Raw genomic sequence first — 122543 nt, forward strand, 5'->3', positions numbered from 1 at the left:
AGACTTTAGTGTGACCATCGATATTTGTAAATGGGAAGCGATTCTTACCAACGCAAAGAAAATAATTTGTTCCTATAAAACTCACGAGCTACAGTTTACTTGTCAGAAGTAAATATGACCCTGCATGTTCTGGGGAATGTTCCAAATGGAAGCAGCACAAAGGTACTTATGTACATCTTATCTGGTACTGTCCCATTGTTAAAGATTTCTGGAAAGGGGAGGAAAGGGACATCTCAAATAATTTGGGCTCTCCAGTTGGTTTACAGCCTCTCCAATGTGTTCTGGGTCTTTACTGGACTAACGCGACACTGAAGTGTCATACAAAAATCTTAGCTCTAATGTGGTATGCCGCTAGATTAACAATTCTTCAATCATGGTTAGATTACATAAAACCCCCAAATTCCTGGTGGCTGAGAAACCTGTTGTGGTTGTTTCATCTGGAAAGACTGATTCATTTTCTCCAGGGGAAACCTGACAAGTTTTTGCATATCTGGAGCCGTGTAGTTCCGTCTATAGGAGATAAGTGTGCAAATTTACTGTTGAAGGAGATAACTCACCAAGCATTTGGATGTTGCTCTTTGTACCTATTGGAATTCATTAATTATAATAATTCGTTTGGGAGGGGAATAGAGAGGGCGTTGGGAAAGGGATATACATTTTTATCATGGAAGAACAATTGTCAAAGAGTTATGTAGAATGCAGTGACATTTTATTTAATCACCTATTCTATCTTGTTTTATTCTTGAAAGACATGGACATCGCTTTATATACACTGAACAAAAACATAAACGCAACATGTAAAGTGTTGGTCCCGTGTTTCATTAGCTAAAATGAAAGATTCTGTCACGTTCACTATCTTCAAACTCCCTGTCGTAAATCAACCAAGGTGCAGCGTGCCTGTAATTCCACATCCTTTATTGAAGTGAATCCGAACAAAACAATAAACAGGTAAACAGAAAATAAACGTGACGCAAATGTGGCGCACACAAAACACACACAGAAATAATAATTACCCACAAACACAGGTGGGGAAAAGGCTGCCTAAGTATGAATCCCAATCAGAGACAACGATAGACAGCTGCCTCTGATTGGGAACCATACCCGGCCAAAACAAAGAAATACGAAAACTAGATTGCCAACCCCACATCACACCCTGACCTAACCAAATAAAAACGTCTCTCTAAGGTCAGGGCGTGACAGATCCCAGAAATATTCCATACTCACAAAAGGCTTATTTCTCTCAAATTTTGTGCACACATTTGTTTACATCCCTGTAAGTAAGCATTTCTCCTTTTCCAAAAAATCCCTCCACCTGACAGGTGTGGCTTATCAATACGCTGATTAAACAGCATGATCATTACACTGGTGCACCTTGTGCTGAGGACAATAAAAGGCCACTCTAAAATGTGCAGTTTTGCCACACAACACAATGCCACAGAAGTGTGCAATTGGCATGCTGACTGCTGAAATGCCAACTAGAGCTATTGCCAGACAATTTTATGATCATTTCTCTACCATAAGCCACCTCCGTCGTTTTAGAGAAATTGGCAGTACGTCCATCCGGCCTCACCACGTGTATAGCGGCGTGTGGGAAAGCAGTTTGCTGATGTCAACGTTGTAAACAGAGTGACCCATGATGGAGTTGGGGTTATGGTATGGGCAGGCATAAGCTACAGACAACTAACACAATTGCATTTTATCAATGGCAATTTGAATGCACAGAGATACCTTGATGAGATCCTGAGGCCCATTGTCATACCATTCATCCGCCACAATCAACACATGTTTCGGCATTATAATGCACAGCCCCATTTCGCAAGGATCTGTACACAATTCTTGGAAGCTGAAAATGTCCCAGTTCTTCCATGGCATGCATACCAGACATGTCACCCATTGAACATGTTTGGGATGCTCTGGATCGACGTGTATGACGGCATGTTCCAGTTCCCACCAATATCCAGCAACTTCGCACAGCCATTGAAGAGGAGTGAGAGAACATTCCACAGGCCACAATCAACAGCCTGATCAACTCTATGCAAAGGAGATGTGTCACACTGCATGTGGCAAATGATGGCCACACCAGATACCGATTGGTTTTCTGATCCACGCCCCTACCTTATTTTTTAAGGTATCTTTGACCACCATATGCATATCTGTATTCCCAGTCATGTGAAATCAATAGATTAGGGACTAATGAATTTATTTCAATTGACTGATTTCCTTATATGAACTGTAACTCAGTAAAATCATTGAAATTGTTGCATGTTGCATTTACATTTTTGTTCAGTTTATATATATATATACTCATGTTATAGATATATTCATGTTATTATTTAACATTTTCCATATTGACAAAACCAACAATAACATACACACTATACATTTGAAGTCAGAAGTTTACATACACCTTAGCCAAATACATTTAAACTCAGTTTTTCACAATTCCTGACATTTAATCCAAGTAAAAATTCCCATGTTTTAGGTCAGTTAGGATCACCACTTTATTTTAAGAATGTGAAATGTCAGAATAATAGTAGAGAGAAGGATTTATTTCAGCTTTTATTTCTTTCATCACATTCCTAGTGTGTCAGAAGTTTACATACGCTCAATTGGTATTTAGTAGCGTTGCCTTTAAATTGTTCAACTTGGGTCAAATGTTTCGGGTAGCCTTCCACAAGCTTCCCACAATAAGTTGGTTGAATTTTGGCCCATTCGTCCTGACAGAGCTGGTGTAAGTGAGTCAGGTTTTTAGGCCTCCTTGCTCGCACACACTTTTTCAGTTCTGCCCACAGATTTTCTATGGGATTGAGGTCAGGGCTTTGTGATGGCCACTCCAATACCTTGACTTTGTTGACCGTTTTGCCACAACTTTGGAAGTATGCTTGGGGTCATTGTCCATTTGGAAGACCCATTTGCGACCAAGCTTTAACTTCCTGACTGGTGTCTTGAGATGTTGCTTCAGTATATCTACATGATTTTCCCACCTCATGATGCCATCTATTTTGTGAAGTGCACCAGTCCCTCCTGCAACAAAGCACCCCCACAGCATGATGCTGCCACCCCCGTGCTTCACAGTTGGGATGGTGTTCTTCGGCTTGCAAGAATCCCCCATTTTCCTACAAACATAACGATGGTCATTATGGCCAAACAGTTCTATTTTTGTTTCATCAGACCAGAGGACATTTCTCCAAAAAGTACGATCTTTGTCCCTATGTGCAGTTGCAAACCTTAGTCTGGCTTTTTTATGGCAGTTTTGGAGCAGTGGCTTCTTCCTTGCTGAGCGGTCTTTCGGGTTATGTCGATATAGGACTCGTTTTACTGTGGATATAGATATTTTGTGCCTGTTTCCTCTAGCATCTTCACAAGGTCCTTTGCTGTTGTTCTAGGAATTATTAGCACTTTTCGCACCAAAGTACGTTCATCTCTAGGAGACAGAACTCGTCTCATTCCTGAGCGGTATGACGGCTGCGTGGTCCCATGGTGTTATACTTGCGTATTATTGTTTGTACAGATGAATGTGGTACATTCAGGCGTTTGGAAATTGCTCCCAAGGATGAACCAGACTTGTGGAGGTCTACAATTCTTTTGAGGTCTTGGCTGATTTCTTTTGATTTTCCCATGATGTCAAGCAAAGAGGCACTGAGTTTGAAGGTAGGCCTTGGAATACATTCACAGGTACACCTCAAATTGACACAAATTATGTCAATTAGCCAATCAGAAGCTTCTAAAGCCATGACATCGTTGTCTGGAATTTTCCAATCTGTTTAAAGGCACAGTCAACTTAGTGTATGCAAACTTCTGACCCACTGGAATTGTGATACAGTGAATTATAAGTGAAATAATCTGTCTGTAAACAATTCTTGGAAAAATCCCTTTGTCATGCACAAAGTAGATTGCCAAAACTATAGTTTGTTAACAAGAAATTTGTGGAATGGTTGAAAAACGAGTTTTAATGACACCAACCTAAATGTATATAAACTTCTGTCTTCAACTGTACACTACCGTTCAAAAGTTTGGGGTCACTGAGAAATGTCCTTGTTTTTGAAAGTAAAGCTAATTTTTTGCCCATTAAAATAACATCAAACTGATCAGAAATACAGTGTAAACATTTTTTATGTTGTAAGTAACTATTGTAGCTGGAAATGGCAGATGTTTTTATGGAATATCTACATAAGTGTACAGAGGCCCATAATCAGCAACCATCACTCATGTGTTCCAATGGCACGTTGTGTTAGCTAATCCATGGCTAATTGATCATTAGAAAACCCTTTTGCAATTATGTTAGCACAGCTGAAAACTGTTGTTCTGATTAAAGAAGCAATAAAACTGGCCTTCTTTAGACTAGTTGAGTATCTGGATCATCAGCATTTGTGGGTTCGATTACAGGCTCAAAATGGCCAGAAACAAAGACTTTCTTCTGACACTCGTCAGTCTATTCTTGTTTGGATAAATGAAGGCTATTCCATGCCAGAAATTGCCAAGAAACTGAAGATCTCGTACAACGCTGTGTACTACTCCTTTCACAGAACAGCGCAAACTGGCGCTAACCAGAATAGAAAGATGAGTGTGAGGCCCCGGTGCACAACTGAGCAAGAGGACAAGTACATTAGAGTGTCTAGTTTGAGAAACAGACGCCTCACAAGTCCTCAACTGGCAGCTTCATTAAATAGTACCCACAAAACACCAGCCTCATCATCAACAGTGAAGAGGCGACTCCGGGATACTGGCCTTCTTGGCAGAGTTGCAAAGAAAAAGCCAATTCTCAGACTGGCCAATAAAAATAAAAGATTAGGAAAGAACACAGACACTGGACAGAGGAACTAGAAGGCCAGCATCCTGGAGTCGCCACTTCATCTGTTGACGTTGAGACAGGCTGCCCGGAAGTTACTCCAGCTTCGTCAGGACACCCTCAGTGTGGCAGACTATGCGGTGGAGTTGCGCACGCTAGCAGCGGAGGGTACCTGGAACCCGGAAGCACTGTTCGACACGTTCCTGCATGGATTATCGGAGGAGGTAAAGGATGAGCTGGCAGCCCGAGAACTACCGACGCATCTCAACTCAGTCATTGCTTTAACCATCCGGATCGATGGTCGGCTATGGGAATGTAGGAGGGACAAGAGGTCCGATTGCGGTCCCAATCGCTCACTCGGGGATCCCAACTTGCAGCTGATAAACTCCGAAAGTCCCCGGCGTCTACATCCCCGAAAGCATCCGTGCTTACCCGAGTCCCTCCAAGAGCCTCCGGAGACTGCCGATTCACCTCTTCCCGAGCCGATGCAGCTCGGCAGGGCTGGGCTGTCTCCAGCCGAACGCGTACGCAGACTTGAAACCCAGAGTTGTCTGTATTGCAGTACTGCGGTCATTTTGTGTCTACTTGTCCCTTCAAGAGAGCTAGCTCATTCGTTGGAGTGAGTACACTGGTGGGTCTGAAAGATAATTGTTATTCTCCCCTTACTCGCCCCCTCTCTATGCCAACCTGTTCTGGGGCGACCAGTCCAGGTACTCATCGACTCGGGGGCCGATGTGAGTCTCATGGACATTACCCTGTTGTCCAAGCTGGGCATCCCCACTCAACCCCTCTCCATTCCCATGGGTGTTAGAGTGCTGGACGGGCACTCTATAGGCCGGGTCACCCACCAGACCACCCCCGTCAGCCTACGAGTGTCGGGGAACCACAGGGAGGCTATCCAATTCCTGCAGGTTGAGTCTCCGCAGGTCCCTGTGGTATTGGGATTCTCTTGGCTCCAGTGACATAATCCCTCCATTGACTGGGCTACTGGTGCCATCGTGGGCTGTTGCCCGTCCTGCCACACTCATTGCCTGAAGTCAGCTCTGCCTGCCCCGGGATGTCTTCCTGGGGGCTTGGAAATTGCCCCGGACCTCTCCGTTAGCTCCACAGAGTACCAGGACCTCCGAGAGGGGTTCAGTAAGGCCAGGGCCACTTCACTTCTGCAGCACCAACCGGTATCCAAGAAGGTCAAGTCTGAGGCACTGGCACGTCGCTACACCCCCGGAAGCCGAGACCTGTCCCCCCCGGTTCAAGATCATTAGCCCCTCTGCTGTTCACCCTCCGTATTTTTACTACCTTTTCTGTGTCTAGAGTCAAAACCATGTCTGACTGCCCGTTGTCTTCTGTTTCTAGGCCCATCCCTCCCCCCGTGGGAGATCATCGAGGGCCAGCCAGCGTACACGGTGAGACGCCTCCTGAGGGTTCGACCATGGGGCAGGGGTTTCCAGTAGCTGGTTGACTGGGATGGTTATGGTCCGGAGGAGAGGTGCTGGGTTCCCGCCAAAGACATCTTGGACCCGGCCCTTTCGCCAACCTCCTCCTGCCGGCACCCCAGTCAACCAGGTATCCGCTTCAGATTCTTCAAAGTAGCCACCCTTTGCCTTGATGACAGCATTGCACACTCTTGGCATTATCTCAACCAGCTTCACCTAGAATGTTTGTCCAACAGTCTTGAAGGAGTTCCCACATATGCTGAGCACTTGTTGGCTACTTTTCCTTCACTCTGCAGTCCAACTCATCCCAAACCATTTCAGTTGGGTTGAGTTCGGGTGATTGTGGAGGCCAGGTCATCTGATGCAGCACTCCATCACTCTCCTTCTTGGTCAAATAGCCCTTACACAGCCTGGAGGTGTGTTGGGTCATTGTCCTGTTGAAAAACAAATTATATCCCCACTAAGCGCAAACCAGATGAGATGGCGTATCGCTGCAGAATGCTGTGGTAGCCATGATGGTTAAGTGTGCCAAGAAATCTAAATAAATCACTGACAGTGTCACCAAAGCACCATCACACCCCCTCCTCCATGCTTCACGGTGGGAACCACACATGCGGAGATCATCCGTTCACATACTCTGCGTCTCACAAAAAAAAGCTGTTGTAACCAAAAATCTCAAATTTGGACTCATCAGACAAAAGGACAAATTTCCACCGGTCTATTGTCCATTGCTCGTGTTTCTTGGCCCAAGCAAGTCTCTTCTTCTTATTGGTGTCCTTTAGTAGTGGTTTCTTTGTAGCAATTCGACCATGAACGCCTGATTCACAGTCTCCTCTGAACAGTTGATGATGAGATGTGTCTGTTACTTGAACTCTGTGAAGCCTTTACTTGAGCTGCAATTTCTGAGGCTGGTAACTCTAATGAACTTATCCTCTGCAGCAGAGGTAACTCTGGGTCTTCCTTTCCTGTGGTCGTCCTCATGAGAGACAGTTTCATCATAGTGCTTGATGGTTTTTGCGACTGCACTTGAAGAAACTTTCAAAGTTCTTCACATTTTCCAGATTGACTGACCTTCATGTCTTAAAGTAATGATGTACTGTAATTTCTCTTTGCTTATTCGAGCTGTTCTCTCCATAATATGGACTTGGTCTTTTACGAAAAAGGGCTATCTTCTGTATACCACCCCTACCTTGTCACAACACAACTGATTGGCTCAAACGCATTAAGAAGGAAAGAAATTCCACAAATTAGCTTTTAACAAGGCACACCTGTTAATTGAAATGCATCCAGGTGACTACCTCATGAAGCTGGTTGAGAGAATGCCAAGAGTGTGCAAAGCTGTCATCAAGGCAAAGGGTGGCTACTTTGAAGAATCTGAAATATAAAATATATTTTGATTTGTTTAACACTTTTTTGGTTACTACATTATTCCATATGTGTAATTTCATAGTTTTGACGTTTTCAATATTATTCTACAATGTAGAAAATAGTAAAAATAAATTAAAACCTTTGACTGAGTAGTCGTGTCCAAACGTTTGACTGGTACTGTACAGTGTGTGCTATTGTTGGTTTTGTCTGTATGGAAAATGGTGTTGGTTTTGTTTGTTATTGTTGGTTTGGTCTGTATGGAAAATGTTAAATAAATGAGTTACATTGGTAGGTAGGCTACCGTGTAATAACAGTGTAGGTACACATTATTTCATAGTAGCTTAGACATTTAACTATTCGGGTATCATTTATCAGTCAGTGACGCCACTCTTTAATAGTCCTTCATGCATTAGGCTACAGAGCACGGCCGGTTGTGGTGTCAACATGGGAAGAGCGTCAAAGTAGGGAGAGCAGGAAGTTAGCTAAGAGGTAGTCATCGGTCGAAAAGGGGGAAGCCTCAAGCCTTATCTCCGTTTTCTTCCATGGCAGGTTAGTGAATTTGAATACATCTTTAGGGGATTTTGCTTTGCTTATGTGTGAATCATGCGCAGCAGAGGACAATCTGCCACTCACTATCGCCACCATGTCGCGTCGCCGCCACGACCTGTTGGCTGGCTGGTGCTGACCTTCTTAATCTCAATAACAAATCAAGCTAGAGTAGACTATTGGTCGTATTTTACTTGGTTATTTTAGCAACATTTGACCTACACTTATCACAAACACTGTAAATATGATTTACATTTGAGTAGACCTACAATAACATATATTAATATTCTGTATATGCCAATAGCAATTTGATACTTTGTACCAAGGGTTATGCGAGCAATAGTTCAACTAATGTTGCCATGCATGCAACACTGTAGCCAACGAGCATAAATACAGAATGTAAACACTTTCTCTTTTGCAAGGTGCATCTTCACTAACGCAGTGTGCCCCTTGCGTGGCAAGATCAATTCATGTTTCTAAAAAGGGACACTAAACCTCTAAACCCTTAATTCCTCTTGAAGGACTAATGCCTACAACCCTGGTTTACAGAATAGACTGTAGTGTAGACAGCCAACAGTGCTGTTCAGTGCCAAGTATTCAGTTACAATTAGACCTGCCTCTTTAATCTGACCTCAGTTACACTAGTTCAGTTAAAGCATGTAGGGGTGTGTGTTGGTCACTCTATTGCTTTGCAAGAGACCATTTATGTGCTTCTGAAATCAAAGCCCTATGTTTGCTATACATTGTAAAAAAATATCTAATAATCCTTTAATTAAAGTGTGTATTTATTTGTGCCTTATCTCCTGTATTCCCTAGCTCCCTGGTCAGGCTCAGACGGCTACCATGTGCAGCTGCAGAGGGACTCCCAGTTCCTGTGTTCAGACCAGAGGATGCACACTGAGCTGGTGGACAGGCTGGTGCTGCAGCTCAACAGGACCTACCCTCAGATACTGACTGACAAGGAGGCCCAGAGGGTAAGTAGCCTAGTGAGTATGTAAACTCTCTGAAGGGATTGAGTACTTCACTACAGGGTGCTGTACTGGCCCAAGGGGAGCCAGGAGAAGAGCTTCCCGTGCTGTACCTGAGTAGGAAGCTGTTGCCCAGGGAAACCAGGTATTCTACAATCGAGAAGGAGTGCCTGGCTATAAAGTGGGTCCTAGATAGCCTCCGTTACTACCTTCTTGGGAGGGAATTTGACCTGGCAACAGAGAACAGAGCACTGACCTGGATCCAGACCATGAAGGACTGGAATTCTCGTGTGACCAGGTGATATCTGGAGCTCCAGCCCTTCAGGTTCTGTGTCCGTTACAAGGCAGGAAAAGAATACGTGAGGGGGGACTGACTATCAAGGCTCCCGAAGCTGGTCACTTGAGGAGAGGAGAAAAGTCATGTGACGTAGAAGTGAGTTTTGTCACAGGCACAGCGATGAATCTCCGGTACCACCCTGCCAGACCTAGATAGCACTTCACCTGTGTCTTGGTTCTGGGTTGAGGGCTGTTCCTGATGGACTCCACTTTGTCCACCTGAGACCGAACTTCACCCTTACCCAGCTGGTAACCCAGGTACTTTGCCTCCTGTTTCGCCCACTCACACTTCAGGAGGTTAAGCGTGAGGCCTGCATCATGGATCTTCCCCAGGACTCTGCTTTACATCACCACCAGGGAACCCTCACCATCTAGGCCTCTACTTATACAGTCACAAATGGTCATGCAATTTGCAATTATTCTGTTTTTGAAATGTGTTGTATTTTGTGATTCTAGGGAATAATTGACAATAACATTCAGGATGAAGTACTTATTACAGATCCATGAATGCACTATGGATAATTGGACATAAGGCAGTTTTGTGGACACTTGTGATTGGATGCTTGTCTAATTCTGCTCCAGTTCAGGAACCTGAGTGTGCCCACTACGGTGCGATTGGCTGAGCTGCTGGTGCACCTGCAGGGGAAGGGAGAGGAGGCGTGTCATGAGTTCTACAGGGGGCTTCAGATCCACGCCTACAATGTCTATTTCAACCTGCCTACCAGAGTTAGCCGCAGAAGAGGTACAGCACTGAGGAGATTTACTGATCTCTTGCTGTCCGTCTGTCTACCGGTTGTTTCTCTCTCTCTCTTTCTCTGTGTTTCTATATCTGTCTCTTTCACTGTCAGTTTCCTATTTACAGATGTTTGCCAATTTGTGTGTCTGTGTGTGATGCTGTGGAGACTGACTAACAGTGTTCTGTGTGTCTCTGTTCTAGAGCCTGCAGACCCAATGGGGACTAACACTGTGGCCCACCGCATGGAGAGATATGTACTTAATGACAGGGGTAAATCTAATATTACACTAGTGCTAACAATAACTAACGACTTGACTGGATACAAGTTGACAGTTCCTTCAGAATGCAAATGTTAGGGAACAACTGTATAGTATGTGTTTTCTTCGAAGTTGAATGAATTTGACCTGTTTGGAATATACTTTTGTGGAGCTGTTGCTTCTTATGAGTAGGATAAGCACATTTTTTAGCTCAGTCAAGCATCCAACCTAAGATTTGTTTTGCATCCATCCCTGTCACCTCCATAACCTCAGCTAAGCATCATGTGGCCATTTAGACTTTTACTAACCTCCATTCAGTGTGATCAGCCCCAGTTCTCTGCTTTTATGGGTCAGACCAGCTCACGTGTCACACACACGCCCGCAAAACAACCTCGATCCTAATTCCTTTGAAGACTTTGTTATGCTTACAGTAGGTCAATGAACAGTTCTAATGAACCAGTAACTACCGATCACACGGTCGAGAGATATATTTTCTCTAGAGGAAGCCATGGGTATAACATCACTCAGTATGATGATGCCTGCCTGTCTCTGTCTGTCTACCATGTTATGAGATTGTCTTACCATTTACACGGTCCAGTTCCCCCTCATCAAGACAATGCATACTATCTTCTCTCTCTCTCTCTCTCTCTCTCACTCTGCAGGACCTCTGTTCTTCCTGAGTTGCTTTAGCCTTGCAGTGGGCTTAGCTCTGCTCTATTATTATGGAGGTAAGTCTTTCATTCAGGAAGAAAAGTTTTCTCATTGAATGATAAAAAATACCTTTGAAGTAGATGTTCACTGCACAATGACGTGCACTGATTTGGTAACTATGGAAGGAAAAGAAGGTTGTGTCTTATATGTTTTAACATTTCATGTCCTTGTGTCATTGATGTATTCACTCTCCCTCTCTCCACTTTTATTCCCCAATGCTTTCCTTTTATACTTGACCTATCATGCTCTTGCTGTCATTCACGTTTATTCATTTTTCTCTATTTCTTTCTTCCCGTCTCTCCATTCCTCCTCTCCTCTTTTCCTTTGCCTCTGTCTCTGTCCTACAGAGGGTAATTTGAGTGCTACTGGTCCATTTCTGAGCTTCTCAGTGCTGGGACTGGGCAGTGAGGTTCTCCTAGCCCACGCCAAGGACGGATCCAAAATTCAATAAGGCCATATTCAGTGTGAAATGCTAAAGAATGACATTTTGGGAAAATGCTAAAAGAATTATCTTTGCAATGCCAAACATTTACCTGCAGGGGGAACTGAAAGGGTGCTATTTCAAAAATATATTTGTACATATTTGTAAGTAGTATTGTATTTTAACAGTACCCCTGCATTTTTATGTGAAAATTTGACTTATTCATTGAATATGTCTTTGTATAATCAGACATAGTGCCTCCATGCTCTTTGTAAGAGTGTCATATAGGCTTTCTTAAACATCACAGGAAATCAAAATGCCCTGGTTAACTTAATCTGAACCTTTAATTCTGGGCTAACTTGAAAGTCCAAAACATTTAATTTGAAGTTCTACAGCTCAGTCCAAAGGGATGGCCTTTTTACTAAGGGAATGGATGACTTTTAAACACATCAGGAGTGGAAGGAGACTGTAAGTCTGCAGTGTACCCCAGTTTGAAGTGAAAGACTGAAAGCCTAACCAGTCTGTTGTTTGAATGTTGTCACTGTGTTGTCATACTACATTTACATGCTGCAGTTTCTGGGTGTCCTTAGCAACACATCCATTTTCACCGCTCAGTGCCTTCTAACACTGTGATTGACAGTCAACAGTTTATTCACAGTCTCCAAGTCAACCTTACACTACCCCTTGCATGTCTTCACATGTAGTTGCACTGAGAGACTGACAATTACAGCTTGTTTTTATCGCATTGTTAACAGAGAACTGAGGAATATCACCATAATAAACTAACAGAATTCTTATCTTAAATGTTGTTTTCTTTTGATGGGAAGAAATGTGAATGTGCTATAATACTGGAAAGTGTTTGGTTGCGTTTTGATAGTTGCACCAGTTTAAGAGAAAAAAAGTTGAAGCAAAGACCAGGCAAATTCCTTGACCCCACTCTCCGGGGTGTCTCGGGGAGAGTGGGAAATGCAGAAAAAACACATATCCAATTCACACATGCATATTAATATGTGTGAAATAGGACAAAGAAAGAATAACTATTCTGTTTAAGAAAAATACATTTCATAATTAGGAATGTAGAATGTTCTGGTAAAAAAACAAGAATAGACTACTGCACATACCTGTACACACATGCTAAAACATTGCTAGTGTTAGTAACAGCTGTCCTTTTTAACATTTCATTGCTAGTATTAGTAACAGCTGTCCTTTTTAACATTTCATTGCTAGTGTTAGTAACAGCTGTCCTTTTTAACATTTCATTGCTAGTGTTAGTAACAGCTGTCCTTTTTAACATGTTATTTTGGTGTGACTTGTTTAAGAGTAAATCAGGGGTGGGAAACAATACAAAACCTCACACAAAAATGTGATTGGTTTACACAAATAACACACTTACACATTACAGAAGCCAGCAGCACTTCTTCAGGCAGTATGATGCTTTTTGGATGTTCATTTATTACCAGAGCAGGATGTAGATCTGTGAGAGTGGTAACCTGACAATGTAATACAAAGACCTCACATCATTGCAATGGCACCTAAAATACCACTAGAGGGCACTACTGACCTAGTCCAGAGACATCTGCAGGACAGATAAGAGGATGATGAAATGAGCTGCTATGAAGATGATCACATGTGCCATAGCAGCTTTACACTTCCGGACAGGTGTGGTTACTATTCTGCAGTTGAAGTGAACATGTGTATTTCTCTATGGAATCTCCTCTAGTACCCATACTGGTTACAGTAAGATAGATGATGAGTGACGTCTGGTAGATGATGATTCTCTGTGGCAGTCAGATTCCTGGGGTCTATTCTCAGCAGCTTTGCTTCAGTGAGCTGTGTGTTTCCATATCTGTTCCTGTCTGTAGGGAGACCCAGATCAAAGAGCAGATGGGGAGGAGAGGGACAGGATGGGAATGAGGGGTGAGTGGCGGATCGGAGGGGTGGGGAGGGTGTCACGAGAGTAATTGTTCTGTTTGAATCCCAGTACTCCCAGTCCCAACAGACAGACAGCTATTAGTCCCACTTAGAATGATCTGCAGCCATGATGATGGTGCTGCGCATCTGAATATGAAATCCTTCAGAAGTTATTTTCATTCCAGAGACTGCCTCCTCCAACCAACTCAGGGGTATTACACTGAGTTAGAGCCAGATACAGTGCATGAGAGCAATAGATATACAAAATGTTTATAGATCTGTCTATTGTCCTGGTTAGAGTGGATTTGTGTGTTACTATCTGGATCATTGTCTGTCTGCGTGATTCCATGGTTAGCAATGGAAGCTATGGGAAAGAAAGGGTAATGTATCATTAGTTTATGATGTCATGTTCCCTCAGACTCCATCAGTACATAGCTACAATAGCAGTTATGAATGTCCCTGCCAAACCTAGGATTACAATGCCATATGATCTTATTTTGAGCGGTAAGAATAGAACCGTCAAACTAGATTTTTTTGTTGTTGCTATTTCTATTACATTAAGCTAACCAATGAAATTCTTCACCATGAGCTGTGTATTCAATGCTGGAGACTGAATGGTAAAAGGATGTACAGAGTCTGAGAAAGTGAGATGTTAATTGTGTATGCGGTAACAGTACTGAGTCTAACTAACCAAGGCCTCAGTTTTAATTAGCAGTTCTTTCTCTATCTGCATCTGATGATAGTGAGTCACCACACAGCCAAAATAACCATGCACTCTTCTCACAGCTCTATGTGTCTTGGTCTGAGACAAGATTATCTGTGGCACAACTAGCTGGGATATTGCAAATCCTTGATGTAGTGCAATGCTAGCTCTTTTATTGATCAAGTTTCACATCAACTGCTGCTCAATGCTGCAATGATTTGTTCTATTGAAATGCATTTGATATGATACTATGAGACTACGACACAAGCTGAATGTGTTCTCTATGTTTAGCTAAGCAAAGGTCAGTGTTTTGAGAGTGAGGCACAGACTCTTTTTCCGTACATGTGCTCTTCAGACCCGTCAGGTACAGTGGCCCAGGCTGTCTGAACAAGACCCATGACGTCCTCCTTTCACCTCATAAATGTGATAAAAAATTTACATTCGGTGCTCAGCCTTCCTCAATGCTGTGGCTCGGAGTATGTGTGTGTGTGTGTGAGTAAGCGAGATAGCGTGACAGAGATAGGGAAAGTGTGTGTGCTTGCTTGCTGGGGATAACTACAGTACAGGGCAGGAGGCAGACACTGAGGTCACATGGTCCCTGGCTGTTGTCTCTGTTTTCCTGTTGGTCTCCTACACAAACACACAGTGTTGTTTATGAAAGCAAACCTCTCTCTCATCGGGACAAAAGGGTTCTGGACTGGTAGAAAGACAGTAGTTGAGTTTTGTTGGGGAGTGTTTTCTAGTGGAAGTTTCCGTCGAGTCCTGGAACAGTGTTTATGGGTCAGGTTGGGGGAGCATGGGCGTTTAGGAAGGTCAGGAGATACGGAGAACAGGACAGCTGCTGAGTCATGGACAAACTATTGGGGGAAAGTGTAAACAATTCCTGTTTGAGTTTGAGAGAGGGGAGAAGAGAGAAAGAGAGTGTGTGTGTGTGTGTGTGTGTGTGTGTGTGTGTGTGTGTGTGTGTGTGTGTGTGTGTGTGTGTGTGTGTGTGTGTGTGTGTGTGTGTGTGTGTGTGTGTGTGTGTGTGTGTGTGTGTGTGTGTGTGTGTGTGTGTGTGTGTGTGTGTGTGTGTGTGTGTGTACCTAAGGGGGTGGTGATGCGTTTCTGTGTCCTGGTCAGGCTTTCTGATTGTGTTCCTGTACTCCAAAGGCAGTGATGAAGACGTTGACTACTACGATGACGAAGACGAGGCCTGTGGCCAGGTTCTCCATTACATTCAGTCTGAAGTGTTTACTCTGGTCATTCAGGTTCCACCGCACTGTGGAGAGAACAGGGGAAATTGGTACACATGAGCTTTACAAACACTCACAGCATGCACGCGCAAACACACACGTATGCAAACATAGACTCCCTCTCTCACACATACACACAGATAACTCTACACACACATAAAAAGTATAATCCTGATTGAGTGATAGCGGCTAGCCCGGGACTGGAGCCAATCTATAGTGACATACTGCTTTGTACTCGTTGCTCTGTATAAGTGTCTCTCAGGCCTGGTCCTCATGTACCCCGGACTGAACTCTGCCAACACTCTGCTGCTCAGCTCAGAGGAAACGTGTGTGACCAGGACACAGTGAGTATAAAGAACAAAAAGAATAGCTTAACACTGCAGTGGGCTGAAATCAGGGTCACTCAGAGTGTTCTTGGTAGTCTTAAACAAATCTACTTTGAAACAAACACATACTGTAATCCTCACACACATGGTTATGGGCTGTACCATGTCAGATATAAAGTTGAAATGTATTCCATTTTCAGTTTGCATCCCAATATTAAGCTTTATATACATCACAGAAGACTGAAATATAACAAAACCGTTTGACATAGAAACACCAGATTTTCGTTGTTTCAATGTTTTTTATGTTTATTAACTATGAAATGATGAAAAATATGAACAACGTTCCACCCAGGAGACCACTAGAGGGCGATAGGTCATTTGACTGCTGGAAAGAGTCTATTCTTTTACAGAGGGGCATGGTTAACGCTATCTATGAATATGTGTGTAGTGGAAGTAGATGTTCTGATCATGTTATGTGCTTGTGTACCACAGGAGGCTGCTGAGGGGAGGACGGCTCATAATAATGTCTGGAACGGAGCGCATGGAATGGCACCAAACACCAGGAAACCATGTGTTTGATGTACTTGATACCATTCCACCTATTCTTCTCCAACCATGACCGCGAGCCCGTCCTGCCCAATTAAGGTGCCACCAACCTCCTGTGGTGTGTACGTGCATGTGTGTGTGGGGGGCAGATTAGAAGATGTTAAACGGAGTGAGAAACCCTGCCTGTGTCTCTGGCCCAGGCCAGGGGGGATGGTATATAGGGCATTCACAGCACGCAACACCAATTTACTATTTAATAGAACCCCCATTAGCCAAGGCAGCAGCTACTCTTCCTGGGGTCCAAACAAGAATAAAACAATTGCATCACAACAAAACAACAGCCTACATAATAAATAAAACTATACATCATACAAGACTACATTATTTATCTATTATGACAAATGTACAATATAAAATGTACAATACTACAATAACACAACACCACAATGTGTGTGTGTGTAGAGTGCATGTGTTAGAGTGTGTGTGCGAATGCGTGTGTCTCTTCACAGTCCGTGTTGTGACGTGTTGTTTTATCCGTTTTTTTAATCGGATTGTACTGCTTGCTAGAGTTACTTGATGTGGAACAGAGTTCCATGTAGTCATGGCACTATGCAGTACATTGCGCTTCCCAGAGTCTGTTCTGGACTTAGGGACTGTGAAGAGACCCCTGGTGGCATGTTTGGTTGGGTATGGGTGTTTGAGCTGTGTGTTAGCTGTTTGAACAGTCAGTTCGAATGGTCAAATGGAGTTCACTAGTGGAAAAGTAAAGAATCCTTGTGACTTAGTGAATGAGGGTTAATGCAGAGAGAGAGTGGTTAAAAACATATGGGCTGGACATCCTAAGTGTTTTCCTACTGGAGACTGTAAGAGATGAATTACAGTGATGTGACCTGCACCATTCATTAACTATCTGGTTTCACAAGAAAATACAATTTAAACCAGAGTGACATGGTACAGAAATCATGGGAGCAAACGTGAGGGCAGTGATGTAGACATGATGAAGAGCAGTCTCTGTAATGTAGACATGATGAAGAGCAGTCTCTGTAATGTAGACATGATGAAGAGCAGTCTCTGTAATGTAGACATGATGAAGAGCAGTCTCTGTGATGTAGACATGATGAAGAACAGTCTCTGTGATGTAGACATGATGAAGAGCAGTCTCTGTAATGTAGACATGATGAAGAGCAGTCTCTGTAATGTAGACATGATGAAGAGCAGTCTCTGTGATGTAGACATGATGAAGAGCAGTCTCTGTGATGTAGACATGATGAAGAGCAGTCTCTGTAATGTAGACATGATGAAGAGCAGTCTCTGTAATGTAGACATGATGAAGAGCAGTCTCTGTAATGTAGACATGATGAAGAGCAGTCTCTGTAATGTAGACATGATGAAGAGCAGTCTCTGTCCAGTGCTGAAAATCAAGGTCACTGTCAGCCTGTACGGTCACACCTGAAGAATTCAATCTTCAACACTCCTGTCTTCATCATTACACGCACACACACACACACACACACACACACACACACGCACGCATGCACGCACGCACACACACACACACACACACACACACACAGTCTTATACCTTGTGAGGACACACAATTCAGTCCCATTCAAAATCCTATTTTCCCTAACCCTAAACCCTAAACTTAACCTAACCTTAACCCTAAACCTTGCTCCTAACCCTAACCCTTAACGTAATTCTAACCATAACACTAATTTCAACCTTAACCCCAAATCCTCTAGAAATAGCATTTGACCTTGTGGGGACCAACAAAATGTTCCCAGTTGGTCAAATTTTGGTTTGTTTACTATTCTTGTGGGGCTTCTGGTTCCCACAAGAATAGTTAAACACGTCCACAGGCGCGCGCGCACACACACACACACACACACACACACACACACACACACACACACACGTCTCTCGGGTCAGCCTGCTGACAGCAGCACTAAAACCCGGTGAACTCTGACCTGGTCACATGCCTGGTTGCCATGGCTACAGCACCTCAGCAACGCTGCGGTAGGTAATTGGTTGTATGTCAGGAAACATTGGACTTGATAGGTATGAGGTCATCCTCAGTTAAGGTCAACACAAAGTGAGGGAGGAGGAGGGAGGAGGAAGTTATAAAACACATGAAGATGAGACACAAAAGGCTCATGAAGATTGAGAGACACAAGGGGCTCCATTTAGATAGCGTGCATGAGCGGGGCTAGTGTCAAAAGAGTCCATAATACAGCAATCATTACACAGGTTTACAATGCAACTGTCTAATGTAGGCCTATTGGATGCAACCGCAAAAGTGTTGTTATCCTCACCGATGAAGATGAGGAGGACCCCCACAGTGACCTGCAGGCTGAGGGAGATGCTGATGAGAGTGATGAGGGGAGTGTACAAGGAGAAGTCTGGCCCCTGCTCCAGGACAGCCTTCAGCTGGGAAGCGTTGGCCATCAGCAGGGCTACGTCCAGCATGCTCTCTGCTGCACTCTTCTTATTGGCATAGTGGTTCATGTTCAGGAGAGCAGAGGGGCTGCCACCGCGCCAGACACCTGTATGGGGGACCTGGACACACAAACACATGTCAACAATACAATCAGACACACCTGGTTATATTGTTGAAGAACATGCACATCACGCACGTTTTCACATAAACCTCCCATTGACATCAATTCATGATTTAGACTTGCTTTTAAGGTGGAAGTTCAGCTTAGCAAGATTCATCTCACAATGAGACAAAACACAGTCAGTGATCATCTATGATGTGTTAATGCTGTTATCATATGCACCACTATCATATCTATCATATTATAACAGGAAAGGCATTATGAAAGCAACATCCATGTCATTAGTAAACAAACACTCCCATTAAGTGCAGGCAAACACACACACACACCTTGGCTAAGTCCCAGACTATGAGCTCATCTCTGCGGATATCCCCCCACCCCCTAACACACACACTACGCACCTACACCCCTTCACCTAGTTACACTGAATGCTATCTGTATGTTTACATTGCAAACCTGTCTATGTTTACAAACACACACTAGTGGCCCAACACTGTGGCTGTGGGGTCAGTGACAACTTTCTGGGACAGAGGAACAACACCAGGTGCAGGTCGAGAACACTTCAGGACAGGGATCGTGGGCTTGAAGAGATACTGCTACTTTGTTCCTGCCCTGTGTGGGAACTGCACATTAACTTTGTCAACCTGATCATTTAAGTAGCCTACTGAATGCATCATATTTTTGTATATGTCATAAAATGAATAATGAATACATTAAAGTCATATTATATGTCTCAGATGAATGGAGGATGTATGATTAAATGAATCAGTTCCTCCAGGTATGGATTCCTCTATGGCTGATGATGTTAGATAGCAGGTTAAATGGGGAGTTCAGGGCTGCTCTGATGACTATGTCCCATTCAGCTCCCACCGAATTCTGTTCAGGGGCCTCAGTTATCAAAGTGCGTGCGCACAAAAAATATGTGCGTCAGTTTTCCCACAAAGGTTGGTATTTATCCATTTTGAACTTGACAGATGTGCGCTTCTCCACGCAAATCTCAAACCATGTGTGCACACAAGTTGATCAACTGTATTGCAAGCAAATGTTGTTCTTTAGGTGTACGATGCACATGAATTATAATAATGGTTGGCTAATAAAAACATCAACTCATTTGCCTAGTGATAAAACAGATGCATTTGCAGTTGGTAACAAGATCGCATAACAGCATCTCGCCTAATATATTTATTTTACTTTTATTATATAGGCCTAAATCATAGTCATATTGCAGGGCATGTCTCTCTTTTTCTGACATGACTTGTTTATTCCCGCTACATATCAAATATTAGGCTACCATTTATCCATCGCGCATTCAATAGCCACCTATGCGCGAAAGTAAACAGACTGCAGGCTACAGTATTGCTGTGCGATAGGAGCGGAACATTTAATCTCAGAGCCTATACCAAGGCAGGAGATAGAAACACAATCTATTGATAAACTAAATATTGAACAGGAATTCGTATTTTGTATATAAGTGTTGGCTGTAGTAGCATTTACTTATAAATTGTTCGAAAGGTCAATCAATCTTGCAGAATGCGCAGCCAGTGTTTGGCACTCGCTACACTTGGCATTTAAAAAAAAAGTAATATCAAAAGATTAAAACATTCTGCCCACACCTCTGCAGAAATCTGATAACATTTGCCATTGCGATATATATATTTTTAATTATCATGGCCCAGTTCCAACACCTCCAAATCATACAGCAAATGTGGGTGTTTTGTTATCATAAACGCGTGAACGGAGGGCGTTTTCCAGGCGGGGTTGTAGCGCTCGTTCACGAGCCCACACATATATTATGGTCTGATTATTAATTGAAAACATTCATACAGTATATGATGCGTGCGACTGTTTGATAAATCCCAATAATTCGTTGCGCAAGCAAATCATAGAGTCTCCATGTACGACAGAATTTAGTACAACATTTACGCACGGTTGATAAATGAGGCCCCTGATCCTGAAGCTGGAATCATTAATGGTGAAACTGCCACATCCGTTTGGGATGCTACAACAACAAAGCAGTTACTGCAAACAATGAACACTGTTTTTTCCCCCTTGGCCATCATTGCCTGGCGATTGAACAGCAGAATATGCACTGCATTTTTTTATACCACACTGCTCGATGCACCACACCAAGTCCACAGAACAAAAACTAGAAGAAAGCTGCTGGGGCGGACAATGGCGCTGTTCCCCTAATGCGGATTCCATCTTTAAAGTGCTGCTGACTAAATATGTTTTGCAATGACTGAACAACTAGGCTTCCTGATGAAAGTGAACTTGAAGTCATGCTAAACCATCTCCATTGCATTAACAACCATTCAATAACATTGAACCATTGGATGCATGTATCCCCCCTCTCTCCAACAGCTGTGGAGGACTGGCTGTTAAATTGTCAGTGCTGTGTCACAATGCTGTATACAGACAATCTTCCTTCCTTCCCTCTGTTCCAGGAATAGAGACAGTGGATGAGAGGGGCGGTGGGCTTTACAGCAGAGAGAGACAGTCAGAGGTTCTGTTTTAGGAAGGGGAGAGCAGAACCCTGTAATTTACCACAGAGCTGAGCTAAATTACCATGCCTTCAGGCTGAATTACCATGCCTTCAGGAAGAAACTGGCAGCGTTGGTGCAGTAACCCCGAGAGAGAGATGGGTGTGTTCTCTGCAGTAGCTGGTGTGTTGATTAGTCACCCAATATCCCTTAAATGCTGAGGTGGTTAGGCTATATGATGAGCTTTACAATTATGTGAGGAAACTGTACCCGGCTAGAAGCATTTCAATATCTAAAGTACCCCTGTGCTTTTTGGGGCGTGGCCTGACCTATATGTATGGCATGGCTGCACATCTGTGCAATGTTCACAAAATATCTGGATCAGGATCCTTCCCATCAGGATGTGCTATTGAATCAATCCTGAATAGACATATTAAATCAAGATAAAAGCCCTTACAACCCAGACTGTGAGCCTTTATAGAGTTATTGCACTAGGCATTACAAGGTCACACAAACTAAACAACTCTTAAAAACATGCCCTCTGTGTTCCTAAAGAACTGACGTCAGTCACACTCTTGTCCTTGTGATAAGTGACAGACACTCATCGGTACAACACAAGACATGCAAATAGATAAAATAACACCTTACTGTACAAAGGGGTCTGTGAAGAGACACAACCATTTTTTATATCTTGTATTGTAATTTGCACTGTACTATGTACAGTGGGCTCCCGAGTGGCGCAGTGGTCTAAGGCACTGCATCTCGGTGCTAGAGGCGTCTCTACAGACCCTGGTTTGATTCCAGGCTGTATCACAACCGGCTGTGATTGGGAGTCCCATAAGGCGGCGCACAATTGGCCCAGCATCATCTGGGTTAGGGTTTGGCCGGGGTAGGGCGTCATTGTTCTTAACTGACTTGCCTAGTTAAATAAAAAATGTATTAGACCTAGATATTGTGTGTATGTAGGCTATGTGTGACATTTTAAATGTGGATCCTAATGAATACCAAATACTTGAGCGAAACACAGTGATCTCTGTGCTGAACACTGTCACGACCTGCCAGGGCCACCTGCTCTCTTCTCACACACTGAACCCACTCAGAGGGCATTCAAGGACAGCCCTTATGCCTTAATCAATATGTCTTATGTGAGCTGGGAGACCACAGGTTCTGAAGGTGTAGGCTATCCATAGGACTGACTGACACTGCAGCCTGGGAAACCTGCCTCATTCAATTTCTTCATCGCTGGCTGAGGCTGGCTGACACAACAGAATGATAGTGGTAATTTGGCATGATTGAGCATGAGCAATGGCATAGGTCCAAAGACAAGTGCACACCGCGCACACACACACACACACGCACGTACACACACATACTTCACTTTTTATTAAAAGTACAGAAAGCAACCGAATGACTGATGCAGTTCCGTATTTGAATAGAACTCTCGATTGAAAAGTATAAACGAACAAAGCATGAATTAGCATATGATTGCGCTGACGTTCTCTACTGGAGAGGCAGTGTTAGTCAATCACTCTGCAGGTCCATTGTTATTCTGCCTGACCAAAAAACGGACGGTCCACTATTTTGTTACTATGAATTATTCAACTCAACAATCCCCGTGTGAGGGAGAGAGCGAGAGAGGAGAAAAAGGGATATTTTGCTTTTTTGTTTTAACAAGCCTTTATTGTAAATGTAAGAAGTGCACAGAGATTCAGTGCAGCGTCCATGACATAATTGATTTAATTTCACCTTGATTTATCCAGGTAGAACACTTGAGAACAAGTTCTCATTTACAACGGCGACCTGGCCAAGATAAAGCAAAGCAGTGTGACAAAAACATCAACACAGAGTTACACATGGAATAAACAAACATACAGTCAATAACACAACAGAAAAATATTTATACAGTGTGTGCAAATGAAGAAAGGAGGTAAGGCAATAAATAGGCCATAGTGGTGAAGTAATCACAATTTAGCAATTAATACTGGAGTGATAGATGTGCAGATGATGATGTGCAAGTAGAAATACTGGTGTGCAAATGAGCAGAAAAACAAAAACAAATATGGGGATGAGGTAGGCAGTTGGTGTGATGGGCTATTTACAGATGGGCTGTACAGCTGCAGCGATCGGTAAGCTGCTCTGACAGCTGATGCTTAAAGTTAGTGAGGGAGATATATGTCTCCAACTTCAGTTATTTTTGCAATTCGTTCCAGTCATTGGCAGCAGAAAACTGGAAGGAAAGGTGGCCAAAGGAGGTGTTGGCTTTGGGGATGACCAGTGAAATATACCTGCTGGAGTGTGTGCTACGGGTAGGTGTTGCTATGGTGACCAGTGAGCTGAGATAAGGTGGAGCTTTACCTAGCAAAGACTTCAAATCAAATCAAATGTATTTATATAGCCCTTCTTACATCAGCTGATATATCAAAGTGCTGTACAGAAAACTACAGACTTATAGATGACCTGGAGCCAGTGGGTTTGGCGACGAATATGTAGCGAGGACCAGCCAACGAGAGCATACAGGTCACAGTGGTGGGTAGTATATGGGGCTTTGGTGACAAAACGGATGGCAATGTGATAGACTGCATCCAATTTGCTGAGTAGAGTGTTGGAGGCTATTTTGTAAATGACATCGTCGAAGTCAAGGATCGGTAGGATAGTCAGTTTTACGAGGGTATGTTTGGCAGCATAATCAATAAAAGGAAAACAATAGAGCCAAATGCTAAATGTACAGTTAATTGTCATCCCCTCTCCACTCATCCACAAAACCAAGTGCTCCCTCCACCTCTGAACAAAACACGTCCCTGTAACATGTTGGTCTCAAAGCCCAGAAGATCTTTCAGTGACAGGATATGACAATATCAAGCGTAATTCTTCAGTCATTAGACCTTAGAGAACAATCACCACATCCTGCCTTTGACAAGACTCAACTGTGTTTCTTGCCTAGGCCTAGGCCCGTGTGGCTCAGTTGGTAGACCATGGTGTTTGCAACGCCAGGGTTGTGGGTTCGATTCCCACAGGGGACCAGTATGGGGGAAAAAAAAGAAAATATGAAATGTATGCATTCACTACTGTAAGTTGCTCTGGATAAGAGTGTCTGCTAAATGACTAAAATGTAAATACACAGCTGTCTTAGCCTGAGAGAGAGAGAGAGAGAGAGAGAGTGGGAGAGAGGGAGAGAAATAGAGAGTGTAGAAGGTTGCTGCAGCAGTCATTTAGAATAGCTGGAGATAGCTGCCCACGTAGTTGAGTAATAACACTCAAAGGAAATCATATGGTGTCACTCTCTGTCTGCATACCTTGCAACACTGCCTGCCCAACCCACTACAGTAGGTGTGAATTAAATGTGTCACTGACTGCAGTCCCTAGTGATAACTGTCATAACTGTTTCCTATGCTCTAGTCCGTTACAGCACAGTTACCTGATCTAATTTGGAAGACAGCTTGCCTATGTGCTGAGGTAGCCTATACTTCAGCCAACTCATCTGGCTATCACTGACATGCCACACCTGTTAGTATAGCCTACATGCCTCACTTTTGTTTGATTGATTCTGTAGGTTGTCTGTCTTTTCTTTACATTTATAGGGGCATTGAAAAAGCCCCGCAGAATCCATCTGGTCCTAGTAAATACTGGCAGCAGTGCCTGGCTTGCAGCACTCTGGTAGGACCCCCCTCCCCACAACCTCAAACTCCCATTGAAAGTGCTTCTATTCAGTTCAAGTAAGCACAAGCTTTCACAGACTCCAAAACATTTTCTACACACTGTTCTCAGCTTAGTGAAGCCAGATGAAGAAGAACAATTACAGTTGTGAATGATACTATTTTTGTGAAAATAGATTAATCGTCTCATCTAAAAACATGCATTTTCTTCACTGTAGATCAAGCTTTCGCACAATGTTCTCGGGGGTTACTGCACCAATGTTGTCAGTCTCTACCTGAAGACATGGTAAATCAGCTCACCTTATGGAAGCCTGAAGAAGACAAGTTAGTTGTGAATACTACACTATTGTTGTGAAAATGTATAATTTGTCTAAAAACGTGCATTTTCCTCGATCTGGACACTCAGACTATATGCTGTCGAACAACTATACCATAAAAGCTTTCACAAACGCAATATTCTCGGTTTAGGGAAGCCTGATAAAAGACATATTTAGAGTTGTGGATGCAATTATATTTTTGTGAAAAGTAATTAGTCAAAAAACATGCATTTTCCTTGATCTGGGTACCCAGACTAGGCTGTTGATATATACACCATACAAGCACATAGACTTTCACAGACTTTAAGCTCATCCTGACTTTGGGCTGACTCTGACTAAAAAAATCCACTGTGTGAGAAGTGAACTCATTTAACCCCAGACCAGCATCAATGAACAGCTATGCCTACTCTCACTGTTTTAATCTGTGAATGGGGGTTTTCTAAACTGCCAGACAGTTGTGGTGCTAGTCTGCTATTCCCTAGTTGACTGAGGGGCAGGTTGGGCTCTAGGCTATACAAAAGGGACACTCTCTGGGATATGTACTGTACACTATGGTTACAATTCTGTCTCTTTAGCCAACTGCATTGTCAGGAAAAATAATGGCAACCAGACTAGGCCACACCCTGAAAATTCCATCCTTATAAGAATAGAAGATAACAGAGTGTAGCATTTATGCAGACCAAGTTGCATTTATCATCAGAATGTATTTTATTCTGTTCTTGCTTGACTTGCAGGATGCATGGTTGGGTTTATAATGAAGAGGATGCTGCTACAGGATGTGTCACTCTTTGCCTCTCTATCTCTCTGCATCAGCACTTCTGTGTTCTCCATCTATCATGTCCCATCAGCCTCCTCTGCTCACCTCAGATTCTGGCCTGTGTCCAGCCCCGGGATCGACACAACTGTATTTAATTTTCATGGTTCTCTGAAGGGCTTTTAGTTTTACATCCCACCGGAAACATATGCAAACACGGCTATTCCAAAGCACAGTATACTGTAGCTTACCTACATTACATTGGCAATGCAATGCAACCCAACTTAGCCTGTAACCTATAGCCTGTAGCTCCCATTATTAAATCCGGACCTCAAGGCTTCGCAGTACTGTTGGTTTACCATATTCCCCTTGAATCAGGCAGCGATTCAGACCTAGAACACCACGTAGGCCTAAGTCGAATCTCTGGCTAGGAGCAGTGGCGACCTGTTATGAGCCATAGCTACAAAAATATATATATACAGTGCCTTGCAAAAGTATTCATCCCCCTTTATTTGGATTTCATGTAATGGACATATATAAAATAGTCCAAATTGGTGAAGTGAAATGAAAAAAATGACTTGTTTAAAAAAATGTCCACCTGTGTGCAATCTAAGTGTCACATGATCGGTCACATGATCTCAGTATATATATATATATATATATATATATATATATATATATATATATATATATATATATATATATATATACACACATATATATATATACACATATGTTATTTTGGCATTAATACGTGTCACATATCAGTTTGCAAACCATGTAAAAAAAACATTTGAGTTAATACAGAGCATAGGGGTTGGTAATCTTCTCTGGTTGCACTGTGATTGGCTCAGTGTTCTGTCACTCATGGGGACACTACGTCACCACAAAATCTACAGGGAGAGCTAGAAAGTTCAAGCCCCCTTGGGTGCTGCCATAGATTTACATTATCAGTGGCCGTTATATCTACTGTAGCTTTGATTGGACTGATCATGTCAACATCATACCTTCAAAATCTTAGCTAGCAAGCTAGACAAGCAGTCATCATCAACAATCTACTGGCAAATCCTTGTCATTTACATTTACATTACATTTACGTCATTTAGCAGACGCTCTTATCCAGAGCGACTTACAAATTGGTGCATTCACCTTATGATATCCAGTGGAACAGCCACTTTACAATAGTACATCTATATCTTTTTTGTTGTTGTGGGGGGGTTAGAAGGATTACTTGATCCTATCCCAGGTATTCCTTAAAGAGGTGGGGTTTCAGGTGTCTCCGGAAGGTGGTGATTGACTCCGCTGTCCTGGCGTCGTGAAGGAGCTTGTTCCACCATTGGGGTGCCAGAGCAGCAAACAGTTTTGACTGGGCTGAGTGGGAACTGTGCTTCCGCAGAGGTAGGGAGGCGAGCAGGCCAGAGGTGGATGAACGCAGTGCCCTTCTTTGGGTGTAGGGACTGATCAGAGCCTGAAGGTACGGAGGTGCCGTTCCCCTCACAGCTCCGTAGGCAAGCACCATGGTCTTGTAGCAGATGCGAGCTTCAACTGGAAGCCAGTGGAGTGTGCGGAGGAGCAGGGTGACGTGAGAGAACTTGGGAAGGTTGAACACCAGATGGGCTGCGGCGTTCTGGATGAGTTGTAAGGGTTTAACGGCACAGGCAGGGAGCCCCGCCAGCAGCGAGTTGCAGTAATCCAGACGGGAGATGACAAGTGCCTGGATTAGGACCTGCGCCGCTTCCTGTGTAAGGCAGGGCCGTACTCTTCGAATGTTCTAGAGCATGAACCTACAGGATCGGGTCACCGCCTTGATGTTAGCGGAGAACGACAGGGTGTTGTCCAGGGTCATGCCAAGGTTCTTAGCACTCTGGGAGGAGGACACAATGGAGTTGTCAACCGTTATGGCAAGATCATGGAACGGGTAGTCCTTCCCCGGGAGGAAGAGCAGCTCCGTCTTGCCGAGGTTTAGCTTGAGGTGGTGATCCGTCATCCACACTGATATGTCTGCCAGACATGCAGAGATGCGATTCGCCACCTGTTTATCAGAAGGGGGAAAGGAGAAGATTAATTGTGTGTCGTCTGCGTAGCAATGATAGGAGAGACCATGTGAGTATATGACAGAGCCAAGTGACTTGGTGTATAGCGAGAATAGGAGAGGGCCTAGAACTGAGCCCTGGGGGACACCAGTGGTGAGAGTATGTGGTGCGGACACGGATTCTCGCCACGCCACCTGGTAGGAGCGACCTGTCAGGTAGGACGCAATCCAAGAGTGAGCCGTGCCGGAGATGCCCAACTCGGAGAGGGTGGAGAGGAGGATCTGATGGTTCACAGTATCAAAGGCAGCAGATAGGTCTAGAAGGATGAGAGCAGAGGAGAGAGAGTTTGCTTTAGCAGAGCGGAGAGCCTCCGTGACACAGAGAAGAGCAGTCTCAGTTGAATGACCAGTCTTGAAACCTGACTGATTTGGATCATGAAGGTCATTCTGAGAGAGATAGCAAGAGAGCTGGCCAAGGACGGCACGCTCAAGAGTTTTGGAGAGAAAAGAAAGAAGGGATACTGGTCTGTAGTTGTTGACATCAGAGGGATCGAATGTAGGTTTTTTGAGAAGGGGTGCAACTCTCGCTCTCTTGAAGACGGAAGGGACGTAGCCAGCGGTCAAGGATGAGTTGATGAGCGAGATGAGGTAGGGGAGAAGGTCTCCGGAAATGGTCTGGAGAAGAGAGGAGGGGATAGGGTCAAGCGGGCAGGTTGTTGGGCGGCCGGCCATCACAAGTCGCAAGATTTCATCTGGAGAGAGAGGGGAGAAAGAGGTCAAAGCATAGGGTAGGGCAACGTGAGCAGGACCAGCGGTGTCGTTTGACTTAACAAACGAGGATCGGATGTCATCAACCTTCTTTTCAAAATGGTTGACGAAGTCATCCGCAGAGAGGGAGGAGGGGGGGGGGGGCATTCAGGAGGGAGGAGAAGGTGTCATATGAAGAGAAATTATAGATAAAACGTATCGGTGCTCATCAGACATTGGACATAAACATTACGCAACAAGTTGGAAATCGCAAATTCAACAATGAGTGGTTTGGAAGGAATCAGTGGCTAACTGCAAGCTTTGCAAAGCAATCACTATTTTGCTTCCCCTGCCTTCTATTTGGTGGAGAGGGGGTGTGGTCCAAGTCTGGGTTTAAGGGTCTCTTTTCCAAGCTTAAAAGGATAAACATTCACACACAACACCATGGGCCAGAAAAGGTTGAATACATTGGCCATGCTGTCAATCAAGCATGACTTCTGCTGCATTCAAAACAACTAGAAACTCAGAACTGGGAAATCTCTGACTTCAGTGAGTTCGAGACAACTGGGAACTCTGAAAAAAACGTGCTCCGACTGGGACATACATTTTGAACGATTATCCAACTCGGAATTCCAAGTTGGGAACCCAGGCCTCTTTCTAGATCTCCGACCTGAAGCTCACTGACGTCATGATTCAACCTTATTTTTTTCAGAGTTCCCAGTTGTCTTGAAATGACCATAAATCCCGAAAATGCCAGACTTCGATGACAAAGTTACAGTGAGGGAAAAAAGTATTTGATCCCCTGCTGATTTTGTACGTTTGCCCACTGAAAAAGAAATGATCAGTCTATAATTTTAATGGTAGGTTTATTTGAACAGTGAGAGATAGAATAACAACAACAAAAAATCCAGAAAAACGCATGTCAAAAATGTTATAAATTGATTTGCATTTTAATGAGGGAAATAAGTATTTGACCCCTCTGCAAAACATGACTTAGTACTTGGTGGCAAACCCCTTGTTGGCAATCACAGAGGTCAGACGTTTCTTGTAGATGGCCACCAGGTTTGCACACATCTCAGGAGGGATTTTGTCCCACTCCTCTTTGCAGATCTTGTCCAAGTCATTAAGGTTTCGAGGCTAACGTTTGGCAACTCGAACCTTCAGCTCCCTCCACAGATTTTCTATGGGATTAAGGTCTGGAGACTGGCATGGCCACTCCAGGACCTTAATGAAGAGGACTGGCCACCCCTCATAGCCTGGTTCCTCTCTAGGTTTCTTCCTAGGTTTTGACCTTTCTAGGGAGTTTTTCCTAGCCACCGTGCTTCTACACCTGCATTGCTTGCTGTTTGAGGTTTTAGGCTGGGTTTCTGTACAGCACTTTGAGATATCAGCTGATGTAAGAAGGGCTATATAAATACATTGGATTTGAATGTGCTTCTTCTTGAGCCACTCCTTTGTTGCCTTGGCCGTGTGTTTTGGGTCATTGTCATGCTGGAATATCCATCCACAACCCATTTTCAAAGCCCTGGCTGAGGGAAGGAGGTTCTCACCCAAGATTTGACGGTACATGGCCCCGTCCCTTGTCCCTTGCGGTGAAGTTGTCCTGTCCCCTTAGCAGAAAAACACCCCCAAAGCATAATGTTTCCACCTCCATGTTTGACGGTGGGGATGATGTTCTTGGGGTCATAGGCAGCATTCCTCCTCCTCCAAACACGGCGAGTTGAGTTGATGCCAAAGAGCTCCATTTTGGTCTCATCTGACCACAACATTTTCACCCAGTTGTCCTCTGAATCATTCAGATGTTCATTGGCAAACTTTAGACGGGCATGTATATGTGCTTTCTTGAGCAGGGGGACCTTGTGGGCGCTGCAGGATTTCAGTCCTTCACGGCGTAGTGTGTTACCAATTGTTTTCTTGGCGACTATGGTCCCAGCTGCCTTGAGATCATTGACAAGATTCTCCCGTGTAGTTCTGGGCTGATTCCTCACCGTTCTCATGATTATTGCAACTCCACGAGGTGAGATCTTGCATGGAGCTCCAAGCCGAGGGAGATTGACAGTTATTTTGTGTTTCTTCCATTTGCGAATAATCGCACCAACTGTTGTCACCTTCTTAACAAGCTGCTTGGCGATAGTCTTGTAGCCCATTCCAGCCTTGTGTAGGTCTACAATTTTGTCCCTGACATCCTTGGAGAGCTCTTTGGTCTTGGCCATGGTGGAGAGTTTGGAATCTGATTGATTGATTGCTTCTGTGGACAGGTGTCATTTATACAGGTAAGAAGCTGAGATTAGGAGCACTCCCTTTAAGTGTGTGCTCCTAATCTGAGCTCGTTACCTGTATAAAAGACACCTGAGAGCCAGAAATCTTTCTGATTGAGAGGGGGTCAAATACTTATTTCCCTCATTAAAATGCAAATCAATTTATAACATTTTTTACATGCGTTTGCCTGGATTCTTTTGTTGTTAATCTGTCTCTCACTGTTCAAATAAACCTACCATTAAAATTATAGACTGATTATTTCTTTGTCAGTGGGCAAACGTACAAAATCAGCAGGGGATCAAATACTTTTTCCCCTCACTGTACATGACAACATTTTTCAACAAGAAGGACCGCCGTGCCACCTTCCTGTTCAAGTGAGCACAGCACAACAAGTTGAGTCCAAAAATGGATTGTTTGCTGCTGCATAAATAATGTAATATGCCAGGGAGATATGTATACTGTAGCTAAGAAATTAATACTAAGTGTATGTTGTGTAGTAAGCTGTTAGTAGCCCATGTGCCTCACCCTAATAATTTGGTCCCTTTCCTTCATAACTTAGCCTACTGTTCTGACTTGGTGGTGCACATGTAGCCTATAGCCTGTTTTAGACAAATGTCATCATCGAATATTGTAAGAGCTTTCATTGTCTGCTTATATGCCCCCTTTATTTATCCTATGGTTTTGGCTTGGTGTACAGGGGGAATACTGTAAGAATGGCCCATGTTCTAAATTCTGTCGCTGTACATTTCAAAAGTGCTTTACAAACAGTTATATTGACTACGTCCATCTTAGCTTGTTCATTAATGTCTTAATCGAAATGACGGATTGCCTCGTATCCGCTCATTGTTCCCTTATGCCATAGTTTGTACATCTTAATTGTCAGTAGAAACCACATTTGTTTACGCAAGTCAGTCATATCAGCTATGTTTTTTTTTACAAAGGCAGTAAATGAGACTGAATGAACTGTTTAGCTGCCAGACAAGGCTTCGCTGATAGCCATGTGAAGCGGTGGTAAGGATTCACTCCATGGTGCTGAAAAGAAAGCTCTGCTGTTGGGACAGCTTTATGTAGGCCCTAACAGTTTGTGGGCTTCGTTTGTCACCGTTATAGTGCAGTTAATGTATTGTTTAGTGGCTTTGCTGGCATGCATCCCCCAAAAAATGTTTTAGTTTGTCCCACCAAGATCGACATGCTAAAATCGCCACTGGCTAGGCCTAATCAAGAACATTTATCAGTCGATTAACTACCAGGTAGAAAATAAACATAGTAGTTCTGGGGACCTCCAGGCTCGGATTTGAGCTCAGGCAGTGCAAAGGAAATAAAGTCCTCTGTGAGGACAGAAAGCAATTTACACAGCGTCCATGGGACATTATTCACTCTCACTGTGGGGAGACATATTGTAAATGACACCAATTGCACATTGAATCGAGCGTAAAGATATCAATATTCTGTCCTCCGTGACTCGACTGTGACAGTCTCAGGACAGTAGCTAGACATACTGGCAAGCACCCACGCACACATGCGCAGACTCTCTCTCTGAAATTTAAAGGCGCTATTTGGGGGACAGGGACAGACTGTTGGGCTGACACAGTGAAGCTCATTTCCTCCCTCTGTAAAGTGTTATTGCTTTATAAGTAGCACTAAACTACCTCCCAATAACTGGGGATATGGGAACACACAATGTCATTAAAAACACTGTACAGGGGGCTAGTTAACACAAAATTGCTAATTAAAGTATTTGATTGAGCACCATCATATCAATACCATAAATGGATTAAGCAAAATGCGTACACCAAGCCCTTTAGAATTATTTCCACTGAAAATGGATGTGTGATGAAAGGAAGGAAACTGTTTCTTATTGAAACATCGTGTCAGGGATCCAACACAAAGGGCATTCATTATTCACTGGGCCTCTTAGGTGCATACAGGCACAACTCCTCAAGGGATGCAGACTTTCACCGGAGACCTGGCCAAAAGATGTCAGCCATTTCAGGAAAGGCCAAGTCTTGGTCTGATCCGTAGACTGTCCCAAAACAAAATCAGAATTTCAACTGACTAACCTCACCTACACAATCTATCCTAAGCACTAAAGGGCTCTGCTAACAAGGATTATAATCATTTGTTATTATAACAATAGCCAAGGTTACATTTTGGAGTGCCCTCCTAAACTGAAAATGTGTTGATTACCATACATTGATATATTACATGATTTTGAAAAATTCTAGTTAGAATTTAAGGGTGTTATGTATCTGAACTCTGTGCTATAAAAGGGTATTGTAAAATGGTGTTATAAAAGGTTGTAAAAAAAATGAGGCATTTCCTAAATTGCATCCAATATGGTTCCAAATAAGGCGGTGGAGATTTTGTAGACACAAAGAAATTTAGAGAAAATTATGGTGCACGATATTACAACAGGTTGTTTTGTGTTGATAAAATACTTAGTTAAGCTACAATGTTGTGTTTTTCTTCTTCACATCATGGCATCACCTTCGATGCTTACATCCCACAGATGAGAGGTGAGGCAGTTGTCTGTGAGGGATCTCACAGCCTCCGCCTCTTTAAACCCAGCAGCCTATACATTTACACTGGCACCATGGCAACCAATTTTAGAGCAATATTAGCTGACTAGCCGCTATCAAATTTAGGGAAACTATAATAACAAATATTGTGTGCTTCAGTAAAAGTGTATTTTGTGTCTTCAAACATTATTATATTGTTAGGCCTACATTGGCAGGTTTGGTAGCCTAGCTAAACGGGCGACAGTGGCTACTGTGGATGGCAATGGCAACATTGCTACCAGTCCATTACCTCTCTGGAAGTGAGCTAATTGTTACTTTGATGCTAAGTAGGTTGCAACTACAGATCATCACTTACCTCCCCTCCATTTTCTCTGTCGGCGCTCCCGTTCATTTCTATATTGATGGCAATGTCAGGGTTTAAAAAAAAACAAGATGCAAGTTTTGTTTCACATTAAAAAACGTGGAACAAACTTGTCTGCTCCGCGGAGGAAAGTGAGCTCTTGGGTCGCACGCGCTGTGGAATGGGGGATGGCTCACCCAATCCTCGACGATTTGGATCAACTGCATAAATCCTGCTCTATGTATCCTATTATTATACACCCCATAATAATAGCTTGCCTGGGGACCAAAAGTTGCTCAGCATAGCTACATAGATTGAAAATACCACATTTGAAGACCAAAGTCCAGGGTTGTTGTCTACAAATAAAATACATTATTATTGAAACATAGGCCTGGGTGTATATTTATGATCATGCTAGTACATTTAAAAAATATATTATATAAATTAATTATACAAACAATGATGTATGTAGTATTAGTTAGAGCAGGGAACTCAAATTAATTATTAAATTATTCATTAATCATATCTACAGGGTAACCTGAATCAGAGGACAGTTGAGTGGATTGTCTTTTTGCAGGTTAGGTTAATGATTTTCACAATGAGAAAGGCACTCATTTGTTTTGCTATGTTTGTTATCATAGATGGGCCTACTGCAATTCATGCACAGGGTGCACTCTTGCAGGTCTTTCTTTTAGTGTAGGGTTCAGTGGAAAGTATGCCTCCCTCTGGTCACTTCTGTGTCCAGAAGAGTAGATTATGTAAAGACTGTCTAGAAAACTTAATAGAAGACTGTTTTCAACCATGTTTGTTTTCAAGTATGCATATTCAATATATACATGTCTGTTTGATCCTCTCTTGTTTTTTTTATTAACAATCTGGAGTTTGAGGTTCCCTGTGTGTGGTGGTGATGCATCTACAGTAATCTATTTTCCTTGTAGTTATCTTGAGCCAACACCAAGCCAAGGAATGATAAGGTGTACATTTAATTTAGCTTCGATGTTGGAAGGGACTCACAGTTTTACAAAAGAACATCACTTATTATATGGATTAGGGTAATCAGATTTCATAATTAATCTTTCATCCTATTCACAGTTCTGTCAGTCAGTTGACTCAAGAGAGAAGTGGTGACTCAAGGAAGGCTATGGGAGACTGTTTTTTTGCATTTTGCTGTTCTCTCTCTCTCTTCTCTCTCTCTCTCTCTCTCTCTCACTCTCTCACACACACTTTTACTCCACTACATTCCTAAATAAAATATTTATTTTTCACTCCCATACATCCCTGACACCCAAAAGTACTCTTTACATTTTGAATGCTCAGGCAGGACAGCAGTATGGTCATATTCACGGCCTTACCAATATAATGTGTTGTCATCCTTACTGCCTCTGATCTCGTCTACATTTACTTTGAACTTTTACTCAAGTATGACAATTTAGTAACTTTTCCACCACTGTACTGAAGTACATTTAGAACCAGATACTTTTAGACTTTTACTCAAGTAGTATTTTACTGGGTGACTTTCACTATTACTTAAGTCATTTTCTATTAAGGTCTCTCTCACTCACACACACACACACACACACATACACACACACACACACACGCATACGCATACGCACACGCATACGCACACGCGCACGCACGCACACACACACACACACACACACACACACACACACACAGAGAGAGAGAGAGAGAGAGAGATGTAGACCAGATCATTTCATAGGAAATAGCTACTAGCTGTATTTAATAAAATGAATAGTCTCCTGCCCATACAGATCAAAATAAATTGAATACCATGTGATCAATCTTTCAGATGGGACGTTAAACCTGTGTCCTGACTCTCTGTGGTCACTAAAGATCCCATGGCACTTATCGTAAGAGTAGGTGTGTTAACCCCGGTGTCCTGGATAAATTCCCAATCTGAGCCTCATACCGTCACGGTCACCTAATCATACCCAGTTTATGATAGTCTCATTCATCCCCCCTCCTCTCCCCTGAAACTATTCCCCAGGTCGTTGCTGTAAATGAGAATGTCTTCTCAGTCAACTTACCTGGTAAAATAATGGTTAAATAAAATAAAAACATCTAAAGAAGTAGCGTTTTTGAACAACTGCAATAGCCAATGTAGGTATTTTTGTTGTTGTTGTTGCGGGATATACCGTTTCACGAGTGGACGAAGCAAATGGGCTGGGTCAACACGTATCGCCTCCTCTGTTGTCGCAAGCTGAACGTGCGCTTTAATTGGGTGGCCCTCCAGTCATTACTATGGGCGTGGAACCTGTAAAAAGGGGACCTCGCAGCAGTAGACAGTAGTTGCATTTACCGGGCTGATTTATTTTCTGATGGAAAACACTGACGACCTATTAACGTTTGAAGTTAAATACTGAGGAAATTTACCCGGACACCAGCATTACAACTCTTGAAGATTCATCGCCTCTGAAAGTCGTATGACAGACACTCGCGCAGGTAACCTGCAGAACGGCACGCGTATTTCCCACATCGGATGAGTCGAGGCCGGGAAGCAAGGTTGGTGACATTCCGTCCGAATTGGCTACAGTATTCTCGTTTATAATTATTTACAGCTTGGACTTAACAGCTATATGGAACGAAAATAAGCAATTGTGGATAGACGGATAAACTGTTCTCGTTTTGCTGTCTCGTCGTGGTTCAACCTTCCTATATACTGTCATTGGGTTCAACGTTGTTTCATTCGGAGCTAGCATCAGTCGGCTAGCTAGCATCATCAGCCAGCTTCCTTGCCTGCTCAAACGAGTTACGTTAGGCTCCAAACAAATTACCACTTATGTATTTACATTTTCAGTGGGTGTTATGTTTTCTCAACGGGTAGCTACCTAACTAGATCACATTGCCAATTATTTCAAAAGCTCTTGCTGATGTGAATCTTATCAGGCTACATTTTATTTCAGCCTGGTCTCTAAGACTACACGTAACATGGTAAACGAAAACCCTGAACACTCAATTTGTATGATGTGGTGTTTGGTATGGTTACATAAGATAGGTTACTTAAGCCCAAAAAATGAAAGGAAGGGTGGTTGGACTGGTGGGCCTATAACCAATGTCTAGCATCCCAAAGGTTGGGTGTCTGAATCTCCTCTATCCATGAATAAACAGAATATTCCTCATTTAAGTTAATATGGGTTAAATAGAATAGTAACTGAAATATGAACACTGACTGTAGGACTACAACCTCTCACATGTAATATAATAATTCCTGCACAACTATGCATTTCTTGCAGTGAAATTATACAAGTTAATTTTGTTTCTACAGGAGTGGAGTAATTTCTTTCAGCGTCTCTTGAGCGAATGTGTGTGTAATGTGTTTATCTTTGACACTGTTATGCAAGCAGACAGTACACCACATGACCAGAAGTATGTGGACACCTGCTCATTGAACATCTCATTCCAAAATAATGAACATTAATATGAAGTTCCTCTTGCTGCTATAACAGCCTTCACTCTTCTGGGAAGGCTTTCTACTAGATATTGGAACATTGCTGCGATGGGGTTGAGGTCAGGGCTCTGTGCAGGCCAGTCAAGTTCTTCCACACCGATCTCGACAAACCATTTCTGTATGGACCTCGCTTTGTGCATGGGGTCATTGTCACGCTTAAACAGGAAAGAGCTTTATCAAACTGTTGCCACAAAGTTGAAAGCACAGAATCGTCTAGAATGCCATTGTATGCTGTAGCGTTAAGATTTCCCTAACCATGAAAAACAGCCCCAGACCATTGTGGGTGTCCACATACTTTTGTGTACATGTACTTTTGTGTATAGTACCAGTCAAAAGTTTTTTGACATATAATAGTGAAGACATCAAAGCTATGAAATAACATGGACTCATGAAGCAACCAAAAAAGTGTTAAACAAATCTAACTATATTTTAGATTCATCAAAGTAGCCACCCTTTGCCTTGATGACAGCTTTGCACACGCTTGGCATTCTCTCAACCAACTTCACCTCGAATGCTTTTCCAACAGTCTTGAAGTAGTTCCCACATATGCTGAGCGCTTGGCTGCTTTTCCTTCACTCTGCGGTCCAACTCATCCCAAACCATCTCAATTGGGTTGAGGTCGGGTGATTGTGAAGGCTAAATCATCTGATGCAGCATTCCATCACTCTGCCAAATAGCCCTTACACAGCCTGGAGGTGTGTTGGGTCATTGTCCTGTTGAAAAACAAATGATAGTCCTACTAAGCGCAAACCAGATGAGCTGGTGTATTGCTGTGGTAGCCATGCTGGTTAAGTGTGCCTTGAATTCTAAATAACACTGTCACCAGCAAAGCACCATCACACCACCTCCATGCTTCATGGTGGGAACCACACATGCGGAGATCATCCGTTCACCTACTCTGCGTCTCAGAAAGACATGGCGGTTGGAACCAAAATATCAAGTTTGGACTGAGACCAAAGGACCGATTTCCACCAGTCTAATGTCCATTGCTCGTGTTTCTTGGCACAAGCAAGTCTCTTATTGGTGTCCTTTAGTGTTGGTTACTTTGCAGCAATTTGACCATGAAGGCCTGTTTCACGCAGTCTCCTCTGAACAGTTGATGTTGATCTGTGTTACTTGAACTTTGAAGCATTTATTTGTGCTGCAATTTCTGAGGCTGGTAACTCGAATGAACTTATTCTCTGCAGCAGAGGTAACTCTGGGACTTCATTTCCTGTGGTGGTCCTCATGAGAGCCAGTTTCATTGTAGTGCTTGATGGTTTTTGCGACTGCACTTGAAGAAACTTCCAAAGTTCTTAATGTTCTGGATTGACTGACCTTCATGTCTTAAAGTAATAATGGACTGTCCTTTTGCTTATTTGAGCTGTTCTTGCCATAATATGGACTTGGTCTTTTACCAAATAAGGATATCTTCTGTATACACCTCTACCTTGTCACAACACAACTGATTTGGCTCAAGGAATTCCAGAAATTAACTTTTAACAAGGCACACCTGTTAATTGAAATGCATTCCAGGTGAGTACCTCATGAAGCTGGTTGAGAGCTTTGCACAGTCTTGGCATTCCAACACTTGGTTACTACATGATTTTATAGTTTGTCTTAACTATTATTCTACAATGTAAAAAATAAAGAAACCCTTGAATGTGTCTGGTATGTACAGTGCATTCGGAAAGTATTCAGACACCTTGACTTTTTCCAAATTTTTGTTATGTTACAGCTTTATTCTAAAAGGTATAAATTGATGAGAAACAATCTACACACAATACCCAATAATGACAAAGCAAAAACAGGTATAGAAAATGTTGCAAATGTATAACAAAACATTTACTCAATACTTTTTGAAGCAGCGATTACAGCCTCAATTCTTCGCGGGTATGATGCTACAGGCTTGGCACACCTGTATTTGGGGAGTTTCTCCCATTCTTCTCTGCAGATCCACTCAAACTCTGTTAGGTTGGATGGGGAGTGTCGCTGCACAGCGACTTTTTTTTTTTTTTCTCTCCAGGGTCATTGTCCTGTTGGAAGGTGAACCTTTGCCCCAGTCTGAGGTCCTGAGTGCTCTGGTGATGGTTTTCATCAAGGATCTCTAAGTACTTTGCTCCGTTCATTTTTCCCTCGATCCTGACTAGTTTCCCTGCCTCTGAAAAACATCCCCACAGCATGGTGCTGCCACCACCATGCTTCACCGTAGGGATGGTGCTAGGTTTCCTCCAGATGTGACGCTTGGCATTCAGACCAAAGAGTGAAATCTTGGTTTCATCAGACCAGAGGATCTTGTTTCTCATGTTCTCAGAGTCCTTTAGGTGCCTTTTTGGGAACACAGCCTGCATGTAGTTATGTGGCTTCCGTCTGGCCACTCTACCATAAAGGCCTGATTGGTGGAGTGCTTCAGGGATGCTTGTCCTTCTGGAAGGTTCTCCCCAGAGGGACTCTAGAGCTCTGTCAGACTGACCATCGGGTTCTTGGTCACCTCCCTGACCAAGGCCCTTCTCCCCCGATTGCTCAGTTTGGCTGGGTGGCCAGCTGAAGGAAGAGTCTTGGTTGTTCCAAACTTCTTCCATTTAAGAATGATGGAGGCCACTGTTCTTGGGGACCTTCAGTGCTGTAGTTATGTTTTGGTACCCTTCCCCAGATATTTTCCTTTGACACAATCCTGTCTCGGAGCTCTACGGACAACTCCTTCGACCTCGTGGCTTGATTTTTTTGTTCTGAAATGCACTGTCAACTGTGGGACCTTATGTAGACAGGTGTGAGCCTCTCCAAATCATGTCCAATCAATTGCATTTACCACAGGTGGACTCCACTCAAGTTGTAGAAACAGCTCAAGGATGATCAATGGAAACAGAGCTTAATTTCAAGTCTCCATAGCAAAAGGTCTGAATAGTTATGTATATAAGGTATTTCATTTTTTTAAATATTTGTAATAAATTAGCAAAAATGTCAACCTGTTTTTGCTTTGCCGTTGTGTGTAAATTAAGAAGGAAAAACATGTATTTAATCCATTCTAGAATAATGCTGCAACGTAACAATGTGGAAAAAGCCAAGGGGTCTGAATACTTTCTCGTGTGTTTTCAACCAATCAAAATATGCACCCAAGACAAACTGAGGTCTTATCAGAAACGTGTTGTCGTTTTTCACAGATTTTAATTTCCTTAACCAGTGACACTGACGTTTTGCACAGGACTAATCTTACCACTGTTTTGGAGTTATTGCCTTTTTTCTCCCTGGTCCCTAAACAAAACAGACAATTTTACCAGTGATAACAAGATTACTAATGCATTCATTCTATTGACTTAAGACCTTATTCTGGTGAGCACTTTATTTAGTCTTCTGGGGCAAGAAGTTATAACAGAGTAGCTGCATGTGTCAAACTATAGTTGACAAACAAATGGCCTACCAAGTTTCGGAAATTATAATATAGCATACGACATGTCAAAAATGATAAGCGGAAGCATAATGTAAATTAATTATAATAGGCAAATTCTGGACTTCACACAACACCCCATGATATGGGAAACTGAGCCTGCGCAGACCTTTAAAAACAACAGTAAACGGGATGACACAGTATCCCGTCTTAGATCAGCATATCCCAGGTATCTTATCCGGGTTTCTCATAGCCGGAATAAGCTTTTTTGAGGTATTGTAAATACTTGAGTATAATAATGTGATATTGGTGTGCATGTAAATGTGGTCACAGATTACTTTAGAACGTTTGCTAATTTGCAGCTTGCAACTACTTAACTTTTTTTGTTGATACTTTGCAACTACTAGACCGTCCCTTAACCCTTTAACTATAACCGCTAGTTAGCCACCCAGCTAAAGTTAGCCACAAAAAATTGTAATTTGTATTAGATCATACATATTGCAAATTCTTAACCTATTGTATGAATTGCAATTTGTACCATATAAGACGAATTGTAATTCGTAACATCATACGAAATGGATGATGGACATCCCCAAATTTTAATATGTAACATATTACACTAATTGTAGTGTCCCAGATTTGTCTACTATGTTACGTCTACCCCTAACTCCAGGTTGTTTATTTAGCCAAATGCCAGCTAGCTCTTTATTTTATGTTCACCTGCTAAATGCTGTAGTTTACATTCATTAAATAGCTATCTGGCTAGATGCATCCTTTCAGCCAGCTTTTACAACCATTTGTTTTTGTGTCATCTTTTGCTAGTTATTCCTATGTCAGTATGACTGAGCCAGGAAGCAGAAAACAACATTTGGTTTAGAGCTAGCTATATATTTTGGGAAATAAACATTGCAAGTCCATGTTAATGCTTTCGGCTTCCACTCCTTTTAAATCTTTCAACACTTTTTATTTTTTTGCTTCTGTTTAGATTGATGTGCACGCTGACATCGTTCCGTTGATACCCCGATGCTGAAGAATTGTCACCGGGCGTGCGCTGCAGATATTCGGCCCCCACTCCATCTTCACGTCGGGAATAGCCATGGTAATCATCTGGAAAAGTCAGTGATTCAACAATTAAATCGCCATGGAATCGGGTGCCGAGCCCGATGGATTTAAATACACATCTCTTCCCAATTCACAATGTGAACTCAACATAAATATGTATGAGACTATCAGAGACGGAAACGTCACTAATATGGACACTTCGACGGTCGTGAGAGGTGGGAGTGACCCTAGTGCATATCCTCCATCGAATTATCAGCGGATCGTGCGCCAAAGATTCATCAGGAGAAGTTTGTGGTTCTCAGACTCTGATGAGCAGGCCTTTGAGGTGCCAGAATGTGACAACAGGAGTAAAATCCTCAACGTAAGCCTGCGCACGATAGTTGACAGGACACGGGGGGCTCGGTTGGGGCCACAGGAGAGCTCCAGTCCCGAGAGTCATGGGGGGAAGAAAGACAGCGCCACAGAGGGTGCCAGTGCTGATGAAAAGGAGAAAGCTGTGGATAAATTGAATGTTACATCCACCGACGGCAGTAAAAACACTGTCAGAACTGCTAGCGAGGAGAACGAGGAAGAGGCTGAGATGAAAGCTGTTTCCACGTCCCCTGGGGGACGGTTTCTCAAGTTCGATATCGAGCTCGGGAGAGGGTCCTTCAAGACTGTCTATAAAGGTCTGGATACCGACACCTGGGTGGAAGTTGCCTGGTGTGAACTTCAGGTAAGATGCTGTACCTTTTTTTTTGCCCATAAAGTGTCCTGATGCTCAAGCACTTCACTGCAGTTGTGAATAAGACCTATTTGATCTGCTCAACCTTTTAATACATTTTTTAATATATTTTTATAGTAATGCAGCTAAGGGTTTAATTTGGACAATTATAGATTGGTAAGTTTCAACACTTCAGTCTGCTATTTTTCCTAAAGGCCTGCTATGAAACATCACAATAAGTATCAACATGCCTCTATGTGAGTCCTCTGGATCGCTCTGATGGGTGTCCTACTCGACTTGTTGGTTTCAGAGTGATTTCCATTAGAGGGCTGATGCATGGCTCTCAGTCCTCTCTCTCTTATGCTGTCAGTGAATGTTCACACTTCATGACAGCATAATGGTGATGTCTACGGGGCGCTGTCAATCAGCTAGACTACTATAGGGAATGGGAATCTACTAAGTTGTAAATGGGTTTCCACTAAATTTTAAATGGTTTAGAGGTCTGTAAGATTGACAAGCATTTGTCACTGCCATTGACCAAGAGGCCTTTGTAGACTACAGTGACTATTCTTAGTCTTTCCTTGTTTCAACAAGACCCTAAGTGTGTTAGACACTGGAAAATCACAAACTAATTATTTCCGACCTCAAGTCTGCAGTGCGGGATTATCACTACTTCTCTCACAGGAAGCATAGTTTTAAATGAACGACAGTCAGTAACCATGACTAGGCTCCTCATGGACCTAGTGTCACTAGTGCAGACACAAACAAACCCATATAACAATACAAATGTGTTGGATAGCCTATGTGAATACAATTTCATATAACACTATAAAAGAAGAATTTCCTGTTACCATATTGGGCTGTATTTAAGCAGTCAGACAGTATAGGGTAGTGCTTGTTAGAGTTTTGTCCCAGCAGTATGCAGATGAGGGGTAAACCCCCTGTTGTGCAACAGGAGGGCTGCTGACAGGAAGCAGCTGAAACGTGCTGATGCATGCTGGGAGCGGTGTGGTGGCCCTGTGGCCTTGATGAAGCTCTTTCAGGTGTGTGTGTGTGTCAGTGAGATAATGTTGCTTGCTTGGCCTATCTCATGGGATCATGAAAAGTTATCCCAGAAGTGAAATCTCAGGAGTGTAGCTGTATGTCTCCCTCCTATTCAGAGAAGGGACTTTCAACGTTGTTCAAGCAATGACACGCTTGGCCCTGAGAGACAGATTCATCTCTTCACTGGGATGATGATGCCATGTAGGTGATCATGGACTAGAGGAAGCCAATATCTCCTCAAACAAGCAAAGTATGACCCATAATTGGACACCAGATGTGGAACAGTAAATCATTCATTCTATAGCCTACTGTTTTCCCATAGCTGTTTGCAAACACTCCCTCTAGTGGACGGTTTGCTACAACAACAATCACCATTCAAGGTTCCATTTTACCCACTACCATTTTCTTCCTCAGTTCTCTCTATGTAGGCCTATTGTATTGTTGGTTTTAGCAGATTGTTCCTCATAAATGGCATTGTTGACAGATGCTGCCCTGTTCAATGGTTTTCATCAGAACGCTGATGCTTTCTGGTTCTTCCCTAGGACTTTTAGCCTAGTTTATTAGAAGCATTGATTATAGCTTAAGGTGGCCCCATTGATTGAGTCACATGTTGGTGCCTTAAGTAATTGATTAGAAATGGTAGTGTTTTCACTGTTATTGCCCAATCAGATAGTGGTCTACAAGTGAGTGATTAGGTGTAACTCCATATGTTAATTTATCAGGTAGGCAAGTGGACTGGCTCATAATATTCCACTGTGGATTTGACCATACAGCTTTTCTTTTGGTGCTTCAGTCACCTCTGGCCAACACTCTGGCTTTGGTCATCGTTATGATTCTGCCATCATGGACGTGTCTGACGTTCATATGATTTGACATGCATCCTATAGGACAGAGGTGCTGAACTCTTACCCAATGAGGTCCGGAGCCTGCTGGTTTTCTGTTCTACTTGATGATTAATTGCACACACCTAGTGCCCCAGGTCTAAATCAGTTCCTGATTAGAGGGGCACAATGGGGGGGGGGAATGCAGTGGAACTGGCTTCCAGGTCCAGAGTTGAGTTTGAGGGATATAGCACCTAATGTGGGTGGGTGTCTGTGTGTAATCTAATTATGGACAGGCATGTGAGATTGAACATAGATCCACTTAGACTGTGCTGCAATGCAGTCTACTAGCTAAGTGAGGTTCATCAGCATGTACTAGATGGCCTATAAAGGGCCTGTTTTACTAGTACACTGTCTGAAGGGCCCAGACAAGCCTCTGGAGTTTAATGAGAAATGCTCTCTACCCTTCCGTCACCCCGACGCCTCATTCACCCACAACAGTGCATGGTAGCCTCAGCTACTGTGCACATTTTGCCCTCAGCCGGGCACGTGGGGGGTGCCAGTCCTGTGTTGTTCAGTGTACTCTGTGGTGCTATGCGAATGTTGCTGGAGCGTTTCTTGTTTAGGATAGAAAGAGGGGAACGTCTCAGTGATTTTCCACTGTTTCCCTCCCTCTGTCGGTCATGTGGCCCTCCTGCCTGGAAGTTTAATCTGGTCCTGTGCTGTCTCTCTCCCTCTTGGTCTTCCCCCCTCACTTACTCTCTCTTGCTCTTTCTCTCTGCTACTGGCTTCCTCTTGCTCTCTTCTCTCAAGCTTGTCTCTTACTCAGTCTCTGCCTCTTTCTATCTACTCGACTTTCTCTGTCTACCCTGACACCACACAGATGGCAGAGGGACGGATGCTAATCTGTGTGCTGATAAGGGAGAAATTCCATTGTCTCACGCACATTTATGTGTAACTGATAGATGCGCGATCTCACACACATCCTACATGTTAATGTATGTAAAGTCTGTAATTTTTGTTGTCGGACCCCAGTAAGACCAGCTGTCACCAGAGGCGTTCGCTAATGGGGATCCTAATAAACACCAACGCACACTGGTCCTACTCGGCTACTAATCATCAAGGTCTGTCACTCAAACTCTTGGAAGTTCTTTGGTTCTGACTCACACTAGCTCAGTTCTGTTTTAAGATGGTGTATAATCAGGTCTTGCACACATACAGAGTTGAGTGTGCGCTGGTATTTGGCAGGGTGCATGCTGCTCTGCAGATAAAATCTACTGTTGTGCTTCTGTATGCAGTGATTGTGCTGACACCATGGCAGTGGAATGAAGCTTGCTCTCGCTGAGATAAGGACAGTAACTGCACACCCCTCTAACCAGTTCTACTGGGTGTTGAGCATACTCTGACCAAAAGTCTGGACTTCCTGTTTTGGATTGAGGCCTATTGTAAAAGGCCCAGTGTCTTCAAAGTGTGAATTATATATAAATACACGGTTGGAATAATAGTGTGAAAATGATAATGCCCTCTTAGTGTAAGCAGTTTGAAAAGGCTGCATGAAATGTTTTGGTGGGATGGAGTTTTGGCCTGCCTGGCGACATCACCAGGTGGTACATTTGTTAATTGACTAAGAGTTCTAAACCTCTCTGCCAATAACAGCTAGTTTGTAGTTTTCCACTCCCAGACATTCCTAGGCAAATTCTTGATTGAGAAATTGCTCTTTTGCTAAGAAGCTATTTTTGTTTGACCATTTTTAATTGAAAACAAATACAATAAGGTACTTAATGGTTTGTGTAGTGTGTGCACTGCAAGTTATGAAAGCAATTTACAGTTTGGAAAAATAAAACAAAGTTGTCTAAGTTTATTGGTCACAGCCCATGGGGCAGTGAGAGGTACACAATGGCTCTAACAGGGCCTCATCAGTGGCTGTGGCCTCCAGCATGTCAGAGCTCCTTTGTCACAGAGCCATGGTGAAGTGGGCCAAGCCCGTTACAGGTGTCCTGTAAAGCACATACAGGACCAGGCTATGCTCGGGGGTAGCTGTAGCTAGAATGTGTGAACTGGGACCAAGGCACAAAGGCAGTGTGTGAACTGTAGGAAAGGCCTTGACTAGTCCATGACAGAGTTAGTCCTTATCATACGCCTGTATGTTTGAAATGGTGAAACTCACACTGACAAAGCCTAGCAGGTGTAAAGAAATGGAAGGCCTAGTCACTGACAGAAGTTTCCTTAGTGGGCCAACCGTATCACAGACCTGGAGTCATTCTCTCTGACAGCAACGGTCGGATCCTGCATTCCAGAGTTTATCACAGAAGGGTTATACATGTACATTGCCTTCGGAAAGTATTCAGACCCCTTGACTTTTTACACATTTTTGTTACGTTACAGCCTTATTCTAAAATGGATTCAAAAAAATATATACTGCTCAAAAAAATAAAGGGAACACTAAAATAACACATCCTAGATCTGAATGAATGAAATCTTATTAAATACTTTTTTTCTTTACATAGTTGAATGTGCTGACAACAAAATCACACACAAATAATCAATGGAAATCCAATTTATCAACCCATGGAGGTCTGGGTTTGGAGTCACACTCAAAATGAAAGTGGAAAACCACACTACAGGCTGATCCAACTTTGATGTAATGTCCTTAAAACACGTCAAAATGAGGCTCAGTAGTGTGTGTGGCCTCTACGTGCCTGTATGACCTCCCTACAACGCCTGGGCATGCTCCTGATGAGGTGGCAGATGGTCTCCTGAGGGATCTCCTCCCAGACCTGGACTAAAGCATCCGCCAACTCCTGGACAGTCTGGTGCAACGTGGCATTGGTGGATGGAGCGAGACATGATGTGCTCAATTGGATTCAGGTCTGGGGAACGGGCGGGCCAGTCCATAGCATCAATGCCTTCCTCTTGCAGGAACTGCTGACACACTCCAGCCACATGAGGTCTAGCATTGTCTTGCATTAGGAGGAACCCAGGGCCAACCGCACCAGCATATGGTCTCACAAGGGGTCTGAGGATCTCATCTCGGTACCTAATGGCAGTCAGGCTACCTCTGGCGAGCACATGGAGGGCTGTGCGGCCCCCCAAAGAAATGCCACCCCACACCATGACTGACCCACCGCCAAACCGGTCATGCTGGGGGATGTTGCAGGCAGCAGAACGTTCTCCACGGCGTCTCCAGACTCTGTCACATGTGCTCAGTGTGAACCTGCTTTCATCTGTGAAGAGCACAGGGCGCCAGTGGCGAATTTGCCAATCTTGGTGAGCCACTTGTGTTGGTTGTAGACTCCGTCTCATGCTACCACTAGAGTGAAAGCACCGCCAGCATTCAAAAGTGACCAAAACATCAGCAAGGAAGCATAGGAACTGAGAAGTGGTCTGTGGTCCCCACCTGCAGAACCACTCCTTTATTGGGGGTGTCTTGCTAATTGCCTATAATTTTCACCTGTTGTCTATTCCATTTGCACAACAGCATGTGAAATTTATTGTCAATCAGTGTTGCTTCCAAAGTGGACAGTTTGATTTCACAGAAGTGTGATTGACTTGGAGTTACATTGTGTTGTTTAAGTGTTCCCTTTATTTTTTTGAGCAGTGTAGAAAATCCTCAGCAATCTACACACAATACCCCATAATAGCAAAGCGAAAACAGGTTTTTAGAAATGTTTTTATTATATATATATATATATATATATCACACACAGTTGAAGTTGGAAGTTTACATACACTTAGGTTGGAGTCACTAACTCATTTTTCAACCACTCCACAAGCTATAGTTTTTGCAAGTCAGTTTGGACATCTACTTTGCATGACTAGTAATTTTTTTCCATTTTTAAAAAAAAAATTTGTAAAATTTTTTTTAGACAGGCTATTTCACTTATTCACTATCACAATTCCAGTGGGTCAGAAGTTTACATGCACTAGGTTGACTGTGCCTTTAACAGCTTGGAAAATTCCAGAAAATGATGTCATGGCTTTAGAAGCTTCTGATAGGCTAATTGACATCATTTGAGTCAATTGGAGGTGTACCTGTGGATGTATGTCAAGGTCTACCTTTAAACTCAGTGGCTCTTTGCTTGACATCATGGGAAAATCAAAAGAAATCAACCAAGACCTCAGGAAAAAAAATTGTAGACATCAAAGTCTGGTTCATCCTTGGGTGCAATTTCCAAATGCCTGAAGGTACCACGTTCATCTTTACAAACATTAGTACGCAAGTATAAACACATGGGACCACGCAGCCCTCATACCGCTCAGGAAGGAGACGCATTTTGTCTCCAAGAGATGAACGTACTTGGGTGTGAAAAGTGCAAATCAATCCCAGAACAGCAAAGGACTTTGAAGATGCTGGAGGAAACAAGTACAAAAGTATCTATATCCACAGTAAAACGATTCCTATATCGACATGACTTGAAAGGCCGCTCAGCAAGGAAGAAGCCACTGCTCCAAAACCGACATAAGAACCAGACTACGGTTTGCAACTGAATATAGGGACAAAGATCGTACTTTTTGGAGAAATGTCCTCTCGTCTGATGAAACAAAAGTAGAACTGTTTGGCCATAATGACCATCGTTATGTTTGGAGGAAAAAGGGGGAGGCTTGCAAGCCAAAGAACACCATCCCAACCGTGATGTACGGGGGTGGCAGCATCATGTGGTGGGGGTGCTTTGCTGCAGGAGGGACTGGTACACTTCACAAAATAGATGGCATCACGAGGAGTAAAATTGTGGATATTTTGAAGCAACATCTCAAGACATCAGTCAGGAAGTTAAAGCTTGGATGCAAATAGTCTTACAAATGGACAATGACCCCAAGCAGACTTCCAAAGTTGTCAAAATGGCTTAAGGACATCAGTGATGGTATTGGAGTGGCCATCACAAAGCCCTGACCTCAATCCCATAGAAAAGTTGTGGGCAGACCTGAAAGTGTGCGAGCAAGGAGGCCTACAAACCTGACTCAGTTACACCAGCTTTTGTCAGGAGGAATGGGTAAAATTCACCCAACTTATTGTGGGAAGCTTGTGGAAGGCTACCCAAAACATTTGACCCAAGTTAAACAATTTAAAGGCAATGCTACCAAATACACTCAATTAGTATGCAGACTTCTGACCCACTAGAAATGTGATGAAATAAATCACTCTTATTCTGACATACCACTATTTTTAAGAAAGTGAAGATCCTAAGACAGGGAATTTTATACTAGGATTAAATTGTGAAAAACTAAGTTTAAATGTATTTGGCTACGGTGCATGTAAACTTCTGACTTCAACTGTGTGTGTGTGTGTGTGTGTGTATGTATGTGTATATAGATAGATAGATAGATATATATATAGATATATATATCTAGACCCTTTGCTCTGAGACTCAATTAAGCGTGCATCCTGTTTCCATTGATCATCCTTGAGCTGTTTCTACAACTTGATTTGGAGTCCACCTGTGGTAAATTCAATTGATTGGACATAATTTGAAAGGCACGACTGTCTAGATGCAGTACCTGTCAAGTTTGGACACCTACTCATTTCAAGGGTTTTTATTTTTTACTATTTTCTACATTGTAGTGAAGACACCTTATGAAGTTAAACTTATGGAACAATGTAGTAACCAAAAGTGTTAAAGAATCATCTAAAATATATTTGGATTGGTTTGAAGTAGCCACCCTTTGCCTTGACAGCTTTGCATACTCTAGGATTTCTCAACCAGCTTCACCTGGAATGCTTTTCCAACAGTCTTGAAGGAGTTCCCACATATGCTGAGCACTTGTTGGCTGCTTTTCCTTCACTCTGCGGTCCAACTCATCCCAATTGGGAAGTCCCACTAAGCGCAAACCAGATGGGATGGCGTATCGCTGCAGAATGCTGTGGTAGCCATGCTGGTTAAGTGTCTTGAATTCTAAATAAATTACAGACCGTGTCACCAGCAAAGCACCCCCACACATCATTCCCCCTCCGTGCTTCATGGTGGGAACCACACATGCAGAGAATCTGTTCACCTAGTCTACATCTCACAAACACAGCGGTTGTAACCAAAAATCTCAAATTTGGACTCATCAGACCGAAGGACAGATTTCCACCGGTCTAATGTCCATTGCTCATTTCTTGGCCCAAGCAAGTATCTTCTTATTATTAGTGTCCTTTTAGTAGTGGTTTCTTTGCAGCAATTTGACCATGGCCTGATTCACTCAGTCTCCTCAGAACTGTTGACGTGTCTGTTACTTGAACTCTGAATCAAATCAAATCAAATTTATTTATATAGCCCTTCGTACATCAGCTGAAATCTCAAAGTGCTGTACAGAAGCCCAGCCTAAAACCCCAAACAGCAAGCAATGCATGTGAAAGAAGCACGGTGGCTGGGAAAAACTCCCTAGGAAAAACTCCCTAGAAAGGCCAAAAACCTAGGAAGAAACCTAGAGAGGAACCAGGCTATGAGGGGTGGCCAGTCCTCTTCTGGCTGTGCCGGGTGGATATTATAACAGAACATGGTCAAGATGTTAAAATGTTCGTAAATGACCAGCATGGTCAAATAATAATAATCATAGTAATTGTCGAGGGTGCAACAAGCACGTCCGGTGAACAGGTCAGGGTTCCGTAGCCGCAGGCAGAACAGTTGAAACTGGAGCAGCAGCATGGCCAGGTGGACTGGGGACAGCAAGGAGTCATCATGCCAGGTAGTCCCGAGGCATGGTCCTAGGGCTCAGGTCCTCCGAGAGAAAGAAAGAAAGAGAGAAAGAGAATTAGAGAGAGCATATTTACATTCACACAGGACACCGGATAAGACAAGAGAATACTCCAGATGTAACAGACTGACCCTAGCCCCCCGACACATAAACTACTGCAGCATAAATACTGGAGGCTGAGACAGGAGGGATCAGAAGACACTGTGGCCCCATCCGATGATACCCCCGGACAGGGCCAAACAGGCAGGATATAACCCCACCCACTTTGCCAAAGCACAGCCCCCACACCACTAGAGGGATATCTACAACCACCAACTTACCGTCCGAAGACAAGGCCGAGTATAGCCCACAAAGATCTCCGCCACGGCACAACCCAAGGGGGGGGCGCCAACCCAGACAGGAAGACCACGTCAGTGGCTCAACCTACTCAAGTGACGCACCCCTCCCATGGACGGCATGGAAGAACACCAGTAAGTCAGTGACTCAGCCCCTGTAAAAGGGTTAGAGGCAGAGAATCCCAGTGGGAAGAGGGGAACCGACAAGGCAGAGACAGCAAAGGCGGTTCGTTGCTCCAGCCTTTCCGTTCACCTTCACACTCCTGGGCCAGACTATACTTAATCATAGGACCTACTGAAGAGCTAAGTCTTCAGTAAAGACTTAAAGGTTGAGACTGAGTCTGCGTCTCTCACATGGGTAGGCAGACCATTCCATAAAAATGGAGCTCTATAGGAGAAAGCCCTACCTCCAGCCGTTTGCTTAGAAATTCTAGGGACAATTAGGATTCCTGCGTCTTGTGACCGTAGCGTACATGTAGGTATGTACGGCAGGACCAAATCGGAAAGGTGGGTAGGAGCAAGCCCATGTAATGCTTTGTAGGTTAGCAGTAAAACCTTGAAATCAGCCCTTGCCTTAACAGGAAGCCAGTGTAGGGAGGCTAGCACTGGAGTAATATGATCAAATTTTTTGGTTCTAGTCAGGATTCTAGCAGCCGTATTTAGCACTAACTGAAGTTTGTTTAGTGCTTTATCCGGGTAGCCGGAAAGTAGAGCATTGCAGTAGTCGAGCCTAGAAGTAACAAAAGCATGGATTAATTTTTCTGCGTCATTTTTGGACAGAAAGTTTCTGATTTTTGCAATGTTACGTAGATGGAAAAAAGCTGTCCTTGAAGCAGTCTTGATATGTTCTTCAAAAGAGAGATCAGGGTCCAGAGTAACGCCGAGGTCCTTCACAGTTTTATTTGAGACGACTGTACAACCATCCAGATTAATTGTCAGATTCAACAGAAGATCTCTTTGTTTCTTGGGACCTAGGACAAGCATCTCTGTTTTGTCCGAGTTTAAAAGTAGAAAATTTGCAGCCATCCACTTCCTTATGTCTGAAACACAGGCTTCTAGCGAGGGCAATTTTGGGGCTTCACCATGTTTCGTTGAAATGTACAGCTGTGTGTCGTCCGCATAGCAGTGAAATTTAACATTATGTTTTCGAATGACATCCCCAAGAGGTAAAATATATATATATATATATATATATAGTGAAAACAATAGTGGTCCTAGAACGGAACCTTGAGGAACACCGAAATTTACAATTGATTTGTCAGAGGACGAACCATTCACAGAGACAAACTGATATCTTTCCGACAGATAAGATCTAAACCAGGCCAGAACTTGTCCATGTAGACCAATTTGGGTTTCCAATCTCTCCAAAAGAATGTGGTGATCGATGGTATCAAAAGCGGCACTAAGATCTAGGAGCATGAGGACAGATGCAGAGCCTCGGTCTGACGTCATTAAAAGGTCATTTACCACCTTCACAAGTGCAGTCTCAGTGCTATGATGGGGTCTAAAACCAGACTGAAGCGTTTCGTATACATTGTTTGTCTTCAGGAAGGCAGTGAGTTGCTGCGCAACAACTTTTTCTAAAATTTTTGAGAGGAATGGAAGATTCGATATAGGCCGATAGTTTTTTATAATTTCTGGGTCAAGATTCGGCTTTTTCAAGAGAGGCTTTATTACTGCCACTTTTAGTGAGCTTGGTACACATCCGGTGGATAGAGAGCCGTTTATTATGTTCAACATAGGAGGGCCAAGCACAGGAAGCAGCTCTTTCAGTAGTTTAGTTGGAATAGGGTCCAGTATGCAGCTTGAGGGTTTGGAGGCCATGATTATTTTCATCATTATGTCAAGAGATATAGTACTAAAACACTTTAGTATCTCCCTTGATCCTAGGTCCTGGCAGAGTTGTGCAGACTCAGGACAATGGAGCCCTGGAGGAATACCCAGATTTAAAGAGGAGTCCGTAATTTGCTTTCTAATGATCATGATCTTTTCCTCAAAGAAGTTCATAAATTTATTACTGCTGAAGTGAAAGCCATCCTCCATTTGCGAATGCTGCTTTTTAGTTAGCTTTGCGACAGTGTCAAAAAGAAATTTCGGATTGTTCTTATTTTCCTCAATTAAGTTGGAAAAATAGGATGATCGTGCAGCAGTGAGGGCTCTTCGATACTGCGCGGTACTGTCTTTCCAAGCTAGTCGGAAGACTTCCAGTTTAGTGTGGCGCCATTTCCGTTCCAATTTTCTGGAAGCTTGCTTCAGAGCTCGTGTATTTTCTGTATACCAGGGAGCTAGTTTCTTATGACAGATGTTTTTAATTTTTAGGGGTGCAACTGCATCTAGGGTATTGCCCAAGGTTAAATTGAGTTCCTCGGTTAGGTGGTTAACTGATTCTTGTCCTCTGACGTCCTTGGGTAGGCAGAGGGAGTCTGGAAGGGCATCAAGGAATCTTTGGGTTGTCTGAGCAATTTATAGCATTTATTTGGGCTGCAAAGTAACTCTAATGAACCTATCCTCTGCAGCAGAGGTAACTCTGGGTCTTCCATTCCTGTGGCAGTCCTCAGAGCCAGTTTCATCATAGTGCTTGGTGGTTTTTGTGACTGCACTTGAAGAAACTTAATGTTACGTAAAGTAATGACGAACTGCCGTTTCTCTTTGCTTATTTGAGCTGTTCTTGCCATAATATGGACTTGGTCTATTACCAAATAGGGCTATCTTCTGTATACCACCCCTACCTTGTCACAACACAACTGATTGGCTCAAATGCATTAAGAAAAATAAGTTCCACAAATGTTCTTTTAACAAGGCACACCTGTTAACCTTTCTGGGAAGGGGGTTCCGCCAGCGGAACACCTGGCCTACAGCCAGGGTGCCAAATTCAAACAAATCTCATAATTAAAATTCCTCAAACATACAAGTATTATACACCATTTTAAAGAAACTTCTCGTTAATCCAACCACGGTGTCCGATTTTCAAAAAGGCTTCACGGTGAAAGCACACCATGCGATTATGTTAGGTCTGCGCCTAGCCACAAAAACCATACAGCCATTTTCCAACCAAGGAGAGGTGTCAGAAATGGCTTTAAAATTAATCACTTACCTTTGATCTTCATCTGATGGCTCTCCCAGGTCTCCATGTTAGACAAATGTTAGATTTTAAAGTTAATCTTTATGTCCAAATACCCCCTTTTTGTTCGCATTTAGTCCAGTAAATGCACAAAGTGAAAGTTCCATTTTGAGTTCGTAGAAACATGTCAAATAATGTTTCTAATCAATCTTTAGGGTGTTTTTTATCATAAATATTCAATAATGTTTCAACCGGACAATACTGTTTTCATTAGAAAGGGAACGGAGCTCATGTGACTAAACTAAAGGCTTTCACCTGGGCCATCTGCTTAGAGTGCTCTTATTTGCTCCCCTTTCACAATAGAAGCCTGAAACAACTTCTAAAGACTGACATCTAGTGGAAGCCTTAGGAAGTGCAATCTGACCCCACAGACACTGGATATTCGATAGGCATTCCCTTAAACTACTACAAACCTCAGAATTCCCACTTCCTGGTTGGATTTGTCTCATGTTTTTGCCTGCCATATGAGTTCTGTTATACTCAGACATTATTTTAACAGTTTGGAAACTTAAGTGTTTTTGATCCAAATCTACTAATTATATGCATATTCTAGCTTCTGGGCCTGAGTAACAGGCAGCTTTTCATCCAAACTTACCAATGCTGCCCCCTATCCCTAAAGAGTTCATTGAAATGCATCCCAGGTGACGACCTCATGAAGCTGGTTGAGAGAATGCCTTGACAGCTTTGCACACTCTTGGCAAAGGGTGGGTACTTTGAAGAATCTCAAATATAAAACACATTTGAATGTGTAACTTTTTTTGGGGTGTTAAACATTTTTTGTGTTCATTATTCTACAATGTTAAATCTAGAAACCCTTGTAAGAGTAGGTGTCAACTTTTGACTAGTACTTTATGTAAATGTTATTTTTTTTTTTATGCATTTGCAAAAATGTCAACCTGTTTTTGCTTTCTCATTATGGGGTATAGGGGGCAATGTTATCCCTTTTTAGAACAAGGCTGTAACATAACGAAATGTGGAAAAAGTCATGGTCTGAATACTTTCCGAATGCACTGTATTTGCTATCAGAGAGCCTGGAGCACCTGAGCGCCGGTCTTCTTCCCTCTCTCCCTCCCCTGACTCAGGATGTGTGACTGTTTTGTGGTGGAAATGGCATCTAAACAATGCAACTCAACTGTGAGACCAAAGCCTGTCCAAACCAGCTTGCGGAAGAGTGCAGGTCTGGCTAACGCCAACAAGATGGCAACCATCACTGATGGCGAGGCAAACATTTATTTGCTTCTTTAGGAATTTACCCCCCCCCAGGGATCGCTTTAACACAGAACTCATAAGAAGCTTTTTAGATCTGCATTTACAAACAACTAAGATATTTCTTATTGTATTTTCTGCTTGGCATCAGACGCATTTTGTGCGTCAGTTGTACTTCTCCACTCGGATGAGAATTCATGAACAGGCATTCTATCAGCATTCTTTTCACAGGTAAAATGCAATGTTAACTTCAAGCAAAACATTAGGCAATGTAGCTGGCTACTCATTATTTTTATGATTAACATTAGAAATATGATGGCCATGCATTGTTTTTGCAGAAAATACCATGCTTTTTCATTGTAAGCTCATTTACTTGTGTGGTTCCTAGCCAAATAGTGTTGCACTTCTGTTAACTGATGATAATTAAGCTATTTTCTGCCGAAATGTGTTTTCTGTGAAGGAAAACAAACTTCCTCCTTATTGCACGCAGATTCATAAAAATGAAGTCCAGAAGTTCATCTGACTCTGGGTAAGAAGAACAAGGGCTTAAATGCTAGAATCTTGTATCCCTTTAACCCTCTCCATTACAAAACCCCTCATCTCGCAGATCATTTATCAAACCTCCATTCCACATCATAGGCCTACCTGTTGACCACAGGCTCCCGCAGACCACTCGACTGCCCTACCTCAAGCACATTGACAACTCAAACAACCCTATAGAAGAGGACTGTGCCACAATAGTGTTCAAAGTAGGCCTAGACCCTACAGTCGTGTTAGTGACTGTTAATCCACTTGGGGACAATTTTAAGGCACCATTGAGAGCACGAGACAAATGATATAATGCTTTTCCTCCACACTCTATTGTGCTGTGTAAGAGTATCCAACTGTCAGGCCTGGTATGAGGGCAAGGGTTGCTTTGCTTATGGCTACGGCTGCTCATTAAGTCATTTTACGTAATCGGAAAGTATTCACACCCCTTGACATGCATCCTGTTTGCAATAAGGCACTTAAGTAATACTGCAAAAAATGTGGCAAAGCAATTCACTTTTTGTTGTGTTATGTTTGGGCTAAATCCAATACAAAACATTACTGAGTACCACTCTCCATATTTTCAAGCGTGATGGGTATGCTTGTCATTGGTAAGCACTAAGGAGTTTTTTTAGGATAAAAAATAAACAATAGAGCTAAGAACAGGTAAAATCCTAGTGGAAAACCTTGTTCAGTCTGCTTTCCAACAGATGCTGGGAGACATTCACCTTTCAGCAGGACAATAACCTAAAACACAAGGCCAAATGTATACTGGAGTTGCTTACCAATACATCATTGAATGTTCCTGAGTGGCCTAGCTATGGTTTTGACTTGAATCTATTGCAAGACTTGGATGTCTAGCAATTATCAACAACCAACTTGACAGAGCTTGAAGAATTTTTAAAATGATGTGAAAATATTGTACAATCCAGTTGTGCAAGGATCCGATACTCCTAACATTTATTTTATTCTCCCCCAACTCCCGGTAGTTTTTATTGGGTGATTCATAAAGGCCATTCAGGATAATCACCATGAAAAATATTTAGCTGAAACCTCAAATTAATAGTTGGGAGCAACAGAGTTGGGCTGTTCATTAATTGTGTGTTAGACAGTGTTGTTGCGTCAAGCCTGTCTCTGGCTCTGTGCCGCTTCACTGCAGCGGGCAATAAAATTGGGGAGGGAAAGGCGGCGAGTTAAACTTCCGGTTCAGCTTAGGACATGTCCCTAAAGCCCCAGTAGTGCTCTGACACCCTCCGACCAGGACGACCTGAATAATTGCTCCCTTGTCTCCTTTAAAAAAAATAAAAAAAAGTGTAACATTTTTTTCTTTCATAAAGCCTTCAGCATCTGAAAGGTCTTGACAGATGCCTACTCTATGGTGAAAACCTTTCCAGACCTTATGGTACTGTAATTTGGACGCACGCTTGATGACTGACCTGGAAGTGGTGTCCAAGACATCTGACTTTCCCCTGTCATACTGTTTGTCACTGGTTTAACTGATTTTCAGATGGTTCATATTCACTTTGTAGGCCGTGTATCTTCCTACCTGAGAGGTGAGCTGACCCTGAACAGATGGCTTTCTCTTAGCTCCAACTAAGGCCTCATCACTGGGTTTTGTGGTACCTCAGTTATTCCCTGTTAACCAAAACGCACTCACAGGTAGTTAACTTTAGGATGTCAACACCAGCTGTTCGGCTGGTGGAACATGCTATGATGTACAGCTGTACACATCCAGATATCTGGCTCCTGCACCCCCACTGTCTGGTGGATTGGCAGTGGCACAGTGGGCTTTGTGTTGCTGGTGTTGTCTTATTAAAGGAACCTTAGCTGGCTCCTGAGCACCATGAAGAAACAACAGAACCCCATGGGCAGGATCATCTGCCCCTGTCAATCAGTGGTTGTCATCTACAGAACTCGGGTCCCCCCCCATCAGTAGTTAACCCTTTGAGGTGGGTGCATTACGCTATTCTGTTCTAAATAGGCGCATATGGCTTGCCCAGTGCGCCAGGGACAAGAAGTAGCACCTAGAACCAATGGAATTGTTCAAAAAGGGGGTAAACTGTCCACCAGGTGCCCGGCTGCTGCTCAGCAGTGGAGAGGGTGGGAGTGGAGCAGGCTAATTTGGTTCTCTAAGGCCTGTTGCACTCTTGTCCATTGGCTCTAATCCTCCCATAGTGGATGGAGAGGAATCCCCTGTTCTGTACTGTAGAGAGACTGACCGCCTGAGGATCTGATCGGCCCTTTTCTCTGATCCTGTCCAAACAACACTGATGGAAACATGGCTCTTCTCCTCTAGGCCACATGGCCACATGACCCCGTTGTCCTCAGCTTGGTGTATTACCAGTCTTTTTTTCCCCAGTCTGTTACTCTCCCTCATTCTCGCTGTCTGTCACAGGCACTGTAAGCTGTCAGACCCCTTCTCTTTCTGACACACACCGATCTAATCAGGCAGAATTTCCGCGTGCGACCCTGTCATTGCCGAGCTCATTACATAAGCAGCATTAGTTTGGGGGGGTAAAAGCTTATTATCACCGATGTTCAGCTGTGTGTTTAAAGGCGGTACTTTTTTATTCTGTGACTGGAAAGAGGCTTATTGGGAGGGCTGTGTCATAGTCCAGGCTATACACACTTTTGCCATGGCCCCTCACACGCACACATCCAGTAGAGTAGCTGGCATGTCACAATGGTCAGTGTTTTTAATCAGTATTTAGGCTCGGTTAATTTTAGAAAATTTGTGTACTGCATCTGTCCATCTTTCCTCACTTTAAAAGGACTGATGTGCTCTTTTATGTACGTTTGGATGTGCACACTCCTCCTCTTCTGGCCTTTTTACTGTTGCTGCAGTCAGTCTCACCATCTCACCCCTGAATTTAATAATTCACCGGGCCACCCAAGATGCCAGTGTGTCCATTATAAGGAGCCCTCAGCCCAGCTCCATGGTAACAGATGACAGGTACGCTGTTGCTGTTGCCGCCCAAAACTTTCTGCACTGGATGACTGATGGGACAGAATGCAGGGACGGATGTCTTAATATATTATGACTGGACAGATGCATTCAGTGGGATTAGTATTACCTTTTTTCAGGAATTTTAATTGTCTACTTGTTAAATGTGCTTAATGTAATTGGTTATGTCTTTTAAATTCTGTGTTGGACCCCAGGAAGATGAGCTGATATTATGGCGTCTGCTAATGGGGATCCTAATAAAAATGTTACTTACCCCTAGCTGGTCCAGGAGTAGACCTACATACATTTAGTATAGCCTAGTTACTGTGTTCATAGAGTATAGCTGTGTAACGGCATGTTATGTCATTAAACCGTTTCCCTCTTTTCAAAGCAATCTCAATCTAAAATGATAAAATTGTATCATAGGCTAGTTGACTCCCATGTACTGTTTAGTGAAGTGTTTTATGGCACTATGACTGGGGGGGTGTAATCACAGATGCAGCTAATCTCTACCCATGGTTAAAGCGGGATCAGGCCAGAGGAAGACATGTTCATTGGGGGTTAAGAGCAAACGATGAATGGGGCGAAAGCCCTATGATTAATATAAGGTATTGATGTGTAATAGGCTTATGTCCTAATAGTCAAGTAGCAGTGGCTTCCTTGTCTCTTTTCTCCTGAGCTTGGCGCAGCGGTCTGTGCTAGAGGTGTCACTACAGACCTTGGTTTGATTCCAGGCTGCGTCACAACCGGCTGTGATATGGAGTCGCATAGGGCAGTGCACAATTGGCCCAGTGTCGTTAGGGTTTGGCTGTCATTGTAAATAACAATTTGTTCTTAACTGACTTGCCTAGTTAAATGAAATAAAAATAAATACATATCTGCTCCACTGACCTGATGGCACAGATGTTATGACCCAGTCTTGTTATGCTGGCGTGTCTCTTACTTCAACTCATTCCGGTGTAAAACATTAGCTAAGAGTTGATGGCACAGATGTTATTTGCCAGTCTTGTTATGCCGGCATGACAAGACTGGTGAATAACATCTGTGCCTTCAACTCCTTTGAAAAAATATCTAATTGACTTTGAGAGTTTTGTAGCTAATGTTTTATATCGGAATGAGCTGCAGGCTAGATCATTATTAGTGAACTAGAAATGTGCTGTGAATGTTGAAATGTATTGTGATTTTCTGGAGGTCTGTCTTAACTGTTGTGTAATTTTTTTTTTATTATAAAAAAAAAAAAAGGTATTTGTTCAGGTTAGAGATTCTTCACATTTCTGCTGTGGAATGGATCCATCTTGATAAATAAAAGTACTTGTCTTTTTTTTATTGCCTTGACAGAGCAATTGGTGTGTGCGACTGTCTGTTAAGAAGTGCGCATGATTAAAGGTGTGGGGGAGTCCTTTTAATACACAGCCCCATGGCAGGATTAATTAAGGTCATTCTGCCACAGCAAGCCATCATTCACTGTGTGTGTGTACACGCGTCATCTGAACATTGTGTGGATATTTTTTCCGATTATGGATCCTCCAGCGACGCGGCCAAGGCCCACCCCTGACTGAGTCCACCCCCACAGACAGCCCTCTTCCTGGGTTAGTCATGACTTTCAATGGCTGGATAATCCTGGCTGCCTGCCACTAACCCTGTTAGGCCCTGCAATGATGCTTTAGTTTATTCCTTCCTGCCGTCTTCTGCTTTGGTTCAATTGATTTAAAATAAGACCTCATTTATCCAGCTATGTCCTGGACAAAGCAGTGCAAATTTGATACATAAATTCTGTAGGTCACACATGAATATTGGCAATGATAAAGGCTGTTAACCTTTTAACAAGCAACTTTGCCCCACTGAGCTCTGTTATTGTACCCTCACTGACCCTGTGGTGGTCTGTAATCAATGGACCGACGTGCTGGAAGCCACTAAACTACAGACTACTTTCTCCCACCAGTGTTTTTAGTTCCTACTTCAAAACACACGGTCAGGCTCAGAGGGCAGGCCTAGTCTTTGTCCAGCTGGACCAGGCAGCTATTGATTAACTTGGTCTCTTAACAGAATGACCACTCGGAACAAGAGAAACAACACTGAAGGCAAATTGGCTTTTTGTTGTTCAGGTCCTCAAAGAAATAAAATAGCTTTTACCATCCATTCAGTGTTGGAAAAATCCCTTTGGTGTCGGTAACCTTAGGAAAACTAACGACCGCTGGAAAGATCTGTGGTGTGTTTTTGTGTCCTGCTCTCGAACAGAAAGCCTGGGAGACCACTGGAAGGGTTACGGTTTTCACAAGGACTGTTTTCTCATGGATCTTCAGTGTGTCTGTATAGTTACAGTTTCTCTGATCTTTGATTCGGATGGGTCACTAATAATTGCTTCCTGTCATGCTGTCCAAGCGACACATCAGGTCATCTCTTCATGTTTGCCACTACAATTCTGAACTTGTGTTTGTGAATGGGCCATATTATGTATCTCAATGTGTAGTGACCCAGCTCATAAGACTTCAGTGGTAACTGAACTTTATCCAGTCGGACAATCATCAGAATTGTTAGACATGAAGCATTGGCCTGGTGAAGCTGGTGGTGATTTTAGTTAAGGCATTATGTTAGGGCTCTGGAGCTGTAAGAGTTATACTGGTAGTATAACTATTTCACCTACTTCTGGGATGCCAGGTGAGATTGTCCTCATTCATGAAACAATCGCACCTACAATCTTGTATGAAGAGTTAAAGCTCAGAGGGAGCATGGCCCGATGGGATGGCTCTGTGTGCCTTCAACTCTGCCTGGCTCAATCTGGGCTACTCTATACAGCCTGTTCTGGAAGATGGCTACATTAGCTGGGTCTCTCTACACACACACACACACACACACACACACACACACACACACACACACACACACACACACACACACACACACACGTGCGCGAGCTCACATGCATGTACACACAATGTTTACAGCGCAGCTATTTGAAAAATGCCGAATTGAGTTTAATTCATGGATGCATTGGCTACAATACAATTTTCGGGACTGCTACAGCCCTATTAAAACAAAAATAACACTTCGGTTTTTAGGATGTACTGTGCCTTGAGAAAGTATTCACACCCCTTGAGACTTAACTCTACATTTTGTGTTTTAAAGCCTGAATTCAAAATTGATTAAATGCTTCCTTTTTTTTCTCAACAATATTCACCATCTAAACAGGTTTTTTTGAACATTTTTGCAAATGTATTAAATTACGTAAGTATTCACACCCCTGAGTCAATACGTGATAGAATCACCTTTGGCAGCAGCTGTGAGCTTTTCTGGGTAAGTCTCTAAGAGCTTTGCATGCTTGGATTGTACAATATTTGCGCATTATTTAAATTCTCTAAGCTCTGTCAAGTTGATCATTGCAGCCATTTTCAAGTCTTGACATAGTCAACTGTAACTAGGCTACTCAGGAACATTAAATGTCTCTTGGTAAGCAACTCCTGTGTATATTTGGCCTTGTGTTTAAAGCTGAATTTGTCTCCCAGTGCCTTTTGGAAAGCAGATGAACCATGTTTTCCTCTAGGATTTTGCCTGTGCTTAGCTCTATTTTCTTTTTTTTATCCCCCCAAAAGCACTCCCTAGTCCTTGCTGATGACCAGCATACCCATAACATGATGCAGCCACCACCATCCTTGAAACTATGAAGTGTTACTGTGTTGGATTTGCCCGAAGCATAACGCTTTGTATTCAGGACATAAACTTTATTTCTTTGACACTTTTTATTTTATTTTTTTCTTCGCAGTTTTACTTTAGTCCCTTAACCTCTCTGGGCGTCCCACCTACTCAACAGCCAGTTGAATCCCGTGGCGCGTTATTCAAATACCTTAGAAATGCTATTACTTCAATTTCTCAAACATATGACTATTTTACACCATTTTAAAGACAAGACTCTTGTTAATCTAACCACACTGTCCGATTTCAAAAAGGCTTTACAACGAAAGCAAAACATTAGATTATGTCAGAGTACCCAGCCATAAATAATCAGACACCCATTTTTCAAGCTAGCATATAATGTCACACAAACCCAAACCACAGCTAAATGCAGCACTAACCTTTGATCTTCATCAGATGACAATCTTAGTTATACAATACATGCATGTCTGTTCAATCAAGTTCATATTTATATCAAAAAACAGCTTTTTACATTAGCAGGTGACTAGCATGTGACTAGCATTCCCACCGAACACTTCCGGTGAATTTACTAAATTACTCACGATAAACGTTCACAAAAAGCATAACAATTATTAAGAATTATAGATACAGAACTCCTCTATGCACTCAATATGTCCGATTTTAAAATGGCTTTTCGGTGAAAGCACATTTTGCAATATTCTAAGTAGATAGCCCAGCATCACAGGGCTAGCTATTTAGACACCCAGTAAGTTTAGCACTCACCAAAGTCAGATTTACTATAAGAAAAATGTTATTACCTTTGCCGTCTTCGTCAGAATGCACTCCCAGGACTTCTACTTCAATAACAAATGTTGGTTTGGTCCCAAATAATCCATTGTTATATCCAAATAGCGGCGTTTTGTTTGTGCGTTCAAGACACTATCCGAAAGGGTAAATAAGGGTTACGAGCACGACGCATTTCGTGACAAAAAAATTCTAAATATTCCATTACCGTACTTCGAAGCATGTCAACCGCTGTTTAAAATCAATTTTTATGCCATGTTTCTCGTAAAAAAGCGATAATATTCCGACCGGGAAATCGTTTTTTATTACAAAGAGAGTGAAAGTAAAAGCATGCTATCCCCTCATGCACGAGCGTCAGTCTGATGGGCCTCTGATAGAGCACTTGCCAAACGCGCTAGTGTGTTTCAGCCTGGGCCTGGAATTACATCATTCAGCTTTTTTCCCGGGTTCTGAGAGCCTATGGGAGCCGTAGGAAGTGTCACGTCATGCCAGAGATCCCCTGTTTTTGTTAGAGATGATCAAGGAGGGCAAGAAATGGTCAGACAGGCCACTTCCTGTAAGGAATCTTCTCAGGTTTTGGCCTGCCAAATGAGTTCTGTTATACTCGGACACCATTCAAACAGTTTTAGAAACTAAGGTGTTTTCTATCCAAAGCCAATAATTATATGCATATTCTAGTTACTGGGCAGGAGTAGTAACCAGATTAAATCGGGTACGTTTTTAATCCGGCCGTGCAAATACTGCCCCCTAGCCCCAACAGGTTAATGCAAACAATATTTGTATTTACATTATACATTTTAGTCATTTAGCAGACGCTCTTATCCAGAGCGACTTACAGTAGTGAATGCATGCATTTCATATTTTCTTTTTTTTCCCTCTTCTGTACTGGTCCCCCGTGGGAATCGAACCCACAACCCTGGCGTTGCAAATACCATGCTCTACCAACTGAGCCACACGGGACCACCTGTGTATTCTGTACAGGCTTCCTTTTTCACGCTGTCATTTTAGGTTAGAATTGTGGTGTAACTGAGGATGGATCAACAACATTGCAGTTTTCTCCTATCACACCCATTAAACTCTGTAAATGTTGGCCTCATGGTGAAATCCCTGAGTGGTTTCCTTCCTCTCCGTCAACTGAATTAGGAAAGACGCCTGTATCTTTTGATGGCTGGGTAGATTGATACACCATCCAAAGTGTAACTTCACTGTGATCAAAGAGCTATTTTAATGTTTGCTCTTTTTCTTTTTTTTTTTTACCCCGTCTACCAATAGGTGCCCCTCTTTGCAAGGCATTGGAAAGCCACCGTGGTCTGGTTGAATCGGTGTTTTGAAATTCAGTGCTCGACTGAGGGACCTTGCAGATAATGATGTGTTGCGTACAGAGATGAGGTACTCATTCAAGGAGGGGGTTTTAGTGTAAAGGGATCCTCGTGTGCAGCAGCATTTGGGGACAGCCCCACTCAGCCCATCCCCTGCCTGCTGCCGCCTACCATAGTACAGCTCAGCCTCTCTGCAGCTGTCAATTATTTATTGGACTTCAGAGTGCAGTGAAAAATACCCCCCACAAACACACTTCACAATTTAAACAATTGTCTCCCAATCCCCTGTTCCCCAAAACATGTAAATATTGGACTATAATTTCTGCCTTCCTGTATTGTACATAGGCTAAAATGTATATTCTACTGAGCCATATACTTTTGTTTGTATTATTTATTGTTTCATTGTTGAAGGAGCCTGCAAGTAAGCATTTCTTTGGATGGTGTGTCCCATACATACGACAAATAATACTTGACACACACACTCCAGATCACTCCCCCTCATTGCGTGTCATATTGCATCTATTAGGCCTACTAAAATACCCTCTGTTTTTCTCACTCACACACAGCCTCTGTTTAAATAATCTCTTCACTTTGTTTCACTAGTCTCATGCTCACTCATTGAATTCATCGCTGTTCTCACTCTCCAATTTCCAATCCGTAGGTTGAATAATTGAATGGATTTCGATCTCTTGGTTTTATGTTCATCAGATCTTATCGTTAATGGCGTCCACTTCTCTGTGTGGCGCTGGGTTGGGTGACTACTCTCACTGTGTTCTAAAGGGAAAGCAAAGCATCACACTAAGGAACCCATCAGAGCTACTGGTGCTTCTTTCTCTGTGGTAAGCAAATGGAGGGATGGGGAAGAATGGACAGAGAATAAAGGGATGGAGAAGATGAGGGGGAGCTGAGGGGGAGCTGAGGTGATAGGATCAGAAAGGAGTGGTTGATGAAAATGGGGGACTAGGGGCGTAAATGGAATGCAGAGGAGAGGGGGTGGGAGAAAGAGGGAAGATATTAATAGATTTAATGTTTTCTCTCCCCTGCAGTGGGATGTGTCTGCCTGTGTGCACTTGTGTCCCCCAGGGACATCAGATCCTCACCCCTGGTGGGGGGGGGGGGGCACGACTAGCACGACTACGATACCAATTTTTTAAACTGAACTCTGGTCCTTTTTTCAGAAGCCTACATTTGTAAAATATCGTGTGATTTAGCTTGCAAAATAAACACGTGACTCTGGGGGACAACATAAGGCTTTTTTTTTTCAACATTAGGACTTTTTTCGTCTCATTCAGTCTGCTTTGTTTGGATTCCTTTGCTTCCTTACTTCCTAGTATGATGATACTGGTATCGTGACAACACTAGTCACAGCCTTAGTTCATAGAATGTGTGTTTTCAATAGAGCTCTATGGTGTCTAAGAGTCTATATGTTGTCCCTGGTATCTATCACTTCAACACCATGCACTCTCACACTGTGAAAGAGCCTTTGGTCCTACTGAAGTAAACCACATGGTGCTTAGCAGCAAGTGTATGTTTGCTGAGCTATGCTTACACCCCTTATACTCCACGACCATATTTATTTTTATTTAACTAGGCAAGTCAGTTAACCTCTCTAGGGTAGGTGGGACGAAATCGTCCCGCACTATTCAACAGCCAGTGACACATCAGAGCGCCAAATTTAAAACCACAAAATGTCATAATTCAAAGTTCTCAAAGAGAACTATTTTTCACCATTTGAAAGATAACTCTCGTTAATCTAACCACACTGTCCGATTTCAAAAAGGCTTTACAGTGAAAGCAAAACATTAGATTATGTTAGGAGAGTACATGGTCAGAAATAACCACACAGCCATTTTTCAAGCAAGCATATATGTCACAAAAAAACACAGCTAAATGCAGCGCTAACCTTTTGATCTTCATCAGATGACACTCCTAGGACATTATGTTATACAATACATGCATGTTTTTGTTCAATCAAGTTCATATTTATATCAAAAAACAACTTTTTACATTAGCATGTGATGTTCAGAACTAGCAACTCGCATACACACCGCAAACTTCTGGTGAATTTACTTAATTACTCACGATTAACAAAATACATAATTATTTAAGAATTCTAGATACAGAACTCCTTTATGCAATCGCGGTGTCAGATTTTAAAATAGCTTTTCGGCGAAAGCACATTTTGCAATATTCTGAGTACATAGCTCGCCCATCACGGCTAGCTATTTTGACACCCACCAAGTTTGGGGCTCACTAAACTCAGAATTACTATAAGAAAAATTGGATTACCTTTGCTGTTCTTCGTCAGAATACACTCCCAGGACTTCTACTTCAACAACAAATGTTGTTTTGGTTCGAAATAATCCATAGTTATATTGAAATCGCTCCGTTTAGTTTGTGCGTTCAGGTAACTATCCGAAGGGTGACGCGCGGGTGCATTTCTTGACAAAAAAATTCTAAATATTCCATTACCGTACTTCGAAGCATGTCAAACGCTGTTTAAAATACATTTTTATGCGATTTTATTTAATTTTTTTTTTTTTTTACATTTAAAAAAAAAAATGTATTTATTTTTTTCTCGTAAAATAGCGATTAATATTCCAACCGGGCGACCTTGTATTCGTTCAAAGACTGAAAGAACAAAATGGAGAATTCATATGAACGCGCATCTCCAGTGTCACTGTCCCCAGGCAGGCCAGTAAGAAACAGAGCTGCTGTACTTAGCCCAGAGACGGCAGAGCTCTCATTCCACTTTCTGGCGCCTTCTGAGAGCCAATGGAAGCCTTAGAAAATGTCACGTTACAGCAGAGATGCTGTATTTTTGATAGAGATGACCTAGGACAACAAATTGTCAGACAGGGCACTTCCTGCATGGAATCTTCTCAGGTTTTGTCCTGCCATATGAGTTCTGTTATACACAGACACCATTCAAACAGTTTTAGAAACTTTAGTGTTTTCTATCCAAATCAAACAATTATATGCATATTCTCGTTTCTGGGTAAGAGTAGTGACCAGTTTAAATCGGGTAGTCCCAACAGGTTAAGAACAAATTCTTATTTACAGTGACGGCCTACCAAAAGGCCTCCTGAGGGGATGGGGGCTGGGATTAAAAAATACAAATAAAATATAGGACAAAATGCACATCATGATGAGACAACACTACCTAAAGAGAGACCTAAGATGATAACATAGCAGCAGCACAACACGGCAGCAGCACAAAACATGGCACAAACATTATTGGGCACAAACAACAGCACAAAGGGCAAGAAGGCAGAGACAACAATACATCACACAAAGCAACCACAACTGTCAGTAAGAGTATCCATGATTTGAGTCTTTGCATGAAGAGAACTGTCCAGTTTTAGTGTTTGTTTGCAGCTCGGTCCAGTCGCTAGCTGCAGCGAAATGAAAAGACAAGTGACCTAGGGATATGTGTGCTTTAGGGGCCTTTAACAGAATGTGACTGGCAGAACGGGTGTTGTATATGGAGGATGAGGGCTGCAGTAGATATCTTGGATAGGGGGGAGTGAGGCCTAAGAGGGTTTTATAAATAAGCATCAACCAGTGGGTCTTGTGACGGGTATACAGAGCTGATCAGTTTACAGAGATGACCAGTTTACAGAGGAGTATAGAGTGCAGTGATGTGTCCTATAAGGGGCATTGGTGGCAAATATGATGGCCGAAATGGTAAAGAACATCTAGCTGCTCAAGAGCACCCTTACCTGCCGATTTTTATAAATGACCTCTTATCTAGCATGGGTAGGATGGTCATCTGAATCGGGGTTAGTTTGGCAGTTGGGGTGAAAGGAGCGATTTACGTTAGAGGAAACCACGTCTAGATTTAACTTTAGCCTGCAGCTTTGATTTGTGCTGCGAGAAGGACAGTGTATTGTCTAGCCATACTCAAGTATTTGTATGAGGTGACTACCCCAAGCTCTAAACCCTCAGAGGTAGTAATCACACTTGTGGGGAGAGGGGCATTCTTCTTACCAAACCACACAACCTTGTTCTGAACACCTCCAAAACAAAGTTAAAGGGCAGAGAAAGCTTGTTGGATACTAAGAAAGCTTTGTTGAGCTTTTACACAGAATCCGGGGAGGGGCTAGCTGAGTATAAGACTATCTGCATATAAATGGATGAGAGAGCTTCCTACTGCCTGAGCTATGTTGATGTAAATTGAAGCACATGGGGCCTAGGATATAGCCTTGGGGTACTCCCTTGGTGACAGGCAGTGGCTGAGACAGCAGATGTTCTGACTTTATACACTGCACTCTTTGTGAGCGGTAGTTAGCAAACCAGGCCAAAGACCCCTCAGACACCGATACTCCTTAGCTGGCCCACAAGAATGGAATTTTCTACTGTATCAAAAGCTTTGGCCAAATCAATAAAAATAGTAGCACAACATTGCTTAGTATCAAGGGCAATGGTGACATCATTGAGGACCTTTTTTTTTAAGGTTGCACTGACACAGAAACCAGACTGCATACCAGAGAGAATACTATAGACATCAAGAAAGCCAAGTTTTTCCAACACTTGATAAACAGGGCAAAATAGAAATAGGCCTAACAGTTAGGATCAGCTTGATCTCCCCTTTTTTAAATAAAGGATGCACCGTGGCTTCCTTTCAAGCAATCGGATACTCTTCAGGGGAGAGACCGGTTAAAAAGGTCAGAGAGAGGTTTGGCGATGATGGGGCAGCAACCTTAAAGAAGAAAGGGTCTAAACCATCTGATCCAGATGTTTTTTGGGGGTCAAATTTAAGGAGCTCCTTTAGCACCTCTGACTCAGTGACCGCCTGCAGGGAGAAGCTTTGTAGCTGGGCAGGGGAAAAAGAGGGAGAGGTGTCGGGGCTAGTCTCATTAGATGAGGTGGGAGATGAGGAAATTTGGACGGGCAAGGAGGCATGGCTGAGTCAAATAGGAATCCTGACTTTATGAAGTGGTGATTTAAAAAGCTCAGCCATTTGCTTCTTGTCTGTAACAACCACATCAACACTAAGGGACATGGGCATCTGTGAGGTATAGGGTTTATTTTCCAGGCCTTTAACTGTTTTCCTGAACTTTTTGGGGTTAGACCCACAGAGGGAACTGCTCCTTAAAATAACTAACTTTGGCCTTCTGGATAGCCTGAGTGCACTGATTCCTCATTTGCCTGAACGAGAGCCAGTCAGCCTGAGTATGCGTGTGTCGAGCCTTTCGCCAAATGCAATTCTTGAGGTGTAGTAACTCTGCAAGATCACGGTCGAACCAGGGGCTGAACCTGTTTAATTCTAATTTTCTTTATTGGGGCGTGTTCGTTAACAATACCACTGAAAATATCAAACAAGAAGGTCCAAGAGTCTTCGACAGAGGGGATCATGCTGTTTCTATACAATTTTAGAGGCCAGTTCATGAAGGAAGGCATGTTCATTAAAGTTATAACCAGAAAGGTTAACATCAGTATTCAAAACACTCTTCCTTAACCACGTCTCAGTAATGACCAACACATCTGGATTGGAGCTGGGAACCCACACTTTCAATTGATCCATTTTAGGTAATAAGCTTCCCGTGTTAACGTGCAGAAAGCCCAGGCTTTTACGAGAGCAGAAATCATTGAAACAGATATCGTCGCACAAGTCAGAATTGGGGCTAGCAACAGTAGATGGGCCAGGGTGTTCGTGCACATTTCCAGATATCAGTAGTAATACAATCAGGGCACGGCAGAGGACAGGAAGAGATCTGCCATGTTGATTTTATGACATTTTGAATGTGCATTAGATGATAAGATCATATTGTACAACTTCATCAGGTAACATGAATACAAAGCTGGTGAGAAGTGGTTAGAATAGGATAGGAGGCCAAAAGTGTGTAACCAATAGTCAGTCCCAAGTGTGGGAACAAAGAGTCTGTCCCACGGTTGGGTAAACATAGTCAACAAAGCATTCAGGAGTCGCGAGGCGAATGGCAAAATGTACTATTTTTTTTTGTCATTGTATATAACAACTTTGGGCTAGCCATTGTAAGTTCAGAGTCACTCACCCCAACAGTGCGTGTGTGCTGGAGGCGAGCGAAAGCTCAGGAGAGAGGGTACCTGTACCAGACGGGGAGACAGGCCAGTGTTGACGGTGAACAGATCGCCAGGTGGAATCCAAGCAGTAGGCAACGGGAGTAGGTGTCACACCCACTTGAGAGAAGCTTTTTATTTCTGGATGCAGATTTCTTGTAGAAAATGCCAGTGAATGGTCTCTGAACAGCAGAAGGGGACTTCGAAGGCCTCTGGATTTGGGTGGGGCAGGCTGTGAGAGACTCCTACCACTTGTTGGGCCCAAAGGCCTCTCAACGTCTTGCTTCACACCTTAGAGTGACACACCTCAGGTCTTCCCTGTGGCTCAGTTGGTAGAACATGGTGTGTGCAACGCCAACATGGTGTGTGCAACGCCAACATGGTGTGTGCAACGCCAACATGGTGTGGGTTCGATTCCCAAGGGGGGCCAGTACAAAAATAAAAAATGCATGAAATGAAATGGATGCATTCACTACTGTAAGTCCCTCTGGATAAGAGCCTCTGCTAAATGACTAAAATGTAGTGCTAATTGAAGTTGTATCTGGTCTGTCCTAGCAAGCCTGGCAGCCCTAACTCAGCTTCAGTCCCCGTAAAATATATAATTGTAATTAACTTTATATTTCACTTTCCCGTACTGGTCCTCACTGCCCAAAGTTGTCATTTCCCTGGGGTGACCAGCTCGGTCAAACATTTGTTTCAATTAGTGAGCTGAATATGGCGCTCAGACACACACTAATACCAGACGGACAAACAGACGGAGCGCAAGGGAAGCGCTTCCTGCACGTACTGTAGGCCCACTCTCCCATCCTGCTTATAGGTCCCTCTGGAAATGCTCTGATGTTAATTACCTCTTCATTTCACATGATCTCTGTCCACAGTTTGTATAGAGTGTTGCAACATTTGATTATGAAGAACATTGGAAATTACCAAGGTTCAACCAGGCATATTTTCCCTCATTTTATTTGATTTCCTGGCCACATGCCTGGATTTGACCTCTGTCCCCTTCCTTCCCCTCCCTCAGGACCGTAAGCTGACCAAAGTGGAGCGTCAGCGGTTTAAGGAGGAGGCCGAGATGCTGAAGGGGCTGCAGCACCCCAACATCGTCCGCTTCTATGACTTTTGGGAGTCACCCCTCAAAGGGAAGAAGTGCATTGTCCTGGTGACGGAGCTCATGACCTCCGGCACACTCAAAACGTGAGTGTGCTGTCAGACCTGCTGGAGATGGGAGAGCTGTTGGTCAACGGAACAGGCTATAACTGGGCTGCATCTATTCAGAAACGCAACACAAATATTTGTTCTAATGCATTCCCCTAACAAACCAGTCAACATGTGTGCTGGAGTATTATTTATCATTGATAAGATGACTAAGTTTGTTTTTATCCCTAGTACTGCAAAAAGAGGCAAGGGGTGATATGCACATTAATAGTTGCTCCAAGTTGGCCCCAAGTTACATTTTTTTGAGTCAGTTATCAATCCTAAGACTGTAGAATGGGATGGACATCAGATGGTGATACTGATGTCCTTCCCTCCTGTAGGTATCTGAAGCGCTTCAAGGTGATGAAACCCAAGGTCTTAAGGAGCTGGTGTAGACAGATCCTAAAGGGCCTCCACTTCCTCCACACTCGGGACCCTCCTATCATCCACAGGGACCTGAAGTGTGACAACATCTTCATCACGGGCCCCACTGGCTCTGTAAAGATAGGAGACCTGGGCCTGGCCACGCTCAAGAGGGCCTCCTTCGCCAAAAGTGTCATAGGTAGGAGATCCAACCAGACTGCACCAGTAACACATGGTGTCTTGTCGTTTATTTTTCTTTCTCAAATGGACAACAGCCTCCAGATTCTAATAGTATCCTCTTTTCTAACCTTTGACCCCTGTCCTCCCAGGCACACCAGAGTTCATGGCCCCAGAGATGTATGAGGAGCACTATGACGAGGCAGTGGACGTCTATGCCTTTGGGATGTGTATGCTGGAGATGGCCACCTCGGAGTACCCCTACTCGGAGTGCCAGAATGCTGCACAGATCTATCGCAAAGTCACCAGCGTGAGTCCACATTTTAACATGTACACCAATTCAGCTTGTCTAGAGGTAACACTCTCACAACTAGGGTAGACACACAAATTGTGGCTCTGACTACTATGAATGGCAGACACATACAATGCCTTGCAAAATTATTCAGATCCGTTGGTTTTCACATTTTATTAGTAGTATTAAAATGTATTTAATTTTCATGTTTTGTCAACAATATACACAAAATACCTTTTAATGTTAAAGTGGAATATTTTTTTATTTGTAAAAATAAGTAACTAAATTATTGTTGTTGAACAAGTGTTTAGCGTCTTTGTTTAGGCAAGCCTAATTTAGTTCAGTTAAATGTGGTTTAACAAAACACAAGTTACATGGACTCACTCTGTGTGAAATAATAGAAGTTGACATCGGGGCCTAAAATGAACACCGGCCACCTGCCAAATGCGGGTAGATTTTGTCATTGGCAGGCAAGATGTCTATTTCACCAGCCATATTTCATTCGCATTTGTGAATAAAAATAGTCAATTATGATCACATTTATGCTACAGTAGCTGTTTCAAAGTATTTCTGTCTTTTTTTTGGGGGGGGGGGGGTTCATAGCTGGTAAATTCATCGCACAAAGTCAAAACTAAGAATCCTAGATAGCAACACTGCCTGGCTGGGCTGGGTGAAAGAGCTGGGTGAAAGATTATTTTTTAGAAGAGCTGTGCACAGGTAAGTCTAATTTACATTTGTTCAAAAGCTAGTTTGTTTTTCTATGTTTTAGTTTCTACTGCTAGGGAAGAGAAGACAACGCTTCTACTACTAGTCAGACTCAGGGTTGCCAGGTCCTGCTAAAATTGAGTCCAATGACTACTCAAAACCTGCCCAAAAGGCCTGAAAACTAGCCCAATTTGATTTTCCCCAAAAAGTTGCCATTTTTATACAATAACCTTTTTCATAACGTTATCGAGACAATCAAGGAATAGCGTAGGAACTTGTAACGACATTAGAGAATTTGTTTCCCTCAAAATAAGAATTATTGAGAGCTATGACATGCTGTAATAAAATTATTTGAATATGTCACAAGGGAAAATTATAATAATGGCAAATTATATTTTCTATCAATGGATGTCGACTAAACTTGTTTGACTGCTATGATTAAGCAATAAGGCACGAGGAGGTATGGTATATGGCCAGTGTACTACGGCTAAGGGCTCTTAAGCATGATTCAACACGGAGAGCCTGGATACATTCTTTGGCCATATACCACAAACCCCCGGGGGGCCTTATTGCTATTATAAACTGGTTACCAGGGCATATATTATTTTTTTGTCATACCCATTGTTTAAGGTTTGATATACCACGGCTTTAACTATATATAAAGCAGACAGGAGAGTTTGATTAAAGTTGGACAGAAGATCTCAATCTCTGAGCAAGAAACACTTGGATGAACAAACTGTTAGGCTATTATATGCCAATTGTTCTATTATGTGCCAGATGTTAAGACTACAAACCGTTATAAATTGCCCATTTGCTAGATTGACATGTCATTTAAAAAGGCGTAGGCTAGAGTAAAATCTGGGTTTATGATTGTAATTCAACTTTGCCATGGTTTGCTCAGATAAAGACAGGCAGCCTATATCCCTTGACAGGCAGCCTATATCCCTTGACAGGCAGCCTATATCCCTTGACAGGCAGCCTATATCCCTTGACAGGCAGCCTATATCCCTTGACAGGCAGCCTATATCCCTTGACAGGCAGCCTATATCCCTTGACAGGCCTACATTAGCCTAGGCAAGATGTAAACTGAACGATTTAGCAGCTTGCTTAGTTCAAACCGATTCGTTTATTCAACATGAATAGCGAGGTGATTTTGAGGTAAGAAGTGGTTGTTTCCAATGGCCTGCTGGAATAGGATACTGAGGATGGTGTCATTTAAATTAGTGAATTATGTGTATATCAAGGAGGTCTGTGCCACCTTAATTGGGGAGAACAGGCTCATGGTAATGTCTGGAGCGGAATTATTGGAATGGTATCAAACACATGGCTTCTAGGTGTCCGATGCCATTCCATTTGCGCCGTTCCAGCCATTCATATGAGCTGTCCTCCCCTCAGCAGCCTTATGTGGTGTTTGTATATACTGAATGTGGTGTTTGTATATACTGAATGTGGTGTTTGTATATACTGAATGTGCTTGTCAACAACAGTCAGTGTTTAGGCAATTTTTTTAAATTAAATAAATTGACAGTAACAGTCAGATTGTTAATCTAATGCGTTCTAACAACTGATAGATAGAGAGTTGACTTCGAATTTAATTATCTAAACATATCAGATGCGTCATCCAAGCGTGCAACAGAACGTTGTACTGTCTACACTCGGTTTGTTTGTACGTCTACACTCGGCTGGGACTGCAAGTTTGTGTTCCCTTTTTTTGCGTGGATTCCGCGAGTGCTAGCTGGCTGTACTACAGACACCTGTCGTCGTTGTGGGAAAGACTCATTGTTATCTTTTCGCAAAACTGGTTGCAGTAAAGAGCCAACCTGGATACTAAGGAGATCTTGAGGGAAATTGACGAGTACCAACAGCTTTATGCTTTGGAGGAACAACGTACTCCATCATGGAAAGATCAGATTACCTCACAGAACTTTAACCCGAGGAAAAAAAGAGAAGAAAAAGATTAATCTACAGACACGGACGATTTACTTACCGTTGAAGTAGAGGCTAGTGCTCTGGCTGGAATCCATGCAACACTGAAAAAGTTGTGTGAGGAGGTAGCAGGGCTGAGGGGGAGTTTAGCTAGAGTGAAATTCTCACGCCCCAAGGAAAACAAGGCACTCGCAGCCAATGTAAACATCCACAATTCCAACATGGATTGTCTACTCAGGGAAAACAGGGTGATGGAGTCGCTACTAGACATACAAAGTCGTAGCATGCGTGAATCTTTTTTTCTTTCTGGGATTCCTGAGGACGCATCCAATAATCCAGAGGGCATGATCAGAGAATTCATGCAATCCGCCTTGAAACTTCCTATAGAGACTGTAAACAAGGTGGCTTTCCAATGATTACATAGGCTTGGAACTCGGAGCGACAAGACCAAGGGACCAATCATCGCAAAATTTGAACACTACCAACAAAAGGAGCTGATCAAAAGCAGGGGAAGGGAGCTTAAAGGGACCAAATTCGGTCTCGATGACCAATTTCCAAGGGAGATAAACGAACGTCGTAAGAGACTGTATCCGGTACAAAGGCAAAGGGAGAAGGATAAACGTGCCTTTCTCATTGTGGACAAACTCTCTTTATAGATGGACAGCTTATTCCGAGACAGCTCCATAACACCATGGCTGTACTAAATTCTACGGGGACTTCAGGTTATGAAACAAAGTGTGGGAACTGTAAAAATATCTGAACACTATGAAGTCGATATGAACACACGTTCCCAATTACATGCTCGCTTACACATACGGACTTATATACACTGCTGAAAAAAATAAAGGGAACACTTAAACAACACAATGTAACTCCAAGTCAATCACACTTCTGTGAAATCAAACTGTCCACTTAGGAAGCAACACTGATTGACAATACATTTCACATGCTGTTGTGCAAATGGAATAGACAACAGGTGGAAATTATAGGCAATTAGCAAGACACCCCCCAATAAAGGAGTGGTTTGGCAGGTGGTGACTACTTCTCAGTTCTTATGCTTCCTGGCTGATGTTTTGGTCACTTTTGAATGCTGGCGGTGCTTTCACTCTAGTGGTAGCATGAGGCGGAGTCTACAACCCACAAAAGTGGCTCAGGTAGTGCAGCTCATCCAGGATGGCACATCAATGCGAGCTGTGGCAAGAAGGTTTGCTGTGTCTGTCAGCATAGTGTCCAGAGCATGGAGGCGCTACCAGGAGACAGGCCAGTACATCAGGAGACGTGGAGGAGGCCGTAGGAGGGCAACAACCCAGAAGCAGGACCGCTACCTCCGCCTTTGTGCAAGGAGGAGCAGGAGAAGCACTGCCAGAGTCCTGCAAAATGACCTCCAGCAGGCCACAAATGTGCATGTGTCTGCTCAAACGGTCAGAAACAGACTCCATGAGGGTGGTATGAGGGCCCGACGTCCACAGGTGGGGGTTGTGCTTACAGCCCAAGACCGTGCAGGACATTTGGCATTTGCCAGAGAACACCAAGATTGGCAAATTCGCCACTGGCGCCCTGTGCTCTTCACAGATGAAGCAGGTTCACACTGAGCACATGTGACAGACGTGACAAAGTCTGGAGACGCCGTGGAGAACGTTCTGCTGCCTGCAACATCCTCCAGCATGACCGGTTTGACGGAGGGCCAGTCATGGTGTGGGGTGGCATTTCTTTTGGGGGGCCGCACAGCCTTCCATGTGCTCGCCAGAGGTAGCCTGACTGCCATTAGGTACCGAGATGAGATCCTCAGACCCCTTGTGAGACCATTTGCTGGTGCGGTTGGCCCTGGGTTCCTCCTAATGCAAGACAATGCTAGACCTCATGTGGCTGGAGTGTGTCAGCAGTTCCTGCAAGAGGAAGGCATTGATGCTATGGACTGGCCCGCCCGTTCCCCAGACCTGAATCCAATTGAGCACATCTGGGACATCATGTCTCGCTCCATCCACCAACGCCACGTTGCACCACAGACTGTCCAGGAGTTGGCGGATGCTTTAGTCCAGGTCTGGGAGGCGATCCCTCAGGAGACCATCCGCCACCTCATCAGGAGCATGCCCAGGCGTTGTAGGGAGGTCATACAGGCACGTGGAGGCCACACACACTACTGAGCCTCATTTTGACTTGTTTTAAGGACATTACATCAAAGTTGGATCAGCCTGTAGTGTGGTTTTCCACTTTAATTTTGAGTGTGACTCCAAATCCAGACCTCCATGGGTTGATAAATTGGATTTCCATTGATTATTTTTGTGTGATTTTGTTGTCAGCACATTCAACTATGTAAAGAAAAAAGTATTTAATAAGATTATTTCATTCATTCAGATCTAGGATGTGTTCTTTTAGTGTTCCCTTTATTTTTTTGAGCAGTATACATACACACCTGATCCCGCTCTCTTCTTTCACTCTTCTCTTCTTTCTCTCTCTATTGTCGAAATGTTTTATTTAATGTGTTTGTTTTTCTATGTTGATATGTTTACAACAAGCAAGGGGAAGGTATCAGAATTTGGGGAATAATAACATTGTACGGAATACATTTGCACTGTAGTGAAGACATCTCTAGAGTAATGCAAGGTCTCTTTCATGATCATGTGAAACGTCAATTGCTATGGAAATGCTGGGATGTGTTTTTCAATGATGTTAAAGCTAATTATAATGCAACTATGACGGTGATATGAATATTAAGGCAATATGCACTACATGTTACACACACACACTCAACCATGCAAATTGGCGGTGTTATTATTTATTTGGACATCACACATTGTAGTCCTACTCTTATGCAGACATCGTGCACACACTCACTAAATCACATCCACACATCCACTAAATCACATATCATACACATGATCCTACTCAGATTTACTCAATATCTTGTCTCAATTTTCTAACATCTGTGGCATTGGCTCACAGGCAAACAGGCAAGGGAATAAAACAAATATTGCTAGAACCTATTTCTTGAATTCTAAATATCAGACAATTTGAAAGCTCTAATTTTGACTGTCGTAAAGATACTGCCATCAGATGTATTATAAGCACTAATTATGGTCAATTTAGACTGAGAATAGTATCTAGTAATGGTAAGGGGTGAAATAAGTATAGCCAGTTATAATTGTTACGGTTTAGCAGATTATTAAAAAAGATCAGTCTTTACATGGCTAAAAGAAAAGGAATATAACAAATACTGTTTACAGGAAACTCACTCTACATCCTTAGATGAAGTTGTGTGGAAAAAGGAATGGGGTGGTGAAATTTTCTGTTGTGGACAAAGGAACTCAAAAGGTGTGATATTAATTAACAAAAATTTCGATCTGAAAGTGCAAATAGTCAGGGACGCTTCGCAAGGAAGGTGGACCCTTTTGAATATGAAAGTGGATGAAAAGGAGATTTGGCTCAATTTATATGGTCCAAATTAGGATGATCCATACTACTTTGAAAACATACCAATTTATTGAACTTGCAGGCAACAAATGATCATGTCATTATGGTAGGAGACTATAACAGTGTTAAGTACCTCAATGGACCGTAAAGGTAATCACTCTACAGACTATCATCACCATGCCCTTAAGGAAATCACAAATATTATGGACACATTAGAAATAGTGGAAATTTGGAGACTAAAAAAACCCAGACCTAGTGAGATATACAAGGAGGAGACTTAGACAAGTAGTCAAGACGACTAGCTTGATTATCTCTCTTGCATCAAAGGTTAAAGTTTTAATAGGAGACAGAATGCGATCGGCTCATCATCTAGTTGGCATTCACATAACTCTTAGCGATTTTTTTTTTATTTTTTTTATTTTTTATTTTTTATTTTATTTTTTTTCCCCACGTGGACAGGGATATTGGAAATTTAATCCACGTTTACTGGAGGACAACTTAGTTAAAAATAAGACAAAATAATTTTATAACTGAATTTCTCCAGTATAATATAGGTTCAGCAAATCCCCTTATTGTTTGGGATACCTTTTTAAATGTACCTTCAGAGGTCATTCAATATTCATCAACAATAAAAAAGCAGTTTCTGGCTAAAGAGACAAGACTAACAAGGGAAATCCATGAACTAATAGTACAGGTAGATGGCAATAAAGACGATACTACAGAGATACAAAATAAGTTGGAGGAAAAACAAACTTGAACTTATTCAAGAACGATCTGATGTAATCTATTACAAAAATAAAGCAAACTGGATGGAATATGGAGAAAAATGCACAAAATTCTTCCTGAATTTCCAATACAGGAACGCTAACAAAATAATTTGTAGAAACTCGTTACTGAAGACGAGTCATCTATGATTCTCCGAATTATATTTTAAAAGAGGAAGCTAATTATTTTAGGCAGATGTTCTCTTTTCCGTATCATCCTCTCCCACTGAATGAAGACTGTTAAGGAATTTTTTCCAAATAATATACAAAATGGAAAATTAACAAATTAAAGATCAGTGCGAAGGCCAAATTACAGATTACTCAAATTACTTTGAGGCTATTACATCCTTTCAGTCTGGAAAAACCTTAGATGTTTCATGATGTTCTATTATTTCTAGTAGTTGTCGTATATTTTCTAGTAGTTGTCGTATATTATCTCCAATGTATCATCTATGTAAAAAAAAACTGTCAGATCAGGATGACAAATACCTGGTAGAAAAGCTCCATTGTTGTTTTAACTACTCCTATAGAAATGGCAGTCTGTCAGGTACTCAGTAGGAAGGTCTGCTTTTTCTGTTATTAAAACAAGATGGCAAATAGACTGGGTCTTTATATCTAAAAAAAAAAACTAAAAAAACTGGAGGCCCCTTACACTTCAATATTGTGATGCAAAAATACTAGCAATGCATAGCACTCAGAACTTAAAGGGTTTTACCAGTATTTTTCATCCTGATCACTTTATTTATTTTTAACATGGATGATACATTGGAGATAATATACGACAACTACTAGAAATAATAGAACATCATGAAACATCTAAGCCAGGCTTGGTATTTTATAGTGGATTTTGAAAAGGCTTTTTTTATTTTATTTTATTTTTATAAAAGGTATTTTATAGTGGATTTTGAAAAGGATTTTTGAAAAGCCAAGTGTTTTATCCATGTTCAGCTCACACAAACGTGACCATGAGAAAATTAGCTTTAGATTAAACTCAGTCGATTGGGTTATTACGAAAGAGGATGGTTTGATGATAGCAACTGTATTTATCATGGCTTTCATGGTACACTATTCCTCAATGGAAATGCCCCATTGAATGTAAGGAAATGCAAGGTCTTTCCAAGGAAGGGGTTATGTTACTAGAGCCCCATGGGTTTTGATACTTGAATAACTCCCTAGTATGACAAGCTTACTGGACAGTAAAGATGGTTATGACGTGCCATGTGGCACTGCCCAGGGCTGTTATGGTGACCATATTACCGCCACACCAGCGGTAGTGAGTCATGAAGGCAGTCAAATTCCACGTAACCGTTTAGTTTTTGTAATTAGGCTTCTCCAAGCTCTGATGCTGCTGATGGTCATTCGTAGCCTACCAAACATGCTGACTGCCTGGTACTCAGCACTCTCTATTGTCCCTCTAATCACGCTGACATCAATGTAATAGAAATTCTAATCAAACACTTCATGAGAGCTCATGTTGCGCAACATTTCTATAGGCTATGCAATTGCGTGAGAAAATAGTGATGGCTTCTATTAAAAAGAGGAGGATCCTATCAGCTTTCTATAGACTATTCCTATTATCTCAAATTTCCTAATATTAAGCACATTGCTTGTCTTGATAATGGTGTTTTCCCGCTAATGGAACATTTGCGCTTATAGCCTACTGCCGTGTGTGTGTGCATTGCTGTGCTTATAATGTGAAGAAATAGCCTAATAGTTCATCAACATTGTAAGCTAAACATTCTGATCTGTTGCATCAGCCTCATTGCGTAAAAATGTTTTTTTTTTTATGCCAGTGGCTGTATTAATGTGGGATCTATCGCATCCCACAACTGTCCCAGACTATGTTTGGAATATTTATTTCTCGCACAGTATAGAATAAGTCAACTTTTGTACAATGGAGGATAGTAGAATGACATAGGCTAGTGCTTTTGTTGTTCATTAGGCCTACTCATCTTGTTGGCTGACAAAGTAAATGTGGACAGTTCTTCCAATATCTTCAATATGTGCCTCGGAATGGATGCGCGCAGTTGCGTCCCCGGTGTGTTCTTCACTTGTAGCCTGTGAGAAAGACCCGATCACGTGAGTGAGAGGTGCTTCAAAACACGCAGGGAGAAGGGAATTCAAATTATTATATGCAGCCCAAGGGCACAAAAGCCACAAAAGGCATGGATTTGTTTTAGGTGTGTTAGGCCACACAAAGGTAATGCTGCCGGGAAATTTGACGCATTATCAAGTGCTTGTCAAATTGTGAACGAGAGACTGATAAAGTGTGTACAGCCTGCACAAGAAACAAAGCAGAGCTCTGGCCTTTCATGCAACTTTTTTCAAACCATAATTAATCGCATCATGTATCTTTTAGAATGTATTAAAAATCAAAACACACAGGCCAACGTTTGTGCGCACTCCCTCATACTTTGGTAGGCTGGTCATGGCTCACATCAACACCATCATGCCAGAAACCCTAGACCCACTCCAATTCGCATACCGCCCCAACAGATCCACAGATGATTCAATCGCAGTCCACACTGTCCTTTCCCACCTGGACAAAAGGAACACCTATGTGAGAGTGACTACAGCTCAGCATTCAACACCATAGTGCCGCAAAGTGCATCACTAAGCTAAGGACCCTGGGACTAAACACCTCCCTCTGCAACTGGATTCTGGACTTTCTTACGGGCCACCTTCAGGCGGTAAGGGTAGGTAACAACACATCCACCATGCTGATCCTCAACACTGGGGCCCGTCAGGGGTGCATGCTTAATCCCCTCCAGTACTCCCTGTTTATCCCATGACTGCGTGGCCAAGCACGACTCCAACGCCATTAAGTTTGCTGACGACACAACAGTGTTAGGCCTGATCACCGACAATGATGTGACAGCCTATAGGGAGGTCAGAGACCTGGCAGTGTAGTGCCAGGACAACAACCTCTCAATGTGAACTAGACAAAGTAGCTGATCATGGACTACAGGAAAAGGAGGGCCGAACACGCCTCCATTCACATCGACGGGACAAGTGGAGTGGGTCGAGGGTTTCAAGTTCCTTGGTGTCCACATCACCAACAAACTTTCATGGTCCAAACACACCAAGACAGTTGTGAAGAGGACACAAAAACACCTTTTTCCCCCTCAGGAGACTGAAAAGATTTGGCTTGGGTCCCCAGATCCTCAAAGTTCTACAGCTGCACCATCGATGGCATCCTGACCAGTTGCATCACCGCCTGCTATGGCAACTGCTCGGCATCTGACCATAAGGCGCTACAGAGGGTAGTGTGTACGGCCCAGTACATCACTGGGGCCACGCTTCTTGACATCCAGGACCTATATACTAGGCGGATTAAAAGGCTCCTTAACAGCTTCTACCCCCCCCAAGCCATAAGACTGCTGAACAGCTAATCAAATGGCTACCTGGACTATTTGCATTGACCCCCCCCCCCCCCCAGCTTTGTTTTTTAACTGCTTCTACTTGCTGTTTATTATCTATGCATAGTCCCTTTACAAATGACCTCGACTAACCTGTACCCCCGCACATTGACTCGGTACCCCCTGTGTATGTTATTATGTACATTTCCTGTATTTATTTATTTATTTATTTATTTAATTTAGTTTATTTAGTACCTTTTTTTATTCACTCTATTTCTTGAGCTGCATTGTTGGTTAAGGGCTTGTAAGTAAGCATTTCATGGAATGTTCTATACCTGTTGTATTCTGCACATGTGACAAATAGAATTTGATTTGAAGAAAGTATACTTCTTATATTTTTCTGCTTTGTTCAATTGTATTCTTCATACTATTTAAGTCTAAATCCAAAGGTCTGCATCATTGGGCTTGTAGGCTATGTGTGCAAGCCAGGAGATGCTAAATGTGTTAATTAACGGTCAGTTACCTTGAGACTGGCAGTTATTTGCTTGACAATCACCGGCTGACTAAATTCTGTGACCGCCGCAGCCCTATCTAGAACCCCCACCAGTTCTTCACAGATCCAGCCTTGAGGGTGTATTCCACTCCATGCCAGTGAGGAAGAAAGCATGCAGCAAACTGTTTTTAGATCGGGGGGTGGGAGTGTTCGGAGTCATGATATATTTGATGAAGGGTATTGATTTTGCACTCTTTAAACTTGGCAGGCACTGCTGGAATGGAATGACTCACCTTATCCTGGTTTCAGATCTGTGCTTTAGCTGACTATTCTGACTAGCCTTATCAATGATAATCAGAGGACTTGGCTCTAAAGCACATGCCTATGATAAGGATAGGCAGAGCAGTTGGCTAAGGCATATACAGTGCATTCAGAAAGTATTCAGACCCCTTCCCTTTTTCCCTTTTTTTTTATTTTTACGTTACAGCCTTCTAAAATTGATTTTAAATATTTTTTTGCAAATGTATTGAATATATCAAACAGACTTACGTTATTTATGTAAGTAATCAGACGCTTTGCTATGAGACTTGAAATTGAGCTTAGGTGCATCCTGTTTCCATTGATCATCCTTGATGTTTCTTCAACTTGATTGGAGTCCATCTGTGATAAATTCAACTGATTTGGAAATGCTCACACCTGTCTATAAGATCCCACAGTTGACATTGCATGTCAGAGCAAAAACCAAGCAATGAGGTCGAAGGAATTCTCCGTAGAGCTCCAAGACAGAATTGTGTCGAGGCAAAGATTTGCGGAAGAATTGAAGGTCCTCAAGAACCGTGGCCTCCATCATTCTTAAATGGAAGAAGTATGGAACCACCAAGACTCTTCCTAGAGCTGGCCGCCCAGCCAAACTGAGAAATCGGGGGAGAAGGGCCTTGGTCAGGGAGGTGACCAAGAACCTAATGGTCACTCTGACAAAGTTGTTCCTCTGAGGAGATGGGAGAAACTTCTAGGACAACCATCTCTGCAGCATCCACCAATCAGGCCTTTATGGTAGTGTCCAGATGGAGCCACTCCTCATAAAAGGCACATGACAGCCTTATGACAGTTTGCCAAAAAGGCACCTAAAGGACTCTGACCATGAGAAACAAGATTCTCTGGTCTGATGAAACCAAGATTGAACTCTTTGGCTTGAATGCCAATTGTCATGTCTGGAGGAAACCTGGCACTATTCCTATGGTCAAGCGTGGTGGCAGCATCATTCTGTAGGGATGTTTTTCAGTGGCAGGGACTGGGAGACTAGTCAGGATCGAGGGAAAGATGAACAGAGAAAAGTACAGAGATCCTTGATGACAACCTGCTCAGGACCTCAGACTAGGGTTGAAGGTTCATCTTCCAACAGGACAACAACCCTAAGCACACAGCCAATACAATGCAGGAGTGGCTTCGGGACAGGTCTCTGAATGTCCCTGAGTGGCCCAGCCAGAGCCCGGACTTGAACCTGATCGAACATCTCTGGAGAGACCTGAAAATAGCTGTGCAGCGATGCTCCCCATCCAACCTGACAGAGCTTGAGAAGAATGGGAGAAACTCCCCAAATACAGGTGTGCCAAGCTTGTAGCGTCATTCCCAAGAAGACTCAAGGCTGTAATCGCTGCTTCAACAAAGTTCTGCGTAAAGGATCTGAATACTTATGCAAATGTCACATTTCACTTTTTTATTTAATGCATTTGCAAATATTTCTAAAAAACCGTTTTGGATTTGTCATTATGGGGTATTGTGTAGATTGAGGAAAATAACTATTTAATCAGTTTTAGATTAAGGCTGTAACGTAACAAAATGTTGAAAGCGTGAAGGGGCCTGAATGCTTTCTGAATGCACTGTACATATCTGGGACCAGGCTACCAGGCTATATCCACCTGCTGTTAAACACATAACCCCCTCTTTCTCGAAGCAGCAGCGTTGTTTCACTGAGTCTTCTTTACTCTATGCATATCAGTGCCCTGGAGAGACCAGAGAAGGTTATTTATAGCTCCTTTATCAAAGGGAAACCTCAATAGCTATAAACCAGACTACATGCAGTACATATTAGCATCTGTATGAATGTGCCAGTTCCTGAAAAGCCTATTTTAAAAAAATATATATTTTTGTCCATATAGTTGCGGAAAGTGGCTTGATTAAATCATTAACGATCAGACAAGTGATATAGACGACACCTGAAATGTGATATAGGTTTTTATGGAGTCGTTTTGTGCATGTCTCCATATCAAGAAAACTCCCAAAGTCAGAATGCCATAACTTAAAATGAGGTGTGCAAACTAAGACCACATTTGGAAACAATCTAACCTTTGGTCATATTATCATGCTGTTCTGGTGACTATATATATATATATATATATATATATATATATATATATATATGTGTGGCCATCTCGCTCTGTGTTTTCACCCTTTGTTATTTCCCCCACAATACTTACCCACTGAGTCCGGCCTTCCCTCTGAATTATTTTTATTTTCTCTGTTCTCAGGGAGTGAAGCCTGCCAGCTTTAACAAAGTTGTGGATCCTGAAATCAAGGAGATTATTGGCGAGTGCATCTGCCAAAAGAAAGAGGAGCGGTGAGTGACTGTACCCGCCTCTCTGCCACAGGGCCCCCAAGGTGCCCTGCTGTCCCTCCGCACCTTGCCTCACCTGCCCACGTCCTATAACCCCAGCGATGATAGTCGGGGCTCTCAACAACATTGCAATCTACCCTCCCGAATAATAATTGGTTTGATACGGAGGAGAAAATATCCCTTAGAACCCCCTCTGTGGCAGGTTTTCATACTGAGGTTATTGTGTGCTGTGCTCTCTGTCCTTGTCCTGGCAGCTAATAAACGGAGGGTACTCTTAGATAAGGGCTTATCCTGTTCTTATGGCTGTGTACAGACGGAAACACTGAAAACATTGGTGCCCAGCGGAGTCTGTTTTTCAGCTCGTGCATGACATAACTATTGAGTCACTTTGTACTTTCAGACTTTGACTTTCGTCTCATTAATTTATATTTAATGTTGGCCTAATCTCTGAAATGACAACAGAAGATCAGTTGGAGCCATGCTATGTTATCACAGTGGTGAAGGTTGTTTTACTTGTTCCTTTCTCCCAGGTACTCTATAAAGGACCTGCTGAACCACGCCTTCTTTGCGGAGGACACAGGGGTGCGAGTGGAGCTGGCAGAGGAGGATGATGGGAAGAAGGCAGCTATCGCCCTGAAACTGTGGGTGGAAGACCCCAAGAAGCTGAAGGGGAAGTACAAGGAGAGTGGAGCAATTGAGTTCACCTTTGAACTGGAGAAAGAGACCCCAGAGGGCGTGGCCCAAGAGATGGTAAGTTGGATGGTTGAAGACATGGGTGGATTATAGCGTTAGACTGGTTGAACAGACAATCCAAGGTAGAGTATGAATTTGACCTGCATAAGAATATATTTTAGAATTTCTGATTCTTTGATCCTCATCACAATATTTCTGAAGTCGTTGTGTTTGTCATTATTCATCAAATGTAACCATGTTGGGTTACTTGTCGTGTAGGGCAGCAGGGGTCTGTGTTGGGTTACTTGTCGTGTAGGGCAGCAGGGGTCTGTGTTGGGTTACTTGTCGTGTAGGGCAGCAGGGGTCTGTGTTGGGTTACTTGTCGTGTAGGGCAGCAGGGGGCTGTGTTGGGTTACTTGTCGTGTAGGGCAGCAGGGGGCTGTGTTGGGTTACTTGTCGTGTAGGGCAGCAGGGGGCTGTGTTGGGTTACTTGTCGTGTAGGGCAGCAGGGGTCTGTGTTGGGTTACTTGTCGTGTAGGGCAGCAGGGGGCTGTGTTGGGTTACTTGTCGTGTAGGGCAGCAGGGGGCTGTGTTGGGTTACTTGTCGTGTAGGGCAGCAGGGGGCTGTGTTGGGTTACTTGTCGTGTAGGGCAGCAGGGGGCTGTGTTGGGTTACTTGTCGTGTAGGGCAGCAGGGGGCTGTGTTGGGTTACTTGTCGTGTAGGGCAGCAGGGGTCTGTGTTGGGTTACTTGTCGTGTAGGGCAGCAGGGGTCTGTGTTGGGTTACTTGTCGTGTAGGGCAGCAGGGGTCTGTGTTGGGTTACTTGTCGTGTAGGGCAGCAGGGGTCTGTGTTGGGTTACTTGTCGTGTAGGGCAGCAGGGGTCTGTGTTGGGTTACTTGTCGTGTAGGGCAGCAGGGGTCTGTGTTGAGTCCAGGCAGACAGTGTGCCAACAGTGCTCTGATCTCATCAGGGAATGTGCCCTCATGCAGATTGGCAGTGATACGATTTGTACTTCCAGGAGTCCAGTGATTGCGCTTTTCTTTTTTTCTTTCTGTTTGCATGTTTTTTTCCAACGAACATCCACCATCAGATAAAACCTGTTCATACCTTGTGACACAACACTGGGTCAGAGAGGCAGCATATTTCTCTCTCTCTGTACTTAAGTTACCCAGCGATAAGATTAGAGTGCTCAGGCCCTTGGTGTGGTTTTATATTTCTGATGGACCTAGCTACTGTTTTCTCCTGTAGATTGTTCTCAGACCCCACATCTAACTTATTTCAGACTTTGTCCAAGCTGTTTAAGTGAAAGCAGGTATGTGCTTTATACCAGGTTGAGGAGCACTGGGCTAAAACACTGCCTCTGTAGTGAAACTAGAAATCGTCTCACTGGATGCTTGCAGATGGCGAAGAGGGTTATAGAGGGCAAAGTAGATTAGTGGATTCGGCTGTTTCAGTCGCACCCGTTGCTGACAGGTGTATAAAATCAAGCACACAGCCATGCAAACAACATGACAAATATTGGCATTAGAATGGCTTTACTGACGAGCTCAGTGTCTTTCAACGTGGCACCGTCATAGGTTGTTGGTTTCAACCCCATTTTGGAATGAGATGTTTGACAAGCCGGTGTCCACATACTTTTGGTCATGTTGTTTACCTCTGTGGTGTTAATTGTAGAAAAGGAAGAAGCTTTGTCTTTATTTTGGCCTGGATTAACTCCATCTGTTTGTCCTCTTATGTTGTGTACCGACTGTTCAAAACGGCCATGAGCAGACTTCTCTTCATTTGTATTCTTCTTCATATCTCATTGTGATGGTCACCAGAGATGTGCCTGGTTTGAATCTCTCTTCTCGTGCCTCAGCATCAGTCTATTCCATCAAGTCAGGAAGAACATCCACTAACCATTGTCATTGTTTGACCATGTCTGGGTGACTTGCATTTTATGGTTGTCTGTGTTTGTATTAGTGAGCTCATGAGTTTCTCTATGATGTTTTTAAGCTGTGAATAGATTCGATAGTGTTTATTTTACCCTGTAGGCTATTTGTGTGTGGGACAGGCTTGGGTTTGTGTGTGTTAACCTGTCCTTTTGTCAACGGGCCAGGCTGTCATGAGTGTTCATTTCCGTTGTGAATGGATCCGGCTGCAGTGCTTAGTGTTACTGAGAATCAGGGCCATCGATTATTTTGTCAGACAGCAAGCTGACCTGCTTTCCTCCCTCTATCCTGAATCTCCCCATGCTGGGGGAATTTTGGTCTAGCTGTAACAGGCGTTTTGGAGGAGAGGGGGAGAAAGCGCATCCTCATTGTACTGTGGGCCGCAATCTGCACGCTCCCTCTCCAATCACCCCTTGTCACACTACAATGACTATTTTCTCTACAGACGGGCACCATGGGAGATGTAGTTTCTTTATCGACGGGGCTCTTGTCTCCGGTCATGCACTCTGCTACTCAGAGCTCCTTTGGTTTCTTATTCAGGACATGGTTTATGACAGGTTTTATTCAGTTTTGTGTTGATTAAATGACTACATCTTAAATTACTGTGAACAAAGGTCTTAAAAGCAAAATGGTTGTGTTAAAGATATGGGACTTGTAGTCAATGAAATAAATACATTTGCCCACCTGTGCCAAAACAGAAAGCTTTTTGAAATGTTTTGTGGCAGGCCATGATTCCTATTAATGAGTCCTTTAATTCCAAACCTCCTTTAAAAAAAGAACTCCTTATTTTACCCTTCCATATTTTCCATGGTCTAAATAGAGGGTTGGCAACAGATGGCCCATTGGCCCCCACAAAGTTTTTTGTAAATTATAACAGCAAAAACCCAAAAAACTTTTAGGAAATCTGTTCCCAAGTATCCCAATAAATGAACATGAAATGCTGTATGCGTTTATGTGAGTTGAATGCTGTAAACACAGAATAAAACAAGTCCCATGATGGTAGTGACTGCCCGCTACTACCTATTTACTATTTATTCACATTATTTTCAAATATTTCAGTTGTGTATATTACATTTGTTTTATTTTAAGACTTATTTATTTTTCAAGTCATCTCATCTCTATAGAGCTGCTGTCTGACAGAATCACTATTTTAGTAGTTCTTCAAAGTAAATAAGGCATACTTTTGACTGCTGAATACCAACTATCAATCACTTAGATCATGTATTTTCACAGAGAAGTTGCTTCGTGAGTTCTCTTTCGTTCGCGTGTTCTTCTGTCTTTTACGTAGGAGGCATAAAAGAAATCCAGACTGGACAAGTAGGCGCGCAATGGATTATGGCCTTTGTAGTTAATTGCCCCATTTTCCTACTACATCGCAGTTTGTGCTTGATTGAATTTATCTCTAGAGAAACTGTGTATTGAGTGCACAGAAGGAGAAAAAAACGATGTTAGTCAATTAGTTGTTTAAAAAATGAAAAATAACTGACGATTTCTGTTAATCGCTCAGTACTACTGTTTGGGTTGTGGTCAATTTGCAGTGTACAAATTATAATTATGTTCCAGCCCCACTAATATTTTCTCCAATAAAAATCGGCCCGCGGCTGAGTCTAGTTGCCTACCCCCTGGTTTAAATGCACCTGTCCTTTATCCTGTTGTATTCTACACAGAGGCAGACTATTCTGTCTGAACCCTCTGAACCCAGCTTTTAAATCCCCCCCCTTTCTCAAAATAGATTCTCCATCTCTTCCCTTTCCTGCTCCCTCCTCCCATCTCTCTCCTGTTTTCTCTCCTCTTCCTCTAACACATTGACTCTAAAAATACTCTTCTTCCTACACTCCTCTCCCCGATAGGTGGAATCTGGGTTCTTCCATGAGAGTGATGCTAAGATCGTGGGGAAGTCTATCCGAGACCGTGTAGCGCTGATCAAATGGAGGAGAGAGAGGTCTGTATTGGCAGGACCTACAGTGGATATAGGAGAGGCAGGACTCGGGGCCCAGTCAGCCCCAGCCCAGGGGGCCTCTGCTGGGGCTACACAGGCAGTACAGCCCCCTCTGCTGGAGCCTGAGGAGCCAGAGGCAGACCAGCACGCCAGGCTGTGTAACCTTCCAGCCAGCGCCACCTCTGTCACATGTGAGACACCACTGATACACACATCATGCGGAATGACATGCAACGAGTGTATCCACACTAGACTTACACCTCCCCCTGTCACATACACTTGACACCGTGCTCTCTGTGTCACGCGGTGGAATTAGTCTTTGACAGTGGCCTTTCTATTATACAGTGGTTTGTGCTTGTTTATTTGTCTGAGTAACCTTTCTCGCTCAGTCTCCATTGTGTGTAAAGACTAACCCCCAATCTTTGTATGTCTGTAGCAGACAGTACGTTTGACAGCGGCCTGGGCTCCGCTGTGTACTCTGACTCCCACAGCAGCCAACACAATGTCCTCTACCAGTCCCTGGTGGAGCCCATCACCATGGCAACGCAGCAGGTCTGTACCACACACTCGCACCAAGGGCACGTGCACTATACACAGGGTCATTATCATACCCCACTAATACACACACAGGACATACCATACATGCACGTGCACATAAAGTACATCCTCATTTGCACAGTAATACCCATCACATGCATATGTATGTGGCATATGCTCACACATTTGGATTCTCATTTTATTACAAATGTAATAATATAGGCACATTTATGTTTATGCCCAACCTAAAGAGTCACTGCAGCTCATTTGCTCAGAATTCCCCAATTAATCTCCACCCTATTCCATTTTCATGTTTTTGTGTATGTGTCGAATTTCTTCAATCCATTTTTTGATTGTGTTTTGAGTAACATATGTTTTGCCTGTGGGTCCCTGTATGGGCTCAGCATCACCGCAGTGGTCTATATTTGGCTTCAGCACGCCCCCGCTCCTGTGAAAAGGGCGAGGGGTGGAAAGGAGCCCTAGGGCCAGAGCTCCGAGTGGGGGTAGGTGCAGGGGCAAGGAGAGGGAGTGCCTCTGTCATTGACACTCTAAGAGGCAACAACATCACTCTTCATAAGCTCCTGCAACCTCTGACCTCTGGGCCCTGCAGCCCACAGAGATCTGCCAGTCCTGCCCCCACATCACCAGACAACCAAACAGAGAGCAGCTCCTCTGAGTTCCTCTCCGAGGCAGAGGACGGCTTCCCTTCTCCGAGTGCTTTGCCTGCCACCCTCCTCCTGGCCCTCCCTGACCCCACACACTCTGAGGCCCGGCGTCATAGTGACACTTCTGTGGAATCCCAGACATTGGAAGCCACCAATGCGAGCAGGGTTAAATCTGTGTCAGGTAGGCGGAGGCATTCAGACTTCAGCACCCTGCTGAGTCTAAACTCTGCCCATCAGCACCACCAAGGCGCACCCAGAAAGCACCTCTGCCAGGCCTGCTTCTCTCTGCTGCTGCTGAAGTCACAAGAGGGGGGGCACAAGCAGCAGCACATCGCCTTTCCCTTTCCACCACACCCCTGTGGGGTAGCGACAACCGCAGGGTCAGGAGGGGTGAAAGGTCAAAGTCACATAGGAAGTGACTGCTCTGACCTCTTCTTACTACAACAGAACCTGATGAACATCATCAGCTGTAAAACCACCCTATCCAACCAGGGCCAACCCTCCCTCCTCCACCTGCCTGCAGCCCAGCAGCCTGCCAAGAACTATGGGGATGGGAGTCTGAACTTACTCCAGAGAGGCAGCTTCAGTGGTGGCCACACTACACCTCCTCTGGCCAGGCCCACACAGGACCGCAGAGCCAGCTACTGCGCTGGGGAGCACCGAGCTACCGGCCCCCCGGGAGTGGTAGGTCACACAGGGAGACTAGGGCTGCATCTCACAATAGTCTAAAGTAGCTTTCGCTCAGTGTCTTTCATTCATCTGCACTGAACAGACAACAAAGGATAGGTGAAAGTAATATGGTAGATGCCAACAATGAATTTGCTTTCATCTGTCCAATTCCTTGATGTCAGTGCAGATGTGGTAAAGCAGGTGAGGAGAGGAAGTTACTTTAGACTATTGAGATGCCCTCAGCTCAACCTGTAGAACTGACTCCTGTAGACTTCACTCCCTGCTTAGACCTGTAGAAGGGGCTCTGTTTTAGTGCTGTCATGGGACTGGACCCTGCTCTCTCTTCCGCTCAGCTTCAAACTACCATAGAAGTCCATGGTTCTACTGGTGCGCTTTGGGACAAGCTGGTTCTCTGGAGGACCATAGATACTGCTGACTAACTAACTGTTTAACCCGCTGCCAACTTGAGCTGGCCTGTTAATGTCTTCTCTTTCTGCTTTACTGACTGAATGCCAGAATGCAAACCCATCCTTCTACACCCGCTCATATCAACTTACCCATGGAACGTCCTCAGTGAATGAACAGATGGCTGCTGCAAACCAAGGGAATGAATGCTGCTGTGTCCCCTCTAACCTCTCATGTCCCCTCTTCCCTTTCCCATACCTCCTTATTGTAGTGCACACCTGCTGCCTCTGTTAACCCTGCCATTGTCTGGGTGTTTTTAAAAACTTTATTTTAATCCTTCAGCCACTCATTATCATTGACATCCTGTGTATTTGTTTTGGCTCATATTGGTTTTTCTCTTGTAGAGGATGTCTATTGTTCCAAGTTTGTAGATTTAGATGTGTTCATTCAGAAATATTTTACGTCACTGTCAAATACAGTACATTTTAACGAGGGCCTAAAAGCGCCCCCAATGTGTCTTTGTCCTTTAACATGTCTCTCTCTCTCTCCTCTCAGTCCAGTGCTGTGCACACCTTGCTCCAGAACCACGTGTCTCTCCAGAGCCAGCCTGCCTCTGCCCCGGCCCTGCACACCCACCTGCAATACCTCCAGCCTGGCCACAGCTACCCCACCGCTCCCCAGGTCATTCAGCAGACACCCACCACAGCCAGCTTCTCAGCTGTAGCTTTGCAACACACCCCAGCCTCAGCAAGTTACTCGGCATCAAACGTTCCTCTGCAACAGAATCATACCGGACAGAACTACCCAGCTCCACCTCAGCAACAGACCGCAATAGCAGCAAGTTATACAACTGCAAATGTACCACTTCAACAGCCTGCAGCAAGCTTTTCAGCGACAACTACGCCCCCGCAGCAGCCACACACTGCAGCAAGCTACACAGCAGCAACAATGCCAATCCAGCGGACACCAACTCCACAGAGTTATGTTGCTCCAGCTCTGCAACAGCTGACTCAAACTGCAGCGAGCTACGCAGCTCCAACTCTGCAACAAAACCCAACACCAGCAAGCTTCTCAGCAGCAGCAGCCTTGTCTGTCCAACAGACTGTATTGGCAGCTACCATAGCAGCAGCAGCAGCAGCAGCAGCAGCAACAAAACCCTCACAACCAGCTGCACAGAACTACTCCGCTCCAGTGGGGCATCTCCAACAGACTGCACCCACACAGAGTTGTGCATTTGTAGCCCCGACTGTGGTCCACACAGTACCTATACCCAGTCTCCCTACTCGGACCCCCAGTGTAGCAACACAACCTCTAGCTTCTGTTGTTTCTCCCCCAGTCCAGCCTTGCCCAGCCCCACACAGCCTCTCAGACAAAGCCATGCCTCCCATTCTGCAGCCTGGCCAGTCTAGTCCCATGCATCACAGCCAACAGACTGTGCAGGTCCCCCTACCCCAACACAGCCAGCCAATGGTCAAGCCTACTGTCCAACAGACTCCAGTTGTCCAGCGCTACCAGTCACCTGCCCATACTGTGCAGCAAGGTTCAACCCTCCAGAGTTACCCCAATTCTGTACCCCTGATGGGGCAACAGAACTCTGCTTCTCAGAGCTACCCACCCTCAGCCCCACACATACAACATGCTGCTTCACAGAGCTACCCACCCTCAGCCCCACACATACAACATGCTGCTTCACAGAGCTACCCACCCTCAGCCCCACACATACAACATGCTGCTTCACAGAGCTACCCACCCACACAGGCTGCAACGGTGCAAGGCTACACATCACTCCAACCCAGTGTGATGGGTCAGGCCTGTCCATCTGCTCAGGCTCCACAGCAGGCCGCAGACCCACAGACCTACCCAGTGGCCCCCATAGTGCAACAACAGACTGGGACTACTGCACAGCACAGCCAGGCACAGGTGGCCCCACCCCCAGGCCAGCAGGTGAGTTAAATATGAAGTTGAAGGAGTCTTTAGTAACTTAGCAAGTTGCCCAATTTCAACCTGAGTCTCTCTTCATGGAGTGCTTAAGGCTAGGGATCGACATGTAGTTGGGCAAAAGTAATTACCTCTCTCCCCGGCCAAAGCTAACCTGGTGGAGAGTAACCGCCCAGTACAGTGCTCCCCTTTGAGTAAAGTTTCAGTTCTCTGACCCTGTGTTTTCATTTCTCATAGTACCAACTCTATCTCCACAACTCAGCTTTCCTGAACCAGGTAGATCTCCCTTCGTCTCAATACACACTGTCAAAATCACCTAAATAACATTGTCGGAGGAAGAGAAAACAAATGCACTGTACGTCCTTTGTGTCAGATGAGCAATGTTTAGTTATGACAATACTGTTGTTGGTTTGCCTGTCTGTTGCTCCTGGGATGAGGACGTTGGGGTTGTTTAGGTGCTCCTGGGATGAGGACGTTGGGGTTGTTTAGGTGCTCCTGGGATGAGGACGTTGGGGTTGTTTAGGTGCTCCTGGGATGAGGACGTTTGGTCAATCACAGAGCAAGTAGTAGGAGTTTCATCTGAGCGTGGCCAAACGGAGACATAATGGGAACTATAATGAAAACAATAGTGTTTTTATCCACTGCATCTGCCAGCTCCTCAGTCCCTCGGGCCTGTTCTGTGTCTGTGGAGTGTGCTGCAGTAACAGCCACATATGCTGGCTGACTCCAAGCACAAGGACAGGATGGGAAATGTGAGCCTGATTCTGATTGGGTCAATAGCAGGAAAAGCAGATGTCCAACTGAGAGATGTAACCGGAGACTGACCCCTCACCCCACTTCTTGTTCTCTCTCGCTCGCTCTCTTGTACTCTGTCTGTAGAATGTCCCTGGGGGTCAAAGCCTTCCCCAGCACCACCAGTCATTATCTAGTCTGCCTGCCCAGGCACTGCCTTCTCAGCAGCCATTGGCTCAGGCCTCTGACCCTCTGCAGTTGCAGCCACTACAGATGTCCACTTCTCTGCCCCCAACACACCTTTCACAGGTAACCCCTCCCTTTCACTTTCACTGCTACCAGGGATGGATTGTCCTTTATTCACTTTTTTTTTGGTACCATACTGCATGTAGACAACTCTATGTACGTAGAAGATGTGCTAATTACATTTGGCCACTAAAGTACAGTACCAGTCAAAGGTTTAGACATCTATTCATTTAAGGGTTGAGATGCTTTGGACCGCAGAGTGAAGGAAAAGCAGTCAACAAGTGCTCCGCATATGTGGGAACTCATTCAAGACTGTTGGGAAAGCATTCCAGGTGAAGCTGGTTGAGAGAATGCCAAGAGTGTGCAAAGCTGTCAAGGCAAAGGGTGACTAGTTTGAAGAATCTAAAATATATTTTGATTTAACACTTTTTTTTGGTTACTACATGATTCCATATGTTATTTCATAGTTTCTACACACAATGTAGAAAATAGTGAAAATAAAGAAAAAAACCTTGAATGAGAAGGTATCCAAACTATTGACTGGTACTGTATATATTTTTTTAACTGTTGACCTCAAGCTGAGAGGACTTTGGTCCTTAGTTGAGTATAGCTTGGGGTATCTCTTGCTTTGTCTGGCATCCTATACCTCATATAGTGCAGTGCTTTTGTCAAAAGCTGTGCACTATATTGGGAATATGGTATTTTTTTTCCTTTTGCTTGCCTGATTGGTTTGCAGTATGGAACATAACTGGAAACACCATTGGGTTCCATACTCCAGACCCTGGTTTCTGATTGCTTTCATATTCTACCCTTTTCTTCTCCCAGTTTCCCTCACCGTATCCCAACATCCAAGTGGTGACACCTCTGGCTGGATGTGACTCCTACCCTCACCCCTGCCCTGTTCCCCAGTCCTACCCTTCCTCCACTGCCCTATCTCTGCCCCCTCTCTACCTCTCCCCAGGCCAGCCTGCCACTCTGCCCCCCTCTGTCTCGCCCCTTGCCCCCCTGCATATAGGGAACGCTCTGGTGCCACCCACCTCTGTGTCCTTGATACCCTCACCAACAACCCTGCTGGCCATGGCAGCACCCACACTGCCACAGCCCCTGCATATGTACCCTGCTGTTTTGCAACAGAGTGTTATGACACACCCACACACACAACAACCTACTCACACACACCCTGTTCACTCACACCCTGCCTCACTACCTGGACAACAGAACACACAACTGCAGAATACGCACCGCATGAACACAGACCGTTCTGCCCTACCCCTACCTGTTCAACACAACACACACCCCACATACACACACCCTGCTGCTGCACCTGAGCTTGCTCTGCACAGCTCTCAGCTGTTAAGACAGGTAAATATACAGTGCCTTCAGAAAGTATTTATACCCCTTAATTTATGCCACATTTTGTCGTTACAGCCTGAATTCAAAATTGATTTAAATAATGTTTTCTCACCCATCTACAGACAATACCCCAGCAGTTTTTGCAAATGTATTGAAAATGAAATGCATACATGTATAATTTACATACAGTACAAGTCAAAAGTTTGGACACCTACCCATTCAAGGTATTTTCTACATGAAATAACACATATGGGATCATGTAGTAAACAAATGAAAATATATTTTAGATTCTTCAAAGTAGCCACCCTTTGCCTTGATGACAGCTTTGCACACTCTTGGCATTCTCTCAACCAGCTTCACCTGGAATGCTTTTTCAGCAGTCTTGGAGTTCCCACATATGCTGATCACTTGTTGGCTGATTGTCAGGTAATTGTGGAGGCCAGGTCATCTAATGCAGCACTCCATCACTCTCATTCTTGGTCAAATAGCCCTTACACAGCCTGGAGGTGTGTTGGGTCATTGTCCTGTTGAAAAACAAATGATAGTCCTACTAAGCCTAAACCAGATGGGATGGTGTATTGCTGCAGAATGCTATGATAGCCATACTAGTTTACGTGTGCCTTGAATTCTAAACAAATCAGTGTCACCAGCAAAGCACCATCACACCTCCATGCTTCACGATGGGAACCACACGTGGAGATCATCCGTTCACCTATTCTGCGTCTCAGACACGGTGGTTGGAACCAAAAGTCTCAAATTTGGACTTCAGACCAAAGGAAAGTTTTCCATCGGTCTAATGTCCATTGCTCGTGTTTCTTGGCCCAAGCAAGTCTCTTGTTATTGGTGTCCTTTAGTAGTGGTTTCTTTGTAGCAATTCGGCCATGAAAGCCTGATTCACGCAGTCTCCTCTGAACAGTTGATGTTGAGAGGTCTGTTACTTGAACCCTGTGAAGTATTTATTTGGGCCGCAATTTCTGAGGCTGGTAACTCTAATGAACTTATCCTCTGCAGCAGAGGTAACTCTGGGTCTTCCTTTCCTGTGGCGGTCCTCATGAGAGCCAGTTTCGTCACGGTGCTTGATGGTTTTTGCGACTGCACTTGAAGAAACTTTCAAAGTTCTTTACATTTTCCGGATTGACTGATCTTCATGTTTTTAAAGTAATGATCCTGTCCTTTCTCTTTGCTTATTTGAGCTGTTCTTGCCATAATATGGACTTGGTCTTTTAACAAATAGGGCTATCTTCTGTATACCACCCCTACCTTGTCACAACACAACTGATTGACTCAAACACATTAAGGAAAGAAATTCCACAAACTGACTTTTAGCAAGGCACACCTGTTATTTTAAATGCAATCCAGGTGACTACCTCATGAAGCTGGTTGAGAGAATGCCAAGAGTGTGCAAAGAGATGGCACATCTCTATTCAACGCTGGTTTGACCAATTGGAATCCATGCCTCAAGATTGTTTTGATAATGCGGACTGGGATATGTTCCAGGTAGCCTCTGAGAATAACATTGACGAATACACAGATACGGTGGCGGAGTTCATCAGGAAGTGTATAGGAGATGTTGTACACACTGTGACTATTGAAATCTACCCAAACCAAAAACCTTGGATAAATGTCAGTATTGGTGCAAAAGTGAAAGTGAGAAACACCGCATTTTACCATGGCAAGGTGAATGGGAATATGGCCGAATACAATCAGTGTAGTTATTTCCTCCATAAGGCAATCACAGGCAAAACATCAGTACAGAGACAGTGGAGTCCCAATTCAATGGCTGAGACACGAGACGTATGTGGCAGGGTCTACAGGCAATCACGGACTACAAAACAAGCCACGTCGCGGACACAGTCTTGCTTCTGGACAAGCTAAAAACCTTCTTTGCCCGCTTTGAGGATAACACAGTGCCACCGATGTGGCCCGCTACCAAGGACTGTTTGCTCTCCTTGACTGTGGCCGACGTGGGTTAACCCTTGCAAGGCTGCTGGTCCAGACGGCATCCCTAGACGCATCCTCATAGCATGCATAGACCAGCTGGCTGGAGTGTTTTAAGGACATATTCAATCTCTCCCTATCCCAGTCTGCTGTTCTCACTTGCTTCAAGATGTCCACCATTGTTCCTATACCCAAGAAAGCAAAGGTAACTGAACTAAATAACTATTGCCCCGTATCACTCATTTCTGTCATCATGAAATGCTTTGAGAGGCTAGTTAAGGATCCTCTACCTTACCTGACTCCCTAGACCCACTTCAATTTGCTTACCGCACCAATAGAGCCACAGACGATACAATCTCCATTGCACTGTCCTATCCCATCCGGACAAGAGGAATACCTATGTAAGAATGGTGTTCGTTGAGTATAGCTCAGCATTCAATGCCATAGTACCCTCCAAGCTCATCATTAAGCTCGGGGGCCTGGGTTTGAACCCCGCTCTGTGCAACTTGGTCCTGGACTTCCTGACGGGTTGCCCCCAGATGGTGAAGGTAGGAAACAACACCTATTCGCTGATCCTCAACACAGGGGCCCCACAAGGGTGTGTGCTCAGCCCCCTCCTGTACTCCCTGTTCCTCCTGTACTCCCTGTTCAACCAGTAGTAGGCCTAATTACCAAGAATGACGAGACAGCCTACAGGGAAGAGGTGAGGGCCCTGGGAGAATGGTGCCAGGAAAATAACCTCTCACTCAACGTCAACAAAACAAAGGAGCCGAACGTGGACTTCAGGAAACAGCAGAGGGAGCACGTCCCTACCCACATCAACGGGACCGCAGTGAAGGTGGAAAGATTCAAGTTCCTTGGTGTACACATCACTGATGCTCTGAAATGGTCCACCCACACAGACGGTGTGGTAAAAAAGGTGCAACAGCGCCTCTTCAACCTCAGGAGGCTGAAGAAATTTGGCTTAGGCCCTAAAACCCTCAAACTTTTACAAATGCACAATTGAGCGCATCCTGTCGGACTGTATCACCGCCTGGTACGGCAACTGCACTGGCCGCAACCGCAGGGCTCTCCAGAGAGTGGTGCGGTCTGCCCAACGCATCACCCGGGGCTGCCCAATGCATCACCCGGGGGAAACTACCTGCCTTCCAGGACACCTACAGCACTGTTGTTGAGCCATCCTCAGTTTTCTCCTACCACAGCCATACAACTCTAACTGTTTTAAAGTCACCATTGGCCTCATGGTGAAATCCCTGAGTGGTTTCCTTCCTCTCTGGCAACTGAGTTAGACAGGACGCCTGTGTCTTTGTAGTGACTGGGTGTATTGATAAACTATCCAAAGTGTAATTAATAACTTCACCATGCTCAAAGGGATATTCAATATCTTTTTTTATTTGTGTCCGTCTACCAATAGGTGCTCTTTGCGAGGCATTGGAAAACCTCCCTCGTCTTTTGTGGTTGAATCTGTTTGAAATTCACTGTTCGACTGCGGGACCTTACAGATAATTGTGGTTGAATCTGTGTTTGAAATTCACTATTCGACTGCGGGACCTTACAATTATCTGTATGTGTGGGGTACAGAGCTGAGGAAGTCATTCAAAAATCATGTTAAACACTATTGCACGTAGAGTTAGTCCATGCAACGTATTATTTACTTAATAAGCACATTTTTAATGCTGAACTTATTTAGGCTTGCCATAACAAAGGGATTGAATACTTAGAATCAACATTTTTAGCTTTTCATTTTTATTAGCTTGTAAAAATGTCTAAACAATTCCACATTGACATTGTGATATGTGTAGGCCAGTGAAAACAAATCTCAATTTAATCAATTTTATATACTGGCTCTAACACAACAATGTGGAAAAAGTCAAGGGGTGTGAATACTTTGAAGGTTTTTGTGGTATAACGGGAGTATGGAACCGTATCTGTTCTTCCATACCTAGCTATTCTTTTTGTGTGTATTTTTGTAGACATGATAATGTGACAGCGTGTTCGTGTGGTGTCCTCCCCTACTATAATATACTTTCTGTGTTCCTCCCTACCTCAACAGGTCAAGCAGCAAACCCAGGTTCCAGATCCAGTCCACCCCTCCCAGCCTACCCATCCTGCAGTTTTCTCCTCTCCCATACATAGTGGACCGGACAGGGGCACAGTCACTGCCACAGCCCAGCTTGACCAGAACCTCAGCCAAACCCTGTCTCAGCGTCAGGCACTAGGCCAGAACCAGAGCCAACCCCAGGCTCCAGTGTCACAGCCACCAGGCTCCCAGACAGCAGGACCTGGGCCTGCCAGCACCAGCTTGACACAGCAGAACCAGGCCAGTGCCAGCACAGGGACCACGGTCACCTCGGCACAGCCTCTAACAGAGTCCAATCTGGAGGTATAGAGGACTGACCTGACCTATACGTCCCCACCCTAAGCCCTCAAATCCCCCCCCCCTCAGTCCTTCAAATATCCCCTCTCAGCCCCTCCGACCCTCCCTCTACCTGTTCCTCAAACAACATCAATGTCCCTGCACGCCAAATATCCTCCCCAACCATACATTGGTTAAATTGTGCCTTTTGGTCGCATATGCTCCTAAATATTTAGCTGTGCAACCTGGAATTTTAATTTGGGAGCACCAGTGTGCCTAGAAAAAAAAATCACCCAGATGATAATTGTTGTAATGATTAGGCTTTGCGGTGCCCCTGTTTGAGTATTCCATGATTACTACAAATAAAACGGCTTAGTTCTAGCCCAAACCGTTCAAAAGTTGTACCCTTATTATCACACGTAAACCATGACGTGGGCCATTCTAAAACTACTCGCGAGCCATTAACCATTTGTTTACACCTTATTCAGTCACGTTATCTCATTAGCTAACTAGCTTACAACCTGGTAACTTTACCAGTATATCTAAACATTTGGGGGCACAGAAAGAAAGGATAGTTTCTTTTCAGGAGATCAATGATAATAGGGAATGGTGCTTTTTACACATTGTAGAAACCGAATATTCCACAACTCTCCCTCATCTCTGTTTATGACCTAGCTAGTAGTGACACACTCAATGTTCCCACCCTCTGTTCACAGCATGAACATCCCTTCATCCTGTTGTACTCACTTTGTTTGATTTGTCTGCAGGATCCTGGTGCAGAGAAGCAGGCGTCAGGGGCCAGCTACTCCTACGACAGGTATGATGGCTATTTGGTGGTGTGGTAGGAGACTTGTTCAGTGATGCCGATCATCCTCTTCTCTCAGGATGAGGGTAATCTAACCACTATGGTAAGAGGTTTGGTGGTAGTTGCTTAGCAACGGGCATCCCATAGACCTCACTTATGGTTTTGGAGAGTGCTAGCAGAGGAGCGAGTGTTGCCCAGGCTTGTTGTGATGCAGGATGTGGCGGTTGATGAATGAAATGAACAGAGGGATTGAGTGTTGTGTACCGCAGGGAATCCGTTGTCTAGCACTATAGTATAGAGGCCTACCAATTTGACAACTGGGAAATCTGGATACTGTTTCTGCTCCCTAATTTAATTGTTATAAAGAACGGTGTAACAAGACCCTTGTATCGCTTTATTATAAACAATTTCCCTTGAAGCAGAAAACGTGTGGGCTTTCCCTTAATCCACCACCTGGTTTAGTTTTGATTTTGATATGCCAAAATGGTTAACTTTCAGTACGCAGCTGACCCTTAAAGTGCACATCGGAGAAATGTGCACACTGTTCAGTACTCTGGTTTAGTGCAGGATTTTAGGACTGTCTCAACCCATTGCATTTTACTTTATGTATGAGTTGGTTGACTTTTCCATAACCTGGTCTCCCGCTCTTCTGTAACCCAGTGTGAACTCCGATGCCACCTCAGGGAAGGAGATGAGCGACGGTAATGAGGGGACACACGGGTCAGGGAAGGGCGAGGGGAAGGTCCGGAAACCCCACCGCCGCTCCACACGCACCCGCTCACGCCAAGAGAAGCTCAACAAGCCCAAACTCAGCATGCTCAACGTGAGTACAGCACACGCATACAGAGTCTTACGATCAATCTGCACACCGAACATCCATGTCTGACCTCTGTTCCTCCCTGGTCCAGGTGTGTAATACAGGGGATAAGATGGTGGAGTGTCAGCTGGAGACCCACAACCACAAGATGGTCACCTTCAAGTTTGACCTGGACGGAGACGCACCTGAGGAGATCGCCACTTACATGGTACGGTTAGTGGAAACGCTTGCAATGGCACATACAGGGCATTCTGAAAGTATTCAGTCACCTTCCCTTTTTCCAGATTTTGTTATGTTAGCCTTATTCTAAAATGGATTAAATAAAACATTTCCCTCATCAATTTATACACAATACCCCATAATGACAAAGCAAAAACGGGTTTAACTTATTTACATAAGTATTCAGACCTTTGCGATGACTCAAAATTGAGCTCAGGTGCAACCAATTTCCATTGATCATCCTTGATGTTTCTCCAACTTGATTGGAGTCCACCTGTGGTAAATTTCAATTGATTGGACATGATTTGGAAAGGCACACACCTGTCTATATAAGGCCCCACAGCTGACAGTGCATGTCAGAGCAAAAACCAAGCCATGAGGTCGGAGGAATCGTCCGTAGAGCTCCGGGACAGGATTGCGTAGAGGAACGGTACTGGGGAAGGGTACCAAAACAACTTAACTGTAGCATTGAAGGTCCCCAAGAACACAGTGGTCTCCATCATTCTTAAATGGAAGAAGTTTGGAACCACAAACTCTTCCTAGAGCTGGCCGCCCGGCCAAACTTAGCAATCGGGGGGAAAAGGGCGTTGGTCAGGGAGGTGACCAATAACCTGATGGTCATTCTGACAGAGCTCACAAGTTCCTCTGTGGAGATGGGAGAACCTGCAAGAAGGGCGACCATCTCTGCAGCACTCCACTAATCAGGCCTTTATGGTGGCCAGTGGCCAGACGAAAGACATTCCTTAGTAAGGCACATGACACCCCACTTGGAGTTTGCCAAAAGGCACCTAAAGGACTCTGAGAACATGAAACAAGATTCTCTGGTCTTTGGCCTGAATGCCAAGCATCACGTCTGGCGGAAACCTGGCACCATCCCTACGGTGAAGCATGGTGGTGGCAGCATCATGTTGTGGGGATGTTTTTCAGTGGTAGAGCCTGGGAAACTAGTCAGGATTGAGGGAAAGCTGAACAGCGCAAAGTACAGAGATCCTTGATGAAGTCCTGAGTGCTCTCGAGCAGGTTCTCAGACTGGGGCGAAAGTTCACATTCCAACATGACAACGACACTAAGCACACAGCCAAGACAACGCAGGAGTGGCTTCGGGACAAGTCTCAATGTCCTTGAGTGGCCCAGCCAGAGCTCAGACTTAAACCTGATCAAACATCTCTGGAGAGACCTGAAAATAGCTGTGCCGCAATGCTCCCCATTCAGCTTGAGAGGATCTGCAGAGAAGAATGGAAGAAACTCCCCAAATACAGATGTGCCAAGATTGTAGCGTCATACCCAAGAAGATTCGAGGCTGTAATCGCTGCCAAAGGTGCTTCAACAAAGTACTGAGTAAAGGGTCTGAATACTTACAGTACCAGTCAAGTTTGGACACCTACTCATTTAAGTTTTATTTTTATATAAAAAAAAAAAAAGTTCTACATTGTAGAATAATAATGAAGACATCAAAAATATTATATAATACATATAGAATCATGTAGTAACCAAAAGTGTTAAACAAATCAATATATTTTAGATTCTTCAAAGTAGCCACCCTTTGCCTTGACGACAGCTTTGCACACTTGGCATTCTCAACCAGCTTCACCTGGAATGTTTTTTCCAACAGTCTTGAAGGAGTTCCCACATATGCTGAGCACTTGTCGGCTGCTTTTTCGTCACTCTGTGGTCCAACTCATCTGAATTGGGTTGAGGTCGGGTCATTGTGGAGGCCAGGTCATCTGATGCATTACTCCATCACTCTCCTTCTTTGTCAAATAGACCTTACACAGCCTGAAGGTGTGTTGGGTCATTGTCCTGTTGAAAAATAAATTATATTCCCACTAAGCTCAAACGAGATGGGAAGGTGTATTGCTGCAGAATGCTGTGGTAGCCATGCTGGTTAAGTGTACCTTGAATTCTAAATACATCACTGACAGTGTCACCAGCAACGCACCATCTCACCACCTCCATGCTTCACGGTGGGAACCACGCATGCAGAGATCATCGGTTCACCTACTATGCGTCTCACAAAGACATGGCGGTTGGAACCAAAAATCTCAAATTTGGACTCATCAGACCAAAGGACAGATTTCCAATGGTCTAATGTCCATTGCTCGTGTTTCTTGGCCAAAGCAAGTATCTCTTATTGGTGTCCTTTTAATAGTGGTTTCTTTGCAGCAATTTGACCATGAAGGCCTGATTCATGCAGTCTCCTCTGAACAGTTGATGTTGTCTGAAGCATTTATTTGGGCTGCAATCTGAGGTGCAGTTAACTCTAATGAACTTGTCCTCTGCAGCAGATGTAACTCTGGGTCTTCCTTTCATGTGGCAGTCCTCATGAGAGCCAGTTGAAGGAACTTTGAAAGTTCTTGACATTTTCCGGATTGACTGACCATGTCTTAAAGTAATGATTGACTGTCCTTTCTCTTTGCTTATTTGAGCTGTTCTTGCCATAATATGGACTTAGCCCTATTTGGTAAAAGACTATCTTCTGTATACCCACCCCTACCTTGTCACAACACGACTGATTGGCTCAAACTCATTAAGAAGGAAAGAAATTCCACAAATGAACTTTTAACAAGGGACACCTGTTAATTGAAATGCATCCAGGTGACTACCTCATGATTCTGTTTGAGAGAATGCCAAGAGTGTGCAAAGCTGTCATCCAGGCAAAGGGTGGCTACTTTGAAGAATCTCAAATATAAAATATATTTTGATTTAACACTTTTGGGGGGGGGGTTACTACATGATTCCATATGTGTTATTTCATAGTGTTGATGTCTTCACTATTCTACAATGTAGAAAATAGTAAAACAACCCTTGAATGAGTAGGTGTCAACTTTTGCAAATTTCTAAAAACCAGTTTTTGTCATTATGGAGTATTGTGTGTAGATTGAGGGGGGGGGAATTATTTAATCCATTTTAGAATAAGGCTGTAAAGTGACAAAATCAAGGTGTCTGAATACTTTCCGAATGCACTGTAAAGCCATGAGAATTGTGGGGAAAAAAACCCGTTGTTTCTTACATGCACTTTGAGACACACAAGCACAGACCCACTGATTGACACCTCCACACACAAGCTTGTGTAGTCCTGAATATCCTTATGAACACCCACTTGTGTTGTGGGGCTGCTGCACCTACAGATGCACACAGTAGCTCCAAAAAATGTTCCACCACGCCCCAGAGAAAGTGTTACCTCTTTCAGCCGGCTTCCTAAACTGTGTTTGTGCTCTCTGCCTGCTAGCTCTTAGTGAGGGAGATGCTCTTTCATGTCTCAAGGCACTAAAACTCCCTATGATGCTGTTCTTTTCCACTGCATTGCAGCAAAACTCTCTCCTCTCGCTCTAAAAACTCCTGCCCTGTTCATTTTGGGTGGGTACGCTTTTTTTTGTATGTGGATTCCTATTTTATTGCACATGATTTTTGTGTTTCATTCCCCCAACATCCTATAGAGGTTTCCAAAACTGATACCTCTGGCCCAGTTTTGGAAAGGCAGGTTTCAAACACTTTTTAGTGACTTATTCAATTCACATGGGCCTAGTCCAATATTATCAGAGAAGTCCATTTATCAACTTTTTTAAGGGGATCTAATACTGACGGATGGTCTCTCTCTGTCCCTCAGGTGGAGAATGACTTCATCCTGCTCCTGGAGAAGGAGATGTTTATAGAGCAGCTGAAGGACATTGTGGACAAGGCTGAGGATATGCTGAGTGAAGACACGGAGGGGGAGAGGAGTTCTGACCACGCGGGCAGTCCTCAACAGAGCCACGGAACAGTCATACTGGGGGGAGAGGTGAGGAGGAGGGGGGGAGGGGGGGCAGTTGGCGGCAGTTGGCATCCTCAAAACACTCAAGATGACTGTGAGCAGGGCTGCCAACAAACCATCCGGGGGCCAACATGGTGACATTGTTGAGAGAATCCGTTCAAGCTTCATTGTCTAGAAGTTATACTCTTTAGCGGCAGCCATTTTATAACGATTCTTTCCCTTTCTAGGGTTCAAAGACTGCTACACCTAATTCACCACAGCTTGTTTACCAGCAGAATGGTAAGGCTTCACTACCTCCTGGCCCACACATTGTGTGCAGGCTTTTGCTCAAGCCCAGCTGTAACACATCGATTCAGAAAATCAACTAATCATGGTTTTCAAATTATTTTTAATTATGTATGTTAGTGATAAGCTAGAAGAAATGCCTGCACTCGCTGTGGTCTTCCAGGACCACTAATCTTCTAGTTTCTCAACCCACTTCAGATGCATTACATAGCACATTACAGCCTCTCCCTGTGAACCTCCAGACACAGCAGATTAGAATGTTCTGGGTGGTTGTGGTCAGGAGTGGAGATGAAGAGGGTGACTGGTTGTTTCATAGGGACTGCAATCTCTCTTCAGCTCTCAATCGCTCTTCTTTCACATCTCTCGGTCCCATCTTTTCATGTCTCCCCCAATCAATCTATCTATCCCCTGTTCTCTTCCTATAAACATAATTTGGTAGTTGATATGAATTTGTGACCCTCTTTTTCTCCTGTATTTGCAGTTCATCTGCATTTCAGTGTATGTGTCTCTTTCTAGCTCTATTCTGTTGCTAGTAGATCTGGATCTATGAGTGTGTCTTTGTCTCTGTGTACTTGGCAGTCCTCCACACTGGGAAGCGCTGGTTCATTATCTGCCCCGTGGCCGAGACGCCCACGCCAGACAGGGAGAAGACCTCATCAGACGCCTCTACAGCCAAGGGTGTGTGTACACACACACACACACACACACACACACACACACACACACACACACACACACACACACACACACACACACGAGTGGGTGAATAAAGCTGTGTGTGTGAATGAGCTAATGAGCGTGTGTTGTATGTGCTGTGTATGTGTATGTGTTGTATGTGCTGTGTCAGTTATGTAATGCCAGTGTTGCTGTGGTGAAGGGCAGGCTTTGTGCTCCAACTGACAGAGCTCTGATGGGGGAAGACAAGTGATGATGTAATACCCTCACACACCCACAGGACATCTATCTCCTTGACTCCTCTTTAATTTCATCATCTCTCTTTCTTTAACGCCTTCTCTCTCTCCCCTGCTCTCTCTGCTACAGAGGCTCCTGATACGTCATTGTCCAGCTGCTGTACTACTCCTCCTGTTCCTGCCCTGACCACCACAGCCCCTACTCCAGCCCCTTCTGCCCTCCCTGCACCTCAGAGATCTGCTCAGCCTCAGGACCCCAATGTGGGCAAGGCCAGAATGCAGCAGCCCCAGGCCTCTGGAACCAAACCCACCACCAATACTACCACTGCTGCTGTGGGCCGCCACGAGCCCTGTGTCTCCATGGTAACAGACATCCCATGCTGCCCCATTGTTCCACCCGTGTCTCTGGATGTGAATGGGGTGGGACATAAAGGGGTGAGCGGCACTTCCTCCTGTCTACCCAATCAGGGGGCCAGCCTGTCAGGAGACCCGCCCCCTCCACTGGGCTCCCACCAACCTGTGGTCTTGCAGCAGCCCTACGCTACACCCAGCATGGTAGGTGGAGGAGGTGGAGCCACAACACCATTACAGCCCCAGAGTCCAGCCCACCAGGCCTCCCAGCAGCAGGATGGACCTGGTGGATGTGGGAGTGGAGGTGGTGGGGGCCTGGGGGAGTCTGATGGAGAGGGCCCCCCCAGGGTGGAATTTGTGGACCGCACTATCAAGACTCTTGATGAGAAGCTGAGGAACCTGCTGTACCAGGAGTACGCCCCATCTGCTCCCTCCAGCACTGCCTCAGACCTCCAGGGCTTCAGCACAGAGGGGGTCAGCTCTCCCCTTGTCTCTGACAGCCAGACCATCACAGAGGGGGGTCTCCCCAGGAAGGGAGAGCTGCTGGTAAAGATGCACCGTGTGTGTGCGCACGCGTATTCCGATTGGGGCAGCCGCAGGGTTTGATCTGATGTGTGTGTGTGTGTGTGTGTGTGTGTGAATCCCTAGTGTGATATTGATTCAGCCATTGACTGTAATCACTGGCAATTATAACTCACAGCCTTTAGTGAGACTGGTACTGCGTTTAGCAGAGGAAGTAGAGCTCAGGGTTGCTGGCCAGATAATGCATTATACTCTACACCCATGGCGGTTTGATCTCTGATGTGGGTTGTGTGGGTGGGGTGGCCGTTGATATATTTAGACACGGTAGGGGTCAGAAGGACAATGGCTAGACAAACACCCTTTAACCCTCATATACTATTGATCAAATAGTTCTCCCCCCCCCCCCTTTTTTTCCACTCTCAGCCTCAGATCCCTGAGCGTACAGATAGTTTGGATACCCTGAGTGACTCTGCAGGTAAATAACATCCCAAAACACACTTTTTCTATGATATTACATTATCCTATGTATTGTGTATCTATTTCTGACTATTTAAGGTAGACCCCAAAGTGATTCAATTGTTTTAATGTTTCAATATTTTGTCAAGCCTGTAAAGGTGTGCTGAACACTGACATGATGGGCAGTTCCAGTTCCTATGGCTCCAAGAGCCGTTTTCAGGTAACTTTACCTTAGTTTTTCTTTTCAGAATGTTTAGCTATCTTGAGTAAACCAAAGTTGACTTCTATTTTATTAGATTGAATTCTTCTTATTCTATTCAATACAATATTAAATGTTTAAATAGTTTACTCAGTTTCAATTTGATCATGGTCTTTTCTCCCCCTCCAGATCGTCCCCACTCCTCCAGACGTCATCATCCGTCGTTTAGAGAAGGGCAGAAGTCGCAGCTCCACGGCTCCCTCTAGTGGCTCGGGGGGCTCTCACGCTGCAGCTGAGGAGGGAGGACGGCGAGACCAGGGGTGTATGGCCGTGGGCAGGTTCTCAGTGATAACCACCGAAGAGGGGCTGGAAAACGCCCACAAACCTCACTGTAGCCACCGCTACTCAGCCCCCCCAGACTTCTACCAGGACACTCCCACATCCAGCCCCAACGCCACCCCCACCCTGCTCCCACGCGCCCACACTGCTGACGCTGCCACCAACTACTCCTTCCACTTCGACTCTGACTCAGGGGAGGAGGACACCAGTAGTTTAGCCCCTGCCCATCACAAGCCTCCAGCCCACGCACTCTCGGAACACAGCGGAAGTGACCTCATGAAGAGGGCGGTGGCCTTCCTGCGCCGCACGGGCCGCAGCAGCAGTGTGCCGAGCTCTGATTCGCCGAGCCGGCAACCCGTGGTAGCGAACGGCCACGCCCTCTCGCCGCCTGGACCCGGCCACGCATCGTACATCAGCAGTGACAACGATTCTGAGTTTGAGGACGCAGACATGAGGAAGGAGCTGCAGAGGCTGAGGGAAAAGTATGTGTACAAACACACACACAAAAATAGGAATTCATGCATGCACAGGGTCAATGTTAACCCATTTGAAATATAGCAAACTATCAACCACTGTAACCTTCATAGCCCTGGATAGGTTTATAGCCCATTAAACGGCAGGTAGCCTAGTGGTCAGTGTTGGACTAGTAACCGAAAGGTTGCAAGATTGAATCCCCGAGTTGACAAGGTAAAAATCTGTCGTTCTGCTTAACTGCTATTTAGTGACCTTTTTAAAATTGTATGAGTCAATATAAACAACACTTCTCTCCAACTGTGGGAGGAAATGGAATACATTCTTCCATATTATTGCATGTAGATTTTCTCTTGCGCTCTCTCTTCCTCCCCAGACACATGAAGGAGATCTCCGAGCTGCAGGCGTTCCAGAGGAATGAGATCGAGCGTCTGTATAAAGAGGTGGGGAAAGCCCTGCCGCCTGGTGTAGGCCTGCTGCACGCTGCGCCCCCTAGTGGCCGCAGACGTAGGGCCAGCAAACACAAGCTGAAGGCGGGCAAGCTGCTCAACCCCACGGTGCAGCAGCTGAAAAACAACCTGAACAACACCACCACCGCCGGTGAGAGAAAAGGTGTGTGGATGTGTCAGACAGTGGTGAGAAGAGGGGAGAGAGGTGTGATTGATAGAGGGAGATGAGAGTAGGTGTGAGTGAGGAGTGAAAAATGTGAGTGGGAGGAGAGTGAGAGAAAGGTGTTTGTGAGCAGATTTGGGAGGATTAGAAATGTGGTAATAATAAATAAAAATGTATCCCCAATTCACCATAAAGCTGGCTCTGTGGCTTATCCAGTATTTCTCTCTGAAGGTGAGAGTGCACCGGGCTTGTCTGGCTCTCCAGCTAAGAGCTCCATCATGTCTGACAGCTCTGCCTGCTCCAGTGGAAGCAGCAGTAGTACCAGCAGCATTCTGCCCAGCACTGCCCCAGAACCCGTCCAGACCCAGCAGCCCTGTTCTCTCAAGGGCTCCCTCTCCTCTGACAGCATCTATGGTGGTGGCATGGCCACACACGCTGGCCCAGGGCAAGGTACCTACACACACACATAAAGGACAAGGTATACACACTGTGGCATAGCACACACATTTGGCGCATATCCGTACCTAAGAATGCATCTCTCTCACACACACACACACACACACACACACACACACACACACACAGGATTCACGTAATATATCAAAAGAGAACACGCCCAAACACGTGTCACTCACTGAGATGTGGACACATACTCAAACACACTGATTTGTACTGAGGAACAACTGAACAAGAAGAACACAAGACCATCTGCTTCAGTATTCTAAGCTCTAATATTCTAAACTTTGTCTGAATCAGAAGTCTCATAAGGAGACATGGTAATTGCTGTATTACAAATAGTCATGATTTATCAGTCTTTCATCCAAAGCAAATGTTTTTAGGCAAATATACACAAGGTGAGAGTTGCATCACACATGTCTCCCATGCCAAAATACTGCCACAATACTGCATGACAATACTGCCACAATACTATATACAGCTTCCATTGAGGTGTCAATGGAAGCTGTATTCAAGCACTGGTCCCAGATCAGTTTAACACTCCTCATGGTAAAAGTCTGGATAGATTTGGGAAAGGTAACCTGATCTTAGACCAGTGCATAGTGACAACTTGTTCCTGTAGTGAATGTGCAGGCTGTCTCCTGTTGCTGATTTAGCCCATGTGGCTGTACCCTGTACTGGTGCTGCTGCTGTTAGTAGTGGGGGTTTCTCATCCCAAGTCTCTGTGTACTTTTACAGAAGTGTCTCTCTTTGTTTCTTCTCTTCTTCCCTCTTATATTAATTTTTACAGGATGGACGGTATACCACCAAACGTCAGAGAGAGTGACCTATAAATCTAGTAGCAAACCGCGTGCTAGATTCCTCAGTGGACCCGTGTCTCTGTCCATCTGTTTGTATTTGTTATTTTCTACTTTTCCTCACACATCCCATCCCTCTCTCTTCTCTTTATTTCACCTCTATCTTTTCTCTTGACCAGAATGTGTTTTTTGATAGTGGATCCTCTCCCCTCCTCACCCTCTTCACTACTCCCTATCCCCAACACAAGCATATGTCGGCCATTTTGTGTCCCCAACACACGCGTATGTCTGCCATTTTGTGTTTTGTCCTCATGGCTTTCTCCCCTCAGCCCTAAGTTGTTTTGGGTTTAGACCTTCCTCCATACAAACGCTTTGTGCACTGCTTTAAACAGACTCCAAAAGCATCCCAGCTAACAACAAATATTCCCACACCTTTAGAGAACGTTCCCTTAAGAGTCTCATTAGGAAATGAACATTTTAATAGGAATGTTTCCAACAGACCATTCCCTTAATGTCAAATAGAACATACCCCAGGACGTAATTATATTCTAGACACGTTTCATTGGAACGTGACAAACATTTATGTCCAGTTGTCTGTGGGTAAGAGAATATTCCATCAACGTACCACCATACATACACAGAACATGGTTGCCATGTTCTCAGAATATAAAATATTAATGTTCTGGATACGTTAATTAGTATGTTCCAAGAATATTCCTGTGTCCAGTTTTCTGTGAGTTAAGAGAATATTCCATCAACATCACACAGAACATGGTTGCCATTTGGTGGATGTTTTGATGTGATGTTGAAGGAATATTCTCCTAACCCACAGAGAACTGGACACAGGAATGTTCTTGCAACATTCTCATGAAACCTGTCTAGAACATTAATATTGGCAATCATGTTCTGTGTATGTTTGGTGGAACGTTGGAATGTTCTCATAACCCTCTGAAAACTGGACACATGAATGTTCTTGCATCCTCATAAAACACGCCTAGAACATTGTTGTATATTCTAAGAACATTGTAACCACGTTCTAGATAAGTTATCCTTGACCTTAAGGGGATGTTCTAACTTTAACACCAAAACATGCTAAAAGGTTCTCAGAAGGATTTTGCTAACATAGATCAAATGTTCCTTTAACTAATGAAAAACTGAACACTCAAACTTTAGGGGAACATTACGAGTTATTTTACAAAAACATTCCCTAGAATTGTTAGCTGGGATACTGTATTGTCATAGAGCTAGTCTTCTCCACGCTAGATCTGAAACCTGAGCGAGAGTGTATCCTATGTGTGTGTTTTCATTTACTCACTTCCTTAATTGTATGTCTCGAATTGAGGCGCATCAGCCCACAACCCCTCTGTATACCAAGAGAAAAGCCAGCCCTTCCCCTGATAGCCAGCCAGGTTCCAGAGAGGCTTGCGTTGGTCGGGGTCCCTCTCTCATATTTGGACTGGGAGGACGGTGCAGGCAGGCGGGGGGCAGGGCACTGAAGGAGACTGGCTCCTGCAAAAGGGCTGTATCATCAATATTATCTACTTTCTCTTCTCCTGCTTTACCTGCATGTCTTGATAAGTGCTGACTCTGATGTGCTCTGGCTATAGCCTCGTTGTGCTTTTTTTTGGTTCCTTTATGTTATGTTTCACAGGCATTGTTGTACTTACTGGTAGTTGAACTGTTTAGAAATTAGCTTCAGGGGACTTGTTACTCCAGTAATTACAGTATTGATGATTCAGTGATTCGGCTCTCCACTCGTGTGTGTGTGTGTGTGTGTGTGTGAAAGAATGGCATAGCTTTACTATCAACACTGCATTGTACAGTTGGATTTTCCATTATAACCTTTAACATACCATGTAATAACTGAAATAATACAAGCCCGGAGCCTAAATCATTGACTTATTCCAAGTAAGTTTAAATACAAGTTTGAGACATGACAATAGAACAGGACAAGTTTACTAGGAGCATATAATGTGAAGGTGTTGACCTGCCCCACCTTACTGTGGACCAGTCTTCTCCAAACCCCCTGTACTCTAGCACCATACCCAGGGCCTAGACTTCTCTTTCTGTTCTGGCTCCTTTTATTTTATTTCCGTTAACGTTTTGGAATGACCGCACAATTGAATAGGACCTAGTCTTTCCCCCACTCCCATTACGTCTCACTGATTTTTAAACCCCCTTCTCCTTCTCCTCTCCACTCCTTTCTCTCCTTAACCGATTTGATAGCTGTGTGTGGCTTTGAAGCAGCTTGTCCACAGACCTGTGGTGTTTAGTGTGTCCCGGCCTAACTGTTTTTGTCTCTGTGCTGTTTTACCTTCTTATAGGGTCCACACTGAAACGACTATGTCTAGGCAAAGAGCGCAGTAGTAGTAACTATCTCATTTACTTCTTTCTGTCTTCTTCTCTCTTTTTTTCTGTTTGCATGAGCACCCGTTTATATTCACGTGTTGAGTTTGGCACTGGAAAAAAACATGCCAGATGTTGTTGTTAAATGTTGGGCACTGTTGCACAAGGAGTGTCACCTTCATAGATTGCTTTGAATCATTTTTTAAATTTGGTAGTGCATGGCGGTGTTTGGCCTAAATGTCAGTGCTCAATGTGACTCGTGTGGTTGTCAGCATTAATGGTTTCTGTTTGTCTTACTGTGGTAGATCGGTTGGGTGGGTGGTTGGGGTTCAACCATGCTGTAATCCTTTGGCTGCTAGGTTTGAGGGAAAAAATAACATTTGCTGACCAGTAAAATGTGATCACATTTCAACTTTCTCCAGAAAAAGATTAACAATCAAAGGGACATTTTTAAGGTACACTGAAAACAAAAACTCCCTCATTCCCAATTGTAGTTGGCCTATTTGAGTAAATATACATGCTCTATCCAGGCTGAAAGTAGTTGAAGTGCCATAATGGACAACTGTAAAAGGCCTAACAAACAGCAGCCAATCGATTCCATTGTAGGGTCTAACTGGGCAGAGTTTACAAATCTTTCTGTTCTAGGGTCTTCTCACGGCGCCAGTGCAACTCAGACAGCGTGCAATCAGCAACAGCCACCAGCTGTTCCCACCCCTTTGTCATCTCCTCAACCAATGGCGGCGCTAGCTCAGGCCCAGACGAACAACAGCAACAACAAGAAGCCAGGCACCTTCACAGACGACCTGCACAAGCTGGTAGATGATTGGACGAAGGAGACGCTGGCGGCCAATCAGCCACGGCCATCTCTGAACCAGATCAAACAGCAGAGACGCAGGCAGGACCTGGAGGGCCGAGCCACGCCCATGGGAGGAGCCACCCAGGAGGTAAATGGCATAGAAAAACACATCAAAAGTCTGAAGACTGTATCATCAGTGTGGGAGTTGCAGCCTACCTTGCTCTCTTTTAGATTTTCATCAAAAAGCAGTTGACAAAAGTCCATGTACACAATGTTAAACATCCCCTTTGGTTCTTTCAGGTGAGATGTGCCATCCTTCCAAACAAGTTCCAGCTGCCTCTGTCCTGTCCGCTGACAGCTGTAGGCCTAGCCGTGCCCACTGACCTGGGCTCCAACCCCTCTGCCAGGCTCCAGCCCGGGTACCTGATACCAGCAGGTCCTTATGGAGGGGTTGTGCCCGGCCCCTTATACCCCCAGCAGTGGTCTGGTATGCCCAGTCCTGTGGGGAGGATGGGGGCAGCGGGAGGAATGCCCTACCCCACCATGGCCAACTCAGAGTTGCAGGCGTACCCCCTTACCCTGCACAGCCCTGAGAACGGCCCTAACACCAGGACTACCTAATGTGACGAATAGCACCTTCCTGCACCCAGCAAACCCCCACTCCATCGCACCTGATGCTCAAAACAGACTGCCCCCAACGTCCCCCTCTATCCCAGCACCCTCACATCAGGACTCTCTACCTAACAGGTCTTACCTAATTCTGTGCTGATAACCTAACTCCACTCTGTCCCCCTGGTTTTCACTCCAGGGTTACAATTGTAATGAAATCAGTCGAATCACTTTTAATGGGGTGACGGGACAGAAAATAGAATAAAGTAGGGCCAACACATTTAGATCCACCAACAAATGGCTTATGGGTCGTTCCACCTCAAAAAGCACAAGAAAGAGGATTTTGACAACCATCTCCGATTGTGCTAAAATTGTTTCTGTAGTTAGAAACATAAGATTAGAATTCCTGAAACAATTTGTTGAAGTATAATTTGTTACTGCCACACCCTTTTATCAATTTCACTCATATTTAGTGTTTATTAAATGGATCACAACATTTTTTCTTTTCAACTTTGGGTAGAAAACCAATGGCTTTGGCTCAAGGGATTATGTTACATAGGATGAAGAAGCAATACTCCAAGTCAGACAGAGAACTGTTGCTGTATATTGGTGTGGGGGGGTCCGTGGGTGGCGTTTGACCATTTTTATTGGATTCCTTGTGTCTTACTCAATTGTAGAAAGAAGTTTGACCCAAATCGTATGTTTGGTACTATATGTATTGAATATTATGTGAATCCTATAAATTAAAAGGGCCAATTTGGGTGTAATCAATTAGCTTAATTTCTCAAATTTCAACAATGTTGCAAGAATGCCAATCTTAGAAACAGATAACTACAGAAACGATTTCCGAACAATCTGAGATGGTGTCATGGCTTGCTGAAATGACATGGGATGACACTTATGTGTTGGAGTACACATAAGTATGTCTGAGTACTGGCCCCTACTTGACTGTACTACTCAACCCCTCCAGTGTTCCTATATGCAGGATAGTCCTGCTCCACTCTGCTCTGATTATGTGGTTTGATGCTTTATCAAAGAGCAACATGCATGTAAATAACCTGTGAGCTTGTAAATCTCCAGTGTGCAGGTAGATGTAGTTTATACAACACCTGAAGTTTTCCTGTGTGTGCTTGTGCACAGTATAAATGTCCTTTGTGTGTGTGTGTGTGTGTGTGTGTGTGTCAGAGTACCTACTGCTTTGGTCTTGACTAAACTCAGTCATACAAATAATATTAGCAGTCACCAATGTGACGTTTTCACCAAATCCATCATAACCAATAAGCAGTAATGTTTTCAGATAGCTTGTTATTGTTTACTAACGTTTTGTCAACCTTAATACACTACATTAGAAATGAAAATACAAGGGTTTAAGATGACAGGATACCTGTATTTAAGGTGAAGTTCTCTGGAGGAGTGCCTTGAACATTGCTTTTTCTGTGAAATTAAGTATGTCCAAATCACACAGATCTTATTTCATGGTGGCTTGAGTGCCACTTCACTTTTTATGCTTTGTAGACACTTTTTTTGGTTTACATTTGAATGCCCTTGTAACACTGCACTATTAACACAGTATATGCTTTTATTTAAGTAATAAAATCACGTTTTTAATCTTTGTTTACTCCACCCTTGTGAAATTTAGAATGCCATAGATGTGAAATGGACAGTTGCATTGCGAGAACAGGCAGTTTATGTAGCTACAGTTAATAAGAGAAAACAACATAAAATAAGTCAAAACACACTCATTGGGCAGTGGTTAGTGTCATAGGCATAGAGTTAGAATTCCTAGAATTAACATTCCAATTCAAGTCAACGTTCCTCAATGGATGGACCAATTGAATTCTCATTCTATATGAGCTAGGAGTAGGGGAGCTAGTAGTGTCCAGCTCAGAATGTAGCAGAGGCAGGTTTGCCGAGCGAGACTTAAAGTGCAATTTCACCCCTCCACCTAGCTTTCGTAGTGGCCTTGCCACAAGCCTTATCCAGGAACCTGCAACAGGAGCTAGTTTCTTTTGTTGCCTACAAATCACAAAGAAAACACTAACTGCATTTACAACTGCAAAATATTTTCTGTTGGGCCAAGAACATGGCTCCTATTATTAAGCACATCATGTGATTTAATTAGTGCAATTACCAGTTATTTACTCGTCTAAAGTATTGTTTTGTGTTTCTTGAGCTTGATGTCGACGCTGCTAGTGTGTCTGGTGGATCCATTAAGAAGGAAAGGAGTTGGGGTGTGTATCTCGTGGTACTTGATAAGATGATACGCATCCCTCCAGTAATAAATACCTTTTTCAGAGGGTACGTTTTCTCAAAGAGATGTTCATGTGAAGCAGTGTTATTATATTGCCTTGTTGAAATGATTAAATGATGTATCATTTCCCGGGTGGTTATTGATACCCTGGCTTTCTGTCCTTTATGGTTTTGAGTGTTTGATTCCTCTGTTCAGAATGAAACATGCTAAATGCAGATGGATACTTGATTGGGGAGAATTGCAGATGGCATGACCTGTGTTCTAACCATAGCCTGTATGAAATGGGTTCCAACCTGTAAAAATATGATAATGTGTGCCATTTAGCAGACGCTTTTATCCAAAGTGATTTAGTCATGCGTGCATACATTTTTACATGGGTGGTCCAGGAAATCGAACCCACAATCGTGGCATTGCAAGCACTATGCTCTACCAACTGATCAATATGTATCCCACCATACCTGTACATAATGGGATTAACCTCCCCCTTATCCTCCTGACCATTGAAAGAGCAGTTCAGTTCAAGAGCAGTTCAGAACAGTTTAAATATTTTCCATACAGCAAGATGATTATTATACCGCCAGCTAGAAATCTCACAACCACCACACCAGTTAAAGGTTGCAGCACTCCAGTCCTGCCAAGCTGTGAATTGTACAGTTTTCCTGTAATTAGTATTTCTACATTTTCTTTCTGTTTTGAGATTTCACATCAGTGTTTGTTATTCCATCAATTCGGTTTGAATTGGACTTTTATAGGGTATTATGCAGTCTTCTGCTTTGGTGAAATACTTCTAGTAGTAAGAGATTTCTGTTCTCTGTTACTCGTATCTAACAGTAATGCTACTGCTGTCTGTTATGCTTAGTGAGCAGAAAACCTCTGTTGGAATATTCACTGGGAGGCAACATTCAGATCCATAGAAATGGATTGTATAGAGCCAATACGATTATCTGAGGAATAGCGCACTGTGCCTCTTCTGATCATTGCATTTCTATCAGTTCTGAGCAACATTGCCTCCTGTTGAATATGCACCCCCTGATGGAAGGCTTGCAATAAAGCTCTGTGTGGAATTTGCTTCTGCCTGCTGTGCATTTCCCACTATATTACCTTACCAACCGAGTCAGCCCCACTCTAATCACAAAGACTGTACATGTTTAAAGAGAGAAAAATAAACATTATTTTGTGCTTGATGATGTCCTCCCTTTATTCCTCAATAATCTATTAAATCTAACTGATGGTTTTTATTGAGTAAAGATTTAATCATATTACTGAACAGATGTGATAAATTATCGTGTTCCCTTACCCTCAACACTTTTATTGGGGAAAGTGCACTATATTATGTGCATCGCTTATTTTCACAGGTTCTGGTTGGTGATTTGTCCATGTGACGCACCAGTAGTTTCCATCTGCATTGTATAAATCATTCCACTTCAAATCCTTGACCAATGAACAAAAATGTAAATGCAACATGCAGCCAACTTCAAAGATTTTACTCTGTTACAGTTCATAGAAGGAAATCGGTCAATTTAAATGAATTCATTAGGCAATAATCTAAGAATTTCACATGACTGCGAAGTTGTTGGATATTGGCAGGAACTGGAACACGCTGTTGTACACATCAATCCAGGCTATCCCAAACTTGCTCATTGGATGACACGTTTTGTGAGTATGCGGCCATGGAAGAACTGGGACATTTTTAGTTTCCAGGAATTGTGTACAGATCCTTGCGACATGGGGCCATGCATCATCACGTTGAAACATGAGGTGATGGTGGCGGATGAATGGCACGACAATGGGCCTCAGGATCTCGTCACGGTATCTCTGTGCATTTAAATTGCCATCGATAAAATGCAATGTGTTCGTTGTCTGTAGCTTATGCCTGCTCATAGCATAACCCCACGGGCACCATGGGTTCATAACGTTGAAATCAGCAAACTGCTCGCCCACACGATGCCATACACGCTGTCTGCCATGGAAGTACCAGTGACTCGCTCAATAAGGAATTGGTCAGATTCCGCGAACGCTACGCTACAGGACTGTTTTGCTAGCACAGACTGGAATATGTTCAGGGATTCATCCAATGGAATTGAGGAGTACACCACCTCAGTCACCGGCTTCATCAATAACTGTATCGACAACGTCATCCCCACAGTGACCGTACGTACATTTCCCAACCAGAAGCCATGGATTACAGGCAACATCCGCACAGAGCTAAGGGCTAGAGCAGCCGCTTTCAAGGAGTGGGACACTAATCCGGACGCTTATAAGAAATCCCGCCATGCCCTCAGACTAACCATCAAACAGGCAACGCGTCAATACAGGACTAAGATTGAATCCTACTACACTGGCTCTGATGTGGCAGGGTTTGAAAAATATTACGGACAACAAAAGGAAACCCAGCCACGAGCTGCCCAGTGACGTGAGCCTTCCAGATGAGCTAAATGCCTTTTATGCTCGCTTCGAGGCAAGCAACACAGAAGCATTTCACGGGGGCACCAGCTGTTCGGGATGACTGTTTGATCACGCTCTCCATAGCTGATGTGAGCATGACCTTTAAACAGGTCAACATTCACAAAGCTGCGGGGCCAGATGGATTACCAGGATGTGTACTTAAACCATGCGCGGACCTACTGGCAGTGTCTTCACTGACATTTTCAACCCCTCCCTGACCGAGTCTGTAATACCTACATGTTTCAAACAGACCACCATAGTCCCTGTGCCCAACAAAGCGAAGGTAACCTGCCTAAATGATTACCACCCTGTGGAACTCACGTTGGCAACCATGAAGTACTTTGAAAGGCTGGTCATGGCTCACATCAACACCATCATGCCAGAAACCCTAGAGCAGGGGTGGGCAATTCCAGTCCTGCCTGATTCGTGTAACAGTTTTGCCCCAGCCCCAGCTAACACACCTGACTCCAATAATCAGTTAATCATGATCTTCAGTTTAGAATGCAATTTGATTAATCAGCTGTGTTTGCTAGGGATGGAGAAAAAGTGTGACACCAATCAGGCCCTCAAGGACTGGAGTTGCCTACCCCAGCCCTAGACCCACTCCAATTCGCATACCGCCCCAACAGATCCACAGATGACAGCCTTCTTAATCGCACTCCACACTGCCCTTGCCCACCTGGACAAAAGGAACACCTATGCTGTTCATTGACTACAGCTCAGCGTTCAACACCATAGTGCCCACAAAGCTCATCACAAAGCTAAGAATCCTGGGACTAAACACCTCCCTCTACAAGTGGATCCTAGACTTCCTGATGGGACGCCCCCATGTGGTACGGGTAGGCAACAACACATCTGTCACGCTGGTCCTCAACACTGGGGTCCCTCAGGGGTGCATGCTTAGTCCCCTCCTGTACTCCCTGTTTATCCCACGACTGCATGGCCAAGCACGACTCCAACACCATCATTACGTTTGCTGACGACACAACAGTGGTAGGTCTTATCACTGACAACGATGAGACAGTCTATAGGGAGGAGGTCAGAGACCTGGCAGTGTGGTGCCAGGACAACAACCTCTCAATGTGAGCAAGACAAAGGAACTGATCGTGGACTATAGGAAAAGGAAGGCCGAACAGGCCCCCATTAACATTGACGGGCTGAAGTGGAGTGGGTCGAGAGTTAAGTCTGGGTGTCTGGTCTCAGACGATCCCACAGGTGAAGAAGCGGGATGTGGAGGTCCTGGGCTGGTGTGGTTACACGTGGTCTGATGTTGTGAGGCCGGTTGCACATACTGCCAAATTCTCTAAAATTATGTTGGAGGCGGCTTATAGTAGAGAAATTAACATTAAATTCTCTGGCAACAGTTCTGGTGGACATTCCTGCAGTCAACATGCCAATTTCATGCTCCC

The 122543-nt window shown here is 43.8% G+C and overlaps 3 protein-coding genes across 11 annotated transcripts; 2 read left to right on the top strand and 1 right to left on the bottom strand.

The window, feature by feature from the left end:
* The first annotated feature begins 7821 nt into the window (after nucleotides 1–7821).
* LOC115168415 (caspase recruitment domain-containing protein 19) lies at nucleotides 7822–12369 on the top strand. 2 transcript variants are annotated; one of them, XM_029723662.1, is made up of 6 exons: nucleotides 7822–8139; nucleotides 8953–9110; nucleotides 10023–10182; nucleotides 10378–10446; nucleotides 11096–11161; nucleotides 11492–12369. In XM_029723662.1, the coding sequence occupies exons 1-6, from the start codon at nucleotides 8133–8135 to the stop codon at nucleotides 11593–11595; spliced, it is 564 nt and encodes a 187-aa protein (XP_029579522.1). In that variant the 5' UTR covers nucleotides 7822–8132; the 3' UTR covers nucleotides 11596–12369. The 2 variants fall into 2 exon arrangements, with proteins under 2 accessions (XP_029579522.1, XP_029579523.1); XM_029723663.1 differs by lacking the exon at nucleotides 10378–10446 and having other exon boundaries at nucleotides 7828–8139.
* A 625-nt stretch (nucleotides 12370–12994) lies between these two features.
* On the bottom strand, nucleotides 12995–34111 carry LOC115168416 (ninjurin-1-like). The gene is made up of 4 exons (XM_029723664.1): nucleotides 33962–34111; nucleotides 18600–18843; nucleotides 15265–15440; nucleotides 12995–13840 (listed from the first exon to the last, which is right to left on the bottom strand). The coding sequence occupies exons 1-3, from the start codon at nucleotides 33995–33997 to the stop codon at nucleotides 15298–15300; spliced, it is 423 nt and encodes a 140-aa protein (XP_029579524.1). The 5' UTR covers nucleotides 33998–34111; the 3' UTR covers nucleotides 12995–13840; nucleotides 15265–15297.
* Nucleotides 34112–36223: 2112 nt separating this feature from the next.
* On the top strand, nucleotides 36224–119873 carry LOC115168417 (serine/threonine-protein kinase WNK2). 8 transcript variants are annotated; one of them, XM_029723665.1, is made up of 31 exons: nucleotides 36224–36472; nucleotides 41768–42559; nucleotides 72038–72210; nucleotides 72552–72772; nucleotides 72903–73060; nucleotides 86229–86317; nucleotides 86845–87064; nucleotides 90769–91048; nucleotides 91294–91409; nucleotides 91799–92743; nucleotides 93689–95077; nucleotides 95309–95347; nucleotides 95951–96112; nucleotides 96875–97411; nucleotides 101394–101723; nucleotides 102464–102513; nucleotides 103162–103324; nucleotides 103410–103526; nucleotides 107145–107315; nucleotides 107516–107567; nucleotides 108153–108251; nucleotides 108615–109381; nucleotides 109781–109832; nucleotides 109963–110033; nucleotides 110202–110833; nucleotides 111199–111434; nucleotides 111666–111884; nucleotides 112681–112779; nucleotides 115012–115056; nucleotides 115679–115977; nucleotides 116130–119873. In XM_029723665.1, exons 2-31 carry the CDS (start codon nucleotides 41924–41926, stop codon nucleotides 116448–116450), a joined length of 8688 nt encoding a protein of 2895 aa, XP_029579525.1. In that variant the 5' UTR covers nucleotides 36224–36472; nucleotides 41768–41923; the 3' UTR covers nucleotides 116451–119873. The 8 variants fall into 8 exon arrangements, with proteins under 8 accessions (XP_029579525.1, XP_029579527.1, XP_029579526.1 ...); XM_029723667.1 differs by having other exon boundaries at nucleotides 111199–111422; XM_029723666.1 differs by having other exon boundaries at nucleotides 91297–91409.
* The last annotated feature ends 2670 nt before the right edge of the window (nucleotides 119874–122543 follow it).

Source organism: Salmo trutta, chromosome 30 (assembly GCF_901001165.1).
Source record: "Salmo trutta chromosome 30, fSalTru1.1, whole genome shotgun sequence".
NCBI classification, from domain to species: domain Eukaryota; kingdom Metazoa; phylum Chordata; class Actinopteri; order Salmoniformes; family Salmonidae; genus Salmo; species Salmo trutta.

Excerpts from the sequence above, each read along its gene's own strand:
- LOC115168417 (XM_029723665.1), top strand. The coding sequence starts at position 41,924 with ATGGAATCGGGTGCCGAGCCCGATGGATTTAAATACACATCTCTTCCC. Across the intron at positions 91,049-91,293 it reads CAGCGCCACCTCTGTCACAT|CAGACAGTACGTTTGACAGC; the intron begins GTGAGACACCAC and ends GTATGTCTGTAG. Across the intron at positions 92,744-93,688 it reads CTACCGGCCCCCCGGGAGTG|TCCAGTGCTGTGCACACCTT; the intron begins GTAGGTCACACA and ends CTCTCCTCTCAG.
- LOC115168416 (XM_029723664.1), bottom strand. The coding sequence starts at position 33,997 with ATGAACGGGAGCGCCGACAGAGAAAATGGAGGGGAG. Across the intron at positions 18,844-33,961 it reads ACAGAGAAAATGGAGGGGAG|GTCCCCCATACAGGTGTCTG; the intron begins GTAAGTGATGAT and ends TTGTGTGTCCAG. Across the intron at positions 15,441-18,599 it reads GGTCCTCCTCATCTTCATCG|TGCGGTGGAACCTGAATGAC; the intron begins GTGAGGATAACA and ends TTCTCTCCACAG.
- LOC115168415 (XM_029723662.1), top strand. Across the intron at positions 9,111-10,022 it reads CTGACAAGGAGGCCCAGAGG|TTCAGGAACCTGAGTGTGCC; the intron begins GTAAGTAGCCTA and ends ATTCTGCTCCAG. Across the intron at positions 11,162-11,491 it reads TCTGCTCTATTATTATGGAG|AGGGTAATTTGAGTGCTACT; the intron begins GTAAGTCTTTCA and ends TCTGTCCTACAG.